The 120,662-nt window shown below is 38.5% G+C and overlaps 6 protein-coding genes across 9 annotated transcripts; 4 read left to right on the forward strand and 2 right to left on the reverse strand.

Annotated features, from left to right (window-relative positions):
* Window positions 1-18,435: 18,435 nt before the first annotated feature.
* asic4b (acid-sensing (proton-gated) ion channel family member 4b) lies at window positions 18,436-51,824 on the forward strand. The gene is made up of 10 exons (XM_055212990.2): window positions 18,436-19,625; window positions 39,793-39,937; window positions 40,027-40,154; window positions 43,553-43,706; window positions 43,927-43,980; window positions 44,220-44,373; window positions 50,032-50,123; window positions 50,256-50,335; window positions 50,421-50,600; window positions 50,865-51,824. Exons 1-10 carry the CDS (start codon window positions 19,041-19,043, stop codon window positions 50,967-50,969), a joined length of 1,677 nt encoding a protein of 558 aa, XP_055068965.1. The 5' UTR covers window positions 18,436-19,040; the 3' UTR covers window positions 50,970-51,824.
* A 14-nt stretch (window positions 51,825-51,838) lies between these two features.
* Window positions 51,839-64,516, reverse strand: chpfb (chondroitin polymerizing factor b). 2 transcript variants are annotated; one of them, XM_055212988.2, is made up of 4 exons: window positions 64,009-64,516; window positions 62,811-63,378; window positions 54,849-55,031; window positions 51,839-54,627 (listed from the first exon to the last, which is right to left on the reverse strand). In XM_055212988.2, the coding sequence occupies exons 1-4, from the start codon at window positions 64,308-64,310 to the stop codon at window positions 53,365-53,367; spliced, it is 2,316 nt and encodes a 771-aa protein (XP_055068963.1). In that variant the 5' UTR covers window positions 64,311-64,516; the 3' UTR covers window positions 51,839-53,364. The 2 variants fall into 2 exon arrangements, with proteins under 2 accessions (XP_055068963.1, XP_055068964.2); XM_055212989.2 differs by lacking the exon at window positions 64,009-64,516 and adding an exon at window positions 63,648-63,839.
* A 4,273-nt stretch (window positions 64,517-68,789) lies between these two features.
* wnt6a (wingless-type MMTV integration site family, member 6a) lies at window positions 68,790-75,922 on the forward strand. Its single transcript, XM_055212991.2, has 4 exons — window positions 68,790-69,625; window positions 70,389-70,609; window positions 73,793-74,118; window positions 74,234-75,922. The coding sequence occupies exons 1-4, from the start codon at window positions 69,555-69,557 to the stop codon at window positions 74,693-74,695; spliced, it is 1,080 nt and encodes a 359-aa protein (XP_055068966.2). The 5' UTR covers window positions 68,790-69,554; the 3' UTR covers window positions 74,696-75,922.
* Window positions 75,923-76,126: 204 nt separating this feature from the next.
* Window positions 76,127-77,996, forward strand: cdk5r2a (cyclin dependent kinase 5, regulatory subunit 2a (p39)). The gene has a single exon (XM_055212992.2). The coding sequence runs from the start codon at window positions 76,460-76,462 to the stop codon at window positions 77,384-77,386; it is 927 nt and encodes a 308-aa protein (XP_055068967.1). The 5' UTR covers window positions 76,127-76,459; the 3' UTR covers window positions 77,387-77,996.
* Window positions 77,997-84,468: 6,472 nt separating this feature from the next.
* Window positions 84,469-86,286, reverse strand: cryba2a (crystallin, beta A2a). Its single transcript, XM_055213740.2, has 5 exons — window positions 86,149-86,286; window positions 85,453-85,629; window positions 85,176-85,317; window positions 84,814-84,956; window positions 84,469-84,712 (listed from the first exon to the last, which is right to left on the reverse strand). Exons 2-5 carry the CDS (start codon window positions 85,611-85,613, stop codon window positions 84,565-84,567), a joined length of 594 nt encoding a protein of 197 aa, XP_055069715.1. The 5' UTR covers window positions 85,614-85,629; window positions 86,149-86,286; the 3' UTR covers window positions 84,469-84,564.
* Window positions 86,287-95,691: 9,405 nt separating this feature from the next.
* On the forward strand, window positions 95,692-119,397 carry tmem198ab (transmembrane protein 198ab). Of its 3 annotated transcripts, none has more exons than XM_055213420.2 (5): window positions 95,692-95,808; window positions 110,609-110,896; window positions 113,788-114,369; window positions 115,109-115,308; window positions 117,715-119,397. In XM_055213420.2, the coding sequence occupies exons 2-5, from the start codon at window positions 110,728-110,730 to the stop codon at window positions 117,868-117,870; spliced, it is 1,107 nt and encodes a 368-aa protein (XP_055069395.1). In that variant the 5' UTR covers window positions 95,692-95,808; window positions 110,609-110,727; the 3' UTR covers window positions 117,871-119,397. The 3 variants fall into 3 exon arrangements, with proteins under 3 accessions (XP_055069395.1, XP_055069394.1, XP_055069396.1); XM_055213419.2 differs by lacking the exon at window positions 95,692-95,808 and adding an exon at window positions 95,815-96,161; XM_055213421.2 differs by lacking the exon at window positions 95,692-95,808 and adding an exon at window positions 95,815-96,161 and having other exon boundaries at window positions 110,613-110,896.
* The last annotated feature ends 1,265 nt before the right edge of the window (window positions 119,398-120,662 follow it).

Here is a 120,662-nt window from a genome sequence, read left to right on the forward strand (position 1 = left end):
TTTACAGAGGTCACAGGTCTGAAATCGGTCTCCCTGGACATATGCTTCCTTCTTCAAGACCACAGACTGATTTCAAGGCAGTCAGACGGTGCAGAAGGATGACTCACTTAAAAATGTACAATTTACACCACAAGATGCCTGCGGTACAGTAGTTAGAGATGCGGAAATGGATGTCAAGAAGGTAAGAAGTTACCACCCGGGGGCCTGTTAGTGTGCATGTACGTGTCATTTCGGTACATACTTTATTACCCACTAATGCACATCTATGAACCACCCACAATCCCAATGCATTTTGCACACAAATGGGAAATAAAATCGAAGAGATCAGATGGAAAAGCCACTAAACGCTACCTCCATCAAAATGATGATGATATTGACTGAATGCTCTCGGCACTTATTATATGTTCATAAAATACTTTAAATTCAAATATGCTTAATCCCAGCACCAGACCATTCAGAAATAGCCATTTGTTGGCAGAATCCGCTAATGCCACATTGGCCCTGTCCAAATGGCGCACTTTAGTGGCCTTAAATTGCGCGTGCTCGCTCAGTCTATAAGTCCGTACGGTGTCCCATCTATCACTTTTACGCTGCGAAGTGTGCTCATCAGCGCCCCCTTGGCACCCTTGATGGGGTCTTTGGCGAAGCCCGTACTGCAGCAGGCTTTGCGCACTTTACCAACCCAGAAGTCCTTGCAATCAGACCAATCAGACAACGGAAAGGAGAAGTTCACACTGATGGGCAACTTCTCTTCCTATTTCCGGTGTGATGCTTGAGTCTGTCCCAAAATACGACTCTGGTGCACCCTCTTGGACTCGCATTAAAGGTCCCTAGGGTCTGCACTACATGATGTCATCAAAGTGTGGACTCTGAGGAAGTCCATATGTCCGGAGTGTGCCATTTGGGACAGGGCCATTGATGTGTGCCAAGGTTTACAGCGCCCCCTAAAGCCCGATATATAGTCATTCGTAAACGCTACGTGGAAATATTTAACCTCGCCAAATATTTAACAGCGCATCAGTTCTACGTGGACCGCAAGCCCTGTGATTGGTCCACCAGAACCCCTCCCGTCAGGTAAAAAAACTGCGTCATAGGTATTTCCGTTTGCAACTGTGAAAACAAAGATGAGCCAAGTTGAGGAGTGATTTAACTCAAACTGCAACAAAGGTTACTGTTTATTTACTTCCATCATTGCTGGTCTTCTTAACAACAAGTTGCTGTTGTTTCTTCTTCGTTTGTGGGTTAACTTGTCAACCTTCTTCTTCTTTGACGGTCTGCGCTGCTACTGTGGTTACATGCATGGATACTGCCTACCAGTCTGCGCGTGTGTTTGCACATCGACATGGACAACGACGCAAAAGTAAATCAACCTAAACGGCTCGTTATAGTTCTGCGTAGGTCCTACGGCGTGGCGGTTTTCATTTATACTTTTGCGTTGACTTGCAAACACACGCGCAGACCGCTGGTAGGCAGTAACCACGCGTGTAACCCCAGTAGCAGCGCGACCGTCAAAGAAGGCGACGCCTAGGGTGGCCCTTCGTGCCAGTTCCGCCGGACACGTCCCGAACATGTTTTTGGTGCGTTCTCCGGAAGTCGCGTTGCTCGACCGCATACGTCATCGAGGTTCTCACATTTCAGTTAAAATACATTAGAAAATTAAGATTTATTTCTTTTAAGACATACAATCATTGTAGTTTCATTCTTACCTTAAAAAATGTAACGGTTGCTTTTCTGAAATTAAACCCGAAATATTAAACCTTGATGGCGTATGCGGTCGACCAACGCGACTTCCGGAGAAAGAATCCGAAAACAAGTTCGGGACATGTCCGGCGGAACTGGCACGAATGGCCACCCTATTACCAACCAACAAAGGAAGAAGAAACAGCAACTTGTTGTGTATAATATGAGAAGAGCAAGGATGGAAGTAAATAAATAGTGACTTTTGATGCAGTTTGAGTTAAATCACTCCTCAACTCGGCTCATCTTTATTTTCACCGTCACAACGTCAAACGGAAATACCTATGACACAGTTTTTTTAACCTGACGGGAGGGGTTCTGGTGGACCAATCACAGCGCTTGCGGTCCCTGTAGATCTGACGCGCTGTTTTTTTGTGGGGTGCACGCCAGGCTACACAGAGCTAAACACAGGCTATGGATAACCTACGGCGTAGCTACGGTGTAGAGCTTACGCACGACTATAAATCGGGCTTAAGCCGTCACGGCTATGCCGTAGGACCTACGCACAACTATAATGAGTCCTTAAGTTGTGGTTCAATTTCTTTATTATTACATTCTGACTTTCATTATTTGCAATAATCACTAGTTGCATCTTTTGTGATTTTGCAACTGTTTACTAAAGATACTCATCCAAAAAAGTGGATTTTTTTTCACCAAAAAGAGCTTTCATGCAGCAAAAGACAGTCAAATTACTTAAATACCAATGAAATGACTAAAGTGACATTTGTGAAAATAAGGCATTTCAATTACTGACTAATAACCTTTTCAATGCCATTAAAGTGAAATAAAATTTTTCCAAAAAAAAAATTCTGCTATTTTACCCTGTGTTTACGTACAAATATTCATAGAGAGTTATTTCATGTCAGTCTATTCTTGTGATGTAATATTTTTCTGATAACTCTGCCGCTAAATGGCACAATTTGAATGTGAATAGGGACTGATCGATGCTTTTAATGTGTAAGTGCCTGGCTATTATCCAGTTTAGGCTGCAAAGCCTTAGGCTAGCAACAGCTTTATTTATGTGAGGCAAATTTAAATGCAACCTCTAAAATATTCATACAAATTTCGTACAGACACGTGTAGACGATCTTGCTGTCTCATAATCTGCCATTTTGTTTTATAATATGATTGTTTGTGGTCACGAAGGTCATTGGTTGGGTTAATTGAATGCTATGTACTTGAATTAAGAGTATACAAAATACTATTCATCATCATTCACAATAATAAGGTCAGGATGCAATTTTTCAAAATTAAAGTAAAGTTACTACGTTTTAAGATTACAGATTTTCATTAAGTGCAAAACTTGCCTGTGCTCAAGGCCAGGAAATATTTCGTTTTAACAGACGAGATGTAGTTTTCCCCATCAAACTTTTCCAAAGTCAAGTGTCTTCTCTATGGCTGTTGTGTCCACACAAATTAAATGTGACAGACAGACAGACCAAGAGATGGAATGCATTTTTACTGACACTACACCACAGGGAAAGTCTTCGGGTCAGCCCTGTGCAGGCTTGTATAAATCAAAGTTGGTTTTGTTTGGCGAAGCCATCTTTCTCATCTCCTTCTGTAACCTAAGAATAGATGATATGTGATGGTGCTGAAAGATGTGGGGGCATCCACGGGGGTCGATACAGTTGCCTGGGGAGCTGCAGAAGAAAAACAGACCTATTTTGATGAGTGTGAGCAAATATTTCACAATATATATACATGGCAAGTTCAGTCAGCTGTCCTTGTGGCTACTCTGTATCAAAGTATATTGTTTTATCATATAAAAGCAGACAATGCAATTATATATTAATTATAAAAAAAGAAAATGTTAATTTTTTTTAACCCTTGTGGGTTGTTCAAATGAATTACCCTTTCAGGTTCGTGGTTAAAACGTCCACTAAATTAAACAGCTGTAAAATGTTTCAATTTTTTTGCATAACTCTGTTAATCAACCTCAGTACTGATCAAAACTACCAAATTTTTACAAAATTCCATGATTTTTGCCAAGTTGATAAGTGATGTCTCTGATTAGGGGGAAAACACACAAAATGACTGATTTTCAATATAAAAAGTGATTGTGAACTGGATATTCACAGTCTTGGGCATGTCAAAGATTGGTAAAAACATTGACTTTGATAATTTTTTTTTGTTTTTGTGCAGCATCAGATTAAACATTTTTAAAATTGACTTCCATTATAACGACATTTGCTTAATTGCAAAGCCATGACATCATATAATCATGCATTCTTGATTGTTGTTTGTTTTTCCTTTTGCAAAGAGGTAAAATTTGTCATTTTATCGGCAAAAGAGAAAATCCCAAGGAGATGTGGGTGTGGCTGGGAAAAAAACACAACTCTGAGGGGACTTCACATCCACATGGGAAAGAAGAAGTGTGGTGTTGGTAGCCTGAAGCAACCTTGCACTGCCCCGGTGCGGGCGGGTCAGACAAATGGGATCCATGGTCGGGTTTACAACCACAGTACCAATGGGCCCAATGTTGCAGAGGCAGAGCAGGAGGAGAGGACAGAGGAGGAAGAAAGGGATGTTGATGAACCCCAAGAAGAGAACTCAGTAGCACCCCCAAGAACGGAGTTGAGAAAAAGGGCCAGGAACTTAAAAAACCCACACAGAAGGAACAAAATCAAGTGGCCAAAGGCCAATGAGTTTGAGGAGTGGAGAAAGTTGGATGAACATCTGACTGGGCTACTGCAAAAAGCTCTGCGCGGGTCAGTGATAGCCAAGCTTAACCTGTTTGGGGAGATCCTGTATGAAGAATGCAGCAACAGGTTTGGCGAGGTGACTATCAAAGAAGCCTCAGTAAGATCAAAAGGCAGGAGAGAGAAAGAAATCGATGACCTGGTGATAAGCAGAAGGCAGCTCCGCAAGCGTTGGAGGAAGGCAGAAGAGCCTGAGAAGGAGGGTCTGAAAACCCTCTGGGATGAGATAAGACAACGTCTTGCTAACCTCAGGAGAGCAGAACGCATTAGAAGGCGGAGGAAAAGAAAGGAGAAGGAAAGATCCAGTTTCTTCAGAAACCCATTCCGGTATGCACGCAGCCTCCTTGAGGAGAAGACAAGCGGAATTCTGGATGTTTCCAAAGAAGAACTGCAGGAATACATCCACACTCAGTATAGTGACCCAGCAAGGAATAAACCCCTAGATTCACCAGGCTATGTGCCTAGACCTTCAGAACCATCAGCCCTGTTTGATGCATCACCACCAAAGTTCAGGGAGATCAAGCAGGTGATCCAGCGGGCAAGATCTGCTTCAGCACCAGGCCCGAATGGGATACCTTACAAACTGTATAAGCACTGCCCAGGAGTGCTGAAGCTGCTGTGGACCCTGATGAGAACCACATGGAATAAGCAGACCACACCATCCGAGTGGCAGAGGGCAGTGGCAGTCGCTATTCCCAAACAACAGAACGCTAAGACCATTGAGCAATTTAGAAGCATAGCTCTATTGAATGTGGAGGGGAAAATTTTCTTCTCTGTGATGGCAAGAAGAGTGACCACCTACCTCACAGAGAACAACTACATTAATACCAGTTGTCAGAAAGCCGGGATTCCAGGTTTCCCTGGCTGTGTAAAACATGCTTCCATGATTTGGGAACAGATCCAGACGGCTAAAAGGGAGAAGACTGATCTGCATGTCATATGGCTAGATCTAGCAAATGCCTATGGGTCAGTGCCACACCTGCTGATTGCCCACGCATTGGAATTCTTCTACATCCCAGACAACATCAGGACCATGATCATGAACTACTACCAGGAAATGTACATGTGCTTTGTACTGAAGAATGTCACTACTGGCTGGCAACAACTGGAAGTAGGGATCGCAATGGGATGTTCCATTTCTCCAATCCTCTTTGTGGCAGCATTTGAAGTGATCTTGATCGGGGCTAGGCAGGTGGTGGGTGGTGTCCGGCTGCCTGCAGGCCAGAGGCTCCCGCCCCTAAGGAGCTATATGGACGACATTACCTGCTTGTTACGAACTGCCCCATGTACAGTCAGGCTGCTTAAGAGGCTGGATGAGCTGATCACCTGGGCCAGAATGAAGTTCAAGCCGCAGAAGTCGAGGAGCCTCTCATTGAGAAAGGGGGAGAGAAATGACAGAGTCACCTTCACCATCAGCGGGGAAGACATCCCCCGCATCGCGGATCAGCCTATCCGAAGCTTGGGAAGACTGTACACATCTGGTCTCTCAGTCAAAGATATGGGGAAAATCATCCTTCAGCAGCTACTTGAAGGCCTGTCTAGGATCGACGCTAGCCAGTTACCTGGAAAGTACAAGGTGTGGTGTTATCACTTCACCCTGTACCCAAGAGTGATGTGGCCTCTGGAGCTGTGTGAGGTTACCTCATCAGCAGTAAGCCGGATGGAGGCAAAAGCCAATTCCTTCATCCGCAAATGGCTCGGCCTACCACGATGCTTTTCGGCTGCTGGTCTGTATGGATGTAATGCACTTCAGTTACCCCTAAAATCCATTACCTTGGGCTATAGGCAGGAGAAGGCAAGGCTGGTGATGGAATTAAGGGACTCCACCGACAGGACAGTGGCTGATGCAAATGCCAGAGTTGAGACTGGAAGGAAATGGAGGGCAAAGGAGGAGGTGCAGAAGGTGATTGGAAGATTACAACATCAGCAAATTGTGGGCATGGTCCAGACAGGGCAGGCAGGCCTTGGATGGAGCGAGCCACCAATTCTATGGTCCAAGGCAAGTAGGAAGGAGAGGAAGGACCTAGTGGTAGCAGAGGTCACCAGGATTGAGCAGGAGGAGCTCAGAGTAAGGTCTGTGACACAGGGGCAGCAGGGGCGATGGACAACGTGGGAGGGCATCGCAAGCCGAGCAATCAGCTGGGCAGAGTTCTGGAAACTGCCACAGGCTCGGCTCAGTTTCCTCATCAGGGCAACATACGACACCCTCCCGTGCCCAAAAAACCTCCACCAATGGCTTGGAACAGAACAATCCTGCGATCTCTGTGGGACTATCAACGCCTCACTCCAGCATGTTCTATCGGGCTGTAAAACAGCGCTGATACAAGGTCGGCTTAGATGGCGGCACGACCAAGTGCTCAGGAAGTTGGCAGAGGTGCTGGAGAAATGTCGGCAGGAGGCAAACCAGCAAAGTCCAACACAGAGCCGATCTAGGATCCACTTCCTCAGGCAGGGTGAATCCGCAAGGCATACCAGCAAGAGACCACCCGCCAAGTTATTAACATCAGGGGCGGAGTGGAAGATGGAAGTAGATCTGGGAAGGCAACTCCATTTCCCACAGGAGATATGCAGCACCAAATTAAGACCAGATGTGGTGCTGTGGTCTGTAGCTGTAAAGTCAGTGATACTGATCGAGCTGACAGTGCCATGGGAGGAGGGACTGGAAGCTGCATATGAGAGAAAGAAGGCAAAGTACACAGACTTGGTCGCGGAGTGTAGAGAAAGCGGATGGAGTGTGAGGTTGTACCCGGTGGAAGTGGGAGCCAGAGGCTTTGTGGGCAGATCAACATCATGCCTGCTCAGGGACCTGGGACAGCGAGGAGCCATACTGAGTAGATCCACTAAGGAGCTCTCTGAGGAAGCAGAGAAAGCAAGCCACTGGCTCTGGCTGAGACGACGAGACAAGGCTTGGGGAGTCAATTAGGCTTTGCTGCAGGGGGTGTCAGGGAGACGTCCCTGGTCACCGCCCCGCCACCAGGAGACGTACTGGGTCAAGGGGCGAAACGTTAATGAGTGGTGGTCCCCAGCTGAAGACCCTGCAGCAAAGCCATGTGGTATGCGGCCAGGTTTAGGCCTGCCTCAGGGAAGAGGACGCCCCTGCCATGCATAGTCCTCCAGGCACCGTAGGAGGTGCGACAGGCCTAAGGCCCAGCAGAAAGACCATCTCGCTGTAATGAATAATTGATCACCATGTGGCACCATTAAAAGGACACTCCACTCTTTTGAAAATATGCTAATTTTTCAGCTCGCCTAGAGTAAAAAATTAGATCTTTACCGTTTTGGAATCCATTCAGCTGATCTCTGGGTCTGGCGGTACCACTTTTAGCATAGCTTAGCATAATCCATTGAATCTGATTAGACCATTAGCATCGTGCTAAAAAAATAACCAAAAAGTTTCGGTATTTTTCCTATTTAAAACTTGACTCTCCTGTAGTTACATCGTTTACTAAGACTCATGGAAAATTAAAAGTTTTCTAGCGATTTTCTAGGCAGATATGGCTAGGAACTATACTCTCATTCTGGTGTAATAATCAAGGACTTTGCTGCTGTAACATGGCTGGAGGACCTACGCACAACTATAACGAGCCCTTAAGTTGTGGTTCAATTTCTTTATTTTTTCATTCTGACTTTCATTATTTGCAATGTCACCAGTTGCATCTTTTGTGTTATGCAAACGTTTACTAAAGATACTCATTCAAAAAAGTGTTTTTTTTCCCACCAAAAAGAGCTTTCATGCAGCAAAGGACAGTCAAATTTGTTAAATACCAATGAAATTACTAAAGTGACATTTGTGAAAATAAGGCATTTCAATTACTGACTAATAACCTTTTCATTGCCATTAAAGTGAAATTACATTTTTGCAAAAAAATTATTTTATGCTATTTTACCCTGTTTACGTACAAACATTCAAAGAGAGTTATTTCATGTCAGTCTATTCTTGTGATGTAATATTTTTCTGATAACTCTGCCGCTAAATGGCACAGTTTGAATGTGAATAGGGACTGATCGATGCTTTTAATGTGTAAGTGCCTGGCTATTATCCAGTTTAGGCTGCAAAGCCTTAGGTTGTCAACAGCTTTATTTATACAAGACAAATTTAAATGCAACCTCAAATATAACCTCAAATGCAAATATAGTTTCTTTAAATGGAACTATACTCTCATTCTGGCGTAATAATCAAGGACTTTGCTGATGTAACATGGCTGCAGCAGATGTAGTGATATTACGCATTGCCCGAAAATAGTCCCCTTGGCTACTTTCAATAGCAGAGGACTATTTTCAGGTGCTGCATAATGTCATTGCGCCTGCTGCAGCCATGTTGCGGCAGCAAAGTTCTTGATTATTACGACAGAATGAGAGTGTAGTTCCTAGCAATATCTGCCAAAAGAAACGCAAATTTTAATTTTCCGTCAGTCTTAGTATACTAGGGTGACCAGGCGTCCCGAAAAACTCGGGACAGGCACGAAATCTAAGCTGCTGTCTCGAATCCCAAATTCTGCTAATTGTCCCAAAAATTATGCTGAAGCAAAATCTTAATCCCAAATCCTGCTCTAATTTCCCCGAGAATTATACTGATGCAAAATCTTGAGTAGTTATTGTCTGATAAAACATGCGCGAGGAGTTTGAGTCATCCTGCAGCCAGCCCCCGCCGGCTGCTCATTGGCTGCAGCATCTTTGTTTTTTTATATGTAGGCACGCATTAAGATATGCACTGATAAGGCACGGGAGTGGCGGCCGCAGTTAAAGCTCCGCCGGCGTTGAGCTTCCACAACCTCGGTATAGGCTATAGATTGAGTGGGAATTTAAAGTTGTATTGTTTCTATTAATTTATCTTAGTCGTCTATATGCACAAAGACAATACAAGCTTTTTGTCCTCTATTTGTTTTATAGAGTAGATTAAGAGAGTGAAAGTTACAGCAGCCGCGAGGACATTGAAAGTGCAGGCAGTGACAGTTGGTCGCGTGAAGGAGTCAGATTGGTCGAAGGCAAAAAAACTACTTCTATAAGTATTATATAAATGTATATGCATATGTACTTATATTAATAAAAATATGATTGGTTCAGTAACTTCAGTTTGAAATTCATTGTCTTTAATAAGTACATTAAATAAAGAAAACTATTGGATGATCTTACTATTATTGTATGAAGTATAATACTTCTATATAAATTTATATGCATATGTACTTATTAATATGATCGGTTCAGTTTGAAATTCATTATCTTTTATTATTAAATAAAATAAATAAAACTTTTATTGGATGATCTGCAAGCCAGAAATTTTGCAATCAAAAAATTTTGTTATAATGGAAGTCAATGGGGCAAAAATAGCCACGAACAGCAAATAAGGAAGAAAAAAATGAATGCACAAAAACTTGATGCATTTTTTGTTTTTGCTGCACAAAAACTAAAAATGCATCAAAGTCAATGTTTTTGCCAATTTTTGACATGCCCAAGGTTAAAAAAAATCCAGTCCACAATCACTTTTTATATTGAAAATCTGTCATTTTCCCCCCAAAATCAGTGACATCACGTATGAACTTGGCAATTAAATAGTTAAAATCATGGAATTTTTGTTAACATTTGGTAGTTTTGATCAGTACCAATTGGTACTGAAAATGTTCAAAAAATTTCAAAAAATATTAATCTGATACATTTTTACAACCGTTTAATTTTGTGGATGTTTTTATCCACGGACAATCCAAAAGGGTAGTAAATTTGCCCACGGTATAGTGTTGAGGGTTCACAGCTGAAAGCATCCCCAACAATCCATAAGGGTTAAAGATAATAAAAAAACATCAGAAATATGTTCTTTGAAAGGTTTTGCTAATTATGTTTATAGTTTTTAAATTATTTGAATTCATTTTCTATCTAAAATGTATTTATATGTCAGAAAAAAAATCTAAATTCAAGAAACAAATCATTTAATTTTTTACCAAAAAGCGCCAATAAGCTCATACCCTGAAAGAAAAAGGCAAGGTGTTCAAAGCTAAATTGTCCACAAATATTTCCCTAGTTAATATATTCATGTGTTTTTTCCGCGCCTCTTTATTTTTCCTGCAATGCGAGCATCAATAATGGCATTCATCTCCTCATTTAGACATGCTGCCTGAGGCAGTCCGATAAACAGAAGGCATTTGCATAAATATGAAACACCTCTATGTTGGAGTGGCATGGGGTGATCTAATGAACCCTTTTTCTCCCGTGAAAGGAAAGAAAGAGATTGATTCCAAAATTAGACCGACAGGTTGTTCTCCATCACTTTGACGCAGGCTGTCACATAAAATGTTTCTTAAGTGCGTGCAATATATCGATTTTTCTCAAGCAGCCTTAGGTCTTTATCATTTATTTAATCTGGAAGAAACGTTCCAAGCGTATATATGTCTAGACTAGAAAATATAATCTCCATCAAAAGATTTTAAGGTGCGATGTATTAGCGATTTTGCTTTATTTAACCTCTTTCTGAAGTGAAACCATACAGTTGTGAGTGAAAACAATTCATATTTTGAGCTTATTTTGCAATCAATATGTCATATTTTTATTACAAATTATTAGGGTGAACTATTCCTTTAAAAGGTTCTTCTTGGTGGTAAACATGATTGTTAAGCTTACATGGAAGGAGATACGGAGACTTCAACCCTTCACGGATCATTCAACCCAAATCTCACCACTTGGAAATAGGCAGAGAGCACCTACAGATAACAGGTGCAAGTATAAAGAGTTTCAGAAGACGCTCTCTGTATAGCTGCCTTGCTCTGCGTCTCAGGTGTGATTGATAGCAACTGAAATTCTTTCTCAGGAGACACAAGAAGCTTCTTACTCTGCAATTGCACATCCATTGATCAAAGACCAGGCCAAACTTAATGCGTTTGCTGGGTGACGGTTGATCAAAGTGAAAACATCCCCACTCAAAATATCCCTGATGATGCAAAAAAGTCAAGATTGTTTTACACCGTAGACAAGAGTGCATTATAGCCTGAGTATGTGTTTTGTAAATTGTGCTTTAATAGATAAGACCACAATCCACTCGGATACTCCGTTAACACTCATTCGTTGCTTTCATAAGCCTTCGGGCTCTATCATACATCCGGCGCAATGCAGTGCAATGAGCGACGCAAGTGTCTTTTGCTAGTTTCAACCCTGCGCAATTATAATTTTCACGTTTAGCGCCACGTTGTTTGAAGAGCAAATGCATTTGCGCCCCCTTTTGCACCCATGGGCGTTCTGGTCTGAAAACGAGGTGTGTTCAGGCGCATTGTTGGCGCGTTGCTATTTTGAGGCAACTAAAATAGACTACGCCATTGACCAACAAAAACCAGCTCTAAAGTCTAAAGTCAATGACGCAAAATACTTTTGTTATTTAAAGAGCGCAGTAGTAATATGCGCCTATAAACGGGACGACAACGCGGGTTTGCTTATCACATACATGAATGCGCAGCAGCACAAAAATGCTTTTAAATATGTAAGATTAAAGGATTGAATGTAAAAGATTATGATTGGACATAAATGAGGACTAATTATGAGACGTTAGAAGGCGCAAAGGGCTGCTTCACCTGTAGCCTGGTAAGTAAATAAATGCTTTGCTTTAAACAAATGCATCTATTTTTAAATGTTTTTAAATGCTACCTTACGGATTTATTGTACATGATGACACTGTACCTGTGGATATGGTGAGATGAGAAACATTTTAAGTAATGCTTTGTAAAAATCCCATCGCGCTGTTCTAGTGCTGAAACGCTTCGGCTCTCCACGCGTTTGTAAATTCTTTATCTCTTCTTTGTATTTTTAGAGAACAAACCTTTTCTTGCATATTTGCAAATTATTTTATGATATCACATTGATTATGTAGGATGTCAATACATTTACAGCAATTAAACGCCTGCTATTTGTACTTCTACGACTAAAAAAAAGTCTTTAAAGGTTTTAATCCAAAAAATTTAAATGTCAATAAAAATGAAAACAACACATTTTTTAACATTATTCTTAAACTGGTGGTCTTCTTCCTCTGCTTAGTTTTTCAGTTTACAAAGTCCGTCATCTAAATAGTGATTAGACATAGCGCCAGCGCAACAGGCTTTTAACTCTTTCCCCGCCAGCGTTTTTAAAAAAAGTTGCCAGCCAGCGCCAGCATTTTTAATGATTTTCACAAAAGTTTAATGCCTTCAGAAAATGTACTTCTTTAAATATATAAACAAACAATATATCAGATGAAAGAACAGACCCTCTGCTTTCAAAAAAAAAAAAAATTTCATCCTACCTTCATTAGTTCTCTTGTAATCACCTCTCAAACATGGGTAGGTTTCTTCAAAAACACCCAATTTTGAGCAAAAAGCTGAGATAATTCAATTTTTGCGAAGGACTTTTGATAGAGATCAGATGCAGAGCGATCTTTAAAACATACACGGAGTTCTTTCTCTTTCACGTGAGGCACTACTTCCGGGTTGTATAAGTTGCGTTTTCTCTTAATTGACGAGATATCTCGTCAATGCTGGCGAAAGAGTTAAAGGGGATGAGAGATAAGACTCTCATTGGTTTATTGCACGTTACGCCCAAAAACACTCATTAGGAAAATATGAACAACCTTTTCGACCGTGCGCTCGGCACACAAACCATTTTTCTCGTTGTTAAATTAGCAAAAGTGGCATTGGACAAGCCCATTTAAACCGTGCACCGTGCGCTTTAGACAATGCGCTTAGATCATTAAATAGGGCCCTGAATCTTTTTTCCTGTTGCTCCTTCCTTTTGACTCATCTGCATAAAAAAGCCTTAGTAAGAGAAAAAGATCACACGTCATATACAGATTACAGATGAAATGAAAGTGAGCATAATAATGTGAATTACGCTGATGCCACAAAAATTTATATTCCAATAACCGGAGCATTAAAAGAAGAATAGATGGACCTTAAAGTATGGCAAGAAGCATAACGTACACCAAAGCTGAAGTTTATGTACTGTATGTTTGATAAGAGCCATTCAGGGACAGTCATCGCCGAGTAAATCATGTGTGAGAGGCATTTAAAACGTATCCTCCGTCGCTCAGAGTGGCCTAAAGTGGTTGACGCGTGGAGAAAGTCAGAAGTGGGGCGTTATCAGAACAGCTCGGTGGAGAAGTCAAGCAGCACTTACTTTCACCTTTAATCTTTCTCAAGCTTCATGTGTGTGTGTGTGTATGTGTGTTTGTTGGGTGGATCACTGTCAGCATTGCTACCTGGGGGAAATTGAATTAATCATGAGATGCTACGTGAGAATCAAAGACGCTCTCGGCATGTCAAGACTTTGTTACATGTTGTTGCGTTTTCCATGCCGTAGTCCAACAGTCCCACATGTGCTATAAGGACAAACGACATAGTTCTTCTCCTGTGCTCTTAGATGTCTTCATAAATATGAAATGCATATTCTGTTTTCGGTTCTGTAGTGATTCAGTGGCCCAAGGATATGAGGTAAAGCTCAACCTTTTTGTCCTCAAAGTTGACAGGGTTTAGTGGCGTTGACCGAGTTGATTTTATGTTCAAAGTCAGAGAAACGGAAGAGGTCAGACATTCACCCCCAGAGACCTTGAATGGACTGAATAGTTTTATGATTCACAGCATGGAAAAATACAGTTTTTTTTTTAAATAAACGAGTCCTTCATGCTTTTTGTTAGATGAATGAGTTTATTCAATGGAAAAGGCAGGTTTTTTTTTTTTAGTACTACAATACCCTAATACATATGACACTGAAGTATCTGAAAAATGTTCTATTAGATGATCGATGTGGCCAACCATCATGGTGTTGACCCTGTTTAAAAGCACATTTTTGTACACGATATTATAACTGCATGTCGCGTACACAGAAAAATCCATCTAGGACCCGTTTTTTAAACCCCTTTGTCCCTCTCTCTCTCATGTCTCTTTCTGTTAGACAGCTATGAGATTAAGGCTTTTGTATTGATAAATATTTAATTTTATCATTGTATTATGCATGTTGCCTAATGTGCTTTGTTTAATATAGTGATAGTGAGCACATATTTCACAATGCTCCTGATAAAACTGACCGATTCCAATGAAATGAATGTTTGCAGTTGACATCAGTATGTGCGCGTTTGTTTGTGTGTCGTCCCACTTCTCCTTAATCACTTGTTCAAGCATCTATTAAATCAATGGCCCGTCTGTGTCTCTGGCAGGGAGAGATTGATCTTCATGTGATGACCCACACTTGTTACGTCGCTCTCAGTCTTAATTATCACTGCCATTAGTCTCACATTGTTACTCTCGCACAGCAACACAAACGCACACACATGGTGGCTGCACCTTGAGTGGAGAGATTGGAACAAAAACTACAGTGTGCTACTTGGAAAGGTCACATGGACGAGTGCATAATCATGAATGTAAAGGTAAGCAGAATAAAACTGGTTATATGCATAGCTGCATGTATGTTTAATTTTTTTATCAAAAAATTAGATAATGATATTAACTGAATGCTCTCAGCAAGTATTGTACGTGCATGAAATATATTGGCTTCAAATCAGTTAAATCCCAGCCTGAGGTCATTCAGAAATACAGGTTTGTTGGCAGAATCCATTAAACGGCAAGTACATTTTTTAGCAAAGTCCTCTAAGGGGGTGTGTACACCAAAGCGTTTAAACCGGGTGTGCCTCATAAGTCTAGAAAAGTGAAGCCGCTGGCTCTTTGATCGCCCCCTGGTGGCTGGCTGCAGTACAATTCATAAACCCCGCCCTCTCCGTTCAAACGAATGGGACTCTGCTCTAAATAAAAAAATATTTACACTTCCAATAAAAGTTTCCGAAAGATGGTTTTGGTTCAGGTAGTTGATATCACGCTGAAATATGTTCAATTGGTTTTTTTTGTGATACGTTTTATTTTAGCTAATAATTTGATGCTATAGAAAGGGGGTGTGTTGTTATGATTGGCGTGGTTGAATTTGGCGAGCGATCGTTTGGGCGAAATTTGATACCGCGGCTCCGCCTCTGGCTCCACGGAAGATTCCTTCTCAGCATGCCTTGGCTCCAAACATGACGTTTTTACGTAACATGCCGGCGACCATGGTTGGACATTTTTGGCTTCAATTCATTACAACGGAGGGAGGCGACATCGCGTCGTCCATCTTTTTTTACAGTCTATGGTTTAAACATTGCTAAAAAGTCCAGATGGACACCAACTGTGGATCTTTGGCAGCTTTTTTTCAACAAAGTGCTTTGTTTGTTATGATAATTCTGTTTTGTTTATCAGTCGTTGTGCGATGCGCCAGTTGTTTGTTGTGGTGTTTGTCCCACCCCTCTTCTACTGTGATTGGACGACCAATGAAAAGTGACACTGAAGAGCTGAGCGTTTCACCCAAAGTTGAACATTTTTCAACTCTGGACACTAAGCGTGGAAAACGGCAGCTGCTGCTGTTTTTGTAATGTGTGACTTTCCATTGGAAACAATTAAAAACATGCGCCGTCCACAGACATAAACGCCTTGGTGTACACGGCCCTTTAGTATATGGAAGACGAATTTGACAAGCAAAATTTGGGTCCCTTCCCAGCAAGCAAAAACTAAGACGTTGAAATGATGACTAACTATAGACCCAATATAGTCTGGCTATGAGTAACCCACTTCTACCCTAAATAACCTTGAATTCGGTTACATGCCATTTTGTTAAAATGACTTGACGATGTATGATATTTTAAGTCAACAGGTGTTCAAGGTGTTTACTTTCATTTTTTCTAAACGTATACGTATTGTCTATTCTTGGGCTATGGTAGACGTCTATTAGACTTTCACTGACAGCCCAAATTTAGCCTTGTTTTAGCCAAAATTGTTTGTTGGGTTGTGAGTACTTGAATACAACCCGAATGCAGTAGTAACATGGATCACAGCGCCCCCTATTGTGTGGTTAATTTTCTTCATTTTTACATTCAGACTTTCATTATTTGCAGTGTTTAGTAGCAACTGCTTATGTCTTGTCCAAAGAAGTGGACTTTTTTAGAAGTGAAGGTTTTTGCACTTAGAGGGTTTTGCAGGGAAAGACAATCAAATTTGTTAAATACCAATAAAGTGACTAACTCTTTCCCCCAGTGTTTAAAAAATAATTACCAGCATTTTTTATGATTTTCACAAACGTTTAATGCCTTCTAGAAAATGTTTTTTCTTTAAATATATAAACATACAATATATCAAATGAAAGAACAGACCCTCTGTTTCAAACAAAAAAATTCCTTTTTATCACCTCTCAAATGTGGATAGGTTTTTTCAAAAATACAAAATGTTGAGCAAAAAGCTCAGATAATTGCATTTTTGTGAAGGACTTTTGATAAAGATCAGATTCAAAACCATCCTCAACACATACACAGAGTTTGAACTGTTTGCCCTAAGGGGATACTTCCAGGTTTTATAAGTTTGGTAGGAGCCACCTGGTGGATAATAGCAGAAATACAGATTGCCAGAAAAATTCGTCATTGGCAGGGAAGAGTTTTCTCTTAAAGCTGCGGTCGGCAAGATATTTTTGATCATATTTACTGAAACCGACACTATGCTCCAATAGAACAACATAAATTAGACTGTTTAAGAAAAAAACACGCCCTTTCTAGCTCCACCTAGAGCCTGTTATTTGGTTTGCAAAAATCCACCGCTCCCGGTTCATCTGGTCCAATAAGCGCAGGGCTGTGTAAAATCTGCCTTTCAATCACAGTTCCTGCATGCGCCACAGATCCCTCCTCACGCGCGTTACAATATCACATGCATCCGCCTGAAGTTCACAAGTGTGTTGGATTGACTGCAGCGTGATGGCGGAAAGAACATTCACTAACAAACTTCTGATTCCTCGGTTAACAACCAGAACTAGGAAAACAACAAATAAAAAGAAGGAAACAAAAATAGAAAGCGACAGTGCCCGTAATAAAACTAGGATCAATATCAGACCGGGATTTGAAAAGGTGGAGGAATCTATGAGATTTTCAAGTGTTCAAGCTGGATGCAGAGCTTGCCACATTTTTTCTGGACAGGTAATTGTGCTTTATCAACCATTGATTGTATTTCTGAGTGTTATGTAAGGAATCTAAGTATGCTTGCTAAGTATGTGTTCACAAAAATACTGGTGCACACGCACTGACGAGGACGAGCTCGAAGGGAGGTTGCTCGGTGGTAGTGTGGGAGGGGCATGAAAGTTGTAAACATTCAAAATCATCCCAATCCTCCAGAGTTGCCGACCGCAGCTTTAATTGAAGAGTTAACTCATCAATGGCGGGGAAAGAGCTAAAGTGGTAGGGCATTGCATTAGCAGTGCAAAGGTCATGGGTATCAATCCCAGGGAACGATAAATGTGAACCGTGAATGCACCATACATTTATTTGGATTAAAGGATCTGCCAAATGCGTAAATGTTTTGAATTGTACATTTTCTTTGGGCTTTCCTAAAACATAATTTTTTCCAGGTTAACTCAGTCTGTCTTAACCTTATTCACACTGGATGTAGTGGTGGAGTTAGAGATGAGTCTTCAATTTTCCTTATTCTAATAATTGTACGCTTTTATGTGATTTACATTGTACAAATTAGCCACCTTGTAAAATTATTACGAATTCCTTTGAGATCAGGCTGAATCACCTGCATTTTTGCTCACCTGCCTGTGAAGGGTAAAGAGAGAGAGAAAAAAGGGCTGGTAAAAGAGAGAGAAAGAGAGAGAGAGAGACAGAGATAGAGAGAGACTGTATGTGTGGCAGGGCTGGAGACATTGAGTGGCTGCTGTAAGTGGATGTAACAACCTGCTGCTGAGAGAAATGAAAGCTCTGGTGTGGTTTGGGGCGGCTCTTCTCCAATGAGGGGGAAATAACCCCTGCCTTCTCTCATGTAATATTAAATAAGTCTCCTACCACTCCTCTCTCCTCCCCTCCACTTTCTTGTAGGGCATGTAGAGAGGGCAACATTCCCACTCCCTCACGTCTTTTTATGTCAGCTCTCTCTCTCTTTTTTTCTCTCTCTCTTTCTCTCTCCCTGAGTGTGCAAAAAGAGTTCGGGCAGTAGCTACGTCAGCGAGCGAAGCTGTGGAACTCACATGTGTTTGTCTCTCTCTCACTCTCTCTCTCTCGCTCCCTCATCTTTCTATCACAGACTCCAGCTCATGCCTCTACTCTCCCTGGACTCTACGGCTGTGTGGCACATCCTGGTGCACTTACACGCTGGACGAAGGACCTCATCTCTCTTCTCTCACCATCTGCACTCTGCTCCTCAAACAGCAGCAGTCCACAGCACAAAACAAGGAGATAAGAAGGAAATAGTGGAAGCAGAGCATGGAAGAACAGAAGAACATCTGAGGAGAAAGTACAGTGTGGAAGTCTGTTTGGAACTGTTTGGAAAGTACAAGAGGAGAGCGCCAGGAAGTAGATGGATGGAAAAGAAGATGAAAGTGTTATAAAAAAACATTGTTGAAGGAATGAAAGCTCAGCCATACTTTATATAAATAGGACACAGCTGGGTCTTGCAGACGATATCAACCACAGAGGAAGAAGGATATTAAATTCTCTATCAAGATGTACACCTCCAATGAGATAAAATAGCCGGTGAAAAGAAAAAGAGCAAACCCCTTAGGGAGATCAAGAGTCTTTGGCGCGCAGCCCTGGCGACCCACATGCCCATCGAATTTGTCTGCAAAATCAAGTTTGCAGAGGGCGACGAAGCCCCAACGGAAGGCGGCAATACCGGGATGCTAGATGAAGGCCTGCGGCGGCAAAAAGGTGGCATGGCTGATCTGGCGTCATTCGCTAGCTCCTCCTCCTTACACGGTCTGGCACAGGTACTGGGGAGCTCGGGCTCTGGACGCATGAGTTTAAGACAGACACTGTGGGCGCTGGCTCTGTTGGTCTCCATCAGCCTATTTCTATACCAAGCTACATGGAGTGCGGCCACCTATCTAGAGCGCCCCCACCTGGCAGCGCTGAAAGAAGAGGCCCGCCGTGAGCTCACCTTCCCCGCCGTCACGCTCTGCAACGTCAACCGCTTTCGCTTTTCTGCACTCACCGATGCAGACATCTACCACTTGGCTAATCTCACCGGCCTGCCACCAAAAAGCCGCAAAGGACACCGGCCGAGTGAGCTCCAGTACCCGCCCCCTAACATGCTTGACATTTTCCAGAGGACGGGGCACCAGCTTGAAGATATGCTGAAGAGTTGCAACTTTAGCGGGCAGAACTGCTCATCTGAAGACTTCAGTGTGGTGAGTAGCACAGGGGTGTAGTTTAGTTAGCTGTCTAGGGCAGAGGTTGGTCATTGGAAATTATAATAAGGACATTTTTTTAGTTAGTGATTTGGTTTGACAACCTTTTATAAGGCTCTCTGAAAGTCTGTGTGGGAAAGGAAATTAAGCCCTATGTGCTACAAAACAGTGCAGTTATCTCAGCCACAATTCTCTCTCTATCATTTTATCCTCCAGCTACGTCACAGTCTGTCCCATCTGATGCTTATTTTGGTCAGAGAGATGAAAAATTTAGGGGATGGACAAGAGACATGGTTCCTGCATTAGCTCAATCTTTTTTCAGCAGACAAGTCTCCAAAGAAAGTCTCCTATACTTTGACATTTTTGGGCTTGTCATGATGGTGTAATCTTCCTTAGACTTGCAGTTGCTGCAAGAGGATTTGATAAATCAAAAACATCAGCTATCTTTTCATCTCAATTCTAGTCTTGTGACTAATACTTTTTTTAATCTGTTCCTTGGGTAAGTAACACTTTTTTTTATGAGACTTTATGAGATTCAGAAGTGACAGGCTGGTTGTATATATAGTAGATAAAGTAGTTTTCTAGTGTGCATGCTATAATGCATACAAAAATAAATTATTAGTGTGTGTTCTCTGGAATTGAACCAATGACCTATGTGTTGCAAACACAATGGGCGTCATGCATTTTTTTGGGGGCACAGTGTGAAGGCTCACGGAAATTACATTTCTTTTCAATTGCACTTTCATTTCTAATAATCTGAACACCCCTGGTTTCATGCAAAAACCTCCAAAATGAAAGTGTTGACTAACTTTCATATCAAATACTATTTAATCAGAATAATGACATATTAGTATCATATTTACATCTGAAACGGCATGTTTTATTTATTTAAGTTTTAATAAATTACTTGTTTAATTGTGTCATTAATGCATTTTGCGCAACAACTGCATTATCCTATAAAATTAATGTAATTTTAAAACCATTTAGTATATAAACAATGAAAATGACATAAGCTATAGCCACGTGGTTGATTTTAATGTTCAATAATGATTTTAAAATTTGTAGATAAAATTATTAGAGGAACGCATTATTGCATCAAATTTTAACTCATATGAGCATGTGTGATTCCGTGCCCCCATGAACTCTAGCGAACTTTGGCGTTGTACCAAGAAGATGAATCTAGAAATCGACTAATATAACGTCGAGACGTTCACATTTTAAACTATACATTTTCTACACAGAGGAGGTTAACTGCACATTACCATACTGGGGTTTGGAAATGTTGTGAGCGTTTCTTACACTTTTTAATTCCTCAGATAGCAAAATACAGCACCAACAGCAAAGAGCCCGTGAGCGTGTTCAGGCGCTTATGCTGCATTTACACCAACCGCGGTAGAGGCGTGAAGCGCGAGTGATTTTAATGTTAAGTCAATGTGAAGACGCGTTGACGCGCGTCTGGAGGTCCCACGGCGCATTTCCGCCTCATTCGCGTGTCTAGCTCACGCGAAAGGGGCGAATTGACGCCTGACGCCCGAGTTGAAAAATTTGAACTTTGCCGGAATTTCGCGCCCCGTTAACCAATCAGGAGCCTGCTTGCTGCTGTGGAGGCAGCCCCGCCCTGAGTCACTCATTCAACCTGAAGGAACGCTTGATATTGTCCGTAAGCAGTCACCCGGAGCTACAACAAGTTCTTATTTCTATAGAGACAGGAATAAAAAGGACCTCGCTTGCAAGAGTGTCAGTGAGGTCATCGGGCAACCTGGTAAGTTGTAAAAGACATTTCACTTTTGAGTCATGTGACGTTTATCGACCTGCGCTGTTTATTTCCCCCTATAGGAAGGTTACCAAATACAAACCGGTAACTCTCTATATAAATGCAAAATCCACATCAGTCATCTTGCAAACAGACAACCGGATAGCACTTGCCCCTCCCACAAGAAGCGGATTTTGCCTCGGACGCGCGTCAAATGCTTGCTTTTTCCGCGCGTCTACTCCGCTCTACACGCGCGAATGCATTCAAAGTGTTCAAACGGCAAACTAGGCGCGGTAGAGGCGATTTTGATGGCTTAAACGTGGTTGGTGTAAACGCACCATTATGACGTCTGCGACTGCGCTGTCTGCAGCGCCTGCAGCTAGAATAAAGTAATGTAACACGATCAAAATGGCGAAAATTTTAGAAAAGTGACAAGGACGCAGCATAGAATTGATTATATTGTGCATATTAAACAGATTAAAAGACAAATAACAGATTAATGGATGCTTCTTTGATTTTGAGGTTGCATGCAAAATCCATTTGGCTAAAAAAAACAAGGGGGGACGTGCCCCCTCAGTTTGAATAGGCATGACGCCTCTGGTTCTAAGACTACTCTAACACTAAATCTCAAGTGCTTTTTATGTTTTTATGGTATTTCGCTAGTCTCTTTTGGCACACAGTTTTATGCAGTTGTTGACAGTCTGTCCAGTGATTGATATGTGACCTGACTTGCTATAGTTAAAATCTATATAAGGCAGCTAGCTCAAGTAAAAAAACTCTTGATGGTAAATAATGTAATACACTGCTACCCTTGTTACTGTTTTAGAACTTTAGTAGACCATAATTGGCATCACATCAAAGACTTACGCATTACCCCTTTGTAATTACCCATTAAATGGGGTTTTTATGATATATGATTTTTAAAATAATATTTTATTATTCATTGAATAGTCAAAATGAATATTATAAGTAAACCAGTTTGAGTGTCACTGAATACTAATTTGCATTTTCATTTCATTTCCAATCACATCAGAGCAGATGAATGTTTTTAGGCAGCCAGGAGAGTTCAGGTGCAAAGATTGCAACATCCTGTTTGTCTGAGATAAATGTAAATGCTATTTTTGGCATGCGAGGAACACAGCAGTAATCATTTCTGTAAATATAATGATCACACAACGACCTTAGGGACACAAGAATAAACAAACACGTAGAGGTCAATGGATCAGCACGTCATTCCCCCGTCCTTTACCACAGTATTGATTTTATATGCTTGATTTTCCACAATAAAGTGCATAGATTAGCGAAACGCACGGGAGACATTAATTCTGAACTCTTCGGCACTGGATAGATGCCAGTGGATAGGTCTGTTCTGTCACTCAAGGGATTTAACTAATCACTCACACATATTTACACTGCAAACACATCTGCTCACCATAAACCGACATAACACACTCCGATGCAAATAGATCAAGACTCAGCATAAATCAGATTTTATACAAAAAAATCTAAAAATTGCACATATACAGAAAAACTGACATGCACACAAATAAACTACAAGTACTGTATAGATGACAAATATATGGTATTAAACCTTAAATCTATCCTTGTTTTCCCCTTCAACCTCTCCATATATGACTTTATACCTAATGTATTCTTTTTAAATGAAGGAAAAGGTAATCAAATTCCCTCAGCAGTGATATGTCAGCAGCAGTCTCACACTGTGGATGACTAATATGTACTCAGTGGGTGATGTAAGGCGCTTGGCTTATATAGAGAGCTACAGTTAAATTAGCCAGTCCAAACATTAATACACGAGAAATACCAGACTGAGATATTTCATTAGGTTTAATTTACGCTATTCAAGAAACTATACAGATTTCCGTGTAATGAATTTAGTTACACCTCATGTTATATTTACATTGCATGGTGTACGGTTCATTCATACAGGAGGGCTTCTGATTTGCTTTTAGGGAATGTGAATCATTCCTGGCATTGACGTCACAAAAGTAAAATGAGTTGAGCTGCTTTTATCTTAGGCTTTGGCTCTTTGTTGTTGTTTTTTTTCACTGTTGGCCATAACTCTTATCATTTTCCTTGTAGATGTTATTACAGATGCTACATATTGCAGTGTAATAGTTTGACTCTTCAAGTTCACAAAAATAAAGCCAAACACTATATAAGCTTATACTACTTTAATATTTGAAAATTGCCAATTATGCACATATTGTTTTATTTCTGGATTTAACAACTCCAGCTTATTGTGATATGATCAAGGGGGGTGTATACATTAAGTGTTTATACAAATACCAAATTAAATAATATTAGTTTGGTAACACTTTACAATAATGTTTCTAACACTGATAAATGCATTGGCTTAACTAAAAATGAGCAATATGTTTTGCTAATACTATACTGCAAAAAAATTGCCAAAAAATTCCTAATTTTTTTTATGATGTTATGTTACAGATTTGTAACATACAAAGTTTTTCTTTCAATGCAGCGTGAATATAAATGCTTTAAAAAAATATTTATTTTTAAAATATATTTTAAAATATGCCAAAAAAAATTACATTTAAAATAAATTTTTGTAAACATATTTAAAAATATATTTCAGATATCATCATATATATTTTTTGTATATTTTTGAAATATATTTAAAATTATATTTAAAAATCAGTGGTGTAGTGGTGTCTGGAGAAGTGGGTATACTCTTAATTTATGCCCCCAGGAGAAGTGGGTATATCCCATGCCATCAAAAAAAGAGGTGGGTATACTCCGTATACCCTGAACTACACCACTGTTGAAAATTTATATATATTTAATATATATAAATATATATATATTTTGTCACATGGGATGTTAATGCCTTACATTTCTTCATGTTCATTAAAATATGTTGACAACTTTTGATTTTATACATGTATTTAGTATTGTTCATTGTTATATTGTGCTAGCTATTCTATTAACTCATGTTAACAAAAACATCTATAGAATTACCATATTCAAAAGCATGCAATATTTATTATTCAAAAGTGATTGCTAGCATTTCTTAATATTCAAAGGGCTTATTTTTTTATGAATGCATCATGGCACGTTCACAACAACAGATTGAAGTTAAAAAAAATAGTATACAAAAATAATATGGCCTGTGAATTGGCGTCTGTGTTTGCTATGTAAATTCATAATTAGTTTTAAATTGGAGCTCTAACAGCATAAAATGCATGAACACACAGAGGGTTACTCACCTATTATTTAGCTTGCGTGTTCCCCGGTGTTGTCCCCTAACAGAATGTATAGATTGAAGGCATTGTACATTGAAGATAAAGGTGCTTGTTAATATATAAATGTGATAAACTATTATTTTACACAATGGCCATGCTTGCCATGCCACAATTTTGCCACAAATATGGCACTTAAAGCCATTATTTACTAGTTATGACAATGTTAAATATTATGCCTTTGTCAGACTGCCTTCAAGCTACACATTTTTTACCAGTATGTGTGGGAATTGAACCAAGGGCCTTTGTGTTGCTGACACAATTCACATGAACAAAAACATTACAATTCTTGAAACACTCTGTTATGTTTGTATGAATATTTGTAAAAATTCAGGCACAAATATTGCCAAAAGTGTACACGCACAAATTTGAACAGTCTGAAACGTTCACTTTTATAGATTGCGCAACCATGATCCAAACTTTTATGTTATAAAACTTTAAATCATTGTTTGCACCTACCGTATACCGAAGTTTGAATGTGGTTACACGCCTGTCAATTCCTCATTATTTTCAGACTACTAATAAGAGTTTTGTTTGCTCTTTGATGGAAGAACTGAAGCTTAAATGCCACATTTCAAATTTCTTTCCTCTAGTTACAATTTTACTGATGTGATGCCTCTTTAATTTGACAAGCATTTTTTTCTGTGTTTTTCACGCCACCCTATTTCTATTTGGGAAGTCTTATCTCTGTACACTTAAACAGTTTATCCTTAAATGTATTCATATGAATCGTGAAGCTTGAAAAAAACATACCTTTTTATTTGAGTTTTCATGCATTTTAAAAGAGCAACTTATGGGGACTTTTATAGCCATTTAATGACAAAACATGGTTTTTACTCATTGTAATCTATACATTGTTTATGCACACCGAGCGCTCTATATACTGTATCTGTTGATGATATGACTAAAGATTACTGGTGCTTTGACTTTTTGTCTTTTTTTGGTTTAGCCAGAACTATAGGATTCAGGTTTATGGCATTATGGTGTTATTTCTGCATTAAACCTGATTTTACCTTTTGTTCAGATCCCTTTCTTGCTCACAATGTGACAAACATCCTAAATTCTTTATACAGGTCCCTATCCAGGATAACAGTTATATTACTGAATTCAGTGTACAAATATCCACAATAACTTAGATCCTTTATGCACACTTGAGATAGCTGAAGGAAAGGAACCATTCCCATAAAAAGATTTGATTTAGTTATCATGCAAAAGCCTCTCTCTCCATCTTCATAAAAACAGATTTAAATTTGAGAACGAAAGACTCAATCACAACATATCCAGAAAGATGGAGCAATAAAGCATAAATCCATAAGAGGTTAAACACCAGCCTGTTTGTAAAAATGCCTGCGGTATAACTTTAATAGAAACATAATTGAGATCATATAATGGTCATTGTCATTCCATCACATTGTGAGCGTGGTTGTGGAAATACATAATGACAATACACAAAACATCAGCATGAAAAGACTACAACTCTGTGACTGGCTTTACAAAGTGTGTTTAATTTTGGATCCCCCTAAGAGTGTATCAATGGTTGTAGAACAGGAAAACAGTGAATCCCCAATCCCATATCCATGTGTCTTGGATTTAGGAATTATGATGATGTCCGCTGCCTGGTGTTCACAGATCCTGATGACTTCAAAGCCAAGATCAGTAAAGCAACAGGATTTGGGGATTACAGGCGTGCATTAAAATCAGTTGTGTGTTTGAAGTTGCGTTAGTATGAATGCGATGTCTCAGATTACTCAGCAACATGCAAATTGTGTGGCATCAAGAGGGTAAGAGAGGAGAAAGAAAAGATAGAAACTAAGGAGAGAGATGGGATTTATATACCACTGCTTTTAAATCACTGATTTTATATTTGATACAACAACACAGCATTTTTGGTTGAAACAACCCAACATACTTTAGGTTAAATTACAACCCAACAGTTTGGGGTTTTCTCTTTTTGCGTGTAGTTTTTTCAGATATTTAAATGCAAAAAATGTACATATTGCCTTAAATATGCCTTAAATTCAACCACTGACAATTGGCATCTCATTAACGTCTGACAGTTTCATTATGCGGATTGTCAGTTTTGATGAAATATTGTTGGAAACCAACACGTGATGCTCTATTAATATACAAATCACCCATGAATTCAAAGCTGCTATATTCTGTGCATCATCTATAGAGCTGTATTGACTGAATTGTCTGAATGCATAAACTAAATGGCTGAAAGCACAAATTTTCTTCTCCTCAATTTTGATTGTTTGTTTGATGAGGCGTGTGCAAGCGTTTAAACAACACACTGGAAATCAAATGCGCTAAAGACAGGATACATCGAGCAAGATAAATATCTAACAAACAAATGCTCAATTGTTTGTTTTACAAAGCTGTCAACATGAAAGCTATCAGAGAAAATATATAACCAACCAGGGCTTTAAATACTGATAATTTGCCTTACGTGTATCAAGTACAATCTGTAAGATCCAAACAAACCTTTTATCTTCCCTGTCTCCATATTTGTTAAGTGTGATAAGCCTGACAGCACCGGTATGTTATGTGACTCAAAGTTTTTTTTTACGATACTAAAACAATCCTGCCATTTCACAGTCGATTAATTACTTTTCTCTCTCTTTTTAATGCTCTGTTTACTTTTTGCTCTTTACTTTTTGTGTCTTTTTCCCTCTAAGATAGCAGTGTAAATAACCCATTATATCACAGATATGACAGTTTGGGTACAGCGCAACGCTGACACCCTTCGTCACCCAAATGGCCGTAACCAACTGCAGCTGTCATAATTATACAGAAATGACCTGTCACCGAGCAGACGCATTACGCACGACACAAACGCAGAAGATTTTATACTGTCACCGGATGCTCTGATCTGTTTCCTGATGGAAATGCTTTTGTTCAGACAGGTTTTAAATTGATGAAAGAAATCATTTTCGGAGCAAAACTAATTTGGGCAGTTTTAATTGTTTGAGTCCTTAAAACTGTAAAAGACATACAATTGTAATGTAATACAGACACAATTTTTGCATTATACAATTGTATATATTTTACTCTTGTTCAGCAACAAGCCTGAGCGCATTAACTTGAATGATCTGTCTGCTGAAGTGAGTCTCTGAATTTTTAACAACTGTCCCCAGTGGCCTGGAACTATTGTAGTTGCATTGTCACCTTTGCACATCACACTTTGCAAGTGGAAGACTGGACAGTAGGCCTATACACTCACCTAAAGGATTATTAGGAACACATGTTCAATTTCTCATTAATGCAATTATCTAATCAACCAATCACATGGCAGTTGCTTCAGTGCATTTAGGGGTGTGGTCCTGGTCAAGACAATCTCCTGAACTCCAAACTGAATGTCAGAATAAGAAAGAAAGGTGATTTGAGCAATTTTGAGCAGGGCATGGTTGTTGGTGATTTTCACGCACAACCATTTCTAGAGTTTACAAAGAATGGTGTGAAAAGGGAAAAACATCCAGTATGCGGCAGTCCTGTGGGCAAAAATGCCTTGTTGATGCTAGAGGTCAGAGGAGAATGGGCCGACTGATTCAAGCTGATAGAAGAGCAACTTTGACTGAAATAACCACTCGTTACAACCGAGGTATGCAGCAAAGCATTTGTGAAGCCACAACACGCACAACCTTAAGGCGGATGGGCTACAACAGCAGAAGACCCCACCAGGTACCACTCGTCTCCACTACAAATAGGAAAAAGAGGCTACAATTTGCACAAGCTCACCAAAATTGGACAGTTGAAGACTGGAAAAATGTTGCCTGGTCTGATGAGTCTCGATTTCTGACATTCAGATGGTAGGGTCAGAATTTGGCATAAAAACAGAATGAGAACATGGATCCATCATACCTTGTTACCACTGTACAGGCTAGTGGTGGTGGTGTAATGGTGTGGGGGATGTTTTCTTGGCACACTCTAGGCCCCTTAGTGGTAATTGGGCATCGTTTAAATGCCACGGCCTACCTGAGCATTGTTTCTGACCATGTCCATCCCTTTATGACCACCATGTACACATCCTTTCTTGAACATGACAATGAGTTCACTGTACTTAAATGGCCCCTACAGTCACCAGATCTAAACCCAGTAGAGCATCTTTGGGATGTGGTGGAACGGGAGCTTCATGCCCTGGATGTGCATCCCACAAATCTCCATCAACTGCAAGATGCTATCCTATCAATATGGGCCAACGTTTCTAAAGAATGCTTTCAGCACCTTGTTGAATCAATGCCACGTAGAATTAAGGCAGTTCTGGAGGCGAAAGGGGGTCAAACACAGTATTAGTATGGTGTTCCTAATAATCCTTTAGGTGAGTGTACATTACTGTACATTAGCGGCCGGTGATGTCTCTTTTGAGAGGCGCAAATTCAAAATGTGTGTTCGGGGTTTCATGTGTGTGGCTCATCATGTCAAGATATGTGTTGGTGGCTTCATGTGAACCTTTGTGCATCATGCGTCATGTCAAAATACGTGCCTGCTGCAGACGCATTGAAATGGTTTATGATAAAGAGGCGCTCACATTCACAGAATACTCGCAAGACACTAACTTTCTTAACACTAAATTCTGATCACACATGAGATAAAGCAAGTATCTGGCAAACATAAGCATCTCTTTTATCATAAACCACTTCGAAGGCACGTGTTTTGACATGATGCACATAGGTTCACATGACGCGCCATATTTTGACATGGCGAGCCACACACATGATAGGCTAATTACATGTTTTGATAAGCTTTGCATTGTGCGCCCTTGAAAAAGAAGTCACCGGCTTACACTGTTTCTGTGTATGGTTTTTCGCATTGCACTTAAAGGGCACCCATTATGCCGATTTTTACAAAATGTAATATAAGTCTCAGGTGTGGCCAGAATGTGTCTGTGAAGGTTTAGCTCAAAATACCACAGTCCACAGATCATTTATTATAGCATGTCCAAAATGCCCCGTTTCAGCCGGTGTGTACCTATAAATGCACTTACCAAAAGAGACAGTGAACGCTTTCAATTAAAATAGACCTGATTCCTGTGAATACAGTCGGAAAAATTAGTAGAGTGGCGCAAATTCAAAATATGTGTTCAGAGTGTCACGTGTGTTGCACGTGTTTTCAAAATATGTATTTTTGCGTCATGTGAACATGTGCATCTCGTGTTTTGTCAAAAGTCAAAACCGTTTGATAAAAGAAACGTTTACATTCACAATATACACGCAAGACACTCCCTTAACAGCAACTCTAAGATTATGTGAGTATCTGGCAAACGAGAGCGTCTCTTTTATCATAAACCTTTTAGACGCGTCTGCAGCAGGCACTTATTTTGACAAGACACGTGATGCACATAGAACTTCACATTGAAATTACGAACCACACACATGAAGGGCTACATACATGTTGTGACGCATCGAGCGCCCTCGAAAAAAGAAGTCACCGGCCGCTACTGGATATAGCAGACTCACCCTCATGTGAGAATTATTTGGTGGTATAGGGGCACAGCAAGACCAATTTCCCAGCCACAAACATTTAGATTTAACATGCCGATTCAAATGGACATAATTTCTTCTGTAAACAATGAGATGTAATTGACAGAATGCTTGTTCTAACCTTTGCGTCCATCAATGGGACATTATCTTTTTAATGAATGGCACAAAAACCGACAGATGAGATGATAGCTGATGTTAGTACCTGGGAAAACATGGCTCGAAAAAACCCAACAAATAAACAACAAACAGAGATGGATGTGTAATGGCAAGATGTCCCTGTGAGAGGTCATAATGAGGACAGACAGACAGAGAGAAAGTAAGAGAGAGAGCATCAGATCCAGATGGTTAAAAATGGAACATCAAAGTGTATTTTGTTCATCTTGCTGTGTCTGCCCAGCTTCAGATTAACAAACCTCTGAGCGTGTATGAACAGAGTGTGTCATAAATAAAACAATACAGGTGAAACAGTGTCCACAAACCTCTGATGTTATGTCGTGTAGACAAAACGGTTCATGCAATAGCGTTTCAGTTTTGCAGATGCAAAAATAAGATGAAGTCAAGCCCTGCAGCTTCAATCCAGCATCTGCATCTGAGTTTCAGAATGTCTTACACTTCTCAAGGCAAAATGAGAATACACTTTCAAAACATTCGGCACATGAAACACATCACAGAGATTCAAACCTGTCAGATTATGTACTAACATGCATGCACTTGCACAAACCCGCACGCACACACACACACACGGAAAAAAACGACTTGTAAAATTTACTTAAAAAATCCTAGTAACAAGTTGCACGCATGTTTTTTAAGTAAAAAAAAATCATGACTGAGTCAGTAATTTAATAAACTTGATTCTTCACATAAAACACACATGTTTTTGACATGCATTATATTAACAAATATTGTAGTTAAAGGCGGAGTCCATGATGTTTGAAAAACGGTTTGGAAAAGGAGACGGGCCGACTACCAAAACACACTTATAGCCAATCAAATCAAATCAAATGCCGGGTTGCGTATGTGTGGGGCGGGTCTATCAACAGAAGGTCCAGATTCTATTGGGGTAGGGGCGTGTTTGTTTAGGTGATTTCAAATATCAACATTGGCTTTCAAACATCATGGACTCCGCCTTTAAAGTTCTTATCAGTTCTTATTCAGTGAAAAAGCTTTAAAAAAAATCGAGAAGTTTTCATTTTGTTGGGTCAACTATCCCTTTAAGATAGACACACACCCTAAGAAAAGCAGGGTTCTTTTCAAGGTCAACCCGTTTGGTTGTTATTGAACCTACGCTGGGTTTTTTCGACCTAAAACGCTGGGTGTGTGAATCATCTTGGTTTGATATCATGACAGGCTACAGCTTTAATTAATCTCTGAGCCTACTTTACACTGTATAAACAAGATGTGGTATGTGATGCTAAACACAGCGTGATTTGCGAGACAGGATGGCAGAGAGACAGAGAGGTTTTAACCCCAGCAGGGGATCAATCAAGTGATCATTAAGTAAAATGTTGTGCATTGATTGAACCCCAGCGTGAGGTTCAGAGAGCGATGAAACAGATTCTATATAACCTTCAGCTTTTAAACATACACACTGATGGAAGAGACAGGCCAAGCTGACTGGAAGCAATGCACAAACGCAGGTACTCTCTCACACACACACATACAAATATTACAGCTGCTGTGTGTGATGGACAGACGTGATTGATGGATGAGTCATTCGGGCAGAATTGGGCTAGAAGGTTTTGCAGTTCTGGGCTGCAAAAAAAAAATGTTTTTTTATGTTTTTGTGGTTCTTATCCATATTCTGTACATTTCTATTTATATTTGCACTCGCCTGTTCCTGCTACATATTGGTTTATAGCTGCACATTTTCTGTACAATCCTGCTTACATTTTATACTTAGATTTTTGAATGTATATGGATTTTTAAGGAGAGAGATACGCTTTCATTTTCCAGATGTGCAATGACTATAAAGGCATTCTATTCTAGTCTATTCTAGTCTAGTCTAGTCTAGTCTAGTCTAGTCTAGTCTAGTCTAGTCTAGTCGTCTTTTCACTTTTATTCACGGTTTATTCAGTTATCACTTATTATCAGGTACCTTAAAGGGCACCTATTAGGGCTGCACGATAAATCGTACACGATTGTCACACGCATCTTGTCAGTAAAGCCAGTTAAATGATTAGCAATAAATTGCCATCAGCTGCTTTCAGATGGAGCAGCATTTACTACACAGAGCAGTAATTAACTGACAAGCGGGGAAATATCGCATTCATAATCGCGGGTGATTCATCCATGATTATTTTAATCTTTTAATATGATTAAACCGACTTTACTGACGATATGCATGTGACAATCGTGTGATTTATCGTGCAGCTATCCCTTTAAGGTATCTGATAATAACGTTAATAATAACGTTTAACGTTTACATGACAATGATCTGAAGAGAAAATGCTAAAGTGACGCTGTGTTATCACTTTTTATTCCGCGTTTATACGAGCGTTTTGTTGGGAGGGGATTTCTGTGTGCATGCGGTGACACAAAAGTGTGTGATATTCAGGGCCTGAAATTAACAGCCGACCACGGGCCAACTGCGGGTGAATTTCGCAATTGGCGGGTAACACCAAATTGAGTTATCTGCGAATTGAGTGATTCATTGAGAGGATGCGACTGCTATTTCGCAACATTCATGCCATTGGAAAGAAGATGAGGCACTTCTTTGACTACATTTGGATGTGTGAGTAAGTATTATACTGTTGGTGAGATGGGATGAGAATGCAATGCTGACATAGGCTACAGTACAATCACAGTTGCACTGATGTGTAGTGCTGTGACGGATCAGAACTCTTGATGTGTAAACTTTAGAGAGAGTTACGCTACTGTGTATTATACTGAAGTACATTAACATACATTCTGCGAATGGAGTAATGAAAAACAACGTATGTGGCGCAACAGTGCACAGTTTAGAATTCCCCCTGCGTCTGTGTGTACGCACGTGGGTTTAAGGGCACTCAATAGTGCACATACGGAGAGACGCATTTCAAAAAGCAAGCGTACATTAAATCTTTCTGTTCTTGACAGGGCACATATAAACAAAATGATCTTCACAGTATTCTTTTTAATAAAAACATTTCTTTATGTCTTAAGTGTACAGTGTTTCCCACAGGATTTTGAGGAGACTGTGGTGGTGATGACGTCACCCGCTAATTAGCATATATGTGACGTCATCATGTTGTGTTTGCGTTTGATCTAGTGTTTGCACCTGAAATATGTTTTACTTCTACTCTTTGATCTGTATTTGATCTGTATTATATATCAAATTATATTTTAAGCCGAATTAAGCTGTTTTAAATAGTGAAATAAAAATGTAAATGGGAATCATGAAAATTCTATTTGTGGGGGCCAATGTATGGGAAACACTGGTGTATGTAGAGATTAGAGTCAAAAAACAGTCTGTGCTTATTTAGTCTTAAAGAGACAGTAACCTCAATTAACCTACTTAAGTCTATGTCATTCATTTTAATCAAACAACCTAAGACAAAGAGAAAATCACTTTTGTAGCTCTAAAAAATAATTATATTTAATTCATACAATAAAGACAGTATTATCATTCACTATTCAGACAAAAACAAAGCTGGCGGTAAAACGGCTGGTGGTGAAAAAAGTTAACTTCAGGCCCCGGTGATATTCAATGTTGTGTGCACTCCAGGCGGCTAGGTGGCAATGTGAAGCACTGACTCACAGCAACACCAAGTCCTTGTGCCTGCGTACAACCTTCCTTCTACTTCTCTACCTAGTAGTGTGAAACACAACATGGCGAAGCGATCGCCTACTCTGATCAGTAATACTAGCTGTGAATATTTCGTACAACTGCTAGAAAGACTCTTGTATATTTATCAGAGCTGCTATGGCAACTTGAAGGTCCGACATATGGAAATAATCCGAAATGTTTGTTGTTATTTTCCTGAACTGGTGCATGCTTGTGACGTAAACGTGTACGCGATGAGACCCACCATGAGCAGACTTTTGCATTTTTACCCTTTAGACGGGAACGCGGCGGTAGAGCGTTTTTAAGATTTCCACTCTGGAGGGTGCTTTCACTTTTTTGCATTTTTAAGCCCCAAAAACGCTGTTGCTGTGTAAACGAAAGGCACATCCCATAAAATATTTAAACGGGGCCTTATATTACATCTTGTAAAAATGGGCATAATTGGTTCCCTTCAAACATGAGTGGGGTAAATCTGAACCTAAAAAAATGAATAATCAGTAAAAAAAATTCCCATATGTTCAAAAAGACAAAAGTCCTAGTAGCAAAAGATTGCAGAATAACCAAAAATATTTTAGATACAAAATGGTACATACTGAATATAATTATTGGGTTAAATTATAGAATATAATAATTGGGTTTAATACACTGTAGGCTATACATAAAATCAAATATACTGAAAAATACAATAAATTCTGTTCATATGCATCTATTTGTGAATTGTGAAGTTTTGTCTGTGGGAAAAGGGTCATATTGTGTGTTTACATAGCAAAGAATAAACGTGGGTGGGTCAAAATGCAAGTATGTACAGTATTTTTACCTGGCACAGAATCTCAAGGTTATTCATCTACGAAGAGTTGCATTTCTTCCCTTCCCTTACCTTTTATCAGATAGTCCAATATTTTATCCTAATGGTGTTCATTTATTAGTTTTAGTAATAATTAATTGGATAGGCCTAGGTCGCAGTGGGACTCAAATCAAGCAAACACATTCAAAATTACATTACTAACTCACAGCATGGCTATGAACAAATCTACATTTACATTTTTCATTTTTGGGGAGAATTATTTTCTCAATGTGCACCGCACTTGTGTGTATGCTCTTGTTTTGGTCATTTCTGGTACTGTATAGGTTCCTCTAGCTCAACTGATAAACTATGGTGATTTAACAAGGTCTGGGGTTCGATTGGAATGCATAGACTTAATAACAATAAAGGATGCTTTGGATAAATGCTTACCGTTTATCTTGATTCAATCATGCAGTATTCAATATAAAAGAGTTAATACAAATGCATAGCATGCTGTAGCTGATAGCAGGACTCAATAACTTCACTCCATATACTTGTGGGCAGTCATGCAGCAGGTGGGCATATCAATATCTGTGGTGGGTTTCAGACAACATGGAACAGATCTACTTTTTCATTACAGTTTTTCAACTCACCGGAGCAGAAACCCTGGGAAACACGGTATGCTTGTGGATAGGTGGATATTTTTGAGTGTGTTTCTTTATCTGTGTGAATCAGTGTTATAAAACAAAATTCATTTTAATCTTTGCTTACACTGTAAAAAAAATACACTGGAATGACTTTAAAATATACTGCATATTTTTTGCATCCACTTTTTTAAGTAAGTTTTACTTAAAATTATAAGCAATTGCATAAAATGGATCCACAAATGATACACTATATTTTCAGTAAATCCAGCCTTTATTTTTTCAGTGTAGGTGTATTTTTGTAATTTTAATTTGCAGGATGAATGTATCAATGCATTGCAATGTGACTTCAGTCTGTATGGCCGTGTCGCATTTCATCCGACTTTTATGAGCAGCATCCATGTTTATTTCCGCAAACAAAGTGCGCTATGTCTAATGTTACGTCGTCTTCTGTGCATGCGGGCTACTTCAGGGTCATATACGGTTCACAAATGAGACTGATGGCAGTTGCATTTAAATGATAATGTGAACAACAGGGCAAAAAATCTGATATCTGCAAAAGTCTGAAGTGAGCATTAAGACCTGCAGTGTAGACTAAGCCTTAGATATGTTTCTTTAGCACCCTCACTAACAGCCAATCAAAATAAAGATCATTCAGCAGGAAAGTGTGTTGCCTCTAACACAATTAAAGACTAGGTGTGCTGTCAAAGTAAATTAATGTAAGAAGACAGACTGTCTGTCATATTCTTTTATTCTCATTCTTATGCTCTATCCCAATTTATTTTCTCCTTCTATTTTCTTCCCTTCAACATTATCGCAGTGGAAAATATTTTATATTACCTCTGCACAATAAGCAGATTACCTTTGAAATATGCATCTCATGTCAGGCCTTTTTACTCATGAAATATGCATCTCACAATAGGCATCATGTCATAGCCATTCTTCTGCAGCTACACAAGCTTAACTAATATCTATATACCACAGGTCTAAAGTGAGTGTGACAGTTGATAATACTGTATACTGTAATTCCTGCTTCAAGCAAAGTACACCATGGAGCGAGGTTTACGTTAGTGTGAGGTTTAAATGTGCATATAGGTTTTTCCTATACATTAAACCTCACGATAAGCTTCTTTTACTTGTCCTTTACATAACCCCTAAGCACACCGTATATATAGAAACCAGCTGTAACTATCTCAGCAAAGAAATAAAGATCTGAAATACAGTATATCACATGCTCAGCTCTGGATTTGACCACATAAGCAAAATATTTTTTTTTCTGCCACAAAGAAGGGTTTGAGAACTATAGGTTGATAGTATGATTTGCATTCTTTAGGAGATTACTGTAGATATACATTGTTATTTGCCTAGAAAGAAGGTCACAGACAAGCAAACATGTTTGTGTTGGGTGTAACACACAAGCACTCACATATGGGTAGTTGCAGAAACATACTGTACCCGTGAAGCACATGCACACAAAATATTAGCTGTAAAGCACAAAAGATTTATTAATAAATAAAAAATAATATCTATGACCACATATTTAGGGGCTGTTTACACGATAATGTATTCAATTGTAAACGATTACTGCTTTTTGGGTGTTTGTTTTCACTACAAGTGTTTTGGGGTCTTAAAAAAAAACGCAAACTTTTGTAGGTGGGTTTCAAGTGGAAATTTTTGATAATGATGCCGTTATTATCAGTGTAAACTTCAAAAACATTAATCTGTGATAACGATGACGTCATGCACAAGTGTTAATTCAGTTTGTTAAGATGCGCGAGTATAACCAAAGCAAGAATGGTGGCCTATAAAGGACTGTGTTTGTACTGCTCAAAATAATGTGTTTATTAACTCTTTTGCCGCCATTGACGAGAAATCTCGTCAATCAAGAGAAAACGCTTCCCTGCCAATCACGAGATTTTCCGGCTTTCCGCAATACCGCTATTATCCACCAGGTGGGGCAACTTTTTAAACCCGGAAGTATTGCCCTATGGCAAGCGGCTGCATGTCCGTGTCTGTTTTAAAGATCGCTCTGAATGGGATCTCTATGAAAACTCTGTCACAAAAATTGAATTATCTCTGCTTTTTGCTCAAAATGTGGTGTTTTTGCAGTTTTTTTTTAAAGCAGAGGGTCTGTTCTTTCATTTGGTATATTGTATGTTTATATATTTAAAGAAGAACATTTTCTGGAAGACATTAAACTTTGGTGAAAATCATGAAAAATGCTGGCGCTGGCAACTTTTTTTTTTAAACGCTGGCGGTGAAAGAGTTAAAGGAAACCACTACTATACCACTCGAAATTTACTATGTACTTACCACGTTTTATTTTGTGCCATCATACTTACTCGTGTAACTACTTATGTAACAGTCTTTAAATAGGGGAAACATGGAAGTGTTTGGTGGCTTCTTAATTCATCCCTGTTTGGATCCTAAGGAATGAATGGGGCTAGGCTAAATGCTAATACATTCACAGCGTGCAAAAGATTAAGAGCATACATTAAATAAAAATAGGTATGTATGTAATAATTTGAGGTAAGAACATTGTAAAATATTGAAAAACGGTGGTTTTCCTTTAAAGCTTCTCCAACAAAGTTTACGATTTTTTTTGCTTTATAGTTCATGGTCACTTGTAGTAATAAACCTACCTAATCATAGGTTTAAACCAAACTTCTCGATGCTCTCGTCATCTTCAGTATTTTTTATTTACTGTATCGTTTTCTAGAAGAATGTGTATGTGTGTAGTCATGTAGTGTTTCTTTATAGGGTAACATCGCCATCTACTGGCCTAGCACTTGTAATACAGCATATTTAGTCGTCTTCGTGGATCCATGTAAACACTATATTTTTGACAGCGTTGGTGTGTGTGAAATTTCTAAAAAGCACAAAACTAACCTTTCCGTTTTTTTACTACAATGTTGTCATGTAAACGCATCTTTCATTTTTGAGTGACATAAAATACAGCACTATGTTGTAGTTAATTATGTTCAGCCTGATCTCATGAGAATTTGTACATATTTTACGAGTTGGCTAATTCGTATGAATTCCTACGAAGTTAAGGGAAAACACCACCGTTTTTTAATATAATGAAAAAGGTTGAACGCTGAAGTGCTGCAAACTAAGTGCACTTCCGTCATACAATATATTTCTCATTTTTTATCTGCTTAAAAAATGCCACCTTTTATTTTGTGCCACCATACTTACTCGTGGAACTACTCTTTAAAAATGAAAACCATGGAAGTGTTTGGTGGCTTCTAAATTCATCCCTGTTTGGATCCTAAGGAATGAATGGGGCTAGGCTAAATGCGAACACATTCACAACGCGCTGTACAAAGATTAAGTGTGTGCATTGAAAAATAATAGGTGTGTATTCATTTGTCTAATTTGAGGTAAGAACATAGTAAAATATTGAAAAACAGTGGTGTTTTCCTTTAATCGCGCAAAAGATACGATTATCATAAAAAACACTAACCCTGTCCGTAACCCCAACGTTAAAGGGGCAAGTGCAAATTGTACAAAAATGTATGAATGTGGTCATATAAATGAACACAAATTAGGTTACTATTAAAATACGTATGAATTGCCATAAGATAGCGTTAGATTTTTAAATAATTTTTCTATCACTTGCTCAGAAAACACTATAGCAACCGCTAAGAAACACCTTAGTAATGTCTTAACAACTGCTTAGCAATACCACAGCAACAAACCAGAACGCCATAGCAACTGCTTAGCAACACACCATTCAGAACACCCTGATAACTAACTAGCAACTACTCGACACCTTAACAGCCACCTTGCAAGGTCTTCAAACTTATAATGAATGTTCAAACTTCTCTGTATTTCCAGGAAATCATTTTAACATTCAAAGTTTGACTTCATATATCATAATATATAAATATAGATCATAATAACAGCAATCCAAGTCTGAAGCACAGCCAGATATTTCACCTTTTAACTCAAGTATTTCTAGTAGGACATTATACATTTCTTAATCAGAAACTGAGAATGAAACGTTACAGGAGCGAATGAACAGAAATACCAAAAGTGTAACTAGATGTCTTCCTCCCATTGTGAAAGAGATAACTTTTAAACAAGCAACCTGAACGCAAAACCAAATCCATTTTAAGGGGCTCAGCTGGCAAAAAGCTTGTATGTTGAGCTTGCATGTGTATACCTATTATTTTCTCCTCCATTCGTGACATCTGTTCTATGAACATTCTCTGGTTATTTTACGCTTTAACTCACACACTACGATGTCTGTTTTCATGGTAATTTGCGGAAATGGCCTCTAGTTTACATGAAATATCTGTGTTTTCAGTGGGAGCTGTTGACAAAACTGCTGGTTGAGTGAGTGATGGGAATTCGTGCAGCGTTTTGGAAAATATGAAAACTATGTAATGTCTCAATTGGTCTCCTCCTGGATTAAGGAATTTGCACAATTCTTAAACAGGTTTGTAATTGTGGTCCTCAGGTTTACACGCGGTATGGGAAATGTTACACGTTTAATGGAAATAAGACGTCGCCCAAGCGGGTCAGACAGGGCGGCACAGGAAATGGCCTCGAGCTTATGCTGGACATTGAGCAGGATGAGTATCTGCCCATCTGGAGAGAAACCAGTGAGTAATGTATGTGTGGTTCCTTCATTTCGTTCAGCGGTACAAACAGATCAGATTTAATATTTACTCATGTGATGGTCCATCCTCAGATGAGACGACGCTGGAAGCGGGCATTCGGGTTCAGATCCACAGTCAGGATGAACCCCCGTACATCCACCAGCTGGGCTTTGGGGTCTCTCCGGGATTCCAAACGTTTGTTTCATGTCAGGAACAGAGGGTGAGTTTTAACCGATAAAAATCACATTCTTTATTTGACCGAATTTGTTCATTTTTAAGACGTTTCAGGAAACCACTATCAGAAAAAGCTGTCACTTTTAAAAGGTCCTAATATGTACCATTTATGTATAGATATTTAATACCAATATTTGAGGTACAACCAGGGGCGTCATGCACCAATTTTTTTAAAGGGGCACAGTGTGCACATCTCACAGAAATTTGTGCATACACAGACATCAAACGAAATATATTAGCCTATAATAGAGCTTTCAGTCTTTTCCATGGCACCTACATTTCTGAACACCCCTGCCTTTTTGCAAAAACCTCCAAAATAAAAGTGTTGACTAACTTTTATATCAAATACTATTCAATAGTATAAATCGGAATAATGCCATATTGGCATCATATATACATCTGAAACGGCATGTTTTGTTTATTTACGTTTTGTTTAATGACTTGATTAATTGTGTCATTAATGCATTTTGCACAACAAGCATTATCCTATGAAATAGCCACGCGATTGATTTTAATGTTCAATAATGATTTTTAAAAATATGTTTAGATAAAATTAATAAATTAACGGATTTTTGCATAAAATTTTACCTCATATGTGAGCACGTGTGATTCCGCGCCCCCGGGAACTCTTGCGAACTGGCGTTGTACCAAGAAGATGGATTGTGAAATCTCTACTAATATAACGTCGAGATGACACATTTTAAACCATACATTTTCTACACAGAGAAGGTTAACTGCACATTACCGTAATGGGGTTTGGAAATGTTATTAGCGTTTTAATTCCTCCTCAGATAGCCAAATGCACAAAGCTCGTGAGCGCGTTCAGACGCTGACGTCTGCGGCTGCACTGACTGCGGCGCCGGTGTTGTGTCGAAGTCTGTTCCCCCTATGTTCCCCCTATTTTTCCCTTCAGTGTAGTGTTTTTATGGCGTTTTTATCACGTTATAGGTTTTATTATTTATATATTTAAAGTTTTAATGGCTACTGAGATGTATATGTGTGCATTTCTGTAATGTATCTGTATTATTCTTAATGGTAAGTAGATGTCTACACGGGTCCAAAAATTCCTACCCGAACCCGATCAGACCCGTAAATGTGCTACACTGAACCGACCCGGACCTGTCTATTATTTGAAAGCTGGACCCGGAACCGACCCGGACCCGTCTATTATTTAAAAGCTGGACCCGGATCCGACGCGGACCCGTCTATTATTTAAAATCTGGACCCGAACCCGTCCGGGAAGACACATACCCGACCGGCAAATATTCTTTAGCTAAATGTTATTAATAAGTCAATAAACAAGTAGCGAAAACTAAACATTTTGTCTTACCCATAACGTTAGAAGTTAGTCTTCTCCCTCCTTGTACCTGACTGTGTGTGATGCACAATCCTTATTTCCAAGAAAGTTCCATCCATGTTATTCCTCTCTTGACGATTGAAATGTTTAATGCTTATTCCAGCTTTAAAAGTCCACTTTGTTGTGTATCGGGTCAACTTGCTTAATAATGTTTGCCCATTTGGATTATAATAACGATTGCTCGTTCAGTGTCATAGCTGCTTTCGTTAGCTTTACTTTGCTATCATCGCTGTGCTCTTTGAGCAGAGTCGCGAAAACTTTAGATAAAACAGCAAGACGGTCAATTTATAATATTATTATAAAAATTATAGAAGTCAAGTCAGTGCAAAATGCGCGGTACGGCGGAATAGGTCCCGCCTTCTAAATAAAATAGCCAATTGTCAAAGGTAAAGTCATTGGCTGTTTCTCAATATGCGTTCTTCAGCGATCTTGCGTCCTCGTGTCCTCGCTCTACGTCATCATTAACGGTCGAAGCTCATTCCAATTCTCAAGAACGCAAGGACAGAGGACGCATGAAAATACCCGGATGTGTTCTTGATATCGAGGATGCATCGAGTGCAGACTTGCTGAAATCGCTTTACGCCCCAGAAGTCATCGCGGCAAAACTTCTGAGTTCGTTCTTCCAAGGTCGCCTGGCAAGACCGATCTCCACGAGGACGCAAGTCCGTTCTTTGCGTTCTTGGAATTGAGAAACAGCCATTGCGTCTCACTGCAGAAGCTCCTGACTGGTAGCCAGAGAAACATTACAAGAGCGCATGCGCGTTAGCTGCCTGGTTAGAGCAACCAAATATTAACTTTTTAACGCAACTTAAGCGTCATAGAAAAAATGTATGCGACAGTTCATCTAAGTTTTTGTTGCTGGAGAAATATTTTATTTAAATGTGAGTGTGTGTTCTCCGAGTCCGATCGACCTCGGGTATTACCACAATGTTAAACAGACCCGGACCCGAAGTAATAGATTGAGACCCGACCCGGACACGGCTGATCATTTAAAATATAGACCCGAACCCGTACGGGTCCCGGGTCGGGTCCCGGGTCTCGGGTCTTCCGTGTAGACCTCTAATGGTAAGTCAATTATTTTTACAGTATGAATCATATTATATGTATAATATTTATTTAATTATGTATGCAAACATAACATTTTTAAAACAACCAGTAAAGGAAAAAAAAGAAAAAGACAGGCTATATTTTAAAAGAAATACCCTAATAGAAAACTGTCAAATGTATGAAATATTTAATAAATTGTATTATAAAATACATGATATTATGCCTTTTTAGTATAACCAATTTAAATCTTTAATCTTTCTAAATGTAACGTGATGAAAACGCTATAAAAGCACTACACTAAAGGGAAACATAGGGGGAACTGAGTTCGACACAACACCGGCGCTGCTGCCAGAATAAAGTAATGTAACATGATCAAAACACTATCAAAACGGCAAAAATCTCTGAAAAGTGACAAGGATGCAGCAGAGAATTAATAATATTGCGCATATTAAACAGAATAAAAGAAAGTAACAGATTAATGGACGCTTCTTTGATTTTTAGGTTGCATGCAAAATCCATCCAAGCCTTAAAAAAACGTGCCCCCTCAGTTTCAATGGGCATGACGCCTCTGGGTACAACTATGCACTGTTTGGTACTATTATGTACCTCTGAGGTCTAATATGTACTCAAGGGTGCTCAAGTGACAGCAATAGGCTTTATGCCCAGCTGCACTACTTCCTGAACTTCAGCCAGCTCCTTGTTTCCTGTCTGCCATTATTGGACAAACTGATTAATCCAGGTGTGCCTGACCTCAGTAGTCACAAACAAACTGATTAATCCAGGTGTGCCTGTCACAACAACAATAATCAGACACACCTGGATTAATCAGTTTGTCCAATAATGGCAAACAGGAAACAAGGAGCTGGCTGAAGTTCAGGAAGTAGTGCAGCTGGGCATAAAGCCTATTGTTTCTGACAATGTATGTGAGCTGAGAGATACAAAGCAAAAAACTTTTAATCTAAATGTCTGATATCTTTTAGCTAACGTACCTGCCACAGCCGTGGGGAAACTGCCGGGCATCATCCGAACCTGTGATCCCAGGATATGACACCTACAGTGTGAGTGCTTGCAGGCTGCACTGTGAAAGCACACAGGTGCAGAGAGAGTGTAACTGCAGGATGGTGCATATGCCAGGTGCGTGTTGTTGTACAAACTGTCTGGATCATTATTTAGGACAAATTTATACTTTGCTGTTCTTAATGTATGTCATCTTTCAGCGGTATCAATAGCTTGATTCACTTATCAATTTGGATTTCTTTGAAATGAGCATTCTCACCCCCATTTTGGATAATCTATCCTTTATACTGATGTCTTTGTGTGTTTTGTCAGTTTCTCACATCAAATCTCTCTGTAGGCACTGCTGATATCTGCACACCCAAGAAAATCAAGTGTGTTGACAAGGCGTTAGGTAAGATCATCCGAGACCCATTTTGCATGCACAACCAGTGCAAATACCAATGCTGATTTACCAACTGTGCTTATAATGATCATTAATAGCTATTGATTTGAAGTAAATGAAGCTTCAAAAGCAGCCTTTAATGCATTTAAAATATTGAACAATTTTGAGCACTTGAGAGCCGCTTGAACCACATCATCCTTCATTGCAGTACTTGTATGTATAAATCATCTACTGTATATTTTCCACAGCTTTACTCCAAAAGAGCACAGGTGACTCATGTCCCTGTGAGACACCGTGCAATATGACTCGCTATGGAAAAGAGCTCTCCATGGTCAAAATCCCCAGCAGGGGATCTGCTCGCTACCTTTCTCGCAAATACCAGAAATCGGAGGAATACATCAGGTTGGTATCGTGCATAAACGTGGCGGCCTTGCTTCGGCTTTGCTATTCAAACATTTATGTTTATGCTCTCAGAAAGACCAAATATTAAAGAAACCCTGTGCTTTTTCCCTGAGGTTTCCCAATTCCAAGCTCTATTCTGTCAGCTATAATGGGATGAGAGATTAGTAGTTGTGGTCCTCCATTCATTGGCTTAAGAGAAGAAACAAATGATTTTTAACTCTTTCCCCGCCATTGACGAGATATCTCGTCAATCTGCAATACCGCTATTATCCGCAACTTATAAAAACCGGAAGTATTGCCCTAGGGCAAACGGCTGTATGTCCGTGTATGTTTTAAAGATCGCTCTGCATCTTATCTCTATCAAAGGTCCTTCACAAAAATGGAATTATCTCAGCTTTTTGCTCAAAATTTGGTGTTTTTGATGAAACCTACACATATTTGAGAGGTGATAAAAACAGAACACATGAAGGTAGGATGAAACGGATTTTTTTGTTTGAAAGCAGAGGGTCTGTTCTTTTATTTCATATATTGTATGTTTATATATTTAAAAAGGAGCATTTCTGGAAGGCATTACACTTTTGTGAAAATCATGAAAAATGCTGGCGGTGAAAGAGTTAATAGACTGCTCAAACATTACACTGCTAGTTTCTCAAATTATTTTCTTTACATTCAAAAAATTAAATAATAAAAAAATGGTGGATTGAGTAAAACATGGACAAACCCAACCATTAGTTAAAATTACAACTACAAAATGTCCACATTTGACCCAACCACTTTAAAAAAGTTTTTGTCTAGGATTTACAAGTCATCTTGACAAGTGATTAATTAATAAATCAAGTTAAAGTGGCATTAGCAACTCATCACAAGTCAATACAGTTGAAATGACTTCAAAGTTGTAAATCAAAGTTGTAAATCAAAGTTGAATAAGTGCAGGTTAAAACAACCCTGCATACATTAATTTTAAACCAACAGTTTAAAATTAATTTGAATGGGTTTTAATTGGGTTTGTATGGAAGCCGTGAGAGGTCATACATATTTTTATTTTTGCTTGTTTGTTTTACTCGTGATCACGACTTAATTTTCTTGTCATCTAGAGATAACAAAAGAGATTTTCTCATTATCCTGACATGATAATCCAAATTTCATAATATAATTTCCTGTCCACAATATTTTATTTATTTTGAAGTGGACTGCTGATGCTTTCATCGCGGTTACCACATGTGTAACTAATTGCGATAGACTTTTATAATAAATAAATAAAGTTGGATGTTTTATGTTCGTGAATTTAGGGACCATCTCTAAAGTAATAATACACTGCAAAAAAAAACGCTTTCTTGCTTAGTATTTTTGTCTTGTTTTCTGTAGAAATATCTAAAAATTCTTAAATTAAGATGCTTTTTCTTGATGAGCAAAATGACCTAACCCTCTATGGCATGACTTTTTATTTTTTGGGGAAAAAAATATTTCACCTCACTTTTTGGGAGCTTGGGGGTCACTGATAAAATATCCATCAAACAATTTATCCCCCCACCACCCCTGACTCAGAATTTACTTTGTGCTACAATGGTATAAAAACACCAAGGTTTTTTATATGCAGATTTTCCATCCATGAAAGTTTGTGAATCTGGGAGGAAAATTCAAGGCCCTGGGAAGTTTTTGAAAATATACATACATAGATACAGGTCATTGAATGTATTTTATGCAAGAAGATTTCTGGTAAAAAATCCATATTATTCCCTGTGTAGTGTAGGATAATATCATACAGTTCTAGCCTTTTAAGCACACGTGCTAAACTGTTCAGTTTAAATGCTTATATCTTCTGTATGCGAATGTTGATTCATACCAAAATGCTTTTTTGCATAGTTGTGTTTGACACTTGAAAACGTCTCGGGTTACGTATGTTACTGTTGTTCCCTGAGAAGGGAACGAGACGCTGCGTCTCCCTTGCCATACTTCCTGCGTCCCTCCCTGTAACGTCGTCTTTGGCAATATTTCAGATAGCGATATACTTCCTGGCACCTGCGTCACCCTGTCTTTGTTGTTTAGCCTCACCATTGGTTGAATTTGATATACACATTCAGACGCACTTACCTCTAGAGGCGTCCCCAAAGTGTCACCGCAGTGACGCAGCGCGAGTTCCCTTGAAAGGGAACTGTAACAATGTATCTGTAACCTTGTTCTCCCTTGAAATATGTCCCCACATTTAGACTCTGAATTTGAGGGTATTGGACCTGGAAAGTCCTTGAAAGGTCCTTGAATTTGACGTTAACTAAGGTGTGGGAACCCTGTATATGATAAATATATGCATTAGAAAAAAAAACATCAATCACAAATGATTATAGCCAAACATGAACACTACTAATTGTAACTAACACTGCATGTGTTAATGTTTTCCACATTTACATATAAACATATAAACCAACAAATGTGTGTGTGTGTGTGTGTGTGTGTGTGTGTGTGTGTGTGTGTGTGTGTGTGTGTGCGTGTTTTTATGTGTGTGTTATGCATCATTTTGGGATGATTTTGCCTGAATAAAAGTGGTCTAACTGCACAATGTTGCCCATAAAACTAATTAGTCATGTTTGTGATTAAGTGGAATCATTTGTGATTGATGTTTGTTAGAGTTAAACTTTCTAATGCATATCTTATCAGATAAAAAACCTTGGTGTTTTAGTACCCTTATAGCACAACGTTGCCCTGGGGCAACAAACAAAAAACACGGTCTTAGTATGAAAATAAAAACAAAAGTCTTCAGACAATACTTCAGACAAACATACTTCTTTACCTACTGATGCACATACACATATTTTTTTCTGTAAAATTATTTAAATTTAAAAATGTTAAAAAGTGATATTTATCCTGGCAATTGGTGGCACTGCATCCCATGTGGCTTTGCTTCCAAAAGCATGGCTCCACCCCCAAACAAAAGGTCACAACCACTCCAGCCCCTCATTTCATTGGAGAGACATGTCAGGTGATATTATACATATATTTTTTTTATAAAAAAATTGAAGTGTCGGTGTGAGGCTCAAAAAGGTAGTATGTTGCCTGAGGGCAACACTGTGCTGTAGAGGGCTAAGTAAATAAGTCTAGTTTTAAGACACAAAAAATATACAATTTAAGTGAAATTGTCCTTAAAACAAGCAAAATTATCTGCCAATGGGGTGAGAAAAAAAATGGTGAAATAAGATTTCTTTTTTTAAACACTTAATTCAAGTAAAATTTTCTCACCCCATTGGCAGATATTTTTGCTTGTTTTAAGCACAAATTCACTTAAATTGTATATTTTTTGTCTAAAAACTAGTATTATTTTCTTAGGTCATTTTTCTCATCAAGAAAATACATCTTGATTTAAGAATTTTTAGATATTTCTACTGAAAATAAGACAAAAATAATAAGTAAGAAAGTCATTTTTTGCAGTGTATACAGGTTTCTATCTTCAATAGTATTTAACAGTTTATTTAAATAAATATAAAAAATATAAAGTGTCCATTATAGCTGACAACCACATAAACACTGTACAGTTGGTTTTGTGATCAAGTCTAAATGCTGTTTAAAGGTCACATTTCCTTCTGATCCCATTTTTCAAAATGTAGTTAGTGTGTAATGTTGCTGTTTGAACATAAATAATACCTGCAAAATGATAAAGCTCAAAGTTCACTGTCAGGCGATATATTTTCTTAAGTCCCCTTTCAAAGCCTACAGTGAATGGCCGGTTTGGACTACAACCCTCTACTTCCTGGTTTAATGATGTCAATATAAAAGTTTTTGACTAAACTTCACCCACAGGAATTTGTCAGTTGCCAGCTAAGCTCAAACGGCTCTGCTAAACTAAGCTTCTGTCGAATCACAACACACTAAACAAGCTACACAATCAGAACTCAACATGTATTTCTGAAGATGGGACTTCATAGAAAAAGGAAAACATCAGCCCGTTTTTAGGACAGTGAAAACAGCGCTACAGATATGTAAATTGTGTGAAAAATACAGCGTTTTTTTTACACGTGAAATATGAACACATGTTATATTGCACACTGTAAACACAATCAAAGCTTCAAAAACACAGGAAGAACGGGACCTTTAAAGTAGAAACGTATATATGGAGTTACTTTAGAGACGGTCCCTAAATTCACCACTATCAAATTGTCAATTGTTGACAAATCTATTTCAACTTGAGCAAATCCCTGATCCAAGTAAAATCTAATTTGTTCATCCATGCTAATTTATTAAAATATGCTTTTGCTGTCTACAAACAAAACAACAATTTCTATTGAGTAAACGTAAGCTTTAATTACATCACAAGAATACAACTTTTGTTATGTCGAAATCACAAGAAAACAACTTTTGTTATCTCAAGAATCATGAGAAAATTAAGTCTAGATCATGAAAAAACAACTTTTGTTATCTCAAGATAACGAGAAATTAAGTCGTGAACACAAGAAAACAAGCAAGCAAAAATAAATACATGACCTCTCTCGGCTTCCGTAGGTTTGTCTATATGTTACCCAACCATGGGTGGAACAACCCAGCATTTTTTTTAGAGCAGGGGTCTCCAACCTTTTTGTTAGTAAGGGCTACTAATGGATAAAACAATCTGGATGGCTCCTTTTTGATGTAGTCTATTAAAAAAAATGGTTTACTTGTTGATTTAATTTTTTTACTTGTTCATATATGTTTTATCGTTGTTTAAAATGTAAACAAAAGAAGTCAAGCTAATATAAAAATATCTAATAAATAAATATTAAAATTGAGGCTTTTAATAGAATGTGCTTTGGCGTAGGGCTGTCACAATTATTAAATAATCGTCTCATTGCGATTGTTTGACCTCGTCGCGCTGATTCCGATCAATGCAATGATTGCACATCTCTCTAAAAAACACTAGGGGGAGCTGCAGCGCCTGTATAAATGAGATCGTATCAGATGGCGCTTCTTAACTGACAGTGTAACGCGATACATTGCAAAGCCATTCAATACAGTGAAAATGTATTTATTTAAAAAAAAATGCTGCAAAACTTTGATAAATAGTATGAACCGTCAGGGAAAACATAAATTTTCAAAACAGCAATTCCAAATTTAGGGAAGTGAATGATGCTATTCTTAAGGATCTTTAAGGAATTGATTTTATGCAGCAACTACAGACATGTGGTCCAGTACTAGTAGGATTGGCTACTAAGGCCTATTCTTGTTTCTTTTGATTGCATTTTTATTTTCAGTTATTTTTCAAACACTTTATTGTGTTTATTCGTTATGAAGAATTTTTAGTTTTTGATTATAATTACATTAAATAATTACTTTTAAATGTGTTGTGTGTATTAATATTTACTACCAGATAAACCTTGCAAACTATTTAATTCATCAAATGTGTGAAAATAATTTCAATGAACAAACAAAAAATAAGTTACAAGAATTAAATGTCAAAGCAATAAAACAGTCAGTTAATCGTCATAATCGTCAAAGCCCTAAAACAGGCAATTAATGGTCATAACAGTCACAATTTATTAGTGTTGGAGACCACTGTTTTAGAGTTTACCATGTTTTGTTTCAATTCCTTTTCCCCGTAATAATAATAATAATAAGCTTATTTCCATATTGTTGCCTGGAAGGAATTAAACCTCTGTACAAAACTTTTTATAGTAACTTCTATTATTGAATTTACAGAGACAACTTTCTTATCTTGGATATTTTCTTCGAGGCTTTAAACTATGAGACAATTGAACAGAAGAAAGCGTATGACATTGCTGGGCTGTTAGGTTTGTGAAAGCCTCACACGACAAACATTTATTGTATTACACATACAAATTTTGCATATAAACAATATTTAGCATTAATGAAATCATTTATTTTCTGTGAAACACAAACTTTACATTGGCTTCTACTTCCAGGAGATATCGGCGGACAGATGGGGCTTTTCATTGGGGCCAGTATTCTAACTATACTGGAAATACTTGACTATATCTATGAGGTATTTTACTGTTTTTATATGAGACATAAACACACACATACTGTACAGACTGGTCTCTGCAAAATTGTGACCTTTACATCTGTAGGTGATCAAACACAAAATCAAGCGACTTTTGAAACCAAAGACAAATCAGAAACAACAAAACCAGCGAAACTTAATCCAAGAACAGATCCTGAGAACGAAGAACCTTCGAGAACAAAATCTGAGAGCCCATCTGACTACAGGAACTATTGCTACAGTCAGATTCGAAGAAGTCAAAGTCAAGGTGAGTCAGTGAAATGAACAGACATTTTTAATAATGCTCTGCAGTAATTCAAATTTTTGCAGAAATGGGCATGCCTGAATTTTAAAGAGTAATATATCCACATACTTTGAAGTAAATAGATAAAAGTGTTATTATTTTACAGAAAACTTTGTATAACTTATATATTTTTCTTAAAAAAAAATAATGATGCTGTTTTCGACCACAGGCGGGTGCGCAGAGTTTAAAGAGTTAAACTGACATTCCATGTGTATTGTTTGTCTGCAGGCAGCTAATGATGTAACGATGGCTCAACCACACAGTGCACATCCAACTTCAATATTACCAAACCATCATAATGCATCAGTGGTACAGCAGGACTTCTCCTGCTAAGGGATGTCTCCTTCTCTCTGTTACACTAAACTTTAAATTGAGATCATGAATACATTTATTTCTTTTTCACTGAGAAAAGCTACAGCCAAAGTCTGATCCAGGACCTCACGTGAAACATTCACAATGTATCAAACTGTTCTCATTGTTCCAACACCAGAAGAAATCACACAACGTGTTTCACGTGCACTTTTGTTGCGTCAGATTTTCTTTTCTGTTTTCTGTATCATTTCCATCTAGGTCAAGTTATTTTCCTGGTCGCCTGGGTGGACCTGTAGCATGGATTTGAAATTGTAAATGAGAAGCTCCGATGCAAAAGTCCTTCTGACATGTTTTCTTGTAAATAAGCATTTTTTATCACTCTTAATGGATTCTGCCAACAAACCAGTATTTCTGAATAGCCTGAGGGCAGGGTTTAGCATATGTCTATGTATAATACGTTTAATATCATTATCTCATTTTTGACGTAGGTGGCAATTATAAGCTTTTGTATCAGAGCTCTTCGAATCTACCTTTCCCTTCACTAAATGACAGTCACAAGTTCAAACAGGGCTGAACATTTCAAATGTTGAGTTCAGCTAAAGGTGGCTTCTTTGTGATTCTTCTGTGGTAATGTACTGTACAGTACTTAAACCATTTCACCTCTTTCATTTCTTAAGACATCTCGAAAAGAGAACAGCAAAAATATACCACTTGTCTTTTTTGTAAGTAGATGTTATGTTATATAGTCTTATGTAACTTTTGCATTGTGCTTTATAGTTCTTATAATGGAACTATGTTTGTCTGTTTTGGGGTTGAAAGACCGCTAGAGCACAACGTTTGCTGAAATCATCTCTAGGTTAAAGGAAAATAAAAACTTTTGTATAAAAAAAGCATTTTAAAAAGAAATTTTATTTTGGATTCAAATACAAGCACATTTAAATAGAAACAGATAGACTGGAAATTGCATTAAAGTTTGATTTATCATCATTTTGACCTTGCCACAAATCAGACTGAGAAAATTCAGTCTGGAACTAGAAATGTATAAGCCAGATTGTCGTGTATGAAAATGGTGAACTTTCACAATTGGCTTTACTGCCATCTAGCGGACAGTAAAACATCCAACAACAAGTTGACCATCCAACTTCAGATGGCTTTACAATAAAAAATAAGATTGAATAAAATAGGAAATAAGAATGATCATATTTATGATATGTAATAACAAACACTATAAACTGTTATTATTTTACCACTAAATTGACAGACTTTCAACAAAAAGGAGTGTCTTAATCTCCTTTCTTAAAGGGATAGTTCACCCAAAAATTTAAATTCTGTTATCATTTACTCACCCTCATGTTGTTCTTAACCTGTTTGAGTTTCTTTATTCTGTTAAACACAAATACCCATACCATTTACCTCCATAGTATTTATTTTTCCTACTATGGATATCAATATAGCATCAACTCATTTAATAAAATATCTTCTTTTGTGTTCGACGGAATAAAGAAACTCACACAGGTTTAAAACCACACGAGTGTGAGTAAATAATAACAGAATTTACCAACATTTTGGGAAAATTTCTGTTAGCAGCATGGTGCATACATTAAACATCCGCATAATGTCATTATGACATGTGAGAAACATCTTTGTGAGAAACAGAATGAAGAAAAACAACTAAAACATGTGAATGCATAGGACACAAATACTTTTGGTTTATGTGCAAAACAGAAAAAGTTTTTTGTATATTTTATAGCTTGGCTGCATAGTTGAGATGCATTTCACTGTGAAGGAGCAGATTTAAAGGCACAGATTAGTTTATGGACTTTATAGTTATGTTGCTCCAGACAGCCACAGCTAACAGGGGAAAGGATGTGTGGGTGGAAAACTGGAATGCATTTCCAACATTGGGTGGATTCAGGCGACCGAAATAATGCAAAATCATTCAAGGAAATCGTTGCATACAATCGCCCCATTCTGAAAGGCTCAGTCTCGCTGTAAACACGTTTTATCTGCTGCCACAATAAAAGTTGCAGAGCAAAGTCCTTTTACTGCAATTTCTAAAAATATATATTTACATTCTTATACTCGTCTCTACCACCAACTCCAAAAAGCAATTTGTCAAAAAACAGTAGTAGAAAGAGTGCCACAATCCAAAGTTCCTCATAAAATGACCGGTTGAAGTTGAGATAAGAGCATTTTTAGTGCATTATCCATTGCAATTCAAGTGTATTTTTTAAAGGTATTGGACTCTCTTGCAAACATTTGTGTTTGGATTAGTAAGATATTCAATCCAAAACCCCTTCAGAGATTAAAAACAGCTATTAGCTGATGAATAATCAGAACTTCTTAGTCTTAAGGGAGCTACACACTGTAGATGAAGCCAGCACAGTTAGTCTACTATTGCATTTTGGTTAGCTTCTCAGGTGCTATTACTTTGCTCTTGTTCAAATATTAGCATGGCAAGCTGGGAACGGGACCCCCGACCCTCCACTTTACTCTGAAGACATCGGTGAAACGAATCCTCATTTAGCCGCGGATCGCAGGTCCGGTTGCGGTACGCCTGACGCAAAGCGGGCTCGACGGCACGGAATACGTGCAGTCCTGAGTATTGCACAAACATGTCATATAAATCTAAATTCTCCATCAGCTCCTCATTTTCTTGCAAATCCCCATTCATCCGTGTACGTGAGGACATGTAGTCTGAGTTATAAAAGCACGCCTCTTCAAACGTATAGCGGTCAAAGTGACCCGCCTCCCTGACCAGGTCCGGAGAGCCAGAGGGCGGCCTGTCCGGATAAGCAACATGGGGGTCGAAATCTTGGAAGTGGATGGGAAAGAAAGCCTGCCAGCCACTGATGGCGTTCATACGGCAGCGATTCAAGAACTCAGAGTTGAGTACCGTGTCGGCCGTGACGAGGAGGAAGAGCGTGTCCACCGGGTGCTTCCTAGAAACGATGTCCAGGATATGCAGGACACCAGAACTCTCCGTTTTTATGCTTATCCATGACACCTTTACGTTGGGATACCTGTGCTCAACAGCTGCGACCTTGGCTTTGACTTCTGCGAAGACATCATTTGTGCTCACTTTTAGAGCTTCGGCGGGTTCGTAGGCGAATAGCAAGTTAAGAATTGCATTTTCACCATTCTCAAACAGGTTGGAGGAACAGTGATCTAAGAAGCTCAGCGCTGCGTGCGACTCATAACTGGTCAGGGGAAGTAGAACGTGTACACGTGTAGCCTCAGTGACGTAAGGCATGGGGATAATCTCTACCTGGCTGAGGGGTCGGACCAGGTGTACGCGACGTGCAATAGATTTCTGATGGCCAGATTGAGTCGTGGCCTGGAACTGCAGGTCAAGGGTGTACTCCATGCCTCGTGTGTGGTCAAAGCGTCGGTAACCATTCACCAGTCGAGGATCGCTCAGTTGCACAATGGGGTTATATTTCTCTTTGAGTTCGGCCACAGCAACATTGATGACGTCAGAGACGTCATCACGATCAGCACCAATCAGCTGACACTTAGGGGCACCATCCACACAGGAGAAAAGGTGCTCTTCGGTAAAGTAGTCCCAACGCAGGACCTCAAAGCGGCTCTTGGGTTCAAAGGGGGGCGAGATGCCGATGGGCCACAAAGTGCTTTTGTTTCCATCCACTGCCACTTCACTGACGTTCTTGATCTCTGACTATGAAGCAAAGGTAAGAAGCACTAAATCAACAAATGTAAAAAAAATCTACTATTTTGCTAAATTTTGATAGTCATTGTAATCATACTGCGTATTGGCCCTATCATCCAGTACATGCAAAATATTGTTTTAATGGACTTTTTGCTACACAACAATGCTACCCTATTGAAAAATACATATATTGTATTGTATGTACAGTATACATATAAATATGTACTAACCTGCAGTTTCTCAATTTCCTCATAGGTCCTCTGCAGTTCTATTTGGGAGAATTGTTTGTGAAGGCGGTACATAAGTTCAGCACTGGTCACAGGATGAACAGTAAGTGCGTTTTGAAATCCATCGTTTTCCACTTTGAGAAGGTCCATATTATTTTCCATTGAAAAATAATTATAATTCAGCCCCTGTAAGTCAAAATAAAAGATAGATCAAAATAATGTATACAAATTAAGGCTGCGCGGTATTAAAGAAAATGTGATATGCGATAACATCATAAGCGATACAAACAAATCCTGATATGCAATACTTTAAGTAATTATGTAGTAATATTTAAATTATTATATGATATCGGCAATATATATTTTTAATCGACTAATCAATCTTTCTGTACCTTAAATTTGTGGTTTGTAATGAAAAAACACTATGGCCAATCATTATTCACTTTTAAAGGTTTTTTTTATCAAACTAGAAAATATGAATAAGATCACCCAGTAACTTAGTTTTGGTAAACCATTTTCCACAAGCATGTGAAAAAATAGGTCATTGAAATTTGGCTCCCTTGGTGATGTCAGAAGGGGATAATACTAGATCTGCAACTATCTTTATTTTTTCAACCGATTAATCAATCAATTATTTTTTAGATTAGTCAAATGAAGAGTTTCGTTGCAAAACGAGATAAATCCATTTTTTAACATTTTTGTCAAAACATGTTTATTATTATGTTATCATGTTATTATTTTGTTTCATGGTGCTACTAAGCTGTATTTTTTAAGTTATGAAGGTTTACATCAAAACAAACCAACTGCAGTTGAATTGAAATTAATTGGAATGCACAACCAAAAAACGAGATTTCTAAACAATAAAAAAAAACGGTGGTTATCTCGTTTTGCAACGAAACTCTTCAAATAGTCTAATGATTTTTTAATATATAATTCACTGACAAATAATAAATGTAACATCTGCTATTAATGGCAACATTTTATTTAAGCATTTTCTCAATAAACAAACAACATGAAAAATAAAGTGGCAGTGCCAAGAAAAATATCACATAAAACAAATCACATAAAAACAAGTCCAACATAAATTCAGCCTATCATAAACAGTGCAAAAGGAGCATTATTCACCTTAAACTATAAAATAGGCATATATTAATATTTTAAATTAAATAAGTAAAATAAAAATAAATCAAACTGAATAAGCATAACTTTTAACATTTAACTTTTTTTAAAGTTCTGGGTAAAAAACTAGTTTAGCTAGAATGATCTTCTAATATTATATAAACAGCGTTTAAGCTGCTTTTACTTTAAATAAATGCATGCCAGGAATACCTAAGATGAGCTTTTGTAATATCTGTGCATATATTCGCAAAAAATAAGTTAGCTATGAACTCCGCATTGCCAGCTGGCTTTCTGTGCATGCGGGCACATGCCTATCAGCTCTTAGTGTGACAGTAACTTATTATTTCATAACTTCTTATTAATAGAAAAACATGTCCCGCTCTTTATTTACTGTTTCAACATACTGCAGTGCCCAGAAGCGACGTGTCTCGCAGCTCGCATTAAACATAGATTTAAGCGCAGCTGTATTAAGCACAATATATGGCCTGCATTCTATTGTTGGGTAAAAACTTTCTGTAATAGTTCAAATACTTACGCTGCTATCTTATCACTTTGAGATCAGAGTGACCCAGAATGTTTTTTTTTTTTAGATGTTCATGCATAGATGCTTTGTTGCTGTGGTATGCACTTTCAGTTTTACACAGTGTACCAAATGATTTGGTCTCTGCTTAAAGCAACACTATGTAGTTTTTTTACCTTTAAATAATGTCTCAAACATTATTTCAGTGATAGAACAACTTTTAACTGGACAAATTGTACTGTTGCTGCAACCTGAGCAGCCTCCTAGCTGCTACAAGCACACTCTGAAAGTGGTGGTGGAGGGTAGGAAACACAGCCCCGCCCCTCCCCCCACCTGCAGAAGAGTGTCTGATACCAGGCACTGTTGCACTTTTCAACCACATGGGGGAGCTGTAAGTCATTTTTACATGGAAACTACATAGTGTTGCTTTAAAATATCCCCACACTTTTGATCGCAATCTGGCTGTTTGGTATAACGCCTGATTGTCAGTATCGCCCAGAGCTAAAGCCGCCATTGTTTCAAAATTTAAACGGTGCGCCACATTGAAGCATTTCCGGCAAACCTTAGTAATTACGTAACCGACGTAATCGACTAGGTCGACGCATCGTTCCAGCCCTAGATAATATCGCCCCCCTTAATCTGCACTATCCAACCCAAAAAGGACACACCCAAAACGGCAAATTTTTTTGCACACACCTACAAAAAGACAATTTTAACTTAATTATCTATGTGATATTACGAGCTTAAACTTCACATATGTACTCTGCGGACACCAAAGATTTATTTGACATCTTAAAAAGGTCTTGTGAAATGTCCCCTTTAATGTGAAGTTGCGTTGTGTTACAAACAACAACACTTTGATGTGCAGCAAAATCTTATTTAAACAGTACAGTGAGGTTGTAAGGAGAAAAATAAAATATATATCCATCCGTTTGGCCCAATGGCGGAAACATCATGGCAGAAGGGTCGTCGCGTGTTTGGTCTTTTCCGGCGCTTATCAATGACGTTTTAACATTACGCAACTTAATATCTGACTCCAAAAGATTAAAAAACGTGTTGTACGTAATTCTGAATTAAATTGATGTAATTTTAGAATTTAGATAAACGTTTGATCATTCTCTTTGACTCATATTGGTATTGAACTCGTTCATTCGATTACCGACGTCATATCAGCCCACACCCGCCGTTGTGTGAGTTTTGAAACATAAACTTAACCACACCAGAGGCCTGGCAACACCGGCCACTGTAACTATCTATATACAACTTGATACAAACCCATAAGATGATCAGAGGTCCAAACTAGCGCCTTCTAATTTGGTATAGCGCATAATATACTATACCAGTGGTTCCCAAACTTTTTCAGCGTGTGCCCCCCCTTGTGTACGGTGCATTCCTTCGCGGCCCCCCAAAGAAAATTTGTCACAAAAAAACGTTCTAAAACTCAACATTTTAATAAAAAACATAAAATTATACAAAAAAGTAGTGCTTTTGGTTAGTAGTTTTATTTTTTTAGGTTTAATTCCACAGAATTCATGATAAATTTATGTATTTCATAAAATGTCATAAAACTGGGGCCCCCTGGCACCATCTCGCGGCCCCCAGTTTGAAAACCACTGTACTATACAACAACTTAATCAAAGTAGGGGTAATAACCAGAGGTCCAGGCGTATCTCCTTATAGCCTGCCTATAGTAATCACTATTACACACAACTTAGTTAGGGTTAAATAATTAGTCTATCCGTGTAACCAGTGGAAATGGTTGAAGCAACTGCCCCATGCTGGCGTGCCCTTATTAAAAATACTTACACAACCCCAGCCAACTACCTATATACAACTTAATACAGAACTCAAACTATGACCAGAGGTCCAAGTTGGCACCGTCTAACCTGGTATAGGGAAATACAGATACAGCATCATGACATGGGGGTGCATTTCTAAATATAGAAAATCCTGAATCTTTTAACATTTTCCTTAAATATCCAGAGAACAAAGCATTGTGTTAATCATATACTGATTGGCTCTTGTAAACCCAGGTGTGTTGCCTAATATACATACAGTGGGTGACTGGTCAACGTGTCTAAGGTAGGGGGTGTCTCCCAACATTAGGTTAAGTTTACTTATTTTATTGTCACACTTGAACATAGAATTCTGTTGTTATATTAATAAACCCAAATTGTACCACTTACATTGAAACAATTCATAATTCATATGACACCAAACAAGACCAGATTCAGATTCTTTGTGTATGCAGAATGTAGCATTACATATACAGCTTGCTTTGAGAAAATGAGGAGAGGGGGACGAGAAAGTGCGGTAGGCTAGGGTGTGACTCTTCTGTCCTCACACTATGGGGTAGCTGTCCTGGGGGATAGATGTGAATTCTTTCAGAAAGGTTTCATATGATAATACAACAGGAATTAGAAAACGGTTCCCTGTGGATTCAGCCATTTGCTGCTGGTCTTACAAATACCTTTTGTCAGGGTTTGGCACCATCTTACAAGGTGTCATATCCACACTACATATGCCTTGTAGATATGTTTCAAGTGCTTTAAATTGGTACGTTTATAAATATTATGCATAACGAATGTTTATTTAGTTTCACCAATTTTCTCTCATTTTGTCTCTTTGTGTCTTTCACGGGTGTGTTTCCTATTTACTGTAATCACATTTGCATTATATTGGCTTCATATCGGCCACACTGCTTGATATGCGAAGAAAAAGCTACTCAAACTGAAATTTTCGTGTTTTTTTGGTGAATACATACAGTTTGAAAGAAGAAACCTGACTGGAATTGGTAATGAAATTAACGGAAACAAGCCAGTATGTCTACAAGAAAAGAGCTATACAAAAAAGTCACCTGAAACATAACTATAACATATATTATAACAGCTATTATAAACGTAACTGTGCGTAATGGCGCATATTCACAGATGTGATTAGAGTAACACTCCTCTAAAGCCCGGATTACACTGCAGGATTTTTGCACTCTTATAAGATCATTAACTTATCACACTGTGCGACATGGATCGTTTAAACTCGGGTATGACAGGCATGTAGACTGTACGATGATGACACGGACGTTTCGGGGGCTGCGTCACATGTTAGCGCAACGTCACCAGCATGCGCCCGTGGTAAACAAATACCAGTACGCAGGTCGTAGCAGCAAACACACTGGCTATGTTTGCATGCACAACATTTTGTCAATCCGGCTGAATTTAATACGATTGAAGGTTATGACGATACAGTTTACATGCACCCTAAACATTGCAATCTAATTTAAATGTTTATTTACATGTACATTATATATAATCCGAACCGAAAGTCTGCACAAGCGCACAGCCAGGGTTGCCAGATTCGCGTATCAAAACCATCCGAATGGCCGTTCAAAACTAGCCCAAAAGCACCTCAATGACAATTCACGGCCCAAATACCAATAACTATTGAACAAAATACTTTAATCTTTAACCCGCAGAAAAAAAACTGGTGGAAACAGTTTAAAGGGGCCATGGCACAAGACTTTTTTAAGATGTCAAATAAATCGTTGGTGTCCCCAGAGCACATATGTGAAGTTTTAGCTCAAAATACCATATAAATAATTTAATATAGCATGTTAAAATTGCCACTTTGTAGGTGTGTGCAAAAATGTGCCGTTTAGAGTGTGTCCTTTAAAATGCAAATGAGCTGATGAAATTTAAACACTGATCACAATGATGGTGGTTTGTTGCAATTAAAACTCAATTGTACTTTTCTCTGCACTAAATGGCAGTGCTGTGGTTGGATAGTGCAGATTAAGGGGTGGTATTATTATTATAAGAGCTCCTTATGACATCATAAGAAGAGCCAGATTTCAATGACCTTGTAGAGAATGGTTTACCAAAACTAAGTTACTGGGTTGATCTTTTTCACATTTTCTAGGTTGAAAGAAGCACTGGGGACCCAAACATAGCACTTAAACATGGAAAAAGTAAGATTTTCATGCCATGGCCCCTTTAAACAGTAGCCCAAATCTAAACTCGAAAAAAAGCAGAGGACTTGGCAACGCTACGCTATTTATTAAGGTGTTTACATGAAGGCTTTTCAATACGATTGAGCTATCAATCCGATTACAATCGGATTATTTGGTTGCATGTAAATGTACCTACTGTGCCGTGATCATGCTGAATTTCTGACACTGTCGTAGGCCATCTTTGGACGCAAGACCGGGAAAACGTCCATCTTTTAACCTCTCTCACTGTATGACATAGGACCACCGATTAAGAGCCACGATCACAAAAATCGCGACGATTGTTTCACGATGGCAATCTTTCGTCTAGGACAGCCAATAATCGGGAGGTGTATCCCAGGCTTAAAGCAATTAACCCTGTGAAGCCGGGATTTATGCTCAACAATGACTATTAGCTATTTAAAATTCATATTTTAAAATATTTATTTATGTTTTAAAAATTTTGAATATTCCTTTTTTCTTACCTTCCAATTACATATTAATATTTAATCTTTTTTATCATAATATTCTTAAAAATCAAAGTTGTGTTCTTAGAAAAGATGTCCATTATTATGCTATTTTATTGTCATGTCTAATCTGTGACATAAAATGCTTTTAAAGAGACAATACTATCGCCTATCGCCATTGTTTCTGGGCAAATTATCGTGACAGGCCTAGTTGTTGCTGAAACCATCTATAACAAACATCATCTTTCACAATCTTCCTGACAAGCTTCCACATGTCAGAGCACACACAAGCACTCATTCCTGTGCCAGTCTCTTTGCTAAAACTTTGACTTTACATAACATTTGGGAGTAATAATTCATTTGCAAACTATTGGGATTTGCACATTCCCATATGCAATATTCCGATAATTCTGATATATTGTAAACCTCTACATTTATTGTGTTTTGCATCAGTAACATCTGGCACTAATAGCACATTTATCGATCCCCACTGTTTCATGGACAGCACATCTGGGATCATTTGGGTGAGGAGACCCCTGCCATCTCTGCAGTAATTCTGTTGTAATTTGTTGTCATTATGCTTATTAACTTAACAGATCTCAGCAGGTCTGCAGCTGGCCTGCCGAGTACAGAAAGTCATTTACTTTACGTCTCAGCAGTGGTAAAACGTCTTTATTGAGATAACCCTGGTGTTCGGACGGACAGTTACTCGCTTCACGTTGGATCTATACAGCGTGCAAAGGTCTGTGTGAAATACAGATGTTTTATGTTCATGTCACTGCGTATCCCTCACTGTCCAAAACATCTGCAAACAATTCTAATGATATGTTACCCCTCCAAGAGACTGACAGTTCACTTAAAGAGTTTTTTTGGGGGGATCTTTGAAGCAATCATTATACTCTTTATTCTTTTCGTTTCAATACATGTTTTATTACAACTATTAAATACTAAATTTTGGATTTATTACATATTATAAAAGTAAATAGATTGCATGAAACCTGAGTCCAAGGTCTTCACAACTGCTGTCTAATCCTATTCTTTACCACACTACTTGACTGTGACTGCTTATCACAGCACTTATGACACATTAACTAGCACATACCGTTTTATGTCGTCTCTGGTGCCGAATTTATGCTTTGAGCATTTGCAGGACGTTTTCACATGACTGTGAGCTTGTCGGGGGTGCGTAAGTGTACCTGCCTCAGAGCTTGAAAAATACTGTGAACTATTGATTACTTGGGCTCCCTAATGCATTGAGGCCCTCGATACGAAACAGCGCACCCTCTCAATAAAGCATGGACTCTTGGGGAATGTGGTTTCCTGTCAAACTAGAGACCCAGGGCGAAAAACACAGTCATTTGTGACCAGCATAAACACAGGCACAGGCCTGTTTGTAGAGTTTTCTAGGATGATCTGTATATGGTTGAGGCCCTAAACCCCCCAAATCCCCCCTACCAACACCAACCCCCAACTCATTGAACCACACAGCTCTCTCGGCCACATTTGCCTTGGGATAGATACTGTTTAACATGTGGCCAATTGGAATCACATGATGTAATTAATGTTACTGCATTACTGATAGATGGCAGGATTGAAGCACATGCAGAAATTACTAAATCTGTCATTTTTAGTCCTCAGCACTGGTCGATAAATCTTTACATTTGGCTAGCAAATCTTTTATGTTATAAGTATGTTATAAGTGTAAGTTATTGTGTGTTTGAGTCTTTTTTGATGCCAAGTTGCAACCAAGTACATAATGCACAATAAATAATTAGTATCACCAATTTTCTGTATGCCTCTCACTTACTTGAATTGCATTTGTGTTACATCACCCTTTTATCAGCAATAATGGCATCAGCCATTAAAAAACACATTACCTCATATTCCTCCACACAGCTGGTGCCAGTATAATCAATGATACACCGACCGAGCCACTCATCAGGTTTGACGCTTATGATATCAGTCCTGCAGTGGTCCAAAAAAGGCTGGAGCTTCAGAAGTAACGCGCTGGACAGTAGAAATCCTGGTCCACCGTGGCAGTACCTCCCCTGTGTTTCACCTCCAATAAATTCACCTGGGTGACCCATGTAAAGCTGAAGGTCCATGCTCAGGTGGCTCACTAGGGTCTTAAGCCTTTCAGGCTGGGTATAGGTGTCATCCTGAGCAAGGTAGAACCAGTCATACTCAGCAACGTGGTGTTCTAGAAGATATCGGATGGATTGGTACATGTTTGGGACTGGACGTTCATCCTCGTGGGCAACCACAAACATTCCATGAGGGAGTTTACGGTTGCGGGTGCCCGTGAAGAAGATGAGACGGCCATCCAGGTGGTGGTTTAGGGTCCGGTTGATGGCCACAGCTAACGTGCTCAGGGTGGTTTTGGACGTAAATACCGCAACAAAGAGACGCTCGCGAATTCCAAGCTCTGTGCTGACATACTTGGCTCTAGGAAAAGATACAGGATAAGTTACAAACTTGACAAAAATATTAATCGCAGCAAGAAAGTATTTACAAAAAGAAGTTCATATGCATTAATTGTTTTCCCAAATAAGAATTTTTTCTTGTAGTTTTGATATTTCATTAGATGCTTTGATCTATTGGTTTTAATAGTTAACAATGGTGAATTAGTAAAAACCAAAATGAGATTCACCCTGCTTTCTGCACTGTATTCAACAAGGACCTCGGCATGACATGTGGAGACAGACATTACTCACTGTAATTCATTAGTGATAAGCTGAAGGCTGATCCGTGATTGACGGGTGCCAGGCTTTACGTGCCCTGATGACATCATTGCGCAGCATAGTTTCAGCCTAGCTCTCTTTCTTTGTCAAGTCTTTACAAAAATACCATAAGAAATAAATGATTTACAATAATAAACCACCAGACCTCCTCCAATAAACCTCTACGCATGTAGAAAATTGTTTATTGAAGTTTTAAATAAGCATGTAACCGTGGTAACGAGCTTTCTGTTAAATCTGAGGTCCTCGTGTTTGCGAAGCACTTTCAATTTTCCTCGCACGCTTTAAAATAATCTAACCGACTTCACCTGAGATGGGCGAACTATGTTACACCTACCTGATAACTTTATGTGGAGGACCTTGTTGGGCAGGCTTGTTGTAAGGCACTATTCTTGGCTCAAATTCCCCTTCGGTATTTCCGTTGTCAGTAGTGCCAGTGGATATCGAACTGGGTTTCCGAGCCCCCTTCGAGATCCCGGGATGCGCTACGAGCATCTCGTCGGTGGCTCCCATCCAGTTGGAGTCGCAGGACTCATTCACCCAGGTGACGCTTAGGAGGCTCAGAGTAAACCCTAGAGAGATGCCCACAATGATCGGCCCGGTCGGCCGGATAAGAGACATGAGCATTGAAATTCTCATGCTTTCGGTCGGCGCGAGCAAACAGTGTACTTGTCCGCTCCTCTGTTGTGTGCGGTGGTGGATGCTTGCTTTCAGCAGCAAAACTCGTCGTCAATAATGCCGCTCTCTCCTCACCTATGAAGAGAGACGCGACAGGCGTATTCGACTTCATCCGCTGCGCAGACCGATCGGAGTATGACATCAAAGTACCGCGAGAACGACTCGAAAGCATCTCTTCCTCGCGTTGTTTTGATGTCATGAGCCGTTTGCTCTGCGTAACGTCGCAGGAATTCGACCACCCCCACGTCTCTGCTGCTTTCTGACGTGTCAACGTCCAGACTCCGCCCTCTACGAACCAGACGTCAGTCAATGCAGAATCCAGAGCGCTGATTACTGCTATTGGATAGATGCAGGGGCGGAGGAGGGCCCATCTGCAAAACCGCAAACAGGCCAGTTCTAACCTATCATTAGCGCCGTCTATAATTAAAGTGTAAAAAGTGAATTTTTGGTCGTTTGCCCTAGGATATTGCGAGGAAACACTTTTGTCTTGAGAAGTTTTGAATATTTCTTTGCCACACTAAAGGGGAGCATTAAAAGTGTAAATGTGATGTTTTACGAGGTCACGTGAAGCCACGGAGGGGGCACAAAGTGGTAATAACGAGACGCAGAAAAATAAAGATATACAATGTGCAATTGTAATAATAGGCCTATAGCAGCTGACAGGTTGTAAAGAAAATATGTAGCCTACTACACTTAGACTTTAAACTTACACACACATGGTGCTATACACACAAAATCACAGCTGAGTTGTCTCTCTCTGTCATTGGGCCTCCCCTCGAGCGCCACATCTGTTCCTTCTACTGCTTGCCTGTAGGTAACATGAGATAAAAAATACTTTAAGATGTGGTGTCTTCCCATCAGTGAGGAGACACTTTTCTCTTCCTTTTTTAATGTGTTAAGGATGAATTAGGCTACACTGCATAATTTTTAAAATCCAAAAAGTTTTAAAACTACTAGAAACGATTGGTGAGACTGTCAATCATAACACAACGAGCACATGCGCCCCCGTGTGGCTGGTAAGCGTACGCCTTTTTATCTGCTACCATCACCATATGATCTATTAGAATAGCACAGGATGAAATTCTGTCAAACTTTATTACTTTAATTCCTGGACAAATGTGAAAACTAAACATTTTCTTTGGAACCATGTAACGAATTTACCATGTTGTAGAGAATCGGTATGCAGCATTAAACAGCCCCATACTGGTTTTATGTTATCTGTAAAAAGGGCTAATACTGTACATAACAAAATTATATTTAACATCTCTGAGTGCCCTTTGTAAAGATGCATTGGTGGTTTTTAACATTGTGCATTTTAATGTCAGCAGAAATTGAAATATATTGGAAAAGTAAAAAGTAGAACTTGATAATGCATCTATAATAATTGCATCTAGTAAATTTAATAGTAAATCTGACCTTTATATGTCCTTTATCAAAAGATCTAAATATTAATTTCAGGAGGAATTGCTTAAAGGTCCCAGGTGAAAAGTTGTTACCTAAGTGTATTAGAAATATGATTGAAGTACATAAACAAGTATGCTTCTACTTGTTGTGCTTTATTTAAAGAGTACTTAATAGGCTACTTTTTAAAAGTATACTTTTAGTGTATGCACAAAATGTACTTAAACACAATTATAATTTGCGCTGCAATGCCTTTTTAAGTGTATTTCCATTAGAACGGCGATACAATGCAATTGTACTGTAAGTTTGCTTAATTGCTCATCGAATCTTGATTTTCAGTAGTATATTTTAGTGCACTTGAAGTTTTAAAAAAGTTGTTCCATTTTAGTATACTATGTACACTTGGAGTGTAGTCAAATAGATCGTAAGTTGAAATTAATACATAATTGAATACACTTAACTATACTTGAATTTGACGAAAATAGTACAAAATGTAGAAAATATAGTACACTTTTTAAAAGTATATTTTTAATAGAATTATTTTTCACCCGGGGTAGGATGGACCAGTTGAAAAGTTGTACTGATTATTAGTATTAAGGATACTGTATTGAGAATTCTCCAAACCAACCCATAAATTAGCCTAATAAGAGAAACAAGAAGATTTGAAAGTCAAGACTTTACAATGGACAGTGATTGTCCAGGCCTACGCCAGTAAGCCATCATAGTGTAGTGGCCCTGAGCCAGCCATTGTCCATTCACAGCTCTCAGTTTTCATTCGAACACTGAGGCTGTTTACTGTTTCTGAGATAAATGTAAGGAATGCATGTCAGAGTTTACTAAATAATGTCACCATGTCACCGCCTCCTTTCCTCACACAGTTAATATTCCAGGACCCTAAAAAGTGACATAGTGACTTTTATCGTGGACTTCTTTCCTGAGATTTAGGGCAAATTGTGTCTACATATAGAATCTATGTTCTGTAACATGATAATTTGGAACAAATTGATTTTGTGTAAATCAATATAATTAAAGAGCACCTATGGTCCGATTCACGTTTTAACATTTCTTTCGGTGTGTAAGTTTGCATTAGTACATGTTATACCACGGGTCTGTTGAATTCTTTATTCTGATTGGTTGAGAAATGTTCCATGGGTATGCATTATTTTTCGATATCAGCACACCTAACTTTTCAAATGTCTTAAAAATAGGCACCAGAGCAATGTTTTTGGTAACCGTGTATAAGCTGAATAATTGACTCCGGTGAATTATAAGAAAATAATGCACATCCGCGGTGTAATGATACTCCGCTTCGCATCGTGCTGCATAACCACCTTGGGTGTGCATTATTTTCTTATAATTACGTACAGATTAGCTGGCCAATCAGGGACACAACGCTTTTCAAATCCATGCGTTTCAAGAAGAGAGTGAAATCTGGAGCTACTTAAATGTACAGTATGTGGAAAACAGTGGTGGCCGGTGACTTCTTTTTTCGAGGACGCTAGATGCGAAGTTCCTCACAACATGTATGTAGCCCGTCATGTGTGTGGTTCCTTTTTTCAAAATATGTGTTCTGTGCATCGAGAGATCCTGTGTGCATCACGTGTCTTGTTAAAATAAGAGCCTGCTGCAGATGCATCTAAAGGGTTTATGATAAAAGAGACGCTCGCGTTTGCCAGATACTTGAATAATCTCATGCGTAATCAGAGTTTATTGTTTAGGGAGTGTCTTGCATGTATTTTGTGAACTTGAGCGTCTCTTTTATCATAAACGGTTTTGACGCGTGTGCAGCAGGCACTTATTTTGACAAAACACATGATGCACATGACACAACAAACACATATTTTGAAAACGCAAGCAACACACATGACACTCCGAACACTTATTTTGAATTAGCGCCTCCTCGGATAAGCAGTCACGAGCCACCACTGGTGGAAAATAATGTGTTTTTTAACCATAAACCACGTAAAAACACATTGTATTATACCAAATACACATAATAATGTTGTTTTAGCAATAAAATAGGTTCTCTTTAATAAAACTTTATATAAAATTGTTACTGCTATGGAAAGTTATTGTTATTTATAAAAAGTGTTATTTTTATGTTCAACCCATGAAATATTTTTTACAACAAAATGTATTCATTTAACACGGCTAGATCAACATATCTACTGATATGAATGTCATTGATTATGGCATTATATATGATCTATCTGTAAAAAATAGAGTATTGATATAAAAATGTGTGCCATGTCCTTTGTAAATAAATACTATTGTAAGTAAACTCAAATTAAATTAACAAATTATCAAATAACGTTTCTAAAATTTCTAAAATAAGAATGTCTTGTGTTTGTTGTGTACCAGAGCAATTTAAGCGTTGTGTGGATATTACATTTTCAGTCAAAATTAAAACTTTTGCTTTTATTATATTGAACCATCTGCTTATATTTCCTAAACCCCTAATGATACAGTCCAGACATTAGAAAAAATATTTTCTATTTTAGAAAAGAAAAAACATGTTTTATAAATGTGACAAAAGTTTTTGAGAGGCAGCATACTTTGTAGGAATTTTGTGAATTAAAATGCACATGCACAAAAAGAAGCAATGATATCCAACAAATGGAGAAGGGATAGCTCTTCAAAGAACATTTCTCTGTTATGGATGTGACAAATTTGCATTGAATTGTTCACCTAGAAACAGTCAAAAATGTATGAAGCTTTGCTGTTTTTGTTTTGATGAACACAAATGAAGATATTTTGAGAAATGTTTGTAACCAAAACGTTCGTGGACCCCATTTACTTCCATAGTATTTTTTTCATATATGGAAGTGAATGGGGTCCACTAATTGTTTTGTTACAAATATTTCTCAAAATATCTTCCTTTGTGTTTATCAGAACAAATAAATGCGGGTTTGTAACAACATTAGAGTGAGTAAATGATGACAGACTTTCCTTTTTGAACTATCCCTTTAATTTCATTAAAACAATTTAGATGGATAACACTATATCATTCGCCAAAAGATGCTGTCCTTGCAGCTTCATATCATAACCAAGATTTTAAACGGCCCATCTGAGACCTGCTTTGTTCCTAGTTTGTTGAGAGTTATTGAGATTTGGCACGAGCTTTTGAAATTCATTCTGTTTGGCTTTCAAAGGCTTTAACAGACTGATAACACAGGATATACTGATATTGCTGCAGGGCCAAGAGGATTGCCAAGGTCAACAAAAGCACAGAACACTTTATTAAAAAAATATCAAAAACGACAGCTGGACATCATAACACTAATTTAAATTTAAGGCCTGATAAAACAGAGAAACAAAACTAAAACAAGTTTGGGAATATTTCAAATTCCATAGCAGATAATGGCTTCAAGAACTGACAAAATCTGAATGAGTGTCACGCAGGGGTTTTGAGTTGTTTGTGTACGAACTCCTCAACTTTTTGACTTGACAGGGATGTTTCTGACTTTACGTCAACAGAGGTGGAATGCGCGCGTGCCAATAGATGAAAATGAGATACGCGACTCCGTGTTTGGACCTACGTGGGCTCTGTAAAGGCGAGCGCTGGAAGTGCGCTTGTGTGATTCTCATGTCAGTTTTGTCCAACTGGAATAATCATATCTGATTTTAACACCAGGAATAAAAGCAGATGCAATCTGCGCTTCTAATAGCCTGTTTAGAATGCAATTTAAAATCGCGTAAAAACGCTTTCATGCAGTTCTCAGTCATCGCTGGAAATGATGCAGAACCAATGGATACATCGGTGGGACACTTTCAGGTAAATTTAACCGGATCAAAATCCATTGGATGATGCACTCAGCGGAAAAATACATTATCTTGGTCCTTATTATCCTAAATACGTCCCTTACACCTCGAAGGTAAGATAAATGTTCTTTTCATAGTTTGATTTTCTTTTAAATATGCACGATTCTTTGAAGTAATAAACGAGTTTAATAGTTACCAAATGAACGTGTTTACTATAGTACATTGTATTAAAATGTATAGAAGTAATAGTGTTTAAACCTTACTTTATATTATAGTAATTTTACTGTGGTATTGTTTAAAACTTATGGTAAATACTATACAATTATGCAGTGCATAGTATGTCTGTTCTGCAGTACACATACTATACAAATATGTTTTCATCTGGTTTAATTTAAATTTTAATTCTTAAGTAGAGACCAATCTATGAGATTACATCTTGGCACAATAAACCTAAGAATTTATGACTTTGTAGCAGGTTAAACAGGCCTTTGTGAAAGAACTGGTTTGTGAAATGCACGCATTTTTAAGAAGGTGGGCACGGCTCACGTGTAAAAAGTTCTTTTCCCAGGAGATCAAAGCAGGGAGAAATTAAAAGAGAAATACTGGGGCGAGAGAGAAATCTAATGTGCAGGAATTCAGATACTGTTATTGTTATCTGTTATCATAAACTAAATCTGATTATTGCATATTTATGATTTGGAATGTGGTATTTTCAAATCAAAATCACATATAGTTGTACATTTCTATTATCAGCAAGATTAATTGCTAAGTTTAATCTCTCTTTTGCAGTTGCAGCATTTTCTTTCATTTATTTTCTGTCTTTTGAGGAAACATGCATATCTACTTGCCTATTTACTTGTTTCTCTTGCACCACAGGGTTAACGGCAACCCTTTAGTAATGGACCCCAATAGTATTTGTCGTAAGACCAGACCTCTTTTAGGCAGACATGCTGACCTGTGGCAGTCTCAACCTGATATCATTCAGGAGGTGGCAAAAGGTGCCAGGCTTGGCATGAGAGAATGCCAACATCAGTTTCACAATCATCACTGGAACTGCAGCAGCCAGAGCAGAAGCCTGGCCAAAATTCTGCAACAAGGTGAGTATTACTACAAAAACTGCTAAAATCCATTTACACATTTAAAACTTAACTACAGTAACTTTGAATGGACGAAAGGGATTTCTTTATTTTTACAGACCTTTATTAAACCTGTTAAGCAAATGTTAAGTATTGGTTCATGAATTGGCCCACTTTAATATAGTTTACATAATAAGAAGAATTTTTAAACAGTATCTCTATGTTTTATACACTGTAAAAAATGCAGGTTAAATTTAAAACAACTTGCTTTTTCAAGTCAATTCTACCTATTATTTTAAGTTTTGACCTGTGATAAGTTGACACAACTTATAAAAACAAGCTAAAATTGTTGAACTTAATTTGTTAAAAAATATATGTTGAATTGACAAAAATGCTTAATTTTTTAGGCTTAGGTAGTTTTAGTTCAATTAAGAGATTTAAAGGGATAGTACATAATGAAAATTATAAAACGGCTCGTTCTGGTTCTTCTTTCTGATTGGTTGAAACGCGTTCTAAGCCGTGATAAAATACCCCGGTAAACCCACGGTTCAGACCGCATTACATATCACTGTGCCACTGTTGCTGCGTACTGATTTATGAAAATAAACACCATAGTCTTTAATCATTTTTTAATTTTTCTACATGTGCACAATTATGGCGATATCCAGATAAATGTCATAGATATTGTTGAGTCATTTTGTCAATAAAGAGAAAACGTTCTCTGAGTTGTTTTTTTCTTAAATTGATATTTCCGCTATTATCCACTAGATGGCAATCTTACCCAACTTAAACACTGACGCATTCACTCGACACAACAGCGTTGTGGTGGATTTAGCCTGATGTGTACGTCTTGATGGCTCTGAATCTGATCTCTTACAAAAGTTCTTCACAAAAATTGAATTATCTCTGCTTTTAGCTGAAAATTTGAGAGGTGATAACTGATAAGAGAACAAATGAAGGTAGGATGAAACGTTTTTTGTTGTTGTTGTTTGAAAGCAAATGGTCTGTTCTTTCATTTGATATTTTATGTTTATTTAAAGAAGATAAATTTTCTGTAAGGCATTAAACTAAAACTGGGTGGCAACTTAAAAAAAAAAACGCTGACAGGGAAAGAGTTAAGCATGCTTCCAAGCATATTTGATCATCACTTCAACAGTTGCATGATATAAATGTTAATGTATAAATTAAATTAGATGAATGTTGATTTATAAAATAAACACCACAGTCTTAAATCATATTTTCATTGTGTCTTTGCTGTGTCCGTGTTGGTTGTGAACTGCGCTCTGTTGCAGCCACACTTGAGCCTGAGGAACTACTTTGATTGGCGGAAGACTAATATTTGTATGAATATAATTACAACTTATTTGTGTTTTATTTCATGAAATCCTGCTATGTATATGAAGTGACCGTTTTATAAAAGCAATAAGTCCTGCGAAGCAGTGGGGTTACAGTGCATTTTATAACAGCTAAGGGGGTTTTAGGCACTCCGCTTCGTGCCTAACAACGCCCCTTAGCTGTTATAAAATGCACTGGTAAACCACTGGGCTTATTGCTTTACTCTAAAAATGAAAATTCTGTCATCATTTACTCACTTTCATGTTGTTACAAACCCTTATCAATTTCTTTGTTCTGATAAACACTAAGAAAGATATTTTGAGAAATGCTTGTAACCAAATCGTTTGTGGAACCCATTCACTTTCATAGTAGGAAAAGTATATATGGAAGTAAATGGGGTCCACGAACAAACGGTTTGGTTACAAACATTTGTCAAAATATCTTCTTTTGTGTTCATCAGAACAAAGAAATGTTTACAGGTTTGTAACAACATGAATGAGTAAATGATATTTTCATTTTTGGGTGAACTATCCCTTTAAGCAACTTTTATAAACATGCCTTGGAAAAAGACGTTACTGAAGTGTATATTGACTCAAATCAATGGCACTGGCATATTTTTAGACCTGTACGTGCAAGTTATTTTCAGTTGCGACAGCTCAAACATATGTTTAAGGCACGTGTATTTACTATAAACTAAGCATTGTCTGTGAAACTGGGGGATAATTTCCAAAACATCATTGCAAAACGCAGTGGAAAAAGATGCAGTTCAGAGTAATCAGATTTGCCTTAATTCCTCAGAAAGACAGTTTGCTTTTGTTTCTTTGGCTGGGTGTCTCATATCGAATGCTTCTCTGACTTTGGCCTGAATTAAGTTTAATCATTGCTTAATCATTGGTTTGTCGAGAGTTTGTTTGTTAAAGGGAAGTTAAGGTAATTAATACAGTATAGGATTCTTGGTTATATAGACTGTTGTATGATCTAAATGCCATTAATAGCCTTGTAATAAAGTGGCCGTTTCTCAATCCAAAGGCTGCAGCCTCCGGAGCTCACATTTCTAGGCTGCATACGTCATTAAGACATAATGTCTTATTTCAGAATATTAACAATTACAAGTTGACTATTATTCTTAGTTAATCGTAAATTATTGTAATATTCTTATGGTTTGCGAATGTAATGCTCAGTTAATTTAAATAAACCAGGCTTGATGACGTATGCAGCCTGCATATGCGACCTCTGTAGGCTGCAGCCTTCAGACTGAGAAACGGCCAGTGTAAATGAACTCTTTAATAATATGTAATTTTTCACGTTGCCTATAGAGGGCAATATTGTTTTGTCAAATGTGACCTGGGGCCTATTTACTTGAATTTAGGACGTGCTGTACATGATAGTGTTCAATAGTGGGTTTCTATCTTGTAGTGCTTGTGTTACAATAACACCTGAGGTGAGATTTCTCACTGATGACAGAAATTTCATCTGTCATGGTTGCATACTTTCAATACCCGAATTGACAAGTTAAAGCTCACCAATTTGTCAGTTGGGATTGTGTACATGTACATTCGATGCCAAGAATGTGTGTCTTTCATATTAATGGGGAAAAAAATGCACTTTTGGCAGTTCAGGGTGTATATAAGCAGGTCTGGACAACAGAGATGTGAAAGCAATGTGAATCTGTAAAATGAGTTATAGTTAATGTGGCAATTCCTTAGATATGTAGGTGTTGTCAGAAGTGGGAGTAAGGATTTACATTGATTCCAAATGCCAGGCATAGAGATTACAATCACACATGATTTGGTCTCAAGTCAAAGCATTTTTTTTATAATCTTTCTCCCTCTTTATAAGTTAAAACATGTTTTATGAATTTGTCCTTAGATATCCGGGAAACTGCGTTTGTGTATGCCATCACAGCTGCCGGGATAATGCATGCAGTAACACAAGCCTGCAGCCAGGGAGAGCTGCCACAGTGTGGCTGTGTGACCCTTCAGAGTTCCACTGAACCTCATCGTGACTCCCCGGCAGAGGAGATAAACAATCAGACTTCACCTGCCCTATATGGAGACTGGAAATGGGAGGGGTGTGGAGATGATGTGGACTTTGGCTATAAAAAGTCTCATCTGTTTATGAATGCAATGAAGCGAAAAGGCAGAAGTGATATCAGGACTCTTATTGACTTGCACAACAATGAAGCAGGAAGGCAGGTACAGTAAGAGGAATGTATATATATATTTATATATGTAGGTACCATATACTTAAGCCTAAAGCATTTTCTGAAAACCCTCTTTTCTTGCTTTTCTGTCTTATGTGCGCATAAAGGCCGTACAGATACAAATGCGCATGGAGTGTAAATGTCACGGCCTTTCTGGTTCCTGCACTCTTCGCAGCTGCTGGAGAAAGATGCCTCTCTTCCGTCAAGTCGGTGACCACCTCATGCAAAAATTCCATACGGCTGTCCGCGTGATGGGAGGGAATGATGGTAAATCGCTTGTTTCTGTCAATGTGGATACTCCAGCCCTGGATGCAGATGTCTTGATCTATTCAGCCGAGTCACCTGACTTCTGCCAGGCCAATCAAAGGACAGGTGCAGAGGGCACGCAGGGTCGTGTGTGTAATAGCACAGGGACAGGGCCGGGAGCCTGTGACAGACTGTGCTGCGGAAGAGGATTTGCAGAGTACAGTATGGGATATGAAGAAAACTGTCTGTGTCAGTTTCTCTGGTGCTGTGTGGTACAGTGCCAAAGATGTTCAGTGAGAAAAGATGTCAGCATCTGCTTGTAAAACACACCTATTGGGGTGAACCACTATTCTGCCGAGCTCAATTCCAACTCTAATACACACCTGAACTAGTTATTTAAAATCTTCAGGGTTGAACTGGTATACTGCAGAAAGGAGGGTTTAATTATGGTTGAGACTTAACTTTGCAAGACTTGACACCCCTGACCACATGTTATGTGACATGGAACAAACATGATCCGGATGAACAAATTTTGGTTTAATCAACCAAATTTTCAAGGTTTGCTGATGGTAGGTTAACCCCAGTTTCTGGAATACACCCCTGAAGGGGATAAAATGGGACAGTGCCCCTAGTGAATCCTTCAGGGAGAGCATGGGTATGCTTTTAATGTGCATATAAGCGTCATCTTTGCAAACTGAAGCAGTGATATTTGACAAAATTATTTTTACCACTTGTAACTGCAACCAAATACTGAGTGATGTCCATAAATCATATGTGAGGCTGGGCTTATCTGACTCATTACCTCATACTGCCCCCTGCCGGTGTATTACCACTAAACGTAGATAAGTTGTATTTGATTTTCTCATTTAATTTTTTTGTGAACATTTTAAACTAATCTTGGAATGTAAAAACCTAAGCCAAAAACATCCTCAAACACAAACTAATTGAGACCTATGTGGTCATTTTTTGTTCTTTTAAAGCAACAGTCACTGTCCAAGGTGCTGAACTGTTAAACGATAGTTGCCACTTAAACCAAGTACCAAAGATTCAGTCATTATACACAACTGATTTCATCATTTGCTTTTACAAATGTTCCTCAACCTATTTTCGTAAAAACATTTGTATTGCACATTTTCTGAATCATTTGTTGCAAATAGTATAAAATAAGAAAACATGTTCAAATTGTTGATGTTATGCTTTATTTAATGCTTGTGTACAAATAAATGTCCACAAGGTGGAGCATAAGCATGGCTCTTCAATGCTGCAAAAGTGTTTGATGCTACTGTGCACCTGTAACACTAATGGCTTAAAAAACCCGCTAATTGTGATATGTTACACTAACATATTTAACAAAAAATAAAAAATGGAGGGAGGTAAATCGTTAAAATGGTTTGTTTTGAAATGTGAAGGGGGAAATACATGTTTTACTGTTACATAATCCATCTATTTTTCTTTTGCTCTGTACATCAAAGAAACAAAAAGAGTTTTGGGTATTGGCTCTCATCGATCAGGTAAACGTGTTAATTTGGAGATCCGTTATTTTCTATTGGGTTAAATCCAAAAATACACTCTGAACATTTTGATAAAAATAGAAATCTGAAAGGGACTCATACACACACACGCTCGCGCGCACGCGCGCATCAAGTGTGTGAACAAATGTTTTTTCAAGCATCTCTGGTTGGTGAAACCACCCATCAGTTCTTCCACATGGCATCAGGATTGGCAGATGGTGGAGGCTTATCCCGGTTTACAGGTCTGTACCTTTAGTTTTTTTTTTTTTGCCTGGCTACACGTTACAAGTCCTGCCCATTGCTCCCGCTGTCTGAGGCTGCGCGCTCAGTGGGATGCAGAAGGAGTGGCGGAGTGCGCGCGCGTGTGACTGAAGCAAGCTTCGCTTTTTGCATAGGTACCCTAACCTTTTCAACCAAACATCTGTTTCCCCACTGTATATCCAGTGGTCAAGCTAAAAAGATAAATGGACGTGAACCTGTGACTTTTAAGTCGCACCTCCCCGAGGCAGTTAACGGGACGAAAGGCGAGACAGCGCATTCCGAAGGGCCGGTGGGTGTTGGTCGTCCGTAGAAAAGATGGGCACGGTGCTCTCTATTTCTCCAACGTCCAGGAAAGGTGGGATTTTGGATGAGAAGACGGATGGGGCGAGCGGCAAGACCGAGAAGAGTCTGAAGCGCCATTCGGTGCTTATATCGGCTCTGACGTGGAAGCGGCTGGTCGCTGCCTCGGCCAAAAAAAAGAGTGCCAAGAAAGTAAACCCGAACCCGCCCGTATCTCAGATCAGTAACCCAGTGGACCAGCTAAACACCGAAAATCTTAAGAAGTCTCAGTCAGGCTCCGAGCGCAAAACGAAGTCCGGACCGCTCGCCGTACCTGTCCCCACCGTACCGGATAAAAGCCTTCGATCCAACCCAACCCAGAACGCATCGCAGAACGGAAAACAGCTCCTCCCGGTGCAAAGACAACCTAGCAGTCGCTCGATTATCTCCCCTAGACGGGTCATCGTCCAAGCCTCGACCGGAGAGCTCCTTCGCTGCCTGAGTGAGTTCATGTGCAGGAGGTGCTACAAACTCAAAGAACTGAGCCCGAATGAGATCATTCTGTGGTTCCGAAACGTTGACCGATCGCTGCTCATCCAAGGTTGGCAAGACCAGGGTTTCATCACTCCTGCCAACCTGGTGTTCGTGTACCTGCTCTGCAGGGAAGCGGTGACCGAGGATATTTCCAGCGAGTACGAGCTGCAGGCCACCTTTCTCACCTGCCTGTACTTGGCTTATTCATATATGGGCAACGAGATCTCGTACCCGCTCAAGCCCTTCCTGGTGGAGACCAACAAGGAGGTGTTCTGGGAGCGCTCCCTGCGGATCATTGATAAAATGAGTGCCAAAATGCTGCAGATCAACTCCGACCCGCATTTCTTCACCGAGGTTTTCCAAGACCTCAAAAACGAGGGCGGCTCGGGTGACACGAACGGAAGATGGAATAATAACCTGGACCGCTAAACATTTGGCTCGTTTTCACAAGGAGAGAGATGCTCTCTAATATCTCTCCATATGCCCTTGCTCAGAGGGTGAAATGAATGTAAGGCCCGACGGGTGAAGAGTGTTGCACTCGGTTTAAGGAAACGGACAGTGGGTTTTCGCCTCACCTCCGTGAGAGGGGGTTTAGGATATTACATGTGTATAGTTCAACCTTCACGACGCAGTGAATGTCACGAGCGCGGTCTAGGGTTTCTTCATAGTTTACTTAATGCATGCTTAAACTATTCTACTCGTATCATCATCATTGTGGTTTTTGAAGAAGAAGAAAAAATAACGCTATCTGGTGCCAGGCTACAGTGAGATATGTATATTATTAGCTTGTGCGTCAGTGTCCGGGTTTTATTTTTCTATCAGTTTCAGAACCGATGTTGTCACCGACGCTGCGCTGTCCAGGGTTCTGGCCTGCAACAGACACTTTCCTCTTGTCCCCTGTGGCGCCTGATGCTATCTATCTGAACGTTGAATGTACTGTTTTACAACAAAACGAATCTCTACCGTCATATGTGCCAATTGTCATAGTATAAAACGTAATGTTTTATATTGTATATTTGAAAATATATGAATACAAATACTCAGACTCTTTGCCACTTCTTTATTGTTTTTGGTGTCAGAGGAGGAATGAACGATCGATGCATCGGGTCGTGACTTAAGAGTTCTTTATTGATTTTGGCTATTTCACAAAAGACTAAATGATCTTGGATTTGCTGACACTGCCAAACGCCGACAACCATGTAGATAACAACCACAGACTTAGAGTAGATGTATTTCTTAATATTGTTTGCTTATTAGATCAGCTTAACCCGAAGTTAAATTGTATTCAGGCATCAAGCACCACAAGCAACAGTGTATAGAGATAGTTCGCTCATATGAGCAACTGGTGGTATTAACAATGTATGCACATTTTGATATACATTCATTTTGCAGGTATATTTAAATAGCCTTATAGTGATTTGGCGCGTAAAATCGTGATTACGTCGCCCCGTGAACGCGTAAGCCTATTCATACAAAACGGTCGCTAGCCGTGGTGCTGAACCTCGCCTCTGCAATATTTTCATTCTGTATCACAATCATGTGAAGATACGGGTTACGTTTCTATGGTAACTCTCGAGTGCATTTCTGCGAAATATGTGGGAACCTTGAACTTGCTTGATTGTTTGACAAACCAAGACACGACTATCACGTGCACCACGTTTGAAAGGTTACGGTAAATTAAAAATCAATACTCTGCTTTTTCAGTTTAAAATGAATTTCTCGTAATGAAAACATCAGACTAAAGTAAAATGTATGATTTTGTTATACTTCAGTGATCATTTAATTTGTATTTTGAACAGAATCGGATATAAGTCGAGATATTTTTGGGTGCTTTTATTAGATACATATTTTATTAAAGATGACCCGCTCCTAAATAAAAAATAAATAAAATATATATATTCGCGTAGCATAGTGCGGTATGCACTTTTAACAAATAAAGGTTCTTAAATTATTATTATTTTTTTTTTTTGGCTGCATGATTCCAAAAGAATACATTTAACATCCCCAGAATCTTTAAGGTTAGGTTGCATATGGAGAAGGATAAGAATGAATTGTTCTCTTAAGAACATCTAAGTAGGCTATAGGACCCTGACACTGTTCACTTGCTCCAGTCGGTACAGGTAGTCCTCAAGAGACACTTTTTGGCATTGTGAAAATAGCCTCAGGGGCGCATGAGTCATTGAGCGAGTAAGAAGCAGCTGGTTTGAAACGAGAGAACCCCCAGATTTGTGAATAAAGCACGTGGGTCGGCAGTTCGAACATTTGATTGGCTGGATTTTGGTGCAGTCTGATAGAAGTGTCATTGTGACGGAAGGCTGCAGAACCGGCCGCTAGTCGGGCCATAGGAATTCTGCGGGCGCATTCCGCTCCGTCTCTATGGCAACGGCTATATTAGTAAAGGGTATGATCCAGATCCGAGCGTAGGCTGAGAAAAGCGCATGGACAGATGCGGGGTCTCTCTAAGGACCGCTGTCCTTAATATGAAACAGAACGTCCAGATTTAAAATGATGATCGCGAAAAAGTCTGCAAATATATACTTTTTATCTTTTTTATTTAAGTACACGAATAATGTGTCGTAATGAACCAAATAACGCTCTTATGATGCAGGATAAAATGCAGGCATGCTTTTTTAACAATCTTGGAACCGAACGATATTCGTAAGTGCATCAAAAAAAAAAAACTAAATTAGGAAACGTTATTTGTGAATGAACCTTCACTAAAAGCTATTTCCTGTTAAGTAACCCGTTCATGCGGTTGTACTGTATATGCTGAAGCAGACGGATGCAGATGTAGGAATGCGGTTGCCGTGGAAACGCCAGCAGCAGGATGCGAGACACAGGGACCACAGACATAGAAAGGACGAAGCCGAAAATGAATAATTTACGATATTCCTTTCAGTTTTCTATTTTTACCAGAGATTACTGTCTTTAGAGACCCATAACCACAATGGACAGATGTACTGTGTTCTTCCAGCCTCTTTTGATTTATTTATATATTTGGTGAAACACAGACACATATGTTGATTGTCAAAATGCAACACACCTGTAAGCATGTAAGTGTATTATTAGGCTATACCATATATAATGCAATTTATCAAGATGCATGTGATAAAAAATACAATATATACACTTTTTTGAGTTTATTTTAAAATAACTTTAAAGCTTGAATTAACATTTTCATTATGAACTTTTTGTTTACCATAGCCTGCACTTATTCTCTGTCTGCAAAAAATGCTTATGTATTAGCGTGGGCTAATCCATGGCTATAAGATTATTTTATGCTCTCTGTGTTGTGCAGCTAACCTTTCTGAGACAGCTAAATGCAGAAGCGTTAATCCACAGTGTATGAAAACGTATAGGGCAATAGGGTACCGTCAAATGGTAGTGACAGAATGTATCATGAAGATAATCTTTTTAAACTTTTTACATTAAACAGATAAAATGTAATTGATAATAGTTTTGAGTATAACAGATGTAAAATTTATTTTGAACTGTGACAAATTAAATGAACTTAAAAATTAAATAAAATTAGAGGAAATCTCCTCTGTATGAGTGTGATTCATTTATCTTCATAAAAGCTATTGTTATGATAAAAGTGTTTATGTAAAATAAACATTCAGGCAATGATGATCGTTTTCATGCAACAGTAATTTTGCCTTGACACATCATTTATGAAACGTCTCCAAAGACTTCCAACAAAAACAACTCACCCACACAACGATTAGGTAATTTTAAAGAGGGGGTGTTATCAATGCAGCTTTGATGATTTCATATAAACATCTTGATGAAAAAAACAGAGATATCATTGTAGACCAGCAGCTTTGAAACGTTTTATTTTTGTAATGCAGTGATATTGATCATGAATGATATCAGGATCGTCTAACAACAGCTCTTGTTCCTCAGTGGATCTACTGTATCTAATCTGGTGCAGGTGACAGTTGTGTAATAAAGCCACTGCCCTAAACCGTGGTTGACCTAGCACCAAGTACAGTACAAAATGTGTCCCTTTCACCAAATGACAGGTGATTATGTGCCTTCCGAAACTAAGCAAATCATTCCTGAAGCTCTCTGTGAAGAGATTCAAGGGGGATTATAGCTCGTTCCTTTCCACCCAAAGGGTGCAATTATGAATAAAGGCTCAGAGTGGAGAGATATGATTACCGTATATAAGCCCTGAACACAAGCTCACTCAGCACCTTCAGGATTCTGCTTGTGTGTAAAGGGCAAGTAATGGCAGTGCAAGGTGTTGCATATGTTTTTTATTGGGGAAGATCTTATCACATACTTTTTGGTACGTTACAAAACAGATTTTTTATTAGAAAATACTAAAATAAAGTGACCAGACTCTATGCCAATCAAACATCATACCTTTGTATTGAATGTGGCAGCGAATAGAAACACTTTCTTACAAATCAGTTTTATTTGTAAGGCAAAGTAAAGGGCTGAACTGACACAATATCAACAAGGAATGATTCATGTGGGGTCATCACTGCTGCTGCCTTAGCCTGAGTGTTGCCATGGTAGCCAGCAGTGGAACTAACAGCAGAGTGAGAAAGAGTGAGAGATATTGGCAGCGGGGAAGGAGCGGGAAGAAGGGTTGGGGGCGTCTGGTACTGTTCAAACAAGGAAACAGAATATTACAGAACAGAACATGGTACACTCTGATCTGAGAACACGAATTGGGAGAACTGAATAATACATGCATAACACAGAAAAACAGATTCAGCAGAGTATGTTTGTGTAGGGGTGGTGGGAGTTAGGCGTGAAAGGGAAGGTGTGAAGAATTGTTTACACTTGATTCAACTCTCTGGGTATATTTAACATTTCAACAGGTGCAGTGCAAAAGTCTCATTATGTACTATATGACCACAAGTAGACACTCTGTTTAAAATAATGTGTTTGGCTAGTGATAAACAAATCTTTATCTTATAGTACATACAATTATATATAGGGAACAACTTGGAAAAGGAATTTTTTGTCGAAAAATGTCATTATCTGCGGTCAATGAGAAATTTACTGGAAGTATTTGACTGGACTGCACAAAGGTCAGACTTGAAACTTTAAGATCTTTAGGATTGGATCGCTTACAATTCAGCCAATAACAATGACAACTGATGGTCTTGTGTTCTGGAAAACACTGATTTCAAAGCATGGCAAAAAGCAACCTACTCTTTTGGAAAGAGTTTTCCCCCCAATTTTTGAAACAATCGTCACATTGTCTTTTTGTGAGCTTGTGATGTCTAGCACTTCATATTTACATTCACCTGACATTTTACAATTACAATAAAAAACTGACTTAGACTATGCTGTGGTAATGTATTTAGGATTTTATACACCTGTCAGCAAATGATTTACTGGCAAATAATTTAGGGAACATATTTCTTCAGTAATCAACCAAAGTAGGTCGCAGCGGTCCAACGCCATTCAAACACTTGTTTTTGTTGTTGTTCAGGGCTACCTAAAAATTGGAGGCAGGTGTGTTGGAACAGGGTTGGAACTAAAATATGCAGAACAGATGCCCTCCAGGAACAGGGTTGGAGACCCATGTCGCAGAGAGTCAGGGCGCCATCGTGTGGCCGTTTCTCAAACGGAAAGCTGCAGCCTCCGGAGGTCGCATAGGGTGCATATACGTCATCAAGCTTCGTTTATTTAAGTTAACTGAGCATTACATTCATAAGCCATAAGCATATTACAAATAACTAAGAATAATAGATAACTTCATGATTGTTCATATTCTGAAATAAGACAGTCTCTATGACGTAGCCTATGCGACAAATGCGACCTCCGGAGGCTGCAGCCTTGCGATTGAGAAACAGCCATTATCAATAGAAAATGTATTTCTCTTCTGTTTGTTTTTTTTAATTGCATGCACTGGTATATCCAAATTGTTATTAAAATTTGCTTTAAAATAGTTTTTAATAGATATGCATATGTTTTTCATAGATAGACCTATGTCATTCTGTTTTATCAATATCCTATAGCCTATACTCGTTTTGAGCGCAGATACAAGTATTACATAAACACAATAAATACATAATAATATACATTCTATTAAAATATATAGCCTACTTAAATATATGATTGATATATAAAGATTCCAAAATAAATACAATATAAAACTTTATATATAAATTTAGTATTAAAACAATTAACTCAACCAGCAGAGGGCGTTATATGACCATCTCTACTTTAGCCACCTCATTACAGTTGAGATGTCATGTCACGTTCATAAATACTGCATTTGTTAGACTTTTTCTAAGTAATTCTGTTTTGTCGTGCTGTATCGAAGCCAGTGTAGTTGTTTTTTAATCAACAATCATTTCCATATTTTTCTTATATTTCTTGATTTAATTTTTATATAGTTATGGAAGTTTCTGTTTTATATCAATGAACAACACAACTATATTTAAGGATTATGTTGTTTCTAATCTATTATGATTGTGATTCTAATTGAGTCGCTTGTTTTGACGTGTTTAAAGAAGTCAGGACCGCGGACAGCTCTCGATAAATTGCCGCCACAAAATCATCACAGGGCATGTAAAACCAAAAAATGCTGAAATTGATGAACACGGCGAATAAAACTATAAACTACAACGCTGTGTCGTCATAAAAAAAACATTTGATCAGCAAAAATAAACAGATCTTGATTGCAAAAGCAAACGACAGAAACACTAATTTGTCAACCATGATTCTGTGATGTTTATTGAAAATAAAGTACAATCCGACAAGAACAATAGACATTCTATTAAGAATAAATTAAAAATGAAACTAAAAATGTCTACTCTTAAAAGTTGTGTTAACAATATATTTTGTTTTTATAACAAATGCTCTGCTGCCCTTAATAAGAGTGCAGAAGACGTATTTTGAGGCAGGCTAACCCTGGAAGTTAGCGCGACATGGGATCCTTTTGAGTATCACAAAAAATAAACTCCGTGTCCAACAAAAGTTCACGACACCTACACGCCCCGTCCAACAAGTTAATCCTCACAGATTAATACAAACCTTATGAATATTAAAGTCTAAATGCGTTTATATAAAAAGCCGAATTGACTTTAAAATTCATAAAAGTTGAGTCCATATGTGAAGACCAACTTGCTGGACAAAACGCATAAGTGTCACAAACCCCTGCCAGACACAGAGATCACTTTTTTGCGATAATCCAAAAGTCTATGCAACATAAATGGGCTTTATTGCGAAGGAGCCCATGTCCCGCTAACTTCCGGGTTAGCCCGTCATCCCTGCGGCACTCTGTAGCTGATGGCAATCGGTTTGTTCGTCTTCTTTAAGCCCTGCGCAGAGCGATCGGGTTATGACATCAAAGTTTCGCTCGAAAGCTGTTTTCGAATCGCTCTCGCGTTACTTTGATGTCATACCCCGAGCGCTATGCGCAGCGCCGCATAAATTCAAACTTAACGTATCTTTAACTGTGCTAAAATTAAAAAATCTTCAGTCTTTAACGTGCAAACGTTAAATTTCCTGGTTGCTAAATCAAAGGAAGGGCGACAAGCACACTATTTGAAAAAAGCGTTTATTGCCTACTTTGTCTCATGTAATATCATGCTGTCACTTGATACTTAGTAGCCAATAGGGGAAGGGAGGAGGCGAGCTTAGTGCTGAATTCGTCGGATTGATTGGATCTGATTGCTGTGAGCCTGGGTGCCGAACTCATTATAGTTCCTGTATTCACCTTGACGTCTCTCTCTCTCAAAGATATACTGGTATCCACGGTAACCTGGAAACTGGTAGCCCACCCACCTGCCGTACACGTGCAAAGGTAAGATGAAGAAGGGCATGTTAATACTGAGAAAAGGGTAGGTGCAGTTATATAGACGGGAATAAATTAAAGGCAGACTTACGCTCCAGAGTTGACTTTGATAGAAGGAACCTCCTTACTGCACCAGCCCATGGCTTGAAGAGAAGGGTAGTCATCACATATCTCAAACTTGCGTCCCATCATGTCCTGACACTCGTACAGGGTAATTTTACTGTCACTGTGGTTCTAAATAGGTTTAAAAGTAGATATTTCAGATTTAAAGTTATAAAATCATATTTTTAGTTTTACAACATTAAAGTAAATGTCTCTAAATTCAAGCAATTTGTAAAGGTTAGATCAAATAGTAATTGACCCTTACGGTAACAATTGCACGCTACCGCTTTCTAAAATGTGTCCTGTAAATGAAATTCAATTAAATGAGGCACTTGGATGCATTTAACTCACAGCACATTTGATCGGTCTGAAGGAAAGCAGGTGCTCAGTGCGGTAGCTGCTGTTTCCACTCCAGGCCTGGTAGCAGGGATAATCTCCCTTCTCCAGGATGAACTGCTGACCCTGAAACTCTGGGTACTCATAACCCACCCAGCTGCAAAGACAAATCAGTTTAGATACAGTAAATCATGATTTTATCTCACAAAAAACAGCAATGTCCTGCAAAGCAGGTAGCGAATTACCCCGAAATATAAACATATTTCTTTTCAGCTATTGCCCACACACTTACGGGCCGTTGTCCACCTTGATTGAGCGGATTTTTTGGAAATCCCTGTCCAGGATATTCGGGCACTCCAACGTGAACTCACAGCGCTTGCCTTGGAAGTTCTCCTCCTCCCACACTGTGATCCTCCACTGCCCCCTCTGATCCATCTGCTCTCGCTGATTCATGATGGTCACCTGTCTGCTACAGACGCCATTAAGAGACATGGTTAAAATACATCATCACCTGTCCTCACCTGACAGATCTCAAGATATACACAGAGCAACACTCATGAGCCAACCTTTGACCTGGTGTAGCCCTTACAAGAAGTTAGCACCAACATTTCTAAAAACTTTAAAAGATTTTGTTCTGTTAGGCCAGTCCAGCTTGAACTGGTAAAAGGGTGCCTGTCAGATACGGTATTTGCATACTGATGCCCTTCTTTACTGTACTAATAGAGCCAGATGACATCAATAGTTTGCATGGATAATAGGGACCCGTGATGACTGAAGGCACCCAGTTCCAACATCGCACCGCAGAGCCATTTAGCAACCTCACTGCCCATGGTACTGTGCCTACAGTCCACAGAATGGTTCACAATGTCTCTATTTCCCATAATTCAAGTCTCAAAATAACTGATCGTGGTGTTTGTCCATTCTCACGATTAAATCCCCTTTTGCCTGTAATGACGTTTCATTTGTGGTAGCTTGACGGTATACTTACATTTAACGTCGGCGTAATCAACATTGAGACTTGCTCGGCTGTGCGGTGTTTATATAGCCGCTGTTGCTGCAGAATGTGCAAGGGGACTGCCAGCTCAGCAGCATGTGTCAAAAGAGAGCTTAAGTCCGGCTATTGTGTAAAGGGGCTTCAGTTTTCTGACTCATCAAAAAACAATGCCCATCCATACCTTCCAACACACAGCAATCTGAAAGCCCTCACAATGTCTCCTGGGAGCAGATTCAAAGAGAACTTTCCAGAAATGGCTATCGGAGAATTCAGAGGACTGGTGTGGAAAGATGCTTTCCGATTATTGTTCGCACACTTAAATCTCTTATGAGTTGAACGTTTTTAGGAGATTAAAAAATAATCAATTCAAGCTTCAAGAAAATTAGAACAAACATATTAAATATGTTCTGTTTATTAATACAGGAAAACAATATAGCATCCATGAGGCCGAATCCTCTCATAGCTTCTGGAACGTGATGCACTGGAGTCTAACAAATGATTGCCTAAGGATTTCCATCTTTTGGTACCAACAAGTGTTTTTAAAGATACACTATAGGCTCTTTATCTGAGTTTCAGGAATAGTCATAAACTCATATTTTTATGTCAGCTGTGCTCAATGGTAGACATTGCCAAAAAAGTCCACACTCTCTAAAATAAAGGTACAAAAGTTGCCATCGGGGCAGTACCCTTATACCTAAAGGGTACATATTAGTACCTGAAAGGTACATATTGGTACCTGAAAAGTATACATATTAGAACTTTGGACGGCACCGTCCCAGTGACAGCTTTAACTGGCAGCTGTGGTTGCTTCTGTAAACTTCCATAAAATATACAGGAAAAACACACAACTCTACAAAACTGCCCTCGAAAAATAGAAGTCACTGGCCGCCTCTGGACATGACACTTCGAACACATATTTTGAATTTGCACCCCTCGGAAGAGCAGTCACCAGCCGCCACTGAGATATAGTTCTATATAGCACTTAAAATGGTTCCCCTATGATTACGAGCCAGTGAACCACTTTTAGTGCCATTTAGCATCAAGGCTTTGAACCGGTTCAAGGAACAAAAACGAAACCCAGAAACTTTTGATGTTTTGCAAGGAACAGAACAAAACCAGAAACTTTAAAAAAAATATATGTTCCGGAACAGAACCATTAATTGAAAATAATGGTAACCGGTTAATACAGTTATTTTTTTCCGTTCTTTGACAAAATTTCTGTGCAATATGACTCGGTGAAGTTCACTTCCGGTCGTCGTTGACTCATCAGAGAAATGAGAAGCTTGTCACCAGCAAGTAGCCTACTGAAGCCCAAGTCATTAATGCTCAATCATAAGAGGTAAATATTGTAGGCTACCAAGTATCTCAAGATGTTTGTTTGTTTTTTTAATACTAGTTAGTGGTGTAACGGATTGCAGTTGATCCGTGATCCGTACAGATCACAACCCACGGTTCGGCTCGCATGCGTTTTGTGGATTAATACGCAAATTTAAGTATGGTAAAAGCTGATAATTTGCACGTTTCAAAGGCTTGCAAATGTTAACACTTAACTGATTTTAAACAATTTATGTGTCCGGCCCAACGCGCTTCAAAGATCAGAACTCTTGATGTATAAAATACATTTGGCAAATAAAGCACTGAAAAACAATGTAATTTTCACTTTATGTCGACTGTTTATGCTGCATCTTCTTCCCGAAGCGCCGTTTGGAATTCGTCCTCCGTCTGTGTGTTTGCGTGTTTAAGTGCACTTTACAAATGTAGTCATCATGCTAAACGTAGGCAAAGTGTCAAAAAAGCAGTTGGGCGTGTTACAGAGTATTTTTGTGCCGAATGCACTTCGCCAGGGTTTGTACAAGTTTCGGAAAGCCTAAAAACTAAAGTCAGCCTTATGAAAACGATGGATATAGTTTATTGTCCGGGGTAGCAGCGGAGTTTTGCGTGTGTGTTTGATGCAGTGCATTTTCCCAACCGGGTTGTGACAAGTTGCACGCGATAAGTAAGACTTCTGTCTTATGTTGGAAATAGTCGCATGCATATTATATAAATGACACGAACATGTAGTGAATCATAAGTTAAGACAGTGTTGTATAGTGTTGCATGACTCGTACTCGCTCCTCCCGCGGTATAACTCCTCCTTCTTCATTTTTTCGTACGTAATCAGAAAGATTCGGTAAAGCTAATCTTTCTTTTATAAATCTGATTAAACTAAAGACTCTTCGGAGATAAAAAGAATGTAATACTACTCTATACTCCAGATTAACATCAGAAATGCAGGAACAGCGTGTGTTACGGGAGCTTTAAAATACTGTTTCTGTTCAGAACGAACCAATTGGGAAAAAATTCTGGTTCAAAGCACTGTTTAGCATGTTTGTTTTAAGAGTGGTAACAAATATACAAAGAAAAATTTAGGAATGTTCATTTTCTGTTTTTTTTTTTACTATAAATGTGAAAGATTTTTAAAAATATTTTCCTACTGAAAAATCCAGCTAAAACCAGCATAAGCCGGTGAGCTGGTTTAGCTGGTCTCCCAGCTTGGTTTTAGCTGGTATTGCTGGTGTAGCAAGCTGGTATAGCTATGTTTTGGTCACCTTTAAGGCTGGTCTAGCTGTGTTTTGGTCAATTTTAAGCTGGACTTAGCTGGTCTGGCTGGAAGACCAGCTGACCCACTAGCTTGACCAATTTTGCTAGGCTGAGAGGACCAGCTCAGACCAGCTACTGCCACCTTAAACCAGCCAAAACCAGCCACCAGCTTATGATGGTCTTAGTTGTATTTTTCAGTACGGTTGTAGCTTATAATTGTAACTATATTTACTGAAAAAGTATTTACTTTTATTTACTGTAAAATATGTGTATTCTCACATTATACATTATACAGATTTTTACAGCAAAAATATGGAAATTCATGTCTTTGACTTTCAAATCATTTTACAATAATTTCCAATAAAATGAAATTGGGATGTCTTCCTACATTTTTTTTCTTTGTTTATGTGAAGGTTTCATACAGTTGACCACTTAAATTTTTTATAATAACATTGTTACATATTTTTTTCAATTACAAACATTTTTACATTGTTCACCAAACCATGTTTTATTTTCATAAGCGAGTAGTAGGGTAAGAAGACTGAACACTGATTTTTTGTCCTTGCTTAAAAACTGTTTTTTTTGTTTTTGTTTTTTTAACCAAAACTGTTACAGATTGCAGCTTTAATAATACAAATTTATTAAAATAGCTTTTTAAGCCATCATTACATGTTTGATTACCAGTATAAATTATATCACATAACAAAAAACAATAATATTATATTTAAAAAAAAGTAAAATTGTTAATATGCATTGTAATCAGTTTCTCTAATGTGCTGAAAAACACTGATACTGATATGTTACAATTTAGCATAGCATTAACTGAAATATAGCTAAATCGATTAGTTAAGTAAAGTTCAATAATTATTGGAAACAAGTGAAATATGAGAACCTGGGTTGCAACACATATACTGTGATCAAACTTTTTTATTCACGAATAGTGTATTTAAAGATACAAATAAGAGTTTTGCGGGTGTCAGTCTCTTTAAAAGCTGTGAGATGTTGGAGCTGTCGAGCTCAGTGAAGGCCGCGGGGCTGATCACATCTCGCCCTGAATCACTACGACCTTCATTTCACAGTAAAATGAGTCCATTTACATCACAGCCCGACCTAGTCTTTCTGACTCACAGATAACGATTCAAAGTAGCACAGCCCTGTGAACCAGTTCAGGACAAACTGCTTTGGTACGTTTTGTGGTAAAATTTACCATATGAAAACATAGCATGTATACAAACACTCGTATTACACTGACTCGGTCACACACCCTGAATGTAATATACTGTATGGAGTCCTGCTCAGTGTTCCAACAAGACCATCACCTGCTTCTCACTTCTCTATCCATTCAGGCATCAGATAGAACAAACAGGTACTGTTTACACATCTGCCCCCACTCCTGCTGTCTGTGTGCTGCTACACCCTATACCTGTGTGTGTGATGAATGTTTATTAGTGAGTCGGTTTAGTATGCAAGCGGCTAGGGTGCGTGTATGTGTGTGTGTGTGTGTCTTTCATAAATCCATCTGTTCCATGGTAACCTCTCTTTCTGTGCCTCTGAACCGGCATTAACATCCTCGTGTTGTCAGGTAAGCTCTGGAAAACAAGATGACGCACATATTCAGGGTTGTTAACCAGTCACCTGGCCTTGGTTCCACGTTTGTCTGAAGGTGTCGAAGTCTATGCATAATGTTCACTATACAGATGCACAGTTACATCAATTTCACTGCCAAATTTTGAATTTGCATTCATTTTAAAGATTACATCTTATATGTAAATGCAGCAGACAGGGAAGTTGCAGTGTAGATATGTGCACCGGAAGGGAAATTATACACAATATAACCAGACAAACAAGCTTTTAAGTATTGTATATAAGTAGTATGTGCTTCATTCTAAGTATACATTTTTAAAACCAGAGCTTATTTCAGCCGGTAGTACAATGCTGAGGGCCAAAAACCACCTGCCACATGTTCACCGGCTCCATGGAAACTAATCCTCCGCTGTGTGTGAAAAAACGGGTCCTGACAGCTCGAACTCAGACATCTGCATCACTATCAAATTTGCTGTGACTCTCTCTTTCTCTCTCTGACTCTTTGTGTGGTCTGTGTTTTTTTAGTGTTTGTTTGCATTCGGGTGTTTGTTTTACTATGCGTGCGTATTTGCGTCATGTGAATGTTTGTGTACCAGGTGTGAGTGTTTGTTGCATCTAGGTGTATAGTAAAAAATTATATATTTTATACTATTATAGTGATTATGGAAGTGTACGTGTGTGCTTTATGTAGGTGTGTTAATGTTTGTTCATGACACACATCAATAAACAGCTCAAACAGAGAGGCCTCTAAATTGCTTTGGGCATATTGAATGTTGACCTCAATATTGCTCACACTAATTGGTGATATTATGGATACTTCTGACCAATCAGGCTGTGAGACGGCCTAAAGGCACTTGCATATTTCATTAGGGGTATTGTACAGATCTGTGGCTGAAACACATGGCCCCTGGAGACCCTGCAACATTCGACATCACCAGAGCAAAACATAAAATTTAGATCTAATAATTGTCATCTGATTTAACATCTGCTACAAACAATAATGCGTCCTTTTTAGTTTATCTGCTTTGGTTTTATTAGTATGATCATCTACTTAATACAAGCAATGCATTATATAAAAGAAAATGGAAAGATGTTTTTTTTAAAACATATGTATCTAACATTAAAACAGTTTATTCATCTGTATGGTAATAAACTTGAACAATCATGACATGGACTAATGCTGAAACGCTGTGCTGCTGACCTGAGAACTTTGACTATAATGTTGAAAGCCATAAAGTGTGTTGTCCAGAAAAGCAGGTAGTGAATGGTCATTTATTTGAATGAATTTGACTCAAGATAAGAACAGATGGTCAGGCTGATGGAGAGAATCTAGACTCATATAGTTAATGTTTTACCTGTTACCTATTAGTACAGATTAGCCATTACCTTCTCAGCCCATCAAATTCTCCATTGACTTTTGGGTTTCTATAGTAACCATATGCCTCCGCAATTACTCGTCTGGATTATGTGCGATAACTCAACTTACAAACAATGAGTGTATTTTATGAGGAATAAAATGACATCAATATTGCAAGTTATTGCATGAGACAAGTTTATGATTATTGTGCCTTTATTATAAACCAGTTTAGAAGAGAGGAAGTACACATTTGTTTTTCCTGATATAAACGGCGAGGATCAACAATTGGTGTTGTAAATCATATCACAATGACTATTTCAAAAGACTTATCAGTTGCCTACAGCTCTACAGGCTTATTCATTTCACACTCATTTGTCTATGAATATTTTACATTAAAGAGCTCCAGGTGTTTACGGCTCTCATTTTCCCATTCAAAAACTAAACTCAAACTGAACTGCACTCAGAGTGTTTACTGAAACAATCAGAAATTCGATAAATCAATAAAACAAACCATTGTGTGATATTCTTTCAAAAGCAATACAAGAATAAATGCTTTAATTCACATGCAAAGCACGCTTTCTCATCAGAGTTCTGGTTATTTCCATTCAAAGTCCATCTGAATCCAGATACGTTGGAGAAGTTTGGTGTTGCAGAAGTTCTGCACTTGCTTAACGCGAGCCGAACGAACAAAACTGAATACACATGTATTGTGCGTGTGGCTCAACGTAGAGCAAGTGCAGTTTTATCCATCAAATTTCAGCATAGGATGGGAAACTCCAAAAATAGCTACTGTAGAAATGTTTAAATGCCTTTCATTTCACTTTTTCAAGATGTGTTGAGAACTTCAACTGTACGCCTGTAAGAAAAGTAAAATTTGTTTATATTATCTCTCTTTGCATTGTCAAATTTATATTTTGCAAAATGATATAGTAACAGTCAGTGTAAAAGTAGCAGAGAAAATCACTAAAGACTTAGACTTTACCTTTCTGACTCACCGTTGTAGTTTCATATCCAGGTGGTTGTGATGAAGATAAGGCCTCAGCAGAAATGCTCCTTTCCATACCTGGAGGTCCAGTGAATAAAGCCGGCCGTTTGCGGGTTTTTATAGTCGGCAAAAAGCATGCCCCCTTTTGCTTTTCCTGCAGATGTAAAGGTGCTGATCGCTGTCCACGCACCTGTCGCGCTTTAGAGCAGGTCAATGTTGACCGAGGGGCGGGGTGTCATGGTTCGTCCTGCTTATGGTGTTTTTTTTTCTTGGGCCTCCAAGGCTGAAGATGCAAATTTCGGATTTCGGATCTGTTATAGGCGTATATTTTGTATGAATCGTATAAGGGCTAAAGGTTTTCGAATCAACTAGACATTACAAATTACTAATACGACTACAAGGAAGGTTGTTCTCTGTTTCGCGCAGGGCGGGTTTGGTTTGCATATCATTTACATGACACTTGCAAATGTCTCTTCTTTCCTGATTCAAGCCAGGCGCCCAAAATAGGAGTCACCAAAACGATATCTACGATAACCTAATTTGGTATTTAATGATCCTAGCTATTTGTAGAGAAAAGGACAATGCATGCTTCGGCTGTTTCATCAGCATTTCAGTTAAGGACAGTACAACCATTCTGAGTTGCAGTTCGTTTTTAGAGATTTCACGAAAATGCAAATAGGCCTACAGATTTTTTTTTGGACAAAAATGAAACTACTTTTGAATGAAAAAGGCATTTCTTTCTTGTATTAAGTTTTCTGTTCGTTGTTGTAATTTAGCGGGAGTATGGCGCCATCACGTGGGCTATTATTGAAATTGGATAGGATGTAGATGGTTAATCCTCAAACTCCAAGATATTTGAGATCATGATTACAGAGTGATTTACAGAGTGATTGAATAAAAATGTGGGTCAGTGACGTGAGGTTTATTATTTTGTGTCTGTATATGTAATGTATGTAAATGTAAAAGGGTTAAAATTTCAAAATAAATTAGCAGATTAGGCTACTTGCATACATTCTCTTTTATGAGGACCAAGTCTAAAATTTCTTTTTTTTTCATTTTGAAAGAATATTTGGGGGATAATGCAAAAAATGTCAATGTGGTGTAACTAATATTTTTTTAATGCAAATGTAAATATATTCATAAAAATGTGGAATAAAATATAATCATCTAGTTTAGTGTAATAAGATTTTTTTACATACATTTTTACATTATTTGTCAAAGATTATTTAGAAAACAGAGCTGTTTTCAGCATATGTCAGGACAAATATTACAAAAACGCATTAAAATTTACATTTAAAAATAACTAATAAAATTATATTTTAAAATGATTTTTATGAATATTCTTACATGCCATCAAGGTGGATAAAATATGTAATATTTCGAATTCTTTTGCGCAATTACCAGTAACACATTTGACATTTTTAGGTCCATTCTTAAAGGGATAGTTCACTTTAAAATGAAAAGTCTGTCATCATTTACTCATCCTCATGTTGTTCTAAACCTGTATTTTTTTCTGATAAACACAAAAAAATATGTTTTGAGAAATGATGGTAAACACACAGCAGTAAGTGACCATTGACTTCCATAGTAGGAAAAAAATATTTTGGAAGTATTGTGATAAATGACTAAGAATTCTGATAAATGATGGTAAGCACACAGTTGACGGTACCCATTAAATTCTAGCATATTTTTTATTCCTACTATGGAGGTCTGTGGTCACTTGCTGCTGTGTGTTTGCCATCATTTCTCGGAGTGTCTTCTTTTGTGTTCATCAAAAAAAAAGAAAAAAAAAAAAAGAAATTCAAACAGGTTTAGAACAACATGAGGATGAGTAAATGATGACATAATTTTCATTTTAAAGTGAACTATCCCTTTAACTTTCATAAAAATGGTGCAAATGTAATGTTTATTGCATAAAATTAACATAAAGACACTATGTGCATTGAAATAAACCTGATGCGTGCTTTTAAAACAAGTTGTTAAAAATATTTTTGAATTTCTCATCTTGACAAAACGTTTATGTCACTGACCCATATATACATTTTTAATGCACATTATCACTTTGTATTTAGGCGTACTTTATTTATATGTTTATCTCACTGTGCATTTATTTGGGTAACTTTTTTGGTTTTGGTACTATGTAAACCAATTTACTACAAAAGTACTTCACCAAAAATACTACACCATTAGTTTGCTTATTAAATAAATGTTAGAGTTTTTACATTTTTTGGGGGGGAGGGGGGGTAACTAACTTAATTATAATGTTGTAGTTAGGGACGAAATTTGGTCATATCAGAAATTTAATTGATCCCTTCACATCTGTGTTCTGCATTTATAAAACGGATAGTTCCAGTTATAGATTATGATTGGTAGAAACACACTTATATGACCTCGGAAAAACTACATTGCTTGGCGAAAGATTTTTTTTAATAAAAAGCCTATAATTAAATTATTGGTTGATGTGTGTTTATTTTGTGTGACCTGGTATATGGAATAAACGTTTGAATAAAACTATAACTAACTTATTGCTAAACTAAGATAACGTACATCCTTTTACCACCCCGTCTCTCGTTTATTGCATGTTACAAAACGTTTGTCCACTAGGTGGCAACACGTTAGCACGTTCCAAGTTGTTCACGAATCACGTCACTATTTTCCTCATCTGCTGGAATGTGAGAGTATATGTAAATGTTAGTTCGTTATTTATTTTTAATGTGAACATTAATTATTAGGAGATGATAGCCAGTGGTCACAGATGTCATGATGTTGCTTGTGTACATAACTTGTAGATTATTTATTACACCACATTTGCATTATGTCAGATATACGCCAAACCTTAACAAAGAATTATTATGCAAATTAAATACGTAAATCTGAGAAAGTAATATTTTGGGGGGTAAATCAGTGAGAAATGCAAGTTCAATGTTCAATCACAACTTTAGGATTATCAAAATATGAAATGGATCTTTTCCAGACAATGCTAAGACTTGAGACTCAATAATCGGAATAAATCCCAAAATGTTTCGTGTCTCTTTGGTTTGGTTTACATTTAAATACACGACCATCCACTAGTAGCAGTCGCGTGCCCTACATCTTTCTGACCCCGCCTGCCCGGGCCGATACGGTCCGCCCCAGACCCAGTGACTAGGTAACAACCTATTTGTATGTGTTTTTAGAGTCAGTGACTAGCATCCCACTGCAGTCGCTATTAGACATCGTGCTGTAATATATAGGTCATCACGTAGAGTCGCGTTACTCCAATAGGATGAATCAATAATCGATGCGCGCGGTATTGGCAGCACCCGCGGCCAACGAAAGCGGATCCGGACTCGTGGCAACATTACCGGAGCCGTTTGTCAGCTGCTTTATCCCGACCAGGGCACAAGTGAGTTGTGTTGGACGGACAGGACTGGAATGTGGCTGTTCAGATTGGACTGTCGGAACGAGGCCGAAACGCAGGTCTGGGATAAGAGAGAAGCGGGATGCTGAAGCGCGATCAGGGTGAGCGCGTACGGCCACGTCTTCACTTTTTGTTTGACGTTAACGTAGTTTAACTTACATGACAGTGCATGACAACCCAGCCGTGATAAATATATCGTATTACAGAATGATATAATTGTGTGTTGTGAATGCGATCATACAATGGAAATGATATCGTGGCCTACTTCGCTCGCGATCTCTCGCCAGCACCCGGCGCAAATGAGATTTAGGTGCATTTACAAAGTGAATAATCCAGTATGTTATCATCATGACACTGATTTGTTTCACTGTAACTCGTCTGTGCTTTTTATATGTTATTGTTTCATTGTCACGTAGCAGCTCACCTGCGGCTAAAAGTGTTCGTGACTTCTGTATAAGTTGCATGTGTGTATTGTTGATGTTCCAGACGAGATACGACTTGTCACATTTACACACGCAAACAAACAAATTCAATGGCAAGAACATCGTGCACGCGGACAGGCTATGTGAAATGTGTCGGTATGTGCGCACTTTTTTGCTTGTAGATATTACAATATGCATTTTTTTTTAGTGTAGGACCACAATAGGTTAACCACCTGTATGGTTTTATTATAGAGAATCTACTACTATGTACATCTACTATGTACATTGATTGGATAGGGAGATAATGTGTATAGCAGATCTACATCAAGATCACCAGATATGTCCCGCTGGCATTTTTGGTGATTATAACATTGTACAGTTTGTACTTTATGTATTCTTTGTAGTCAGTGGCATCATGCATATGCCAAGATCATCAGCACATGCAGTGCCAGTTTTATTCGGTTGTTTGGCGGTGAGTTTTTGTGTCACCCATGGATCTCAGTGGTACGGAACAAATGATGGCCCCGGGCGCCAGCATGTCACCACATTGAATCAGTTTTAATTCATCATGTCAGATCTCGTGGACACTGCATCGCATTTAGCTGAACTCAGGAGAGTCACAAGTGTGTGCTTATGAATTTGAGTGTTTTTGAATGGTGTTTCTCTTAGGATCATTTGAAATTCCTGATTATTTTATTGACTATTCTTGGTTTGTGGTCAGGCATTGGATACTTCAAAGGTAAAAAAAGGTACTGTCCCATTGACAACTTTTGTACCTTCAAAATGCAAATTGATGGCTTGAGCTGTTTGTTGTGAATGTGGTCAAGATGTGCATTTAGTTATGGCAAGTTGTATGTAATCCGTCTCAATGAATGAACAAAAATGAATTTATTTCTTTCCTAAATGCACTTCATGATAAACAGACAAATCCATTGTCCTGTTGGACAGAGAGCCGAATTTCCCCTCACCACACAGAATCTTTTGTTCAATCCAAAGTTACATGCTTGCTTTGATTTCCACAAACTCTGACATACATAATGGCTCACAGAACTTCCTATAAGGGAAACACCTCAATACGAATGAAATTCGAGTTACATAGTAAGTCAGGTGTCAGTTCAGAGGAAAACTAACCCATAGATTATCTTTCTATACCCAGTGGACCTGTTTGTACATGAAATCACGTGCATCATGCACACAACCTCAAGGAACGCCTTTGTTTTGAAAAGTCACAAACAGTCTGTTGTGATTCTTCTCGTATTATATAACAGTCGTATTGACTGCAGAGTTGAGATTATGTGGAAATTTGCATGTGATTGTGCAATGGTTCGTAAGAATGTTCGGGGTTGTGAAGTTGGCGCACGAGAGGCAAGGAGGTACAGAGAGGGGGCAGATGTGGGTGACTGGTTATAATACTATTAAACTACTCAATTTAAGCCACGTAATGCAAATTCTCATTAAATAGCAGCATGCACAATCACACACTTGTTGAGCAAGTTATCGCATTGGCATTGATAGTACTTCTGAAATTAGTTAATGTTATTGAACAGGACATCTTTTGAACTATAGGGGTGGTTTCCCGGACAGGGATTAGACTAGTCCTAAACTAAAATAAATGTAAGAGCGGTCCAAACTGAAAACAACTTGCACTGACATATCTTAAAATACCATTTGTTTTGCCTTAAAATGCACGCCAGTCATGTTTTTAGTAAGGCATGTTTGTTAAAACTTTTTAATTTTACTAAGGGCTAGTCCTGGAAGCTAATCACTGTCCGCGAAACCACCCCATAGTGTTTTAGCGCATTCAAGCCTTACATTTGTGACCAAGTCTGTGAAAAAAGTCGTTTTTTGTGATTTACTGCATGAATCATCCTACATAATGTTAAGAAGATATTGTGAAAATATAATCTTGATATCTTTAATATTGGCTGAGTAAGGCCATGTTATAGAAAAAAATTTAAGATAAAAAACATTGCAACTAATCTCATAATAAGATTATGAGAATTTAGCCTGGATTTTACAGACAGGGTCACATTTTATCAATATGTAAATTCCCTGGAAAATTACACGTGAGTCATGACCTTGCTGTTTAAAGCGCAATGCTCGACAAGTTCAGCTACAAGAATATAACATAACACTAGTAGGGGATATAAAACACAATTTAAGTTGTAATGTATACCTGCTTTGTATGAATCACACCACTGACAATATAGCAAAAAAAAACATCCCTTCCTAAACTTCCTACACTACCCTTCCCAAAAATGTGAAAATTAGACAATAATTTGAAAATAAAAGATGGTGTGTAGAGATCAACGAATACATTACTTGCTTATGCTATTGCCTGTCGTGTTTATTTTGGCATTCATAAAAGGGCGTATAATAGTGTGCTGAAAAATAGTTTGAAATCTGTTTGAGAATACATTAAGCACTGAAAAAAACATATACACCAGGGATTTGATTTCTCTGTGTCCAGCTTTCCCATCTAAGGCCTGTCGTCCACGATCATGTCTGTTTACTACAAAACTCTTCCCTAGTTGGCTTTGATACTCAGTGGTGTAAGCGATGCCATAACTTGTTTGTCTTAAACTGTAGTAGTACAGCTCAAAGCTTTTTGCATCGCATTGAAGTCTGATGTGGTAATCTGAAGACTTTTGTCAGGTTGATTTTCTGTACATCCATTCCCATCTGTAACTACACTCATACTGTTAACCTGGAATAAAACAGCCTTTTGTGGTCTTGTTTCTGGACAATTATTTGAGCAATATTAAATGCATGCATTTGGCAGACATTTTATCCTAAGCGACTTGCATTCCAGCTATAGTTGTAATCCGTATGTGTGTTCCCTGAGAATCGAACCCCCGCCTTTTATGCTGTCCTTTAAAGGACAAGTTGTGTATTTTACACGTGGAGCCCTGTTTTCGGATTGTTTATGATTAAATAGAACGGTTTTGACTGAAATTTGGACATATGATGCTGTCCCCAAGAATTTCCGGGTGTTTGTTCTATCACCTCCCACCTCTACAATGGCTTTATAGGTGCACTGGAACAATCCTTCCTAAAATGCATTAAACTTTCGTTTACAAAGACGTGAAACTCACCGAGTGGTCAGGGGTGTTCACTGATATGCTCACACAAAAATTGCTGCAAAAGATGCTTTCTAACAGGTGTTTTCGCATTTGTTGTAAACTTGTGGATGTATTTTTCCAAACGCCTCACACCCGTACGTTCTTCCGTTGAGAGCTTGAATAATAGACACTCCAGCCCAGTTGGTGGCGATAATCCTCCTTTGTCGTTGCAAGAATACAAACAAAGTTCCCGGCGCGGAGTAATACCGTACCTCACAGCACATCTAATACAAGTCAATGGAGTTGGACAAAAACTACGATAAAACCTGTTGAAATGCGTCTTTTGCAGCGATTTTTGTGTGAGCATATCAGCGAACACCCCTGACCACTCGGTAAGCTTCACGTCCCTGTAAACAAAAGTTTAATGCATTTTAGGAAGGATTGTTCCAGTGCACCTATATACCCATTGTAGAGGTGAGAGGTGATACAACAAACACCCGAAAATTCTCGGGACAGCATCATATGTCCAAATTTCAGTCAAAACCCTTCTATTTCATCATAAACAATCTGAACAGGGCTTTAAGTGTAAAATACCAAGCTTGTCCTTTAATGAGCTACAGGAACACTACAATAACAAAACAACTTCAGAAACCATACAAATGACAGTGTTATGTTTTCATATAAAGTTCATTCTTGTAGGTTAATACAGTCGTATGCAAATGTTTGGGCACCCCTGACAATTTCCATGATTTTCATTTAGAAATATTTAGGTGTTTGGATCACCAATTTCATTTTGATCTATCAAATAACTAAAGGACACAGTAATATTTCAGTAGTGAAATAAGGTTTATTGGATTAACAGAAAATGTGCAATATGCATCAAAACGAAATCAAACGGGTCTATAAATTTGGGCACCCCAACAGAAAAAAAAATAATTAATTACATTTATATTTAGTAGAGCCTCCTTTAACAGAAATAAAAGCCTCTAAACGCTTCCTATAGCCTGTAATGAGTGTCTGGATTCTGGATTAATGTATTTTGGACCATTCCTCCTTAGAAAACATCTCCATTTCAGTTGGGTTTGATGGTTGCCGAGCATGGACAGCCTGCTTTAAATCACACTACAGATGTTCAGTGATATTCAGGTCTGGGGACTGGGATGGCCATTCCAGAACATATCAGAATGTACTTGTTCCTTTGCGTAAACGCGGAGTAGATTTTGAGCAGTGTTTTGGGTCTTTGTCTTGTTGAAATATCCAGCCCCGGCACAACTTCAACTTTGTGACTGATTCCTCAACATTATTGTCAAGAATCTGCTGATATTGAGTGGAATCCATGCGACCCTCAACTTTAACCAGATTCCTAGTGCCGGCACTTGCCACACGGCCCCACAGCATGATGGAACGCTGTGTTCTTTTACCGCCATGCATGACGACCCTTGTTATGATCAAATAACTAAATCTTTGTTTCATCAGTCCACAGCACCTGTCTTGTCCAAATGTGCGTTTGCATACCTCAAGCGACTCTGTTTGTGGCGTGTGTGCCAAAAAGGCTACTTTTGCATCAAAGCGCAAGGTGCGCTGAATTGTTGAACGATGCACAATGACACCATCTGCCTCAGGTTAATGTTGTAAGTCTTTGGAGGTGGTCTGTGGGCTGTTTTTGATCGTTCCCACCATTCTTTGCTTTTGCCTCTCCAATATTTTACATGGCCTGCCACTTCTGGCCTTAACAAGAACTGTCTGTGGTCTTCCATTTCCTCACTATGTTCCTCACAGTGGACACTTACAGCTTATATCTCTGTGATAACTTTCTGTAGCGTTCCCCTTAGGGATGCACCGATCCGATATTCTGGATCGGTATCGGGGCCGATCCGGCATTTTTTGCTGGATCGGATATCGGACTAACAGGACCGATCCAATTCCGATACTGTGCATTACCCATGGTTGTCACTGACAAGCGATTAAAACGTCAAAGTATTATAAAAGCACCATAAACGTTTTTATGCACTATAATCAAAGTCATCTTACACTTAATAGCTTCATGTGAAGGAACAAACGCACATTTAAAAATATTCATGTTCACAGAAACACTGTAACTTACTTGCAAACTGAGTTAATCCACTGATGAGAAGCGGACGGATAAAAACGCGTCATTCAACACAGGCACACACACAATAACACACACAATAACTGTAACGTTAGGCTTTATTAAAGATCTGATTTCATAAAGTCTCAGTAAGCTGTTGGATGGATGCAATTCACTATGTGCTGAGGATTCACAGGTGAAGCGGACGGATGAAACGCGTCATTCAACACAAGAACCCTCAATAACTGTAGGCTGTTTTAAAGATCTGATTTTATAAAGTCTCAGTAAGTTGTTGGATGGATGCAATTCAGTATGTGCTGAGCACACAATGCATCAAATCTTTTTGTGTTTTAATAGTTATGAACTTAGCTTTCCATTGCGGAGCGAGGATTCCCATGCGAGTGTGAGGACGCTTCTAGAGCATCAATGCTGCACAGTATTGCGCAGAATGCGCACTCAATATGATTTAGGCGCATCAATTCTGCACGCGAAATGTGCATAAAAGGTCCGGTTAAGTGCATAATTCCCAAAATAACCATCTGCACACTCAAGCTTTTTTACTGTGACTTTTTGCGCAATTAAGGAAAATATATTTAGCATACTTATTTGATCAAACGTGCCTATTTTATTTTCTCCTAAACACTGCCATGGTTAATAATTACTAATGTTCTTGTAACTTGTAAATAATTTTAAATTATTGGTTTTTAATTTAAAAGTATAATTATATATAATATAATTATATTATGCTAGATTTAGACATTTATATAGTGTGTGTGTGTGTGTGTGTGTGTGTGTGTGTGTGTGTGTGTGTGTGTGTGTGTGTGTGTGTGTGCGTGTGTGTGTGCGTGTGCGTGTGCGTGTGCGTGTGTGTGTGTCTGTGTGCGTGTGTCTGTGTGTGTGTCTGTGTGTAATTTAAATTGCTCAAGAAAAATACAGTATTTTTTTATTTATTTTTTTTATTTATTTTTTAAGAAAAATACAGTAGTATCGGATCGGCAGGTATCGGAATCGGCCGATACTCAGAATTCGGGTATCGGAATCGGATCGGAGATGGAAAAAGTGGTATCGGTGCATCCCTAGTTCCCCTAAACTATAATGTTGAACAATCTTTGTTTTCAGGTCATTTTAGAGGTTTTTTAGGCCTCCATGTTGCCACTCTTCAGAAGAAAACTTCAACTTGCAATTGGCCACCCTAAAAACCTTTTCTCATGATTGGATGCACCTGTCTATGAAGATCAAGGCTTAATGAGCTCACCAAACCAAACTAACCACCAAAATCAGTGCTAAGTAGTTACAGGTATTCAAATCAACAAAATGACAAGGGTGCCCAAATTTATGCACCTGTCTAAAATATTACTGTGTCCTTCAGTTAATTGATAGGTCAAAATGAAAGTGCTGATCCAAACACCTAAATGGTTGTGGATGAGAATCATGGAAATTGTTAGGGGTGCCCAAACTTTTGCATACGACTGCAGCTAGGTTTTGATCCTAGTTACACCACTACATCTGATAATCTTTCCTTTTAGGATGGATTACACTTCTGACACCAGCAAGTGAAATTAGTCATGTTTTCACATTTCATATAGATGATATGCTGACTTGTTATTTATATCGACCACGACCTTGTCATTTTGCCTGTATGCTTAATAAAACAACTCATTTTAGAAACTCTTTTAGCTGGTTTCCAACTGTTGTATTTGCTTTGAAGCTTTTTGTTGCTGAAACAATGTGTTTCCTGTAGACCGAACCATGTGATGTCAATTTGTATGATCTCACTGTTGCTCTCTCTGTTGCATCCCGGAGGCCCAGAGTTTGGTGTGTAACAAAAGAATCATTTATGTGCCATTTAGACATTTATTTTCTGTTTTTGTTAAATTCAGTCTGAAGTGTTGTTAAATGTTTAAACCAACTGCATTTACTAGTTCTCCAGACAACCGTCCCACTGCCGCTGGTCTTTTGAAGCGGATACTGCAGGGTACGCATGCAGAGCAGAGCTTGACTGATCCATTATGGAAAATTATGCAAGAAAAGGTCCCATCTTTGTCCCTTAACACACACTCTCTCTGTATCTCTCTCTGGGTCTCTCTTTCATTTGGCCCATTGCTGTTTTCTTCCAGTGTTCCTCTGTTGGCGGCGTTCCATGTTCATCCCACACACATACACGCACTGATCTTTTCCTGAGTGGAATTCTGTAACTCCACGCTGGACATTTGGTGGTGTCTGAACCGCAATGGGATGAGAAAAGAACAGCCCAGCAAGGTTTCACGGAGTCGGATGACAATTGTAGAAACAGCCTGTGTCATTAATAAAAGGAAAGCCTGCTATAGTGGAAAATTTATCAATAAGATGTTTGTATGAGAAGCGCTATCTAGAAAATGTGAATGGGCTTCCATATCCGTTAGAAAGGGAGAGAATGTGTGTTTGTGAAAGATAATTTGGTATAATATAGTTTTTGGCATCTTTCTGAAGATATGATTGAAGTTCACAGCTGGATGTGTTTTCTGACTTCTTGCGACATCAAGATCAGCATGCAGTTGTTGGAAAAACAAAGAGCGCACGCGTCAGGGAAATATACATTTCATGGGCAGAACTGGAAAAAGAGTTTGCAAAGAAGAGAAGGTTGGATAATATAAACAGAATAAAATGGGTCTCATTCACTAAGCATGCGTCACACAAATTTGTTCGTAAAATGTGCGTACGGACGTTTTTACTTGCAAAAAAATTATTCTAAATGTTTGCAAGAAAGTAAGAACAACTTAGACCACATGTGCGCAATAATCATGAACAAAGAAAAATTAATTATATAATAGTAAAATGTTTAACACAGATATATATTATAGGGTTCTTTTTCCTCGTTCATTATTATTGCGCACGTGTGGTCTAAGTTCGTACAATTTTGCAAATATTAAGTATGAAAGTTTTTGTTGAATCATGATTTGTAAGTTAAAAATCCATTTGCACATTTTAAGAACAAATTTGTGCGTGCGCTTGTTTAGTGAATGAAACCCAATGAGACCAAGGCTGTAATTTGGACCAGAAAAGGGACATAATGATACATCCTGAACTTGTTAAGGGGTGACGCATCAGGCTGGAACCCTTTTAAAGTCATCAGCCAAATTATTCAGGAACTGGCTGCGTTCTGATCACGACACTGCCTAAAACAAATGCATACACGCTGTGTAATCTGTAGCCAACGCATGCTGACAGCACTGTAGGTGGGTTACCTCATATGAGTGGTGTTGGGTGTGGGTGACTAAGGGAGTCGTGAGGGAACGTAGCCCACAGACAAGGTCCCGCTGTTGGATGAAGGCTGGACAGCTTGAAGGGGGTGTAGCAGGTGGTGCCGGGTCTGGTTTTACGGTCAAATACCACACATAGTGCCACACATTCAGAACATCATCAGACACGTACAGTACAAAAACATGACTATGCATATTACTCATACACAAAAGTCTAGAATCAATCACAGGGACACTTTGTACGTTTTTGAAAACCTTTTTACCTGAAGTCCACTTGTTGATTACAAAGGAAAATATTTTGATAAATGATGGTAAGTAACCATACAGTTGACTGTACCCATTTGCTTTCATAGCAGAGGTCAACACTAAGGTTTTTGTCTGTTGGCCTAGTCTGGGCCACCAAAAAGCATTCAAATAAAAATAAAGCAGGCCTAAATATTGTTTTTACTATGGTTTGTGAGTTGTGACCCATGTAACCTTAATAAATAAGGTTATAACACCAAAAACTACAAGCCTACCTCATTAATTTCACAAACATACAAAGATGAATTTCAGTTATAGAAAGTGAATATATATATATATATATATATATATATATATATATATATATATATATATATATATATATATATATATATATATATATATATATATATATATATATATATATATATATATATATATATATATTTTTTTGAATGCCATATCAGCGTGTGCGTGTGTGTGTGTGTGTGTGTGTGTGTGTGTGTATGAATGAGTAGGAACAGGGTTTATGTTGGAAAGGGAGCAGATGAATCATCATATATTGTTTCTCAGGAATCTAATTACGATGTTGCTCTGAAGGACATAAACATGACAAGCTGGCAACTCACGTTGCATTTGGGTGTGAAACCGCAGCCGTCATATGGATCTGCACATTAAGGGCGTGCTCACATCATCCGTAACCCAACTAAACCGTACCCAAGTACGATTGTCTATACTCGTCTGCACTCACACTACACTTTCTTATCCGTACCGAGTACACAAATGGTGCTTTACCATTGCATAGTACCACAGGGGATGAGTTGGGTCAGCATACTTTTGGGGGCTTTTCCACTGGGCGTAGTACCCAATACTTTTTTTAGTACCGCCTCAGTTGGGGTTCCAAGTGAGGTGAGCTGATACTACAGTAAAACGTGAGGTGAAAACACTGTAGATCACTGATTGCTCTGAGAGAATGGTTATTATTACCAGCGTAATGCTAAACGCAACATTAGCTTTTCCTTCGTGCTTGCGCTGTCTCGAGCAAACCTGTTTTCATCTTTGCTTTGTTGTAAGTTCCCATCTCCCTTTTTAGTGGTAAAAACATCCACAGGCTGAGAATCAGGAACAGCATACCAGTGTTTTCCTTGCAGTTTCTGGCGGCACACCTGTGACGGCACATTCACATGTATGCGCAGCATTTTTGCAACTTTGCAGAGTACGTCGACTGACGCCCCGGGTGTTTGTACAGAATATGTAATGTGAGAAAGAGGTAGTGACAAACGTGATGTGCAAACATCTATTTGTGGTGGTAAATTTTTATTTTGTGGCAGACTGATAATTAAATGAATGTATGGGAAACACTGCATTCCAATGATGTTCACTCCCACTTTTTGTGTGATGTCACAGCAGTATGCAGCGCAAATATAACAACACGCCTATAGTCTATATCACTCTAAAGTGTTACTAAACTTAATGGAAAAGCAAACCAAAGTAAGGTGAGCTGACACAACCTGACCTGTGGGGTTCTATGCAATGGAAAAGGACCATTATGTAATTTAAAAGATGCAATTGTTTTGAAGAAAACTAAAAGATATACGCGATGGAGTTCATCATAGTTATGAGTTTATGGTAGGTGTTTTTGAAATCATGGGCGATGTGCCGAGTGTTTGGCGTATGACATTAAATAACCCCGAAGCATATTAGGAGCATAAGTCAAAAACCACTTTAAGCGTTTGCAAATTAAGTGATGATTTTTTTTTTGGCATTTCCAGCACTCGTTTCTTATGTGATACTTATGCGATTAAAATGTGCATGAAATCGGGGTAATGGAAACCAAGCTAGTTACAGCTGAAGTTTCGCATTCCGGCGTGCGTGCCCTGCCTCCAAGTCAAGTAAACCGTACCCGAGACCAGCTCTGCAAATCGTACCCAGCAGTGACGGCTCGTGACTGCACTTCCGAGGATGCGCTAATTCAAAATAAGTGGTCGGATTGTCACGTGTGTGGTTCCCTTTTCCAAAATATGTGTCATGCGTGTGGAGAGATCCTGTGTGCATCGCGTGTTTTGTCAAAATAAGTGCCTGCTGGAGACACGTCAAAACCGTTTATGATAAAAGAGATGCTCACTTCCCCTAAATACACGCAACACACTCCCTTACCAGTAAACTCTGATTAAGCATGAGATTGTGCAAGTATCTGGCACACGCGAGCGTCTCCTTTCAAGTTCAAGGCAGCAGGCACTTATTTTGGCATGACACGTGATGCACACACGATCTCTCAAAGCGCAGAACACATATTTTGAAATGACGAACCACACACATGACAAGCTACATACATGTGACGAACTTCGCATCGTGCGCTTCAAAAAAAAAGAAGTCACCAGCCGCCACTGGTACCCAGGTATGCTTAACACTTTCCCCACCATTGGCGAGTTATTTCGCCCATTAAGAGAAAATGCTTCCCTGCCAATGATGAGAATTTACGTCTTTCTGCAATACCGCTATTATCCACCAGGTGGCGCACTGAGAACTCTGTGTGTGTTTTAAAGATCGCTCTGCATCTGATCTCTATCAAAAGTCCTTTGCAAAAATGGAATTATCTCAGCTTTTTGCTCAAAATTTGGTGTTGAAACCTACCCATATTTGAGAGGTGATAAAAAGAGAACTTATGATGGTAGGACGAAAGTTTTTTTTTTTAAAGCAGAGGGTCTGTTCTTTCATTTGATTTATTGTATGTTTATATATTTAAAGAAGAACATTTTCTGGAAGGCATTAAACTTTTGTCCCGATGGATAACTGGAGAGAGAGAACGATTTACAGTAAAGCAGGAAGAGAAAAGGATCAAAGTACAGTGAGGACCCAGAGAGAAGAGAAGGCAAACACAAACAATGGGATAAATTGAAGCCAGATATCCCAACAGCTGTGTCAGATTACGTTACTGAGGTAACCGGTGTCTGTCCCACTGGGTGAGGCGTCACACTAGAGATGACAGGATATTAGCATGACCGATAAGATAGGGTGTGGTCTGTTTGCATGTGGTCAGGTCAGGTCTGTGAGTGAGTTTAAACTCATTTCTGTCACCAGAGCTCAATGGAAGATTGAAACCAAAGTTTGACGATGACATTTGTTTACTTTTACAATTCATTGTTGAATTATATGCTTAGTAAGATGAGTTGTGTCCCAAATTACATACTGTGTACACTATGCACTATGTATATTACCATCTAGTGTATATATTTTAGAAGGCTAGTATCACCTTAAATAACCCCAACTGCTAATACAATGCAAATTACTTCAAACATATAATAAGACGATGCGAGTCAGTATAAAAATCAATTTGTTTTGGACGTTTGATGTCAATGTAACCTGTTGGTAGTGGGAGTGAGTTGTTGTACACACTTCTGAATGGAATAAATGTTCTTCTGTGATATTTTTACTTGAAGATCCCAACCTGGGGAGCTTGAAGACCTGTTTGGACCAGAGCCAGTGTGATGGCCTGCGGCATTCTTTACAGACATTTCCCATGGACCCACTTTACTTTCATGCAGCCTGTTTCCCTGCTACTCAAATTCATTCTGCTTATTAAAAAACAGTCGGGTCAGCTAGCCTTCACCATCCTAAACACATCTTTGTCATGCACACACATACATGTCAGGCTTCTTACACGTCATTATGTGACCATAGGCTATATGACGCATAACTAGACTAGATGCATTGTGTGTTTTTTTTTAAATGTATACTGTTTGTATTTAGTTTATATTCATTCCTCAGGTTGGAGTGGGGTGGTGATGCTTCAGCAACACCTAAATGATCCCCATAAGCTTGAACTGTTCTGATTGGTTCCTGATCTGTTGCTATGTGTTCCTATTGGTCAGTCTGGCCCACAGCTGTAATAGGTTGCATCTTTCCATTGTTATGTTCAAAAAGAGGAAGTAAAAAGTCATTGTTGGATTGAATGACCTGTTAACGTATATTGAAGGTAACAAAATAAGGCCTGTGCCTCCATATGGATCTTTCTGTCCCTATTGGAGTTGGGAACAGGCAGGAATTCTGTCATGTTCAAAGGGGGCTGTCGAAAGCAAGTCTAGTTCGTTTGCATTTACAATGCACGTCGTTTCAAAGCAACTTTGCAGAAAAATGTTGTAATAATGTCTTTTTATAAGGTCTTCATCCTGAATGGAATAAGTTGAAACCATTTCAAGTGAGAATTACAAATTCTCTCATAATTTACTGCCATCACAAATGTATATGAGTATCGTTCTTTAGCAGAACACCAACAAATTTTTTCATATTTATATGCCATCATGTTATCTTTGTATATGGGGGTCAACATGGTAAAGTTCTAAAGAACACACATTCATCAACATGGCAATATTCAGTTACAGTCATAGCGCCACCTGTAGGCAACATGGCATGTTTTGCAGTAATTTAAACATTTAGGGGTGGTTTCCCGGACAGGGATTTGACTAGTCCTAGACTAAATTAAATGTAAGAGCTGTCCAAACTAAAAACAACTTAAACTTTAAGTTTTGCCTCAAAATGCACACAAGAGATTGTTTTAGTAAGGCATGTTTGTTACAGCTAGTTATATTTCCTATTAAAACTAAGGCCTAGTCCTTGCTAAAGCTAATCCCTGTCCGGGAAACCACCCCACAGTGTTCAATCTGTGCCCTGATTAATATTTTCTAAGGGTCAAGAAATTAAGGCATTTAAGTGCCACTATTCAGTTTTAGTAATTGCGCCACCTGCTGCCAACAGCAGGTGTGGCACTTTAAAATACCTACCATATTCCACTAATAATTACCCACTGCTTTCCTTAAGCCATCGGGTGGGGGTGGCCTTCCGTTGCTCCTTGCAGCTTTAATATATATTTTTCATAAATTTCCAAAGATTTTAAACTAACAACTTTCATGTTGTCATTATGGGATATTGTTTGTAGAATTCTATAAATAATGCATTTAATCTATTTTGGAATAAATTTAGAATAAACTTACTTTGGGAAAAAGTAAAGAGTCATGTATACTTTCCGGATGCACTGTAGAAGCTGAAAAAAAGAAAAGGAAAACATGCTGTTGTTCTCTTGTGTGCTTCCTATAAATAACAGAAGTGGCTATTGAAAAGTTGAAAGAATATCTGACCACAGAACAGTTTTTACTGTTCTTTAGTACTGAGCAAACCACACGTTCAAGAGAAAACAAAGTAGAGGGACATGACTGAACAAGCAGTGGAAGGGAAGGAAGTGAGTAGGAAAATAATAAGAGCGGGACAAATAAAGCACAAACAGCACTGTCATCTATGCTTGTGTTGTGGGCGAAGCCTCATTTGTGTCATTTAATTTTTAAACTTGTAAAACCTGAATCTTGAATCTTAACTACAAGAGAGGATTTTTAAGCATGTGTTTTTTTTTAAACTTGTTGTCTCTCAATGCACATGAAGTGTTTGTTAAAAGGTTTTCGTCTCTGACAATACGTTAATTTAATTTACTCTTTCTTTCAGGTAGATTCATGTTGATGGGAGGTGTGCCCTGATTGTGGGTGTGTCCCGACACCTCCCACTTCCTGCAGCTTCTCCCCTCCCTATAATCCACTCGCTCCATCCAGTGCATTACTGTCACCATGACGTCCTCCTTGCAGACCCTAGCTTTTAAGCTGGCCCCTTCCCCAAAAGAAGCTGGATCAGAACATTTGGGCCCCTGTAACGATGGGGCAGGGCAACATTATGAGGTGGTTCCCTCGGTTGTCTGTTCGATGTGCTGTCTTTTTGGAATCATCTATTGCTTCTTCGGTGAGTCTTTTTCCATGTTTTTATTTAATTATCAATTTCCTGCATACAATGTTTATTTACCAAGAAACATTTTCGGTATTTTATTGTAACTGCTTGTAGTTGTGAAGTAAAGTTTTTGTATTAGAAATAGTTATGATGGATCAAGATTTTATGCTGACTCCATTGATCTCATAAGCTCCCTGATATAGTATTTAGGGCACTGATCAAAGAATCAGTATGTTTATGGGCTGTCTTACTACAAAATCATTTCAGTGCATTGGAATGTTTGTTCCCCCAAATGCAATGCAAAAACCAGCAAGCACTATGTTGCTGCTCACTATGTTTCCTTACTGGAAAAATCAAACATTTTCTGAAGTTTATTGCCATGTTCCAGACAGAGCCGGAACATCCCAGTTTAAACATCCACCTCCAACCTCGGTGCAATCCAGTCAATCACACGTCACATTCACATGATTACATAATTTCACCATGAGATGGCGAAAGAATTTCATGTTCTTGTGCCATATGATGTCTCATTCTGTACCTCTGGGGTCGGAGTTGATTGATCTGCACTGAGTTCAGAGGTTGGATATCCGAGTTAGTTTGCCGTTTCAGATGTTTACTTCCGTGTTTGAGGTAGAGAATATACGAAATACAACGTTTTCGGGTTTAAAATGCAGCATAAAGTGTGATTTTATTCTGTATCTGAGCTACGCTGTAGGTGGTGCTTAGCTCTACGTTGCCTGATGCACCTCTCCAAAAATTAAACAATGCATTAATTCCATTCGGATCTCTAAAGTTGTGCTTGGTCTGCTAGAACCCCTCTATCAAGTAAAAAAACTCAGCACATCATTGAGGAGGAATTTTACTTTTACCTTAAGACTGAAGTTGCATGAGCAAACTCAAATATCACAACAGAACCTGGAAAAGAGAAACCTTAATTTTTTATACATAACTTCTGACACAAATTTCCTATTCAGGCAAACTTTTCCTTTTAACTCAAAAAGTCGCTAGACTTTGTCGCTAGTTAACATTTAAATCTAGTTAACATTTAAATTTAACTATTGGCTGATATGTTATGTAATATATAATAAGGGTCTTTACCAGTCTTCAAAGCCCATGCACACGATATAATGATTCACAACCGAGGGAGCAGATTGAGACACACAGCATTTTATCTTTTTCTTCTCTGCTTTTTATATCAATATTGATGAGGTTGTAAATAAGGTCATAGCTTGTATAACTGTTCTGTCGTCCCCTCAAGACTGGGCATGCATTATAAGAGGATATATTTTATTTTATTTCCGTTTGAGCTGTAATTTTTCTAGTTTTTCCATCACTCAATTAAAGATGCAATGTGGGACTTTTAGAAGGACCTCTTGACATGAATCGATATAACATACACGACTATATTATCAATTGAGTATAAAGACCTTACAAAGTGAGCTGTATTGTTTTATAACATCAGAATAAGGTATTTTTATTTACATACACAGTGGGTCCCCTTACGTGAAAGTCTTGTTTTTTGCGCCATCATGTTTCTACAGTAGCCATAAATAGACAAACCGTTCAATAGATCGTGTTAACTTCCTGTCACTACTTGGTCTCAGACAACGACATGTTTGTTCTGTGGCGGCTACTGTAGCTTCACTATGCATTTTAAAAGAGAGAGGTGAGCTATGGAGTGAGCCATTGGTTGCAATTCACATTCTCACTGCTAGATGCTGCTAAAAGTCCCACATTAAACCTTTATGTAAGTCTTATGCTGCGTTCCCACCAGCCGCGGTAGAGGCGTCAAGCGGGAGTGATTTCATTGTCAAGTCAATGTGAAGACGCGTTGACGCGCGTCTGGAGGTCTGAGGCATTTAACGCGGCGCAGTAGACGCGATTCCACCTCATTCGCCAGTGTTTAAAAATTTGAAACTTTGGCGAAAAAACCGTGCCGCGTTAACCAGGAGCTTGCTCTAGTAGTGACGTGATTACAGGAAGCGAGCAGAGTCGCAGAAGCTCCTCCCATGACGCAAATTTCCGCGTGAATGTCTCAATTACTAGAATTTCACACGCGGCTTTCACGCGCAAATGAAGCGAGTAAACTCAAACTGTTTAAGCAGCAAACTAGGTGCGGTACACGTGAATTATACGCCTCAAACGCGGCTGGTGTGAACCCACGGTTATGGTTTAGAGTAGGGCTGCATAACGATTAATCGCGACTAATCGTTTGCAGAATAAAAGTTTTTGTTTACATTATTTAAGTGATTGTACTGTGTATAATAATTATGTATATATAAATACACACACATTTATGTATAACTTTAAGAAAAATATATATTTATATGTAAGATATTTATATTTATATATAATATTAATTATATATAAATATATAATGTATATACACATGTAAATATTTCTTAAATATATACATGCATGTGTGTATTTATATATACATAATTATTATACACAGTACACACACTTATATAGTGTAAGCGGAAACTTTTTTTCTGCAAACGATTGGTCGCGATTAATCGTTATGCAGCCCTAGTTTAGAGTTACATTTAAATTAACATATTTTGCTGATTCATATATTTATTAGTATGTGGTCCGTGGGTATCGAACTTATGACCTTTGCGCTCATAACACAGTGCTCTGCCAACTGAGCTACAGAACACTTTACATGCTCTATACATCAAATGTGACATTGGAGTTAAATCACATATTAGGTTTTTTTTTTGCATCTGACAGAGCTAAAAAGTGTTAATTTGCTGCTAAAATCGTGTTTTCTCACTACTGCGCTATTCTTGTTCTGTGAAATCAACCACTATACTGTAGATGAATATCCAGTGTTTCAGTATTAATTATTTCTTTCACACATCTTTTACGCATTCTGTTAACACCTTTCTGTTTCTAATTCACAGGTTACCGCTGTTTTAAGGCTGTACTCTTCCTCACAGGTCTGATGTTCGGGTCTGTGATCATCTTCTTGCTCTGTTACAAGGAGCGGGTATTAGACACACAGCTGACCATAGAGGCCAGCGTGGGCATCGGCCTGGGTATCGGAACCCTGTGCGGCCTGGTGACCATGTTGGTACGCAGCGTGGGGCTCTTCATGGTGGGGCTCCTCCTGGGCTTGCTGGTGGCCATCGGGACCCTGATAGGCATGGAAGAGCTGTCTTCCAACCCCCCGCGATCAGTTTGGGTGCCCCTGGGCGTGCTGCTGGGGCTGGGCATGCTGTTCGCCGTCCTCACCCTACAGTGGCAAAGATGCTTTACCACGCTCTCGACGGCCGTGTTTGGGGCTGCAGTGATAGTCGTAGCCACAGATTATTTCGTGGAGCTCTTTGCTCTAGTGAGATACATTTACGAGAGGGTGAAAACTGGCCCCCGGGAACCTGTTTGCTGGATAACGTGGGTGGTCCTGGGAACATGGCCTGCTCTCGCCCTGTTGGGCGTACTGGTGCAGTGGAGAGTGACAGCGGAGGGATACTCCCACACAAAAGGTGAGCCAGGGACAGAGAGTGTGTTGGGTGGAAATGTGTGACGCACTGTTCGTGTTCAGAGAAGGTTGTATGTATGTGTGTGCGGCACAGCAGATGGTTCCTGTCTGTCGGCGTGCACTCCGGCTGTGACTAACGATCATAGAAACAATCATGCAGTGAAGAGCATCACTTTGTGGGTTGGATCAGGCTCTGTGTCCATAAATAACATATTCTGAAGCTTTCAATTTTTCACCATTAGAGACACTTTTGTGAACCATCTTTTAACCCCTAAGTTATTTTTTGTGATTTACTGTTTTCTACATAAAATCATTCTACATAATTTAAAGAACATTATATATAATACTTACTTTAAAATGGAAATTAAAGTGAAATCAATGTTTAAAATCATAATTAGACTTTAGCTTTGATTTCACAGACAGGGTCACATTTTATTATATTTATGGGAAATATAAGGGTAACACTTTACTTGAAGGGGTGTTCATAAGACTGACATGACACCTTCATAATCATGACATGGCACGTGTCATGAACATGACGGAGGTTTTATGCACGTTTATGAAAACTGTCATTAAGTGTCATTTGTTCAATTATGTCATTTATAATGCAAAGATGACATTGTTTGGGATGCCATGATTATGAAGGTGTCATGTCAGTCTTATGTAAAGTGTTACCGAAATAAGTTTATCAATAACTACAAAATTAACTTGTGTGTCTCTCTTTCTCTCTCTTTTTTAATCAGTTATGATCAGTCGTCAGCAGCGGCGAGTCCAGCTCATGCGCATTCGGCAGAAGGAGGATAGGAGGGAAAGCAGGAAGAAAAAGCGAAAGCAACCGCAGAACTCGAACCACACACACGCTGCCAAAGCCTTGCACCCGGAGCCCGCCTATCGCAGGAAGCCTAACCCTATACGGCGCTTTGATGGAGATGTGCTTTCTCCTGTAAGTCTAAATGTGCACACTCGAACACAAACTACTGAGTCAGGGAGCATGTTTCATTTTGTTCATTTTTTAACCCTTTGCATTTGTAATATTAAATTACAATGTTAAAGGAATGGTTCACTATATATTCACAATAGTTCAATATACACTAGGGCTGTTATGGTTGTCATAACCACCTGAAAAATATTAAGTACAATCTCACCCAGAGGGTATCATCAAGTTCTTGTGAATGCAGACGGCCAGGAGAGTAGTGCGCTATTTGCAAGGGGAGGCAACTGATATGGTCTTGGTCACTCAAGATTGCAAAAAAGTATAAATGTGCGGTGGTACTAGTACACCATCAGAACGTGTTTTCAGCATCATGTGTTGTTTGACGGATAGAAGTGCTACAACAAACAAGCACGTAGGAGCCGATACCGTGGGTGCTCCGGGGCTCAGCTCGAGCACCCACTGGAATGGCCAAGCACATTATGCTTAATTGTTTCACATTTTGCATCTAAAACCACATGGGAAACGTGACTGGGCCACTTTCCTCCTCCTCTTTTTTTTTTAAAGCTATTGGGTGCTCAAGAGCGTCAGCCTTTGCTAAGTAACCTAAGCATTGCTTGACAGTGTAAAGTGTACCCACTGACAGAAAAAGAAATCAATGCACGTTTGTTAAGAAATGTATTTCTGATCCTTGTTTACATTTTTATATTTCAAAATATTTGTATGCATTATACTGTATATAAGCCTATATGCATCAATGCGCGCATGCACATACGCACATGCACAACTGAATATTGAAGAAAAGATTAAATGTGAACCACTTCAATATTCTTTAAAATTCATCCTAAAGTGACACAATAAAGTGACATTGGTACAGGATTGTAATTTCTATTCAAAGGGAGACTGCACTTTAGATGATAAATTATAATAGAGTTTTGATTTAGTTTGGATTTTTTTAGTCACCGCATAATTTCCACAGTTACATTTGTGTTATGCCATAGTGTGTATGAATTTATTATTATTATTCTAATGTGGAAAAAATATTAGGGATGCACCAAATATTCGGCCACCGAAAGACTTTTATCACCGAAACAGTACGGCCGAAATGTTGTGATGACGCAAACAGAAACCGCGACCTGCACGTGCTTGTCTGAGGCAACATGTATGCGGTGTGGATGTATTTAACCGCAAAAAAGGCGCTAAAGTGAGCAGTTGTCTGTACGCACAGACGCACATGCGGTATAAGCCTTGTTTATGGTCGCGCATTGGTCCGCAACGCAGGCCTCCGCGGATCGCGCGCGATTCTCACCAATGTGTCGGGTCCATGCGTGATCATCACAGTGAGTACGCCCTTCAAAGATCAGAAGTCTTGATGTGTAAACTTGAGAGAGAGAGTCGCGCAAATGTGTCCCATACTGTATAGTCCATTAACATACATGTGCTGAATAATATAAAACAATGAAAAACAACGTAACGTTTTTATGATGCGCTCTTTGGGATTCGCCCTCGGTCTCTGTGCGCGCGCGTTTAAGTGCCCTCAATAGTGCACACACGAGTGAGACGCAAACAAGCGAACGTAAAATCTTTCTGTTATTGACAGGGCACATATAAACAAAATTATCTCCAAAGTATTCTTTTTCTAATAAAAACATTTGTTTATGTCTTAAGTGTATGTATAGATTACAGTCAGAAACCAGTCTCTGCTTATTTAAAGAGACAGTAACCTCAATTAACCTACTTAAGTCTGTTTCATTAATGTTAATCAAACAACCCAAGACAAAAAAATCACTTCTGTGGCTCTAAAAATAATAATATATTAAATTTATACAATAAAGACAGTGTTATGACTCATTTAATTAGATTTCTGTACCTAATGCTAATGTTAGCCCTTATTAATGTGCAACTTTGTTCTTTTTTATAAATGTTTGCAATTTCTTCATTTGTTATTAGATTTTCCCCACCCCCTTTTTGCTGATCTGAAAAAATAATCCGATCCGTGCCTCAAAAACTGTAATGTGATCCGTCACACCCCTAGTAAAGTTAGTACACAGTGATAGCCATAAATGCATTTGTACTAATAATTGGCATAATACTTTGTTTCGGTTTTTCGGCCTTGGTTTCCTCTTTTTCGGTTTCGGCCAAGAATTTTCATTTCGGTGCATCCCTAAAAAATATAAATATAATATAATTTCAAAACGTTTAACCGTGGTGTATATTCAGAGATATGCATAGTGAACGAATGAGGCATCTATGTATGTGTATGTCTATGGCTAATGCACGGCGCCAGTGTTTAACGCATGCATGTGCAGCTTTCAAAGTCTCAAATTTCATCAAAAGTGTTTTTTTCTACTGTCATATTCAAAAATATTTATTTGTTGTATATTCATCGACTTCATCTCTGTCTTTTTCTCTTTCCAGAGTTATATCCAGAATTTTCGGGACAGACAGATGGATGGCCGGGGTTATCAAGTGGGCGGGCTATTGAATCCAGGTCACACAAGTGTCGATATTGACTATGACTGCGGGTCCACCGTTCCCCTCACTGCTGGGGTCGGACCAAACGTTCGGGTCTGACAACATTCACAAATAGATACTGATAATTGAACAAACACACACACACATTGTACTACTCTGGTGCTGACCCGACCCTGACTCACTAGCTGTCCCACACACATACAGGATTGACTTTCGGACTTTCAGCAGCTCTTCGCAGTTTGGATTTCTTCAGAAGGAAGACAACAAGAAAGAAAAAAACAATTATAGCACTTAAAAAATAAAAGCAACTGTAAAACTAAACCATAATTGTATTAAACAGCTGTTTTCTAACACACACAAACAAGAAACTTGGTGCGCGTTCACATGAACGTGCCAAATGTGTGGCATTGTGTTCACTTAATTGAAGCTGGGATCCATTTTGTCGAATTATTATTATTTTTTAAAAATGTCAACTGTGGTAAAATGGTGTGTTGCCTGTTCATCGTCGTTTCGCAATATTGCGTTTCTTCTTGTGAGGAATTCATCAGTCGGTGCTGAATCTTGTCTTTGTATTATAAGGCTGACAGCCCCCCTATGCCCCACCCCTCGTAAAGTTTGTGGATACCACCAATCAAGTGTCTGTACTGTAAAATCCCACATTCCGGCCCAGGACCGTACCAAATACCAGTGAGCAGGGGTGCCTTGCTTTCAGACTCCAGTACAGAAAAAAACACCTTAGCCTTGTGTCACAAAGGCTTTAGGACAAAGAGCCATAATAATGCTGATCAGAGCCACATGGTCCACTCTGGGATGCGAAACTGAACATCTGGTGATGAAACACACGGTATGAGGAATAGCAAAATGCAGAACATGACTGACGATACTCAGGGACAAAGTGAATGTTAAGGAGAAATGACAACTGCTTTGGGGAAATAACTTGTGGGAGAAACCCACAAGGATGATGAAGTGACTAAAGGTTTTTCCTTGGATTTGTGGCATACGTACCTACAGGGATCTCACCATGACTGTTCAGTTATCGCCGTGTATGAAACTAGTCTGCAGTGCCATCCAAGTGATCGTGGAGGACTTGATGGTTGAGAACTTTTTCAAAAAGACCCCCATAATCCTTAGGGGCAAACTGCATGAAGTAATGGCCCATGTTTTTTCATCACAATGCATTCTCACACCCAATCTTAGATGAACAATTGAAAGCAGATGTTTTCACCATATTTCTCTCTTAACTCTTTTTTTTTATTCTGCAAAGCAGAAACATTTACGTTATGTACATAAAATGCACATTTAGTATATTCATTTCAACATGGCTTCTCATATTTATTAGATATCGGTTAATTTCTTACTTATTGATCAAGGGATTTCTAAACCCTGACATGTTAATGGATGGTTGTACGTATTTATTAGTTTGTTTGTTTGTTTTACATAACGAGTCATGTTTTCTAGTTTCTGTCTGATAACAGAGGGCGGTCTCAAAGACTAAAGTAATAAGACCCCATCATGCAATGAAATCTTTGACAATCTGACATAAACAGTTTTTGTTTATTATTCGGACACTGTACAACAGCATGTGTTTGTATGGGCCTGGTAATTATGGTAAACCGTGTAAATTCACTGTGTCTCCTGTGATCAATGTTTAGTTGTTGTTGGTTTTATAAGCAAGCAAACATATAGAGAAAATATAGAGAAAACAGACATTATTAGAATGTATCGATTTAAGGTGCCTACCTAGTTTATTCTCATAAACATCCATTTTCCTCCTTATTTCTTAGCTTACTTGTTTCCTATTACCACACATCCCCCTTTAAACCCCATCTTCACTTTCCTGTATACTTTCTACCTTCTGTATTTTCATCTTTAGCTTTATCCAAAACAAAGAAAAACTAGTCTGTCTTACATCATTTCAATCTGATAGAAAACAGCATATTTAAAACACAGATTCGATAAGTGACCTCTTTTCATCCCACTCATGCAAATGTGCTCTTTTTACGATGCGTGGTGAAAAGACAGAGCAGAATATGATAACTTTGCTTTTTATTGAGTTTTTGTGTTTTTGATGCTCTTGGTAAGATGTTTACATGATGTCCTGCTGGTGCTGTGTAGATTCGCTCACCACCTGTAGGGGGCAGTAGATGATTATTTAAAAACGTTTAAAGGTGCAATGTTAAATTGTTCTCTGATATCTACATACAAGGTATGTCACTTTATTAAGTGCAAAAATGATCCAAAAACAGTTACATGTCCATTTACAACCCTAGGATTTGTCCCTAGAATTAAATTGTCTGTTATAGAGGGTATGCATTGACTTTTTCACTTTTCCACGTGACCACGCCGGAGCACGCCCTGTTGAGTGGCAAACGTTCAACAAAATGGCTGGTTTTCATTGCGGCTGCTGCGAAAATGCCAGTAAAACTGACTATTATCAGCTTATATTGAATTTAGTTGGACTTGATAGCAGAGGTGGACAATACTTAAATTAATTACATTTTCCAAGCATCTGTGCTTTATTATGGTGTTTGTCCTGGGAAAAATTTTACCTTACTACATTCTAAAGCATAGAATCAAACTGTGTATTCTTTTATATTGCATATTAAAATGTATTTAATACCTAATTACATTAAAATTGTGTTCTTTTACTTGAGTTAAATACCTAAATATTAAATGTAAAACAAAAACTTGTATTTATGAAATGCAACAGAGTAAAAATTATGAATAATATGCTTTGGAATGTGTTTCCCAAAGAAAAATAGATAAAATACAAATACTTGAAAAATACTTTAAAGTAGAAAGTAAAACCTCTGCTTGATAGTGACCCTAGCAACTTGTCAACCCACCTGTGGTCTGTGGACGTTGGCATAAACAATCAATTTACTTCTCCT

This window comes from Misgurnus anguillicaudatus, chromosome 8 (assembly GCF_027580225.2).
Source record: "Misgurnus anguillicaudatus chromosome 8, ASM2758022v2, whole genome shotgun sequence".
NCBI lineage: Eukaryota > Metazoa > Chordata > Actinopteri > Cypriniformes > Cobitidae > Misgurnus > Misgurnus anguillicaudatus.

Bases quoted from the DNA above. Each gene is read 5' to 3' on its own strand.
- asic4b (XM_055212990.2), top strand. From the start codon at position 19,041: ATGCCCATCGAATTTGTCTGCAAAATCAAGTTTGCAGAGGGCGACGAA. The intron at 43,981-44,219 runs GTAAGATCATCC...TATTTTCCACAG, and splicing joins GTGTGTTGACAAGGCGTTAG to CTTTACTCCAAAAGAGCACA. The intron at 50,124-50,255 runs GTTTGTGAAAGC...TTCTACTTCCAG, and splicing joins TGACATTGCTGGGCTGTTAG to GAGATATCGGCGGACAGATG.
- chpfb (XM_055212988.2), bottom strand. From the start codon at position 64,310: ATGAGAATTTCAATGCTCATGTCTCTTATCCGGCCGACCGGGCCGATC. The intron at 55,032-62,810 runs GTAATGTGTTTT...TTTGACTTACAG, and splicing joins GCTGTGTGGAGGAATATGAG to GGGCTGAATTATAATTATTT. The intron at 54,628-54,848 runs GTTAGTACATAT...TTTGCTTCATAG, and splicing joins AGGAAATTGAGAAACTGCAG to TCAGAGATCAAGAACGTCAG.
- wnt6a (XM_055212991.2), top strand. From the start codon at position 69,555: ATGATGCACTCAGCGGAAAAATACATTATCTTGGTCCTTATTATCCTA. The intron at 70,610-73,792 runs GTGAGTATTACT...ATTTGTCCTTAG, and splicing joins GGCCAAAATTCTGCAACAAG to ATATCCGGGAAACTGCGTTT. The intron at 74,119-74,233 runs GTACAGTAAGAG...GTGCGCATAAAG, and splicing joins ACAATGAAGCAGGAAGGCAG to GCCGTACAGATACAAATGCG.
- cdk5r2a (XM_055212992.2), top strand. From the start codon at position 76,460: ATGGGCACGGTGCTCTCTATTTCTCCAACGTCCAGGAAAGGTGGGATT.
- cryba2a (XM_055213740.2), bottom strand. From the start codon at position 85,613: ATGAATCAGCGAGAGCAGATGGATCAGAGGGGGCAGTGGAGGATCACA. The intron at 85,318-85,452 runs GTAAGTGTGTGG...TTGTCTTTGCAG, and splicing joins ATCAAGGTGGACAACGGCCC to CTGGGTGGGTTATGAGTACC. The intron at 84,957-85,175 runs GTGAGTTAAATG...AAACCTATTTAG, and splicing joins TCAGACCGATCAAATGTGCT to AACCACAGTGACAGTAAAAT.
- tmem198ab (XM_055213420.2), top strand. From the start codon at position 110,728: ATGACGTCCTCCTTGCAGACCCTAGCTTTTAAGCTGGCCCCTTCCCCA. The intron at 110,897-113,787 runs GTGAGTCTTTTT...TCTAATTCACAG, and splicing joins AATCATCTATTGCTTCTTCG to GTTACCGCTGTTTTAAGGCT. The intron at 115,309-117,714 runs GTAAGTCTAAAT...TTCTCTTTCCAG, and splicing joins ATGGAGATGTGCTTTCTCCT to AGTTATATCCAGAATTTTCG.